The sequence below is a fragment of the Agelaius phoeniceus genome, chromosome 5, assembly GCF_051311805.1.
Source record: "Agelaius phoeniceus isolate bAgePho1 chromosome 5, bAgePho1.hap1, whole genome shotgun sequence".
Taxonomy (NCBI): Eukaryota; Metazoa; Chordata; class Aves; order Passeriformes; family Icteridae; genus Agelaius; species Agelaius phoeniceus.
The window spans coordinates 37846354-37962348 of record NC_135269.1 but is presented as its reverse complement, the minus strand read 5'-3'; the positions used below and the strand labels follow the sequence as shown (position 1 = coordinate 37962348).

Below are 115995 nucleotides of genomic sequence, written 5' to 3'. Positions count from 1 at the left end.
AATTTTACAAATAATAGGCAAAGTCTAGCACTGAGCTGACTTGACAGAAGCAGGACCTTTGGCAGTGAATGAGAGTGGGTGGTAATTGCCCTCAAAATGAATAATGGCATTTTATCTTGTAGAAGGGTGGGAGTGGGTAGATGAACAGGAGGAATTAAGATGAGAGGGTTAAAATAATATGGGCTGGATGAATGACTAAAACATTCTGCAGAAGTCTGGATGTATCAAAATGGTGTGGGTCACTGTCAGCAAACAGAATGTTACAAGAGAAAATATTTAGCTGTGTGGATAGATGGGGAAAGCTGTGATTTAGTGCTGTTGTACTAGAAAATGCCAGCAAGGGAGTTATGTAAAGCATGTAAAGATGGAGTCCAGAGAGTTCTCTAAGACTAAGGCATCAACCAAGCTGTGGGCCCTGCAGACATATGGTTATTGATATTGAAGAGATAGAGATGAGTGCCAAGAGAATCTGGACGAAAATAAAACCAATTTGTCTGTTTTGTCTGCAATGATAAAAAGAGATTTTAATTTGGATCAGAATTAATGGCTATAGTAGAAATATGGCAATGAGTCATGAGATAAATATGTATTTATTGACACAATTTCCTACAAAGAAACAGAGGCTTTGATTCGATATGCTAATGATCAAGTTCAAGAGACAGGAGAACTAGAAACTGGCAATCATGCTTGTAAAGAGAGCAGACCTCAAGGAGTCATTGTAGATTGTGGCTTGACTAACAGAGTTGAAATCTGAATCTCAATTTTGAGCTTCTCCTAGGAAAGAAACCTTGACAAAGCAGTTTCATTGAAGAGCCAGAACGAGGGGATGCAAAGGAACCAATCAAAGGAAGTCCTCAGTGTTCATTGCAAATTTCAGGGAGGTTAGAGATGAAAAGGAAGTGCAGAGGGAACAGGATTACAGATGGGTGTGAAAGTAATGTATGGTTATATTGCAAGGAGTAAGAAATAAAGGAAAAGGGTAGGAAAAGGAAAGGATGAAAAGGAACACATGGGATACCAAGTGAGATTAAACCAATGTGGAAGATAGCTAAAACATTGCACCCCTCAAAGCAATTAATTTATGGTGATGCGTGATGCATTTTTAGTGTGTAGCCTTCTCCCTTGTATTCATCGTGACACTAAGTTGTGTTCTTAAATTTGAACAAAAGGACCACCAAAGTTAAGGTGTCCGTTTTTGCTACACTTTCCAGACCTAGAGATTATTACAAGAACTTGTGATCTGTGTTTTTATTTAATTTTCTCATCTTTATGCATGTTTATATACAGAGAGTCACAACAGGCTTTTCCAACTTTGAAGCAGATCAGTATTTGTCTTGAAATTTGGAAATCTGGTTTTCCAAGTATGGTAATTATCTAAGTATGGTAAATATGGTATTGGTATTAATCTAACTAAATGGGGTTTAAATTCAAAAAGTCAGAAGGGAATTATAATGCCACTTTACGACAGAAATAAAACCCCCCAACCAACCCACTCCAAAACTCAAATTACTTTTGCTCCTTCAGAGAAGCAAATCACTTCCCTGCACGCATCTCATTTGTCTGCTTCAAATAAACAGTATTTGGGGATATACTGTTTGCTCAAAATATTTTATGATATTGTTGAAATATAACCAATGTCTTAAAAACCATCTTTATTATGTTTCAGATATTATGTGAAAGCCAATTTTTTAAAAGTAATACCACACATAATATACTTTTCCAGATAAAGAAGACCAATCAAAATCCATTGACTTTTGCAGAATTCTTTCAGGCTTTATAAATCTGTACACGTATGAAAGCTGAATATTTGCTAAGATGGATGAGATTGTAATTAAGATCTACTTTTGTCCCTTGATGTGTTGAATGCATTATGTGTTAAAAACTACCATATTGAAAGCAGTGTATTTTTCACTGACATTAAAGATCTGGTATATGAATATTGGGGCAGCTTAGTAGTGCCTGTGGGTGCTGTGACATTGAGATCTTATAGAACCTTCCAGTACCTAAAGGGGGTCTGCAAGATAGCTGGAGAGAGACTATTTGCAAGGGGATGGAACAGTAAGACAAGGGGGAACGGCTTCAAGCAGGCAGAGGGTGGGTTTAGAAGAGATATTAGAGAGAAATTCTTCGCTGCGTGGGTGGTGAGGCGCTGGGACGAGTTGTAAAGACGAGTTCTGGATGTCCATCCCTGGCAGTGCTCAAGGCCAGGTTGGATGGGGCTTTGAGCAACCTGGTCCAGTGGAAAGTGTCCCTTGCCATGGCAGGGTGGTTGGAACTAGATGATCTTTAAGGTCCCTTCCAACCCAAACTATTCTATGATTCTGTGACTGGAGCGTAAAGAGAAAGAAAATAGTTTGACGGAGTATGTGTGCTTTATATCAACTATATAACATCGCTCAAATTACAATTGCAATCTCAGGGAGCTCTGAAAAAGGGTGAGAGGGGAAAAAAGAAAAAAAATAAATAAAAAGAACAACAATCCCCTTTCTTCCTGGCCGCGCTGTGGAGCGGTCACTGCTGCCCCGGCCGCCGCGGGGCCCGCGGCTGGACACTCGGCAGCCTCCCGGAGGGCTGCGGGCGTGCCAGGGATTGAACAGGAGCGACGGGACCGCGGCCACCGTCGGGAACAGCACAGCGCAGCCCCAGCCCTCGCTCCCTGTCCCGGGCCGCAGCCTGTGTCACAGCACAGCGCAGCCCCAGCCCTCGATCCCTGTCCCGGGCCGCAGCCTGTGTCACAGCACAGCGCAGCCCCAGCCCTCGATCCCTGCCCCGGCCGCAGCCTGTGGCACAGCACAGCGCAGCCCCAGCCCTCGCTCCCTGTCCTGGCCGCAGCCTTTGGCGCAGCGCAGCGCAGCGCAGCCCCAGCCCCAGCCCCAGCCCCAGCCCCAGCCCTCGCTCCCTATCCCGGCCGCAGCCTGTGGAATAGCGCAACCCCAACTCTCCCTCCCCGTCCGGGCCGCAGCCTTTCCCGGGCCTGGGCCCCGCGCAGTGCGCATGCGCGGCTCGCAGCAGTGACGCTCTTGTTGTGGCGCGGCGGGGAAGCACGTGAGGAGTGCGACGTCACCATAAACACTCGTGGGCAACATGGCGGCGCCGCCGAGCGGCAAGGTAACGGGGGCGGGCGGCGGCGGCGGGGCCGGCCTCTCCCGCCTGTCCCCCCGCGGGACGCGCCGTGTCGGGCGCTGGGTCGCCCCAGCTGGCGGGAGTCGCGGGGAGGGGGGGTTGGACCGCTGAATGGCCGGGCCGGCGCCTTTTCCCCTGCCTGCGGGTGTCGCCTCCCGGGGCCGCGTCTCCGGGTGCCGTCCTGGCCTCGGGCGGGCCGCGCCGGGCGCTGGCAGCGGCCGCGGGCTCTCTGCGCCGGAGGGGGTCGCGGCTTCGGGCGGGACTCGGGCCCTTCCCGCACCTGCCGGCCGGGCAGCGCTCCGCGCCTCCGCGGCAGCTCGGCCCCGGCCCCGGCCCCGGCCCCGGCCCCGGGGTGGCTGGAGGCCGCTCTCCGCAGCGGGCGGCCGCGCTGGCTCCCCGCCTGAGGCTGAGGAACGCGGCTTGTCCCGTCTACGTGTCCGAGTGTCCCGGAGGAGCTCATGGACGGTAGCGGCCTTTCCCCCGGCCTGCGCGCTGGTAGTGTGTGGGAACCTACCCCCGGCGAGCGTACAAAGCCTTGTCAGTCCCATAGTTTAGTAGTTTAAAAATTTTTGTACGCCGCGGATTCTTGCCGAACGTTCCGGAGCGAAACATTATTGCTTGACAGAGACTGAGCTCGCAGGAGGGGGAGGTACAAGCAACACCCACTGTTTCCCTCCGCCCCCGCCAACACATACAAATTCTGTCCGTATTATTTTTTTGTAAAAATAGTTTTATTTCATTACTCTTTCTTATGAAAGCGTTGCTTTGCAGTGCAGTGTTCTCGAGCACGTGGATCCTTTATTTAGTATTTAAAATCTCGGTGTGGTGTCCGATTGTATGTAGTAGCCATAGTGAGCGTGTGATAGTCTGCGGTTTCACTTTTCCAGCCCAGGACAGACGATGATAGTTTCAGTTCCCGCTGATCTCGGCGCAAGAGAACGCACGTAATTAGCCACGTCTGCGCTTCTCCGAGGGGGCTGAGGAGTGCCCTTAGCTATAGCACGAAAATTCCTTCGAGGTGTTGAAAGCAGATCCGTTTCAACCAGAATTGTTGGAGCAAGCAATTTATGCAGCTCGAGTTTTTGCAATTTTATTTTTATGTTCTTTACTGCTGTTAGGTGTGTAAATATAAAGATAGCCATAGTGCTCTCCCAGCTGTTTCTAGCTATGCACATCCAGTTTTTATGTATACAGAGAAGTTCCTTTTTTAGTTTTACCCATTTTAATATCAATACGGAAGTTTATTGGATGAAGGGAAATATTTTAATTTTTAGGGAAATATTTTAATTTTTCAGGTTGTTTTTGGTTTTCCACATAGGTTTTTATCAGGATCTTCTTCAGGATGTCTCTTGTGAAAGCAGTGTATTATGATGGATTATATGAGATGCGAGAATGATTGTGGATTAGTTGTTTGTAAATTTGCTCTGTATTCGTTGTTCCTTTCCAAGAGCCATGTTTGCCTGAGATTAAATCTCTAAGATGTTGCAAAACTGTTTTAGTTATGCCACATCCACAGTACTAATGCAACTTGTTAATGCAACTTCTAATTCAGTTGCATTCTTTGCCGTGTCTCTTTTAACACAGAGGAAAAATGACAGTTGTGTTTTCTCAAATTTCATGAAGTGGCTGGACTGGTTTGACGTTTCACTGCTCTCAGGAGCAGTTCCATCCTTCTCTGTATTTCCCCACCTGTGTGTTGCACTATTGCTTTCTTGGATACTGTACTCATTTGATCTGTCAGTAATTAGATCTAGCAAGCTGAAATAACACATACAACTGTGCTTTCTTTTGTCTGGGTTAGTTTTCTGTTGGGAGCACATTGGACCTCAAATTGTTCCTTTGAGTGCCAGCAGGATTTTGGGAGGGCTTACAAACTAATGAAATTTCACTCCAGGTAGAATAAATGCAGTGTAGGTTGGTACAGACCCAGTATTCTCACGTCAGGCCTTTTGCACTTCAGTGTCTTTACAAGCTGTGGATGTCATAAGGTAACTGCAGTGTTCCTTCTGGCTCTGCAATTTGTTGTAATGGGGTGTTTCAGGTGGTAGCTTTCTGAAGGATCAGTAGGCATTAGTTTGTGGAGTGCTTTATTCTCATGTGGCAGATCTTATCACATGAAAGTAATGTATTTTAATGTATGTGCTCTTTTCTGCAAAGTATTACACAAAGTGGTTCCCGTGGAAAGCATGTGGCAGTGTATTAAGCAGCTTTTGTTTGTTTTTTATTTTGTTTGTTTTTATTTTTATTTCCCAGACCTTATTAATATCAGTAGATTCAGAATCCTGCTATTTTATGTAGTCTCTGGTTTCTGCTCCATACAATAATGGGATATGAATTATAAATGGTTATTTCATGTACTACTTTACTTGGACTTTTGTCCTGTGATTTTTTTTTTTTTCTTGCTGGAACCTCTCATGAGGTTCTTATCAGTGTTTTTCTCTATATGGATAGTTAACTCTGTTCAGGAAAAGTTACTGCTATTGAATTCTGGAGTCATGACTCATTCTTTATAAATGACTGTCTGCCCTAGAACACTGTGAGCTTCAGTTTTTTGCCCTTTCTTAGAGTTGCCAGTTTTTTTTGTGGAAGTAATTTGGTAATAAGGTCATTTGTTTTCAGAGCTTTTGACTTTATGCAAACAGGTATATTTATATATTATACTTTTTGAAAACTGGTACATTTTCTCTCTTTTTGTTGCTTAGCAAATGGCAGTTTGTTTATTGTATTCAGAGAACCTACTCTGGATTCACCCTTATAACAGAAAACCATGTTAGAAAATGAGCTAAAAAGTTGTGTATGGGGAAAAGTACAAGCTTCAATTTCAGTCTGTCAGTATACAGGTGACTATTGCAGCTGATCTAAAGACAGTAATGATACTTTTTTAATGTTCTTGGAGTTCAGAGTATCTTCAGCACATGGGCTATTAAATCTTTCTCAAGTTACCAATTGACACATGGGCTGTCAGATAAGTTATTTTTCACTCGCTTGTGCTCTTGCTCTTGGAGTTAAAGTTTCAGAGTGTTAACTGGCCAAACATCTGAGCTTTATCTCTAAGCTCAGATGTCTGGCCAGTTCAGCTACTAGAAGTGTCCAAGGAGCACTGCAGCTATTACTAAATAGTGGTGTTAGTGTTGTATGTTTGGGGAGGGGATTTGTGTTTGCAGTGGAAGTTTTGTTGTTTTTTTTGTTTTTTTTTTTTTTTTTTTTTTTAATTTGGTATGTTAAGATTAACTTTGCATCCTTCCGGTATTTTGTTGGCATAGATACAGTGAATTATTTTAGGTATATATCTGTTCTGTGGGATAGGCAGTGTCTTGCTCCACCTTCTACTAGTTAAATGTGAGTGCACAAAACTCCTGTGCTGTGCATTGTTGTGCCACTTTATTAAGCATTTGATTTAAAACATTTGTTAAATCTTTTTCAGCCTTTATAATTTACTATGAATACAATCATAATTCTTTTTTATTATACTGTACTTTGTGGGTTTTCTTTGTGAACAGAAGACTATCTCTCTTGAATTTATTTAAGGCTTTATTATGCTTGAATTTATAGCAGTTCAGTGATATTTCTGAAATTTCAGTATTTTCTTTCTTTTTTCTATTCATTAAGGATTTCTCTTTGCAGAAGTGCTTCCAATAGGACCAGTGGGTTACTACCTGAAGCTCTTGCTCTCAGTACCCTGAACAGACTTATATTTTCACTGATACCCTGCTATTGTTGCAGGAGTAGCAGAAATACCTTGTGGTTCAAGAAATCTTCAGAGCATGAGGCAGAGCTTGAAATATGTACTGTGGTCAAGTAGGAAACTTTTCTTATGTAGTTCCTGGTGTTGAGAGCTTTCTCATATTTGTCACAACATGAGCAACATTTGTGGGATTCTGTCCCTCTCCACCCCTTCCCTACTTAGAAATTGGGCGTCTTTAAGACTAGCAGGTGTGAAATTTTACTTTCTTGGAAAAAAAGTTAAGCCACAGGCTCAGCAAACAAAGGCATACAAGATTCAACAAGGCCAAATGTGGGCCAGTCCCAAGCACAAGTACAGTCTGGGTGGAGAATGGACTGAGATGAGCTCAGGGGAGAAAAACGTGAGGGTGTTTGTGGGTGAAGAGCTCAATATCGCTCAAATGTCCACCTGCAGCTCAGCCAACTGTGTTTTGGGCTGTATCAAAGGCAGTGTGGTCAGCAGATCATGGGAGATGATTTTCCCCCTCTCCTGTGCCCTCATAGGACACCACGTGGACACTGTGTCCATCTCTGGAGTCCCCACCATAGGCATAGATCCAATGTAATAAAGAGGGCTATGAAGATGGTCAGAGAGCTGGAGCACCTCTCCTATGAAGGAAGGCTGAGAGAGTTGGGGGTTTTTCAGTCTGGAGAAGAGAAGGCTCCAGGGACATCCTGGAGCACCCTCCAGTACATAAAGGGGGCTTACAAGAGAGCTGGAGAGGAATTTTTTCCAGAGGAATGTAGTGATAGGATGAGGGGTCATAGCCTTCAGCTGAAGGGGGAGCATAGGTTTAGATTGGGTATCAGGAAGAAGTTCTTTGCTAAGACTGTGGTGAGACACTGAAACAGATTGCCCAGAGAGGTTGCCTGCTCCCTATCTCTGGAGTGTTCAAGACCAGGCTGGATAGGGCTGTGAGTAACCTGGTCTAGTGGAATGTTGCCTGCCCATTGCGGGGGGCTTGCAGCTAGGTGATCTTTAAGGTCCCTTCCAACCCAAACCATTCTGTGATTTGCATTTTATTACAAGCTGAATGCCAGATATTGTAGCATATCTTCTGTGGAGCAGAAGAGTATGTTGATCAAGTTAATGTTGGCTTGATGCTTTGTGGAACACTCTAATGTATTGGCACCTAGTCCTTGGAAACAGACTCTAGATGCAGTAGGTACATCACTGTGCCCAGTGACACTTTAGCAGTGGATATGTGAGTAAGCTTTGGGCAAACATCAGCTGTTCCAAAGAGGAAGATGGAAATTCAAGCAGTATAATACAGACTTTTATATTGAATTATATTTCTTTTTACTTAATGCATAGTTCTAAACTAAGATGCTTTCTTTTGTGGGTGTGAGGTTACTTAGGCCAACCATTCTCTGAATTGAATTAATTTTATTGGCCTGTAATTGTTTCCTTACAGTGTAACATTTTTTTGTTCTGTTTCCTTTCCATCAGAATCTGAAAATAAGATGCTGCACAGCTGCTATATCTGTTGTTGATGTTTGTGGACAGAGCCATTTTTCCTTAATTTGAAGTTTGCAGAACATTCAGACGTTTCTACTCAGTCACTTTCTATGAGCATTCCCACTTGCTGTTTCAGCTGTTGAACCCTTGGTGAGGTCCTCTACCTGATTCCCTAACATGAGGCAAAAAATGAAGTAATTGCTATTGAAAAGTTGTTTATACCAGTATTTACACAGTGCCATAATTAGTTACTTACTCCAGAGCAGTGGCTCATTGACTATGTAAGAGCTTCAAACTGTGTCTGTTATGAGATGCTGGATGGCATTTTGGCAGAGCAGTGCTGGCCTTGAGCTGTACTTGGTGGCAGAAAAGGGGAGTGAGTGGAACACACTCTCCAAGAGCACAGGGTGAGAATATGAAGTGTCTGAAACATGGGACAAACTAGCTGGGAGAGTTGCAGTGCTTCTCCTTTCTGTCAACTATTCTGTGTTTGACAGGTTGTTGGTATGTTACAGACCTAGGAACAGGAGATACAACAATCAGTACACATGGTGACAGCTAATACTTAGATGCTCAGCACAGGCAGGGTGGAAAATACATGGGTGAGGATGGCAGGACCATCCTGTTCTGTGGTAGCCCCAGATCTTAGCTCTCCTTTTATTTGTTGTCTGTACTTCATTGTCTTAGGGTGCAATGTTGTCATCTTTCACTAGCGGGTAGCACAGGGCTGTAAATTGCTATCAAATGGCAAACATTAAATCACAAGACTTTGCTTGTATTCTCTCATATATTGTTGTTGGTGCTGTAGCATCCCAAAGGCCTTCTGCTCATACATGTCTTTAGCAATAAAAATGCTACAGACATTGCCTGTTTGCTGCTCAGTGTAAGCAGAACAATAGAAATATGGAGATATGCATTGTCCATGCTGTGTCCTTATGTTATTAAGAATGATACAATTTATTTATCAGAAAATGTTACTGGGGCAATGGTGGGACTTCAGAAACCTATTTTTTGCTGGACACAGACTATAAATACTTGAAGAGTTTTCCAGAACCTTAACTAGCATATGCCATGACATGTAAACTGAGCCTACATCCTGCTGCTTCCATCTGTTTTTTTTTTTTTAATAGTGGGTGGGTAGGCAGCTATTGCTTTGTGCAGCTTTCCTGAATTTTCTGCTGTGGTTCCCTGTTTCTATAGACCCTCACTTAGGATATGAGTTGGAATAGCTGTTGTCTCTGTGTGGTACAGTGCTTTCAATGACTGATCAGATGAATTGTGAATTTGCCTTTAACCCCTGTAGCACCCATGGAAAAAAAGAAACAGGTCAAAGTGGCTCACTAGCATTTGGAAACTTGCATCAACTTTCAGCTTTTGGTGGGATTCTGAAACAGAACGGCAATGGGTCTAGTTTTCATTCAGTAGAACTGGACAAATAAATATGCTGTGAATTGTGCTTGTATGCTGCCAGCACGGACTACTTGATAAACAGGAAAGACTTATGCTCATAAGCTTCTCGGGTACATCTTATTTCAAACTTGAAACTTTAGGATTATTAAAAAGTGATACTTAAATCCTACTAACTTTTTTCCTACTGTCTCCATGATTTTCTTAGAGAAAAAAGTTGCCAGCTGAATGCTTTTGCAGTCTTAAGTTGCCTTAAGTGATGCTTATGATTTGAAGTATTCTAGGAACTTAAGGATACCAAGGATGGGTAGATCTGGTCTGCACAGAACTAGCTTTAAGCTTGTAAAATGTCTGAAAATCTTTCAGTAATTCCAATGTACAGCCGCAAGATATAATTAAAATGTGTTTGAAATCAAGTTATTTTCAAAGTTGTTCAGCTCCTGTCACATTACATCTTCATTTGCTTTGGTTGTGTTGGTGTGTGCTTTTGATAAATGCTCTTCTTTTTTTTTATTTGTGTTTTTGTTGTGGAACCAACATGGCTTTCATGTAGGTAATAACATCTAAACCTGTGACATATGCTTCTCTGTGGGCAGTTCAGTAGATGTTTGCAAACAGGTACAGCAGAAAACAGAACAATCACTGTTTAAATCTGTAGTGAGGTCTGTCATTGCTGGACAGCTGTTTTGGCCTCGAGCATCTGAGCAACACAAATGGCTTTTCTTCCCTGAGGTTCTGTTTCAGGGACTAGTGGATAGACTGCAGAGCACAGAATTCTTATTAGCTGGATGGGTGGAAGGGCTGTAATACTGGGGTGGGGGATACTTTTGGGATTTTATTAAAATCCTTGGGACACGTCAACTTATCTAGTGACCTGTGGTATGCACTTATTAACATCAACTTGTCCTTTTTTTTATGATGGGCTTAGTGATTTTTGTGTAGATTTAGGGGAAGAGTGATGGCTCTAATCATATGAAAACACAGCAAAAGATTGAGCTTGTCTCCACCTTCTTCTTACCTTTGTAAAGGAACCCATGTGAAATATGGAGGAGCCCATATGTAAAATAATGACTAGTGCAAAACCAAGGTGAGCCAGCAGTGTGTTTTCCTGTCTTGTAATACAAAAAGCATAATGGACTAACTGAGCAGATAATATTCTTTAAAACTTGAATTCTTTCACACAGTGGGTAATGAGGCCTTCCTAGTTCACTAAAGGCTAAAGATTATCAAAATTTCAAGGAGCTTAAGTTGCTTTCCTGTGCCAAGGGGGTTGACAGGTAATACAGAAGCAGATTTGGGTTGGTTTTGGAGGGGTTATAGTTATTTCAACAGCTAATGAGGGGCATCGGTCTCATTATCTTGCCCTGCCTGTATATAGTTCCTTCTGCTCTCTCCATATGTAGCAGGATCTCACTATGTAGTTGTTGCATGCAGACCTTACACAAGTCCTTGGTATTTTACTGATGCTTCAGGTAATCCTCTAACATCTGCTGTCTTTTTGCATGTTCTGCAGTAACCTACTGCTTAGGCAAGAGTCAGTGTGTGAAGCCATTATTTAGTTTTGAAATCTGTTTTCTTGAATGCTTAAGAGGTCCAAGTGTGCTGACTCACCAGGTGTTTCCCTGAGTGTTGGGCCTCAGAGGCCCTGAGCAAAAACCTTTGTAGGCCACATGGTGTGTGAGATTGAGCTACTAAGTGTAGTAGTGGTTGTCTACTACTACAACCAGAACTGGTGGTTGTAGTGATGGATGGGTTTTATTCAAATCTAACTATTGGTATACTGTCTTTCAGTTTGATACTTTCCTTAGTACTAATTACTTGTACATGTAATTTAACATTACTTTTCTTCTTTAAATTGATTTTGAATAGCTTGTCAGTGTTGCAGTACCAGAAGACAAAAATCTGTAACAAACTATGTTTTATTGTAAAGTACTGTAAGTATACCTAATAGCATTTTTGAATTTTCAGCTTGCTAAGAGCACTGTGTGAAATATAGCCACTCAATGTAGCTAATTTTCAGGTGCTACCACTATAGAATTACATTCCCAAACTCAGTTTGTTCAAATGCATTTATGGAGTTACCTTACAAAGTACTGCTGAATAGAGTGGCTCAGTATTTTGAAGAATTCAATATGGTAACTCCCAAAATGTTTTGCAGAGGGATTAACTGTGAAAAAACATCTAGATACTCTTTTGTACAATAATGCTATCTCTTTCTTCAAATTAGTTACAGTTCTAGTTAACAGTTGGAAAAAGTAAATAAGTAGATCATGCTTGCGATTGGAAAAGAAGAATCTCAGCAGCTTGGCCTTCTGGCCTTTCAAACTTGTAGAAAATTTTCTCTTAAATAACAGTATGAGGGGAATAAGGTGCTTTGTGTCCAGTCCTCTGTTTTACAGACACCCTCTGAAGTTCTGAGCGTGTGCTTCGGGTTTTTTGGTGGAGAATGGCACAGGGAGCTGAAGCTGTTACAAAGAGCAGTGTAAGATTTTTCAGTTGCATGACAACTGTGGCATTAGAAACACATTTTCTTTTTCCATGAAAGGAAGTGTTTGTCCTTCTGAGAGATTAATGGACAGAAGAATAATAAAACCAGTTATTAGATGGCGTACCTTCTAGACTGAGAAGGTATACTTTCTGATACATTTTTTGCAGAAGTACACTTCTACCAGTATAACTCTGATACAAATAGATTTTTTTTTTCCTGGAGCAGCTGTCCAAGGGGTTGATGACTGATTCATATTTCTGACTAGTTTTCATGATACATCAGGTCCAAATAGCTAGAAGGTAAAATTTAAATAAACATCAAGGTTGCCTTGTTTGAACGGAACTGAATTTGAAAACAGATAATTGCACCAGTGATGATCTGCATTTTGTTTTATTCTTTGCAGAATTCTGGTTATTTCTTTTGTATCATGTTGGACAGTAATTAGGGTGGGTTTTTTTGATAGAAAAGAGAAAAAACTGTAATAGAGAACAGGAAAGAAGACTTCCAATATTTGAAAGGCAATGATGTTAATAGTCCTTCAAGCAGATGTGCTAAGTGACCTTTAGAGATTTCTTCCAAGTGATATTTCAGCTTAACTAGAGCACTTCTGAAATTTCTTGCTTGTGTTAAAGGTAGAGAAATTGCAGCAAAACTAAAACAGAAAGGATGAATTAAGTAAATTTTATGGCTCTTTTTCAGCCATGTTTTCTAATCTGGCTAGTTAAGCTTACACACCTAACCTTTTGAAACAGACAGGCAAAACTAACCTTTTAGTTTACTGGCCTGACTACAAGTGTAATGATTTTAGAAAGTGGATAAATGAGAAAAATAGCTCCTGATATTTTAGAACCAAAGAAATGCATTATCTGTCTCTGATAGTTAAAAATTTCTAAGCTTTGCCTTTAAAAATAGGTTTCTTAAGGCAGTGTTTGCAGCTTGGTGTGAAAATGAAAATGGTTCTCAAACAATTACTGTTACTGTTTGATTTATTTCACTTTCACAAAATTGAAGGGACTTTTCACTCTTAGACTTGTGTAAAATAGGACCCATTTACAGTCATTATAGAGCTTTTAAGAGTATGTGTATGTAGCTTTCAAAAGCCTGCTAAATTTTGACAGCCAAGGGTTCTTTGATTTTCTTTTAATTTTTTTTTTTTTGAGAGCATGATCAGAATACTGTGAAGGGTTTTGCAAATGCTTGAATGCAAAAGTTATGTGGGCCGTGTGCACTCCTACAAGCCCTTCTTATCCAGCTGTTACATATTCTACCTTTCAGATGGAATCTTTGCCACTGGCCCTGCATTTAATTTCAGGGTATAGTTTTTTATTTCTCTGGAGTTCGTATTTTTACAGTATTTTGGTCCATTTTAAATTTAAATTAGTTTTATAATTTCAACATGCTTAATGGTAGGTGGCAGAAAGGCAGGCTATATAAGAAAGCCTTTTAATGTTTTAAAAGCTGTATAGGACTTTCACTGAACCTGTACCTGCTGATTTAAAAATAATATTCATGTGGTGTTTTAACAAAGTAGTACTAGTCAGTATGTTGCTTAGAGAGTAAGTTTGATCAGTTCCATTTCCTATTGTTTCTTGATTTAGGTAAGCGAAAGACTGGGATCTTGGACTCTTTGTAACAAAATCCCTAACAAGATAGAAGTGTTTATTTCGACTTCTCTCAGCAAGTCAAAATGATAATGAGTACCATAGGGGGATAAACAATTTTAAGGATTTTAAAACATTGTTTTTTAAAGTTTATTACTCATTTTTTATAGGTTGTATATGAGCAAGAAGGAGTTTTCATTCACTCCTCCTGTGGAAAAAATGATGACCAGGACAACTTAATAGCAGGAATACTGCGTGTCATAGAAAAGGTATGTACATAATACACTTACTGAACTTTTGTATTTGTTGGCAAAACACATAACAAGTTTGGCAAATCTTAAATGCCTTTTTAAAGTCTAGGATTTTGTACACAAACAAACATCACATTGTGTTTGACAATGTCATCATCTATATGTATATGTAAGTTTTAATGTAGTCACACGGGGACTATATATGGCAATAAATACATTGCTGTGTAGTGTTGAATTTTTTGTGATTTGTATTGTAGGAAAATGAAGTGGTAGTAGACTGGAGACCACTGGATGAGACTTTGGATACTTCTAATATCCTCTGTGCTGGAAAGGTTGGTTTGTTAGTTATCAGTATTCATTATGTTTCTCTAGAGATTTTATTTTGTGTTAACTAATGTGTAGGTGATTTCATAACTGGAAGCAAAGCTTATTTATTATTGGTAGTAATAGCTATATGTAGGAATCTTATTTGCAGACTGCAGGCCAGTTCAGGTTATTAGAATACATGTGTAGGTTGACTGTATTTAGTTTTTACTTGGTTCACAAATAAAATAGTAGAGGACTAACTATGAATAGTAAAGACCAAATGAGTGTAAATATATCACAGTCACCAGTCCCTCTGCATCTACTGTGTTGTAGTTTGGTGATTCACTCTTCATAGTTAGACACAAAAGTGAGAGGTGCTGTTCTAATGCAAAATAAAAATAGAAGTCTGTGGGGGTTCCAAGATGCAGTGATATGTGGTATTTAATCAGTATTAAGAGGATGTGACTAAAAAAGATTCAAGTTTTACACTTAAATGAATAATTTGTTATGCTTATAAAGTCTGCAAGAGAGGCAAAGATATTTTAGGATGTTGGAATTTACTAAGTAAAACCACATAGTCTTAGTCATAAGTCCAAATTTCCTGTGTTGAACTGTATTATGTTTCTGAGGATTTCAATACATTTTCTTTTAATCTACAAAATAAAGATGCTGATTCTTCAGGTTGAATCTGAGAAACCAGGTCAATTTTCATGTCTTGTGTTTTTTGATAGTTGCTTTTGTTGTTTTATCTCAGGATTCCAGTTCTGTTGTGGAGTGGACTCAAACTCCGAAAGAAAAATGTTCCCGAGGAGCAGATCGTCCAAGTAGTTATGAAGCAGAGTGGGACATGGTCACCACAGTCTCTTTTAAGAAGAAACCTCATTCAAATGGAGGTACTTAAAAAAAAAATGTGGAGGGTTTTTTTGTGTGTATAGTGTTTTGGTTTTCTTCCATGATGGTAACTTGTAACTAAAGAATTGCCTTTAAGAATAGCCTTTTTGAAAGGCTGGGATTCATTTGTGGTAAGAGATGAATCTCTGGGTGTGGAAAAAAATTCACAAGTGGAATAGCTGTCATCTGCCTATGTTTTTTTCCTTAATTTGGTAGAGAATTGTATTTAAAAAGAATTGTATTTAAAAAGAATTAAATCTAACTTCTTGCTTCATCATTAGATGTAGTAGCAATTTTATCCTCACTGGGCTTGCATTCTTTAAAACAAGTGGAATTCAAACTACGTGTCATGATAGAAATGAAAATGAAAAAATAAGTGGTTTGCTACTCAAATGCCTTTCCATACTGCAGCAGCAGGGGGAGATGGAATGTACAGTTATGACATACATGGGTCTTTAATATGGTCTTTTTTACGTGGTCAAAATAATTCTATAGCTACAACATTTTTGTTATAGTGTCTCAGTAGAGATGTTGAAAAACAAGTTGTGATGAAAGAACAGTGATTCTCGAGTAATCTTTTTTTCTCTGATTCTCACATAGTGTTTTTTCTTTAATAATACTTGTTTTCCATGTAGTATTTCACATCCTGTAACTGGGGATTATTGTGCTTGTTTTACCATCTTTATAATGGTTTTAAATGTCATGTCTGTCATCTACAGGATTTGGATGTCAGATTATGAATGTTTTTGAGTAAAACACAGTCCTTGGCTTTTATAGATATACACACACATACACACACACACAGCATCTCTGTTGGTTAAATATGGTTTACCACATCACTAGTTTATATTGAATTTTCATCTCCAGTCAGCAGGGCATTCCTTCATCCATAGTGACTGTCACTGAGGACTACTTTGATTATGCTCTTTGCCACTTCTTGCTTATTTCCAATTGCTGTAATTTGATGGGAGCAGGCCAGGGGGTGTCCCAAATTCCTTCTGGACATGCTGGCAATTTTGTGTCCTCTGGTAAAGTGCACTTTAATCCCTTCTCCTTGAATATATGGAGTTTTGCACAGCATGTATGCAAGCTTTCACACTACCAGAGGAAAGGGTGAGGGGGAGATTTCCAAATCCTTTGCCCTTACTTCGGCAGCAGCCTTACACGACATGTGGCTAGTAACTGTGGGTAATATATAGGTTACAGGATTGTAGCACATATGATGTTTAGTTTGGGGAAGTAGCACTACCTGGTGGAAGTGCAGGTTGGATTTAGCTTGCTGCTGGAATTTGATACAGCAGATGTGCATTTAACTGCTTGATCACTTCTGTTGTAGGATCACAGAGTATCTTGAGTTGCAGGTAACCCACAGGGATCATTAAAACTCCAGCTCTTGGCCCTGCACAGGCCAACTCCAAGAATCACACCATGTACCTGAGAGTGTTGTCCAAAATGCTTCTTGAACTCTTGTTAAGTTTAATGCTTAAACTTAAGTATCAAACTTCCCTGGGAGTCTGTTCCAGTGCCCAACCATCCTCTGGGTGAAAAACCTTTTTCTATAAACTGTAGGTACAGTTTTAGGGGAGTAGCCTGATGGACTTGTTGATTGTTTTACAAGTCCATAGAAGACAAGGAGGCTCAAAGGAAAATGCAGAAATAGTAGTTACAGTGCGTATTTTATTATTAGACACCAATACTGGTGTTTATATTTTGAGTTTGTTTTTTAGGAACAGTGACAGATATGATGTATTTATAATTGCTAACACTGAAAGTCAAACTGAAATCATGTGCTGATTTTGTTTTTAAGATGCTACAACTCATGCAAACAGAGAAAGCAAGTGGTCGTTCCTGTTCAGTTTGACAGATCTGAAATCAATCAAACAAAACAAAGAAGGCATGGGATGGTCTTATTTGGTGTTCTGTCTGAAGGATGATGTGAAACTTCCAGCTCTTCACTTTCATCATGGAGATAGCAAATCATTGATTAAATGTCTTGAAAAGCACGTTGCACTGAATGAGTAAGTATCAGACAACTCTTAGTTCTGTAAAATACAGATTATTGGTTTACTTAAATCATGTAATGAATTTCAGAGTAATACTTCCTGATTGTTATTCCATTCCTTTTTTTATTAGTAGAAATAGTTTTCAAGGTGACTGAAACTATGGTTTCACATATGCATTTGGAATGTAAGCTGAAGTTTAAAAATTATTGGATTGATTTATGAAGTATTTTAGAATCTGAAGTGTTACTAGCTCCAAATGCCTCAGTTGCTCCCTCTAGTGGGTGCAGAAGCTTGTTATGAACATGCAGTGTAAAATCCTTCATGAGCTACTCCTATAAAATGGGATAATTTGTGTTACAATTTGAGATGCTCTCCTTTGTGCAAAATATGCATGAATATTTATGTGAGTGTGCAAGGTAACTTACAGTACTGTCAGCTAAATCAATTAGTATATAAATGTTTTCCCCCACAGTTCTGTTCCCTTGTAATTTCTTGCCTGGTCAGTGTTTCACTTTTCACTCTTGATCTTTACCACACAAATCCACTATCTGAGTGTAAATATAGTTAAGACCCTATCATTCTGTTAAATAATTTGGTGTTGTTTTGTAGTTATATTGTGCTACCTCCAAGTTTTTTACTAGGATAGCCTTTTTGATCAGCATGCATAAGTGTAGAATAAAATAAAATTTTCTGCACTCACCATGTCAGCATAAACATAATTGAAGAAGCCAACAGGTAAATAAGGCTAGATAGAATATGAAGAAATAAATGTGATATAACATGTATACCTTTAATAGCTGTAATGTTAGTGTAGCATGTAATCTGTTTTCAAAAGTGTTTTGCTGTTGTCACTTGCAGCATAATAGTGTGATGACAGATTTGAAGGTGGATAGTGAAAGGGCTGTAGGAATTCTTACAGAGGGCTCTTCTTACATTAGTAGCATCACTGGGGCCAGAGATGCCTTCAACAACTAGAGCAGGCGGATGCTGAGTAATGCTAAGGAAAATTTTGCTGGAGAGCAAGTCAGTAGGACGTGAGTGGTTGTATATTTATGGAATTGATTTGTGAAAGGCTTTGACAGTTTCAAGGCATGGTGTTGGGGTTTGTGATAATCAGAAGTTTTCAGCTGCTTGGAGAAGGTAGCATGGTCCAGTTGGTGGAATGCCACTGGCTGTAGCATTTTAAGTGAGCTTTGTAAGGGGAAAAGTCAGGAAGAGCAAAGGAGGGGCTAGTAGGGGGACAGGATGAACTTGTAAATGTGAATATTCTCTGTACAACTGTAGATTAGAAAATCCTGAATCACAACTTCATCTTAAATCCTGAGGGTTTTTTTTCTCTAGGTTCCCTTCCTTAAACATCCTCATTTAGTTTCATAATTTCCCAGCCTCTGCAGGCATAGGGAAACATTGTTGTCCTGCCATTCCCCTCTCTTCCTTTTTCCCCAAGGAAACTGTTCCTTTTTGAGCATACTGTGTTTAGTTATTTGTGGATGCCTTTTGACTAGCTGCTGGTAAACTAGGGCAGGTTTTAGGAGCAACTGATGTAGCAAACTCTGGAAAAAGACTGTGTTATATGGTGAGTTACAGAAAGCTTTATATCAGATCTGTGTAAGCTGTTACTTGTGGACTGCAGCAACATATTTGAAATTTTCTAACTGATTTCTAGGATAAAACAGCAAAACTTCAGGTGATGTTCAAGCTTGGAGGACATGCTGTACTGCTGTATTGTATTGCCATCTTGAACAGTTGTAAGCATTAATGAATGCAAGAGCAGATATTTCAGGAACTTTAAAGTAAAAAGCAAGGATAGCTACAGAAATTCAGTTTGGATGGTCTTAAGCATTGACCTGAGCAGGAATTTCAAGTTTTAGTTTTCTTACTCAGTTAAGGTGTCTTCTGTCACCAAATTCTGTTCTGTTGCTTAGTCATGAATTATGACCATTATTTTTTTCTAAGGAAAGAGAAAAGAACAAATAGGCCATTCAAGTTATGGAAATGACAGAGTCAATCTGTATGTTTCTGTTGTTTCCTAATGGTTATTCATTCTTTAGTACATAATGTATCTCAGCTCACAACCTCATTTAGTAAAAGATGTTTACTCAGCTGTCTGGATGCCACAAGCAAATATTTGTCAGTGTAATTACTTGTTATCACAACTTGTGTTTTATAAACATGGGATATTGATATTAAGGCAGACATTTTAGCTTATGTATATATTATCTTTATGTTATTGGCATTTTTTTATGTTCCTATTACCTCAAAAGATTTTGTTCTTCTCTAACACCATTCTTTATAAATACCACGTCATTGCTGAAATCAGCATGAAGCAGCTAAAGTTATACAAAATAGTTGTAATTTGTTGTCCTTAGGATTAGGTGCCTTCTAGTTTAATTGCACTAGTCTAATATTGAGAAAATATCATGTGCACAGATGACACTTTCTAAGTCACAGGACTATGAGGAAGTTTCAGAAAATGTATAGCTCACAAATTTTTGAACATTACCTAATGTGTTGATGCTCCCCTGACTGCCCAGAAAGTGTGTTTAATTAAAAGGGAGGTGTGGTACAAAGTTTTAATTCTTTTAGTTAAGAGAAACATAATACATGACTCAGCCTTTGCCCCTGTGCTGCTCTTTAGAAAAAGCCAATTGAGCTTCATTAACTGTTGGTGCCTCAGAACTATGACTGTGATGTCTGGCTGTCTGAAAAGAAGATCTCTTGTTGCATTTCATATCCGTCAGTGTTTACAGTGTCCTGTCCTGTTGGAATGGGAAAGAGATAAGCCTTATTAAAGTTCTTATCTTTGACTTTAATAACATGGTAGATGATGCAGGTGCTAATAAAAAGAAAAGTAATTTTTCTTTCAAAAACTAGAAATAGTGGATTTAAACTTTGTAAGAGAGCAATAGAGAGGTATTTTATAAATGTAAGTCTGTGCAATGGATTAGGGTCAGATGGCAAAGTGCTTGGCTTTCTCCTGCCTGGATACAAACTCTGAGGCTTGAATGTCAGCCTGCTTTCTGAGCTGTTCTCTCTTCTGTCACCTACTGAGCAGTAAATTGGTGATTCAGCAGCTGCTTAAGGAAGTAATGGGGTGCCTGTGCTGAAGAAGGGGGCAAAATGGGATGTTGCAGGGGGAGTAGGTGTTAGAGCAAAAGAACAGATTCATTACTGGGAACAGCATGGTTTCAATGCCTTTGTTGTCACTATTTTCATCTGCCTGTGGAACCCTGTTGAGTAGCAAATGTGTTGAGCAGGAGTGTACAAATACAGTGAGTTAGACCAAGTCAGGTTTGTATTCATTAAGCTTCTGGAGTCTACACAGGAATATGTTTGCAGGGATGTACTGGGATGGTTCTGTTTTGCAGTACAATGGCTCTGGTGTCTTTTAAACTCCTGTGATAAAGGAGATTATTCTGAATAATTCCAAGATTCATACTGATAGGAGCTTGTTGTAGTACTATAGAAATTTGTTGATGTGCTTTCATACATTGAAAAGCAGTTTGTATTCCTTAATGTAATGTTTTACAGGGTGCCATAATGTAAGATTTACTAACTGGTAGAAAGAATTCCTTAACTGTATGGGTGACATAGGCTCTTTTCACTTCCTCTATTATGTTAAGGGCGTTTGAGCATATATTGTATTGAGGCTGACTGTGTCTCACTACATTTCCTGTGTCACATTTTTTTGTCCATTGTCAAAACTAGAAAAATGTACTGAAGAAAATTTTGTCACCTACATACATGTAAATGGAGTTATCTTCCAGAGTAATTTCTCAAAAAATTTTCTAAAGCTTTGTTTTTCAGGGAATGAAATAGTACAATTCAGAATTAATATGATAATAACACAATCTTTTGAAACGTGAAGGTTCCGTTTTATGAAGCGTTAGTTGTCTACCTTGTGCCAAGGACTGATCTTGCATCATATGAATGATCTTGCATCAAATCTTTTATTTTTTGCACAAAGCCTGAAATGTGACTTCATAAATCCAGTAAATGTTGTGAGAACTTAACAGAAAAAATATTTGCACCCAGACACCCTTTTTAAATTTTATTGCAGATCTCCACATGATGAGCGGGTTCTTCTTGTGAAGACTCAGAAGTCACTGTCTCAGTCTTTTGAAAATCTCTTTGATGAACCATCATATGGCTTATTACAAGTATGTATTATCTTCAAATTTTTTATTCTGAAGACATGTATTGAAAAAATGCACCCTTCCATGTCACAGGAACATTTGCTGAGTAATGATTTAGTGCCATTGTAGAAGCATTAACTATATCCTAAACCAAATGCTTACTGTAGAAAGTACACTTAATTGTATGTTGTTTTCAATGATGTAATAACTTCTTAACTCTCCTGTGGTATTATTTTAAACCTATTCAATTTCTTGTTCTCTGTGATTCATACATTTGCCTTACTATTAGTGGGGAAATACTTTAGAAGTTATCACAACATATTAATGATAATTTTCTAAGTTTTCCTTGACTAAGTATTCTTTTCATTGATATTTTCTGAGGCTTTTGAAGGGATAATGGAAATACAGTAGCAAAGAGGACAGTGTTGGCTAAAAATATGGGGGTTTTTAATACTACTATGGCTTATCATTTGGTGGAGCTTATGGACTTGTGAAAGTCAGGAGCAAAACTTGGGTGACTAGAATGAGGCCAGAGGGTTGATCCACTGCTGTGTTGAATTAAAGAAATTCTTCATTAATTAATTGCATTAGTTTCTGGATTTAGTTGTCAAGTAAAAATTTGTGTGAAATTCCTAGCAGAGTACATGATTGTTCAGACTGTTTTTTCTGTGAGGGTAGGGAAACTGGGTGTGAGGTTTCTGTTTTGTGCCATGAATCACTGACAGCAAACAGTGGATCTGATCCACTTCTGTGTGTAGGTCAGGCTTACTGAGAGCACTGCTATCCAATCTTACAAATCAATTAGCAGTATTATCTTCATACTTAAGATGTGCTTTTTAATCATGTGATGACTGTTCTGTATTACTACCAATACATGAAACTTAAATAATTTTGAGATCTACAGTACCTTTCCTGATGTTTTCCTTTGAGTATAAGAATTACAAGTATATGTATATATATAAAACAAATATATTATAAACACAGATATTTGTGTTTTTCTTGTTTTCCATGTTCTAACAGAAATGGAAGAAAGATCCATACATAGTAACAATGGGAAAATTTTCCAAAGTCACAAACTATATTGTTGGTACTTTACGTTCAAGCGATCAATCAAATCAGAGGCGACCACCATCAGAAATGGCAGACTTTTTCAATGATACCATTCCAGGGCTGAAGATAAATCAGCAGGAAGAGCCAGGATTTGAAGTCATTACACGAGTGAGTCTATAAATTAATGATACGGATGCGCTGATTGTTTTCATGCACTCCTTTAAAAGAATGGTAGGACTTGAAGCATGATGAGTTATACTGTTTATGCAATGGTGGCATATTACCATTTATTCTCAGGAGTTAAGATCATCATCAGTTACTTTTGAATATTTCATTTTTATGCATGCAAATGCGAGTTTTCTTTGAAGGGAAGTTTGTAATTAATGAAATGGTGACTATATTTATGTTAGAGGCACTACCTGAAAAGGTGACCGATTTTATGTTCAGTGTTTCCTTTGAGTTCAATTAGAGCTCCGTTAAGTAAAATTGGAGCATGCAGGCTAATAACCAACTTTCTTGGCTAATCGCTCCTAACATCTCCATTTCTTTTGAGATTTAAAAAAATATTTAATTGGATGATGAATGTCTAGGGTGTATAAATTACAGATATATGCATGATTTGAACGAAAGCTAGAATGAACTTATAATTGGATCGTGAATCACTGTGGGCACCTGTCGGAGTCTTTTACAGATATGTGGAAAAGGTTTATTTTTAAATGCTTGTGATTATTATTTGAGCAGCTTACATATTTTTAAAACATTAAACTGTTTTATATGGAGGATTTTTTGAGTTCAAGCTAGTGTTAATATCTCAGCAGTAGATATGCTGCATGAACAATATAATTCTAAGAAGTTGCTGCCTAGCACTTAATTAATTTGTCAATGAGAAAAAGTGTAGCAAATGCTATATACGGAAATTAACATTGACCTATATGTCTTAATCTGACAAATGCCTTGGACTTATAAAGAGTTGAAATACAAATTGATTTGGGGGTTGCTATCATAAAAATGTTTTTAGAAAGTAACAATTTACTTTCTGCTGAGTTCTCCTGTACATGGAATTTCGGAACTGAGAGACTAAGCACAAACTGAAACTTTTCAGGGGTGTTAAAAATTCTGAAAGTTCATACATCCTTGGTTTTTTTAAGAGGCTGTGTACCAAAACTGATCTTTCCAGTCACATTGTGCAGTCTATGTAAGGATAGCATCTCTAAACCCAAGCTGGTTGTCAGTTCTCTTGTAAGATGCACTCATGTGTATCAGGAATGTGTTTTCAAAGTGAAGCTCCCAATTGTCCTTGTTTACTGTGTTGCATTAGTTCATGGGATGCTAGCTCAGAGGTGTTTGTGGAATTAGAAGGTTGTTTAAAACACACGTACATCCTCCAAAATCTGAAATATTAACATGTATAGTCAGGTCCTCAGCACTGAGTGTCTTACTCTAAAGATCTGCTTGTGTTGGCCCACTCTACTTGCTCACGTGGGTGCAACCTTAGATCCTTAGAGTTGCTGAGGTATGTGCATGTGGAAATGTAATTGCACTGACTATTAGAAACTGGCAGGCTTAGTACCATTTGTGCAGTTGTTTGCAACTACTGAAGCACTTCATTGGGATTCATATAAGGCCTTTGTGTGTGTTTCAGATCGACCTAGGGAAACAGCCTGAAGTTAGTAGAAGAGAGCCTGTGTCAGCTGAAGAATGGGCTAAGAATTTGGACTCTGAAGGAAGAATTTTAGATGTTGACTACATAAAACGATTGATATTCAAAGGGGTAACTAGTTTTTCTAAATTCAGCAAGACTTATGGCTTGATTCTGGCTTTTACTTTGCTTCCTAAACTATGGATATACTGTTTTCATTAACTTGTAATGTTTCATGCGGAACTTTGAGCATGACCCAGACTGTCATTAGTGGGAGACTTCATACTGGTTTGATGCCAGTAAAATACCTCAGCAGTCTTGCAGCTATATGAAGTGCTCTGCAAGGAGAGAGATCTTCTTGTGGCTGACTGAGGGAAATGAGTTGGAAATACAGAAGCTTAAGTGATAAAACAAATGAAAGTGACTTTCAGGAAAAAATACTTCAATTTTAGGATATTTGGTTTATTCTTTTCTCTTACAATGTTTTTTCCTATCCTTCTCTAGCTGAAGCTTCTGGTTTTGCCCAGCTGTTTGCTGGGATTTGACCCTGTTTAGCAGAGCAGTGCTAAACACTTTTGTTGGTATTTTTAACTGAGGGGTTTTGTAATATGAATGTGAATTTAGTCTCAGTGATGGAAATTTTAAAAACTAATTGTGTCCTGTTGCTTTTCTACCTAATGTTACTTCAGTATTTCTATATTTTGCTGGGAATGCAGCTGCCTTAATGCATTCATTTTGTGCCTGCTGATGTATGTTTCTTGATGCAAGCAGAAGTAGAGAATGATAGCACTGTCCTGTTTTTGTGCCTGATGTGCTCAATTAAGGACCCTTCCACAAGCATGAAAATTACTACAAACCTTTTCTTCTGTAGCCCACTTTCCTGTCAATCTCTCCCCATTACCAGGGGACTGAGTGCTCTATTTTATTTATGACTCAAGATCCCCAAAGTGGGGACTCTCACAGCAAAAGTTCCTTATTCTTTTGACTGTACTACAGGAGTTACAAGAAACTCTTGATGAGAGCAGGATATGATTCAGCTCCATATATTTTTGTCATCTAAAAATGTTGAGAATTACTTGGGAAGATTTCTGACAAGCAGGCTTCTTGAATGGATACTAGTATTTTTGACTGAAAGATTCATTGAAGGTTGGCTATGTCTTGTGAGATAAAAATATTTGTTTAAAAAAAGAAATAAATGGAAGACTAGTCCTCAAAGTCACTTTATGGTAAGACCAGAAATTTGGCAACTGTAACCAGAACCAGCATTATATTTTTATACACTTTTAAAGGTACTTTTTTTTACTTCTTAAAGTTTGTGATGCCTTGTAAGTTCTTTATTTTTAGCAGTGAAGTAAAAATATAGGAAGAAAATTATTTTCTAAAGTTTCTTTTCTTATCTAAGTGTGGATCCAGTGCCTCCACAGTATTCTGTTTGGTAATTCTCTTTTCCTCCTGTTTCCTCCCAGTGTGAGACCTAGTTAGCACATGAGATTTGGCTACAATGTAAAAAGAAACCAACTTGAAGTTGCTACTTTGGGAAGTGTTGTATCAATCTAGGAGTGTTTCCTCACAGTGTGGTAATAGTTTTGTTGATACATCTGGCCCATTTTTCCCCAGGGTCTCTGCCATACTTTAAGAAAAGAGGCATGGAAATTTCTTTTGGGATATTTTCCTTGGAACAGCACTAAAGAAGAGAGAGCAAATCTGCAAAAAAGGAAAACGTGAGTACAGTGACTTTTTTCTTACAAAAAAAATTTTAAAGGTGCATCTTTTTTAAGACAAAGTGATGTAGAAAGCTGTTTGAAAGACAGCTGCTAAAACTGTTGAATGCAAGAACTTGTGACATTTTCTTAAAAATTGTTTTACTAAAAACATTACATAAACAGGGTGTTGTTATTCCATTTATCTCAAAGAATACATGGAATGAATGAATGCTTGAAGTAAAAAAAAGGAAATGTGGATTTTTGGTTTCAAAATTGTCGTTCTTCTTCAGGGATGAATATTTCAGGATGAAACTGCAGTGGAAATCTGTCAGTGAGGAACAGGAAAAGCGAAACTCAAGATTAAGAGATTACCGGAGTCTTATAGGTAAATTCATGTTTAGACACATACCTAAATGCACACACACTTTTAAAAGCTTATTGAAGAAGTGAAATTGAAGAGCCTGCATGAAGAGGCACTAAAAATGAAATGTTACTCTTTTCAGAGGTGTCTAAACTTGGTTATATACTTAATATTAAAACTTTCTCAAGCAGAGTGACTCAGAGCTTTACGTATTAGTGTTACAAACTGATTTTTGGCTGGATTTTTAAACTTCCTTTATTCAACAACAAAAGACTCTTCATTTGTGTGATGTCATAATGTGTTTCTGCTGGAAATGTTGTTAAAATAATGATGTACAATAAGAATGTGAAAATGTGTCTGTTCATATTTTATAATTTCTTATTGGGATTTGTGTATGTGCATTCTGACTTCTGAGGTTTTACACCTACTTCTAAAAATTTCATAAAATTATGCTGAGTATTAGCAGTTTGTATTCTCATTTCTCTTTGGAGGTGAGATTTGGGCACCAGTGTTGTGGATTACTAAATATTTTTTCAGGAGTCAGGCCAAGATTTCTTTGTTATTCTGAGAGAAAGGCTAAACTTATTTCAGGCAGTTATTCAACAGGCAAGCTGAAAGGGTCAAAGTAGTCTTTTTCTTGGTAGACTAATAAACTATATTTTTAGAGAATGATAACAGAAAACAATATATTCTGAGTTTAAAAAAGGCCAGATGTTTGTTCTGTTGAGACAATTATTTTAATTTTTAAGCATTTGAAATGTATGTGGCAGTATTAGAGTTATGTAGTAAAAGAGATTCAAATCTACAAAATACTCCTTTTATCAAATTGCATTCAAAAATTTTGTAAAATTTTGAAATATATTGGTCTTGAATTTCACCTTATTAAGGAGTATGCTGTGTGCTTGGTGTGTTTCAGACATCAAAACTACCTGATGAAAGAGGCAGTTTCATCTGCTCTGAGTTACAAGAGCTTGTTCCACAGTATTTATAAAATGCTGTTATGAACTGTCACAGTGTCTTTGAGATAATCATGTGGGAACTTTCCAGCTATGGATTATGCTGTGTCGCATCAGTATTCATAAATGGCATTGTAGAGTTAGCTCACATAAAATTGTTTTTAATCCTCTTAAATGTAAAACATTTTTGCTGAATTATAATCAGGATTTTTCCATAAAATGTATTATCAAAGAAGAGGCAGAAAGCTTTAAAATTTGTTTGTAAGCAAATACTTTCATTGGAGATAGGAAGGATTTTATTTATTTTAAAACATTCTTTATTTTGAAATGACATTCAGTTATGCAGTTGTCTGAAACACTTCAAAGCTTTGTGACAGTGTTTGAGGAAGAAATCATCAGCTTAGATATTCTGAATTAATTTGATACTGGCTTTTCACAACTGGTTTTGAAAGTGTTTTTAAATCTACACTGTTTTCTTAGAAAAAGATGTTAACAGGACAGATCGAACAAATAAGTTCTATGAAGGCGAAGATAATCCAGGACTGATTTTACTTCATGATATTTTGATGACCTATTGCATGTATGACTTTGACTTAGGTAAGTTGTGTCCCTCTGAATGTAAGAGCCTTCCTGGCTTCTGATATGCAGCTTTGCTTATGCAAAGTCCTCTTAATAGAATTGAACTCGTATTGATTGCAGTGCTTTTTGTAAATGTTTTAAAAAAGATTTAATAGTTTGTAGTGTTCAATAATGTAGATAACTTTGTTCAGTTTTTCATTCTCTTTTTAATTTGGTGTCTGTCTTAGGCATCTGAACTCATCAATTGTGGTGGGATTGGAAATTAAGTGGTAGTTTGTCTTCACCACAGACCTACTATTGTGGGGCTCTTTTGTTGTTTTGGGGGTTTTTGTGTGGTTTTTGTGGTTTAGGTTTTTTTTGACTTAACTTTTTAAAAAGAATTGAAGCAGTCTTGCTTTTCAGAGTTTTAAATGGGTTTGGGTCTTCGGAGCTTGAGTGTTATATATGTTTTTAAGACTGATAATATCAATAAAAATGATAAGCCAGCTGCCACTGCTGTAATTAAAGCTCAGCATGCTGAACCAGCTGTTTGTAAACATGGTGTTCTTGTGAATATTTTAAAAGCTGGTTCTTGAGAAGTGCACTTAGCAGTCTGTCAAAAATTACATTTTAGTGCATGCATCTGCTGCAGAGAGAAGAGCATATAACATCTTCCTTTAATTGCACTGTTAATGTGATGGCTAAGTCTTGGTTTCTTGTTAATTGTCCTGGGAGGGAGGGAAAAGATACTTGCAGTTGGTTCCCCCTTCACCCCTAGCATGACATTGGGCTGTTGTATACTTTGGAGTTTTTTTGCGTATTCTGTATCAGAATTTTGGGATTCTAAAAGCCCACTTTGTGCCAGATTTTGAAAACAAAAAGTAAGATTAAATCTCTAACCTGTAGTAAAAATGCTGCAGGGCTGTAGTTCTTGTTGGTTTTCATTCTCTCTGAAAGAGAGTCTTGATCTTTGGCTTGAAAAAAGAGAAAACTGAAATTAATGGTTTAAACATGTAGCTCTGTTTCATCTCTTTCCACATTTCGACAGCCATTAATGCACAGTGACATTATAGGTGAAAGTAAACCAGATTCATCACCCACTCTGTTAAAAACATGGTTGAGATGGCTTAAATGTGCACACTGCATAAGTCCTTTGTTTTATAAACAAGCAGGAATAATGGAAATACAGTAAATTTGACATAGTAACTGTCCAAGGCTTCAACGCATTGGTGCAGTGCTGCTCTTAATCTTTTGACAGCAGCTTTAGAGGGGTCTGAATATTGCCACAAGCTGCCATAAAGGGGAGGGGACAGAACAGCTGTTAATAGAATATTTTTCTGAATTAATTCCTTAAGTCTGCATTAATGAAATTTGCTTTATTATTAAATGGACTTTTAAACTGTCTTAGACAGAATTTTCTCAGCATTTATTTTTAGTTAGCTGTAGTATTTAATATGTGGGGAACAAAACTTTTTTCTTTTGACCTTTTAATTATTTACCAGTTTGCTATTATTCTATTTTATTTCTCACAGCTGCTCCATATTTTCAGTTACTGACTAATCCTCTTTTCAGTTACAGAGTTACAATTACATCATTAAGAAATAAAGTCAGCCAACTGAGAAATGTTATGTTGAACCAATCATTGATGATAGATACACACATTGTGTTCTCTTATTGAGGGAGGTCAGCAACAATTGGGCAATAGATAAGCTGACACTAGCATCAGTGGTAATTGGAAGAGTTGGGAAGAAGGGGAAAAAATTACCTGTAGAAATCATTATGCTCTACTTAAATGGACTGTCAATTACAAACAAGAAAGCTGGAAGAACCATTTAAAAACTAAAAATTTGAAAAACTTTTTTATACAGCTAAAATTGTATAGCTGTTTGTAAAAATGATATGCTTTAGTGGGCATTTCATTCTCCAGTTAAATGAAAGCTTTTCTTGAAATTGTGTGAGTACTTTTTTAGGTGGTATGAACTTTATTCACCAGTTCTAGGTGCAAAACATAAAAGCACGTCCTTGAATCAGATCTAGAGACGTGTTGCTTTTGTGCTTCTTGCAAGCAATACTTTACCAATTAATTACTATTAATTCTCACTTTGATAGGTTAAATTCTTCGTTGTTGTCTGCTTGGTTACACAGATAGTCTTAGGCTTGGGTGTATTTAAAGTACTGTCCAAGCAGAACAGTCCCAACTTCCTTAAATAAAGGAATCTTTAAAGAATATTCAGTGACAGAAAAAAAAGAAGTGTAAAATGCAAATTGTATCATAAGGACTGTTGCACTATGTTTTTCTAGAATTACAACTCAATATCTCTTTAAATGAATTTGAGTAGAAAATCTTCATTAAGGGTGTGGGTGGAGTGTGGGGGAGTGCAAAGATACTCAAAATTTTTAAATGTGTCGAAGAAAGTAATCAAGTAGAAATAGAAAGGAAATTATATACAAGTTTGTATTTGTGATGGTGCAAGTAGAGACTTAAAAATATCAATATATGCTTCTGAATTCTAAATAGGAACATTTTTACTAAAACTATGTTGTGTACAAACTCAGTTTGTACATCTTTTAACAGCTATTGGAACAATGTGTTTGCTTTATGTTCTCTTTAGATTGGCAGAAATGGCTTGTAAATCTTATCAGATCTACAGGATGTTAGTGCCTATTAATACAAATTTGTCTTTACTGCTGGTTGAATTGGAGAATTATAGTATCTGCATGTGCTAATATTTGTTTCACTCAGTCATTCATCACACTTGAAAAATTACTGTTTAACTGCTGAGTTGAAATTTCTTTTTGCTTTTTCCCCCCTCTGCTTTTTCTCCATCAAGGTTATGTGCAGGGGATGAGCGACTTGCTGTCACCTGTCTTGTATGTTATGGAGAATGAAGTAGATGCCTTTTGGTGCTTTGTATCATACATGGATCAAATGGTAAAATAAGGCTTTTTTAGCTCACATAAACAGATAAGCTACAGATAGTATTTGGGGTTAATTTTACTTTATAAAGTTCACTGTGTTTTTTGAATTCTTTTAAAGTAGTCATTTTATGTTTGGAGTCAATATGCTTTTGTTGATTGAGGCTGTGGTGGGTTTGCAGTAGTATTGTTGTACAGTACAGGCATATTTGGCTCCTTAAGAATTCCAGAGTAACCATCACAGACAAATTTGTATTTATCAGGAGTCCTCAAGCGCGATTTTGTTCACAATAATGGTTTCATTATATACCTGCCTTTTGGGTTTTGTTAAATGCAGTTCAGACTTTCCACAAACTGAAGCTTTTATGAGTTGTGCATGTGGCAAAAGACTGTGTGACTGATAGGAAAGTAAAAGAGAATTTTTTTTGTTTGAGTGCAGTCATGCTGCTGGGAAGTACAGAGCTTAATCAGATTTAAACTATCATTTACTACATACAAAAATGTTAGCAAAGAAATACAGTTCAGTGCTTTAGTTAAACTTCTCAGTAAAAGGCAGACATTTCATTAGATAGAAGTACAGTTAAATATCTATATATTAAGTACCTAAAGGGGAAGAACCACTGTTGCAATAACAAAACTTCTTTTAAAATAGCTGCAAATCTCAAAATTGAGTTAATAAAAGTGACAGTGCTAATGTTTTATTCCATACAGCATCAGAATTTTGAAGAACAGATGCAGGGTATGAAGACACAACTTATTCAGCTGAGTCATTTGCTTCGTTTACTAGACAGTGGATTTTGCAGTTATTTAGGTAGGTGTATTATTTTTGCACAGTAACTGAAACAGCTTCCTGCATTCTATTCCTCACAAGTGTAAATATAATTCCAATACTATATGAGTATAGGACTTGTAACTTTATAATGCCTAAAATGTTTAAATAATTGCTCCATGCTTATGGAAAATACAAGGTCATCCTGTTACCAATTTTAAAAATATGCTGTACTCTTGCAAATATCTTGATTCTAAAAAGGTCCCACCATCTTAAAAATTAGTAGTGTGAGCATGTACCTGTGAAGTGTAGGTTTTTTTTTTTTCACCTGTTGTCTGAACCAAATTTGATGCTTCTGAAATGTCACACTCTTATTCCTAGAATCTCAAGACTCAGGCTACCTTTATTTTTGCTTCCGGTGGCTTCTTATCAGATTTAAAAGGGAATTTAGTTTTCAAGATATTCTTCGACTCTGGGAGGTAAGGAAATATTTCATCATACAAACTCCGGCAGTTTTTGGACTTTAGAACAAAAAGCATGGATCATTTTGAAAAATGTTTAATACTCTGATAAATTTGAAAAAAAAAAAAAAGGATTTAGTACAATGACCTGAGGACATGTTTGTCCCAGTACTACCTCAGCAGCCATGAATATTTGTAACCAACGTATGTAAAGTAATTTATTACCAACTCATTCTGGCTTTATGTTACCGACTGATACTAGAATAACACTGAAGCTAGATATGAATTAGTTGTAATTTGTTACAAAATCTTTCTTCTGGGTTTCTTCTAAACCACCCACTGCGCAAACAAAAGATTAAGAACTGGCTGGAATTACCAGGTGATGTTGCCTGTCTCTCCAGTGTCAAGGAGGGACTGAACTACTTTCAATTTTGGGGCAGCTAGGAAGTGACTCAGTAGGCTATCTGGGCTGTGTTTGAGAGGCTCTACTAAAGTGTGCTATAAATTAACCCATAGCAGTTTAACCCATACACAAAAGACATTGCATGTAACATAGGAAATAACTGCACTCACATAACATGTCTCAGCTTATCCACACATGGTGGAATGTCACCTCTCTATCACGTGCAACTCTGTCACACAGCAATGAAAGAATCACTTACGTTTTCTATCACAATGGTTATGGCTCTTGCTCAGGAAGTGCAAAGGTTGGGAGTTAGCCTCTACTCCAAATTATAAGAAACCAATATCTCTCATTTCCAATGTGAATGGAGATGGGAGAAACCAGACAAGTGAAGAATCTTTTGATTCCTTTTTTTTGTGATAAAACACTATAAGTCATGAAGCCAGTGGGAACAGGGAAAAAGTGTCTGATGCTTACTAAGTGGTTCATACGAGTCAGAGGACAGAAACAGAGATTCAGAAGAATCCTGAAATTAGCAGATTAGACAGAAAAAGCCCCAGAAGTCCTGGAACCTTGGACTGGAATCTCAGATGGTACCTCTCCTTCATCCCATCCTATGCTCTGCAAGAGTATGTCATAGGGTAATAATGCCTTCAGATGGAGTCCCTCAATTCATGTGCTATTACAAAACTGGACATGAGGTTTGCTCAGCCAAATACCTGAAAAAGTAGTTAATTTCTCTGTAAAGGGAAAAGGCCTCCTGTGCCTATAGCTTGCCTTTGTAAATCCCACATACTTCACTGATACCAGTGGAGCTGGATGGCTATGCACTGGAGAGAAAACAACACACTGTAAGATGGACTGATCAAAGGTGACTCTAGCCTTCATATAAAAACATTAACATAATGCCTTAATTACTTTGTTTTAAAAAGAAAAACAAGATATTCCCTTTCCCATTCCATATCTCCTAGCAAGGAAATTGAATACATGTAGTAAACGTACATTATGATGTGCTATAAGAAACCTACAAGACTATCATATATCAAAAGGTTTCCATCGTCTTCCTAAGAGAAGAAAAAAGATACTTGAGAGAGAAATATAGTGTGTTTCTTTCCTGTATGTACACATATATACGCCTTAAAGCAGAGGTGATAAAAACATGCTAGCCTGGGACTATAAACTATAAATAAAAATACTGTTGTCATCTACTTAAAAAGAAAAATTAGTCTTTTAAAAATACTGAGAAAACAACATAATACTGGGGGGAAGAGATGAGTGCATCTCCCCTCCCAAATCATTATCATTTATACCTTTGAAGAAGAGAATTCTTCTAGTTTTTTACATATTGGTTTCCTTATTTATGAATGTTATCCATAAACTTTTTTGTCCTCTGGTTGAAATACCACCTCAATACTCTATGCTAGTAAATTCCACCAACTGATGATAAAAAAGCTAAAAAGATTTACTTTAGACAGCTTAAATACTGGTCCTCCTCTTTATGTGACTCCTTTTTCATTAGTGGAAAAAGTGAATAAAAGTATCAACATTATTTTTCATCACACCAGAAACAACATTATTTTTCATTATAGTACAAACTTTATGCATCTCAGCCCTGTTCTTTTCATTACCCCTCTGTTCCTCAGTACATATGCTGTTATGTCCTATAAAATACTCCCTCCATTCATCTGAACATTTATTCTGTTCTTCTGAGTTCTCAGTGAATATTGTGCCCACATTTTCAACAATAAACCTGAACTGTTGACACACTTCTCAATTTTTCCAGAACGAAAAATTAAAGACAAAATATTGGTTAATCTTAATTATTTCATCTGATCCCAAGATCACCTAAATCAAAAAAAGATCTCATTAACCCAGAATGATCAAAACTTCAACATTTTGATGTTTTACATAATGTTATGTGGCATCACAAGGCCTTATCATCAAGATTAACAATCTTCTGGCATCATCCTCTTCATGGCTTTGGCTAACACAAACTACGCTGACAGTGCTTCATTCAACCTAATCTATAAAGAATCACCAATACCACAAATTAATCAAACAAATGCTTTCTTTTATCATGAGTTGTTTTCCATTAACAGTTAACTGCTACTCTCCACTTAGTACTTTCACTTAAGAGTATCAGTTGAAGGCTCCTGTCCTAATAATTTTGGACAGCCAATTTATCCAAACCAGCTCTAATAAGTATTTTTTCATGAATTTCGCAAGTTGTTCTTTAGGCTAAAAAGATAAGAAATTTACTTAAGAGTAAATTAGATAAGTAACTAAGTCTTTACTTGTGTAGCTGTATCAGAAAGAAAAAGGAAAAAAAGTTACTCCTTCTTATTTTTATATTTTTAGTTTCATACTTATAGTTTAAATGCCGCTTTTTCTTCCATCCTTCCAGCATGTTGTGATGCTGCTGTTACGCATTTACATACATAACCTCAAGTGCGTGCTCTGCTCCAGACTTCGAAAGGTTTATCAGAAATGGTAGCAAACTGTATGGATTTTTTTTGGCAGCAACTTGATGTTAAAACAAATCAATGCACAACTGTGTAGGCAGACTGTGTTTGGTAGATTACAGGCATTTTCATTCAATTGTTATTTTTTATCAGCTTACTTGCATTCCAGTCTTTCTACTGGAGTGAGAGAATGCTTTAACAGAATATTGGTTGTCTGATAAAGAGGCGAAATTTAATTTCTAAACTGGACCTTAGTTTAAAGATTCAAGTTTAATTGCATTCTATTTTGGGTGAACTTTCTTTGGGTATCTTTGGGATTTATGCAACTCTGTTTACAGGTTACATGTACTAGTAATGAAAGTTCAAGTATAAGCTCTTGCTCAGCTATAAGGCTTTATTAGATCAATAATGCTGAAAAAATTTTTTTGCTAATGAAGTAAAAAATATTCAGCAGTCTGATTTCTTATCTGCCTTTTTGAGAGTAAATCCATTGTTTTAAATCCATTTATCTGTCAGGGCATTTGTGCAAGCAGACTTTTGCTTCTTTCTGGTTTTGTTGACAAAATTGTCCTCCAGCTTTCTGCCCACCATACATGTTCTTTTCAAATACATATTTTAAAGGTTTTTGTGAATGTACTAAAATAGTACTGAGGTTACACATTTCAGTCCCAGTGAACTCAAGAATGATTGTGTCCTTCATGGGACCAAAAGCTTCAGTTGGAAGGGAATGCCCCCCCCCCCCCCCGTACCTGTATGTAAATGTCTTCAGGATTGGGAACAACTTTAGTACCTTATTTATAAACATTAGAGCCTTTTTAGCTGTTGCTGGGCATGACACTCTTCTGCCAATTCACACTTAATGCAGATACTTTAAACCAATAATTTAATTTAGAGTATCTGCATTACTTTTTTTTTATTTTTTTATTTAAATTACTGCATAATTTAATTTAGATACTCTGCATTAAAAAAACAAATTATTGCAGATACTTTTTTAGCAAATAATTTGTTAGCTTCACTTTCTTCTGTTTCACATGAGTGGAGGCAGAGCCCACATTCACAAGACCACAAGCTCAAGCAGTTTAGTAGGATATAGTGGACAATGGCTTAAGAAGCAGATAAGCATTTGGTGACTCAGACTTGCAATTATCTCTAAAGGGCTAAAAGTAAAATTCCAAATAATTTTACAAATACTTAGTTGCTTTCAAAAACAGCTTATTGTTAGCTAAATGATTTGGCTGGAGGACTTATATTCTAAGAACTACTTTTCTTTTCAGCAGAAAAGTATGAGCATTTCAAATGTGGGGTTTTTATATTTTAACAGGTCATGTGGACGGAATTGCCTTGTCAGAATTTTCATCTTCTCCTTTGTTGTGCTATCCTAGAATCTGAAAAACAGCAAATAATGGACAAGCACTATGGCTTTAATGAAATATTAAAGGTACCAGATTCTTATGCATTAATGTGCTGGTTTTGGCTGCAGTAGAATTGTCTTCCCAGTGGCTAGTATGGGGCTGTCTTTTGGGTACTAAGTTAAAATATTAGTTAACTTTTTAGTTAACTGTGCAGTATGATTGTGGTTTGTATTGGGGGAGGGAAAGGTGCGTACTATTTTCTGAAGGGTTAGGTGTCTATCCTGCAGGCTTTCAAAATGGTTTATTGGATGTCTGTGTTTAGTGATAAGATCATCAATAGATCAAAAATGGTTCTCTCCTCAGATGAGTTATTATATTTAATACTAACCTTTGCTTTATCTTCTATGATCTACTTTATCATCTCTGAAAATGTGAGCTGCAGAGGGAAGTATGTAGGAGGGCCAGATAGTTTGTCACATTTAGAGGCACTATGGATTCCTCTTGCAGACCTTGGATGCTGGTGAAAAGCAGCCGTCCCATACTGTATCTTTGAGTAGCCATTTCTCAAAGCTTATAGACTATGTCTAGCATTTCATAACTTAAGAGGCAGGTTAATAAGGTGATACTAGCAGTGCAGTGCAGTATTAATGTATTTTGGGTGAAACAAAGTTATAATTTATCTCACTATAACTTGTGATTCTATTTTTAGCATATCAATGAACTGTCTATGAAAATCGATGTGGAATATATACTCTGCAAAGCAGAAGCAATTTCTATGCAGATGATGAATTGCAAGGTAAAGATATGTATCTACTGTGAATGTTTATAGACAGGGAAAGTATTTAGTTAGCTGTAAGTGTTCATGTATGACCTGTGAAAGAACTGAATGTCTGGGTACAGTAAAGCATGTTGTGTAGCTTTGCAGTACCTATGTTTGAGAAGTCTGTAAGCAAGAATAATGGATTTTATAGAGTAATACTGTTCACTGCAGGAAAGTTGAATTGTGCTTTTTGGTTGTGATTTCTCAACTCTCACTAGGTAACCTCACTCCAAGAAATTTGATGTTTGGTGTGCTTGAGAAAAACTAGTTGAAAGGTGCATTGCATTGAAAGCATGCCAGACTTATTAGGCAAAAACTAGTGGATCATTCAATAAAACTAATTTCAATAACATGAAGTGTAATTGTAATAGTTGATTAGACTTTAACTTTTGTAATGAAGATTATATTAATCAGGATTAATCAGGAATCAATTCCTGAGTGTGTTCCCTTTGCTGTCTTCTTGAAAAGCAGCTACAGAAAATGTTAACTCTAATGGAAGAATTTCTGAGAGAGATGCTTTCAGTGCAGCTAAATTCAGATTAATGTTTTCTCACATGAATGAGTCCTGGGAATGCAGGATGGACAGAGGGGACTTTGTTGTTAACTTTTTGCATTTAATTACAGTGATTTTTAATATTTCCCCTGCCGCCTCCTTTCTAGGAATTGCCTCAAACAGTCAGTGAGATCCTGGGGATAGAGAACAGTTCGGTAACACCGGATTCAGATACTGGAGAGGATGAAAGTGGAGCTGAGTTGGGTTGCCCAACGTCACTCTATCAGAGTATCTCAACCCCTGTGATTGCTGCCAACGGGACGAGGGACGGCGCTCAACAGGCAGCTGAGACCCAGAGCCTGACACCTGCCTAATTACCCTTGGTTCCCTTGGAGAAAGACTTTCACTGAGCACATTTTGTTCAAGCACTTGAGAGATGGATATTTAAATTTGGTGTTGATTAAGCTTTAAGGTTGTAAAGAAAATCTGTACTGTAATGCTTTTGCATTAAAGCTTTACAACATGACTCAACTTAACTATTTTTGTAGTTTCTTCTACCAAAATAGCCTTTTGTTTTCAATAACATTCCTTAATATTTTTGTAGCCAAGTGCATTTTCTTTTTGCTGGTAAACTGGAAATGGATAGTGATTAAGAATGAAAGAAATTTCTGCATTTACTGAGCTTTCACACATTGTTTTAAGACAGTGTGAGCTCTTTGATTTAAGCAGATTCACAAAATGCCAGCTGAAGCTGCTGTACAAAATTTTCAAGCTGAAGTGATGCTGATGTGCTAAAGGGAGGATTCTTTTGTAAATGGATTTTCCCTATCTCAAATGTTTACAAAATACTTCTAAGTATTTGTTGCTGGTTGAATGTAGATTTGAAATGGACATTCATACTTGCACAGTTTAATGTCCAAATACAGAATTTTGTGTAATTGGGAGTGGATGAACAGTATATTTTTACATTAACATATCTTCACTTTATATATACATATATATATTTACACACATACACACACTATATACACAATTGTTTGTGAATACTAAAAAGGATAGTTGTATTTTCAATATCTAAATAAACTTGACTGTTCATTCATATGAATCAGTTTGACCAAATTAATGCACAGCTCCAACCTGGGCTCTTTTTCAAAACTTTTCTAACTGAAGCTAACTTTCATGTGAATACATTCTGTCCTACACTTGATGTAATTTTGCAGTTGATACCTTGCAAACTTTACTAATGTTCATACTTGTTAATATATTAACTGATCAATTAACCACTTACACTGTTTTTATCGCAACATTATTTGGAGAATTGATAAGCAGGTTATAAAAAAGCCAACCAACAAACTGCACACCAAAATAGTAATCACAATTAACATTAATGCATTTTTTTGTATCTGCAAAAGGCAGTGAGTTTATTCCATCCCATGCTGATGTCCTTTGACGTTATGTGAAATTTAACATAACTGATTAAGTGTATTCATTATTTGGTAACTATTGTACATATATAAAATAAAAGTCAAAGCTGATTTAGTGTTTTTAATTAAATCATATTTAGAGAAAAAATCTAGTTGTCTGGTTGTTAATGTAAGAACATGAGACAGAGGGGAGAGCCAGTGGTTAGTCCATGGATATGACATATTTTGTTGGTAATGGAGGGCTGTGGGGGTTTCTGCTTGTTAGTACAGAGCGGAACACGTCTTTCCTCTCTAGGTAGTTGAAGTATAGCAAGGCTTTCTTTTCTTGTGGAGCAGTTTACTTTTACAAATGTTATTTATGCCATCTTAAGCAAATACAAGTAATACAATAGGCTTTCATAGATAAATCAAGTTGTTAAAATAATTTGGAAGTTGATTCAACTTCTCTCACCAGTTGTCAGCAAACACTGGACAGCTGAATCAGTTCAGATTTTGGTTTTAATATTGTCAATGTGCTATCTCTCATCAGTTAATAAGAACTTGAGTCCTATGCCGTGAAAGTCAAGGATTCACAGCTCAGTGTTATCTGTAGCCTTTCATTTCCTGCCCAGGAAATTACTGTGAAGCATCATGCCTTTGTTCCTTGGTGAGCATTGTACTTCTTGGCAGTTAATTTAATGTGACATAGAATACAGAAGGGCATTAGAACTTAGATATTCAACACTTTGGTTCAAAGATATTAAGCAAGTTAGTTTCAGTATTTTTTGGAGCACCTAGTTCACTTTGAAGTATACTTGCAAAATGTTTTCCATCAAAAATTATGTTCAATGCAGCTACAGTAGGAGGAGAGAAATGTCTAAGACAGGAATGCAGCAGGCAAGCTGTCAGTTAACTGTGCGTGGTTATTAGTTATTTAGGATGTGCAGCCACAAAAAAACTCTCTTCAAGATACTAAGATCTTGAAGAATGCCATAACTGTCTGAACACAAATATTCAAATGTTTGGGAAAGACATATTTAAGTGGAATTTTGTAATTTCTTAGAATTACAGCTATGGCTGCTAAGAAAATCTACCAGCCCATAAAGTAAAGTTTGCCTTTCCTTTTTGGGTATAATTGTTCATCTTTTCCCTTTGTATTCAGCACTTGGATGTCAAAGATGAGAAGGTTGCTCGTGAGCTAACAGTGAGCAGCTGCTGTGGAGGGCTCAGGGTAGGTAGGCTTGCTCAGCTTCCCAACACTAAGATAAAAGGCCCCTTACAGCATTCATTATCTGTAGTTTCCTTCCTGCTGACAGGCAGCCTTGCAAAGAGTTGCAGGAGGAACCTCATCCTCCACCAAGCTATTCCTGATTGTTTTAGTCTCAGTGGAGACTTCAAAAACACTGTGAGAAACTTTAATCAGGATCATGATGGCTAAAATGCTTTGGGTTGACAGTTCAGGATGTTTAAATTTATTTTGTATTTGAATAACTTAGATTGCTTAGAATTAATAAATGTGAACTAAACCAGAACACAGTTTGGTCACAGTTGTCAGACCATAAAAGAGGCAATACTGGTTTAATTCTTGCAAACCTGTTTTGTTTTTTAATGCTTGACACTTGAAGATAATTATCTTCAGTGGATGAGGTTTAAAACTTCAAATTTTTCAGTCACAGCAGTTCTCCAGTGGTATCTGTTCCAAGGTAAAATTATATTGAAGAAGTTCTTTCAAATACATTTTTTCTCATTTTACCTTTTTGGGAAATTTTATTCATTTTGAAATTACATTCTTGAAGTTATTTTCTACTATTTGTGGGAAAGATGGTAGCTTATAAAACAGAGAAATGGAAATAGCTTACAAAATGGAGGTGGAAATTTCTTGGAAATTTGGACTAATGTGAATGTTTATGAAATGGTTTTGATACTGGGAAATTAAAAACTATAAAAAGATGACCCTAAGTTACCCACAGTTATCACTTAAAGCTTCAGTTACATTGAATAGTGCCTGTCCTGTTCAGCTAGTGACTGTGTTGGCACCCAGGGAATGTTGTAACCAGTGGCCTTCAATCCTGTGTTGGGTTTGGAGGTTTTGTTTTGGTTGTTGCAGGTAATCTTCATAAGGAATTCAAGGCTATATATATGTTACAACAGGTCCTGATTGCTTTGAGAATCAGATGTAGAAATAGTGTGATAATTTAGCTACAGATCAAAACAAAACCATTGCTAATACATTGTATTAGCAATGGTTTTGTTTTGATCTGTAGTTTAATTCAAATTAAGGTGGTAGTGTTCAACAGAGCCTAGTTTTGTTGCTAACAAGATTTTTCTTAAAACCTTTAAATTTTTCTAGTGGACAGTTTTAAAATGCTTATGGTGCCTCATTAATTATTCTCTTTAGTTCTTCCTTACACATTACTTGACAAAATTCCTTGGCCCCAGTCAGCCAAACAGTGAGGAACTGGTTTCCTCATTACTTTCAAATACATTCTTGAATGCCAAATTAAAGCTCCACTGTTGAAACTTTTCGGAAACCTGTAAGTGTTCTTCAACTTGTTGAGATAATATTTTTGTTCAAAATATGTGAGGCACTTGTTCCTCACTTGTCTAAATCATTTTTTATTACAAGACAGTTGCCTAACTTGAAAAAAGGATTTTATTTTAAATAATTTAGCATTGAGAATTTGGATTATGAACTAGTTTTGGTATCGCTAGCATGGTTTATGCATACTACTGTGATGCTAATGAAGCCATACCAAGTATGGAGGTGAATTTCTGTAGGTGGAAGCTATGTTTTCCTCAAAACATTCCCTGTTGGACAGCAGAGATGACAATGCTGAAGAGGTTAGCAATGTTTTAAAAGTGCATCTGTGAATTGATTCATGTTACAAATATAACTGGGAAAAAGCAATTAAGTTGAGTAAGGATTAATAATTTGCTTATGTGTTAAATGTTCCTCTGACTCAATTTTAGTAATTGCATTGATGCAACTTAAAACTGAAGTTTGGGCTGCAGAAGAGTGACTGATAAAAGTTTTACCTGTGGCTGGCTAAATATCTTAAAATATATTTTTCAAATTTTTTTTTTTTTCTGAGTATTTGTTCAGTGGCCGGTGCCATCTCTGTGTGAAAGAAGCATGGTGACAGAGGTCAGTGCTTGTTCTTACAAGAAAAATTCCATGAGCTGCTCTATGGTGGCTGAGTTTAAAGCTGGAAATCCTAACCCTTGGTTCTGTCTAGCTTGGTAGTTGGCGTGACCATGAGCTTTGTATGTGAGCACTGATAAGTGATGAGACACAGATACATGACTGAGCACTTAACAGACAGATTTCATATATGTGTGATACTATATTTCATTTAAAGAAGCTTTCAAATGGTTTTGGGGTTTTTTTATGGTGTTAAAAGATAAGTTGTGCTTCATGTTTAGTGGGACTTCAAAATGTGCTATTCAATTAAGTGATATTATTGCAATGCAGGCCTTGTATAAACTAAGCTTGAATTTAAATTTTCATTCAACTGAGGATTTTATTCTTAAACATTTTTAGAGAATGTGCTATTTTTTCATGTTAAATCACAATATCTTTGGCCCAAATTGAATTTTTCTGATGAATTGAAAACAAAAGATATATTGTAGGATGTCAATTTTTACCTCATCCAAAATCAATTTCACAGTTGAATCAAATATATATTTCAAACTTTCTGTGTAATTCAAATAGATGAATTCTATTCATTCCATTCTTCCATTATTCTAGATGGGGTTCTTTTTTGAAAGAATTCAATTATAGTATATATTTTGATTATACATGCTCATGCCTCATACCCTACCTTAACATTAGCTCTTAGACTGTTTCTGCAGGTGTTTCTTGTTATTAACCAACCCCTGCAGGGCGCAGTGTGCAGGGCTGAAACTGCTGCCCAGGCTAGAGCAGTTCAGCAGAAGGTGGTCACTTGTGTCCTCTCAGAGTGTTGCAGCTGACCCTGGCCAGCAGCCATGCACTCACCCAGCCCCTTGCCTTGTCCCCTCTTCCATGGGATGGGGAGAAGAGAAAAGGAAGGCAGGAAGGCTCATGGACTGAGGCAATGAGAGTGTAACAGGAAAAGCAAATGCTTCTCCCACAAGGAAAGCACAAAGAGGATTTCATGCACTACTGGCCATCAGCAGGCAGGTGTTGGTGCACCTCCTGGAGAGCAAGATCTCACCACAGGTTCCTTGGAAAGATAAAGGCCATGATCATCAATGAAATTGCCATGACCTGCTTCCTCCTGCTTTCCCTGAGCTTTTATTACAGAGTACAATGGCATGTGGTGTGGAATGTGCCTTTGGGTCAGCTGTCCTGGCTGTGACTACTCTGGGGTTCGTGCCCACCCCTGGGAAGCAGCCAGAGAACCTCAACACTGTGCAGTGTTCAGCAGCAGCTGAAACCCTGCCGTGTTACCAACACTGACCCAGGCACAAACCAAACACATCGCCATACAGGCTGCCATGAGGAGAGTGAACTCCATCCCGGCCTGACCCCTTTGGTGTGATGATTCTTGATGATGAGTGAGATCATGTTAGGAAAAATTCCTTGCTATATTGAAGAGGACACTTTTTAAGCACCCATCCAGATCTGGTGCAAAAAATAGTCGTGTTACATACAACTGGTGTGGAGATGTTCTGTTTTGCTTGCCAAAACTCAGTGAGATGCAACACTAGATTTTTTCCAAAGCACTCTCGGTGTGTGAATTGGTCCAGATGACCTTTAGGTTCCAACAGTACATGCTACCTTTTGGGCATTGGTCTTGGAGAACTTCTACACACTCCTCTGGTTTTACTGCTCCAGTAAGTGATGCAGGAGACCAAGGAAGTCTTTAAAGTTCAAAATATTGGGTTCAGAGACATAATAATTCCTCAAGCAACAAACAGTACTACTATTGTGACCAAAACTTGCAATCCCAGCTCTTAGTGCTCTGCCCTGGGCTGCTGCACCTTTTATGCCATTGTGATTAACTTGTGCAGCATATGGTGAACAACATAAAGGAGCTGATAAATTTCAGGTTGAAATTATCTTAGCCAGATCAATCATACCATGTTTTTTCATCATGTGGTGAATGCCTGCATATATGCATACAACAAGTTTATTAAAATTCCAGATTTGTCATATTGGAAGGCATTTTTTAAAACTTGTCAATAATTGACTAGCTACAGTATCTCCTGGTGGAAGGTATCTCTTGTGCTAGATGGCTGTCTAATCCATTTGCAGGATACTTTTGGAGATTCTGCACTCTATCATGCAAACAAGTTTCAGGTGTTTGTGGATTTCCAGTGCAGATAGAGTGATTGCATGCAGCTGGAGCCTTTCTGTAACTTCTGACTTCCCTCACATGAGGTCAGCCTTCCCTGGTGATTGTGCAGCTGCTTATCTGCAAGCAGCCCTCTGCCCCAGCATCAGTTTAAATTTTGTAACCATTACAGCATTTCTGAGGTAGGTACAGTCTGGGAATTTACAGCTGGGCTCTAAGTGCTCATGTAAAGCTTCTACTAAATAGTTTAGGTGTGAAGGTAGGTACTTGAGGCTCTCTCTCTGTTCTCTGCACCTTTCCATTTAACTGAACCCACCCCTTTGTATGATTTGTTACTTTCATCTGCACCTGTTTTCCTTATCTCTCCTGTGAGAATGTTATGAGAAATTATTTCAAATGCTGTACTACCATCAAGATGAATGATGTGCATTGTTTTGCCTTGGTCTACAGGACTGTCATAAGAGGAAATGAAATTTACTTGACTCAATTTGTTCTCAGCAAATCTGTCCTGACTGTTTAATCATCTGTTATCTCCTGGATCGTTACAAATAATTTTGGTACTTCTGTTTTCTCAAACAAATGAAATTAGACTGGTCTGTAATTCTTCAGCCCTTCTTCCTCCCCATTATCTTCTTGGAGATTGACATAATTTTGGCCTTTTCCCAGTCTTTTGTAACTTGTTCTTCCCCATAGTTCTTAAAACAGTTATTGATGGCAGAGGTTTAATGAGTCTCCTCTGTAAGTGGTTTCTGTGCTCTCAGTTGCTATGATCAGACTCATCATGAGTATTCTTCAACATTGTTTCATGTTGTTAAAAGCAAAGAGCTTATCTCTCTGCCCTTGCTATTAGTTATGATAGACATCTGGTCACAGTTGATTCTTTAACAAAGACTGATGTAAAAAAAGTACCTTGAATACCTAATACCTAGCTAATTTTAAGGGCTTTCTTTGTTTTGTCCTTTCCTTGTGTTCACTGGTCTGATAGCTCACTTATAGCTGTTGCTGCAGTAATTTTTTTTTAAAGTTGCTTTTGATGTCCTATATTAATGACTTTGAATTTTGTACCACAGCTTTCATCTATGTGCTATTCTACCTGTATTTGGTGGCTTGGTCCTTGTTTGCATCTCCTATAAGCTCCTCTTCTGAATTGAAGCTAATGATGAACTAAGGACTTATGCTACTACTAGTAAAAGTGTAGTAGAAGACAGCACTTCCTCTGTAATGAAATAGTTTCCTGATTAAACTATGTTTTCACTGGAACAGGGAAAGAACTCTCCTTCTGCTCTAGGTTCCCTCTTCTTTGCTCTTGTAATAACTGAATTTATTGAAATCCTTTTTCTTTTTTCTCCTGAAATAGTTTCTGCCTTTTTCTTAGAACCTTTCTTTTGCTGAAAATTGTGAATTTGCTTCATGTTCATTATATCATCTATGTTCCCAGGTCTTCCTAGCCAGTTTATCTTTTAGTAGATATCCTTGCCCAATGGTTGTTAGTTGGTTAAAATCCCCTCAGCGTTAAAAGAGGATGGTTTTGATGGTTGCTTGAAAATCCATATCTTCGTGACTTAAAAATTAAGTGTACATTGTCATCATAGATTTTTCAGCTAGATTGCTCAGAGAATTGGACTTAGGAGAGTGTGTGTGTGTATCTCTAGTAAACAGAAAGAGATTGAACATCTTTGTTGAAAAAGCTCCTTTGGTTAATCCACTTGTCAGTTGTTTCACAAAGTCCTTGTTTTACCAACAAAATTGTGATTTGAAAAGGTATTGGGACTTCTATTTTCTGCTTGTGTCAACATCTCTTACATTAATAATTAGCACATCTGTTCTCTGCCCTGCCTTTTTGAACTGACAGTGAATAATGGTGGTTACATTTTAGATCCTTGTGGAGGCCATCTTTCTCTATGCTTTTTTGATACCTTTCATAACTTTGTTTCTTTCTCTGTCCTGCCCCATGATGACTTGAGAGTTCTTTTTCCTGCTGTAGTGTGCCTTGAGACAAAGACTTGGTGATTGGGAGAGCCAGGGCTAAATTTGAATAGTTTTTTGGCCAATACTAGCTGCTCTGCCCTGTTAATTTCACCCTCCAGTTAAATCAAGCTATGGTAAATGTTACAGGTAATTTTAAGGAAAATATGCTGAAATATGGCAGTTGGTATCCCCTTGAACTGGGGATAAAATGACTCAAACATTGAAAACATCTCACAGATTTTCTTTAGATTTCAATTTTCACTTGAGAATTCTGCAAATTTTTAAGCTTAAAAAGTGCATAGCTGAGGACTTCAGGCAACAGTGACTCTGCTATCTCATGAGAGGAAAAAAAAAAGTGTGTGTAAAGTCAAGAGGACCTTGCAGTTTCTGAATTCTGATTATAGGTGATGAGGTACCTTTCAGTAACAAGAGTAAGCTTATCCATTTCTTACTGTCAACATTAACTCTGTTTCCCAAGATGAAATAGCATTGCTGAGTGACACTCTGACATGCTCTAGATCAGGTACTTTTGAAGAGTTGCTTTGATGAACTTCTAATTTTTTGGTCAGTAATTTTAAGAGTTTACTTAGTCTAAATATACAGCACTGTAAACTGTAGAAAAGTAAGTTGAGCTCTCAACAAGATTTGTAGTTTAGCAACATTCCCGGAGCCATATACCAGTTCTGTACAGCAGCTAGAACAAAGCAGAAATAAACCTTTTCAGTCCATAAATGTCTTTTGATCTGGTTCTGATATGGCAAAGTCCACCTACAAAATACAAATTGCCAAAGGAGAACTCCGTTCTAGGGAGAAGAATCTCCCTGTGGAACACATGGGCAGACAGCATAGGTAAAACAGCTGAAGTACTGGAGTCCTCCTACCTGTTATTAACACTGGCTGATAGAATGCACAATTGTTTGTTTTGCATTCAGGAGTCTTGCTGAAGAGGTTATGAGGGACAAAACCTTTGCTGTGCTCTGGTTACTGCATGGAGGGGCAACAATAACAAGGCTCCAGAGCAGTAGGGTCATTGATTCGTGTGATGTCCCAGCTGCAGAGCCAGGATCTAACACCAGATAAAATCATGCTCTGTCCTGCCTGTAGGTGGAAAGGCAGCCCAGTCATGTTTGGTTTTGTCACTGGAGCATTCAGAAAGTGCTAAGCAACCTCCCTCATAAATTGTTCAACTGCAGGAACTGTGTCTGTGTATCTCGTGCAGAGCAGATAGGAATATCAAAGTCCAAAGACACCAGCTTGCTTTCCTATAATCAAAAGTAATGAGAAAACAGGACAAGGAACATCTCTTGATAACTTAGGATATGAGACTGAGCTAATAATACGTGTGGCCATGTGCAGCCAGCTGTTGCACTCAGCTAGTTTGCCTCTCTTTTGGGAGGCTCAGGGCAAGTCACCGATGGTGCTTTTCAAGGGGAAGTGGTAAGTTTCTCCTGCCTGGCATGTTGGAACGGAGAAAACTGAGTAGGTATTTGAGGGAAACTGACATAGCGCTCCCAATTCAGATGTGCTGTCAGGTAACCTATGTATTCTAAGGATGTTGTGGAGAGGTTTTGGAAGATGAAAGAAATGAGGAGGAGCTGGGATGGCAGGTGACGGTGGCACGTCACAAAATGAATGTTACAACGAAAGAGAACTTAGAAATCCTAAATTTCGCAGGTAAATTTGGGAGATGGTGTTCCTTTAACCCTGCAGTCAAGTTATAGTTTCAGCAGTTGCCTTCTGCTCGCTTAAAGGGAGAGAGATGGATTTCTACATCAAAGCATTTCTCGCTCTCTCTGCACAACTCCCCTGTGCTGAAGCTCAGCTCCTGCAGTTCTCTGCCGTGCTGTCCCCACGCTCTCGAGCCTGTTGCTCCCGGGGCCCTGAGCCCTGCCGTGTGCCGTGCCGTGCCTTGGTGCCGCGGCGGAGGCACAGGCCGGCCCGGACGTGCCCGGCTCGGCCCGCGGTAGGCGCAGGTGTGAGGGGAGGGCGAAGGAGCCGCCAGGAGCAGCCCCAGGGCGGGTGGGGACAGCCGCTCCCAGCGGGACCTGCCCGGGGCTGCTGCCGGCGTGAGGCGGCGGGGTCGCTCCCCGCGCTGCGCTGTCCCGTCCCGCCCCGGCTGCTGAGGTGAGCGGGGACCGTGGGCGTCCGCCTGCCGGCGGCTCTCGTCACCCGGAGACGGGTGTCCCCATATCGTGCTTCCATCAGCCCGGCGGGGGCGTATAAAGGCAGCGGGCGCGGCGAGGCGGGCAGAGCGCGGCGCTGCCCCCGCCGCCGCCGGCCCCATGCAGCCCGCCATGATGATGTTCTCCAGCAAGTACTGGGCGCGCCGGGGCTTCTCCCTGGACTCGGCCCTGCCGGAGGAGCGGCCCGCCGCCGGCAGCCTCACCGTAAGTGCCGGGACGGGCAGGGCGGGCCGCCGCGGGGCCGGGTTCCGCCGCGGGGTCGGGTTCCGCCGGGGCCGCTGCTGGGCAGCCGTGCGTGCCCCTCGCTTCACGGACAGGTCAGCGGTCTCTCGGCAGCTGCAGGGGCCCGTGAAACTAACTTTGCTGTCGAATCGGGCCCCGTTCAAAACGTTGCCTTAAAAGTGTCATAAGTAACAGGAAAAGTTTTATAAGCAATAGAAACCTTACTGCAGAAATGTATTTTATTGCTGTAGTGGAATAATAGAAAAAAGCATCAGATGGTTTTAAATGCTTGGATTTTTGAAAGCCCTTGGTTAGTCCAGCGGGCCGTACACATCAGCAGGGACTGCCTTTTCAGGGCGCTCGTAAGGCGCTCAGCACGATCTGTAAAGCATTTTTGGCAAGACACAAATGCCGTGCACCCACGCTGCGTTGGTGCCGGTGGATTTGCTGCTGTGTTCCGGCTTCTGCCGACGGGCAGGGGTGCAAGGACACGTGGGGACGCCGTGCCAGGGCACTGTGTGAGATGGAACCACCGTGTCAGGAGATGGAAAGGGTTCTCTGCAAGGTGATGACATGGGTGCAGCAGGTGCTTGGGTGGTTTCAAGCATGGGACAAACTTCTGTATGCTAACAGGTAAACGTATGTGTGATTAAATAAAGCAACCTGCTCTGAATACATGAAATATTTAGGATTATAAAGACAGTGACTCCAATAAAATTTTGCAACAGATGAAGATTTTTATCACTTGGGTAAAACCAGCAGAGTACAGGGGTTTGTACCAGTTTAAAATTGGCCTACGCTCCATAGTAAAATGTGAAATATCCCTATTTCTACATGCTCAGCTTCTATTAAAAACATTGAATTAAAAGGAATAAATTTGTTTTGCTTTATTTATGTTTGAGTTACTTTCTTCACTGAGTTGTACTGTAAATGACTTCTTTTCCTGAGGACTTCCACTTGCTCCGGATAATTAATTTTCATTAGGAAAGTTGGTCTGTTAGGCATTGTTTAATTGTGAAGTGTACTAAAAGTGTACTAATGAACATGGCTAATAAAATTCAAGTTCATCCTCTTCTACTGGGCTCATAACAAATAGGTGTTCATTTTAGTTTTCAAATTCTTGAGAGGGTCTTTCAGTCATCACTTTGGGTAATGCTCTCTTGAGAATATTAGGGAACCTGTGATGGGCTTGGAAAGTGCTGAGTGCCTTTGTTTTCCAGAGGAACTGACAGTATTGGGGTTCTGGAAAAACCACAGATGCTGTAAAAGCAGCACCTCTGCCACTTCATCTGGAGGCTGTGTGCTTGATGTATGTGAAAAGAACTTATCCAAATCCTAGATATTACTGAAGTTAAAACAAAAATGATCTTCCCCATAAACTATCCCTGGGCAACCTTCCTATCATATCAGGTAGGAGCAGACTCATATAAGTTCAATTGCCAAAAAATAAACATGTGTGAAACCATTCATATATCATTCTGCAGACAAATTGGCTTTCCAGATTGTTTCCTTGTGCTCTATTATGGTGAGAAAAGACCACAGGGACTTAGCATGTCCTGTGGCTGATTTAATGTGCCATTAAATGTGGCTGATTTCACCTGTGCCATGTAAAGAGTGTTAAAGATCTGTTTAAAAAGCTGAATTTTCTGGTTATTTTCTGTAAGCTGCTTTAGAATTTACCAAAATAGAGTTTAATCCATTTGAAACATTGAAATAGTACATGTTTTTAATGTATATCTGCACATTTTTTATGGATTATAACAAAGCAGTTAGCATCTCACTGGAGACTTAATTTCTTCAGGAGTAACAGCCTAAGTATTGGAAAATGCAGGGTGCTTTTTGAAAGTCATGGTCAATGTTATAAAAATTGTCTATAAAGTCTGTACTGTTGGAATTTCAACAAGATTTAAGCTGATAAAATAACATTTTTGGGAAAATGATGACTGAAATTTTGCTTAAAACAGTCTTGGACTCACAAATTCTAAGAATGTAAGAGTGGCCAAGGATGTTGCAATTTTCTGTATTTTTTGAGTTCCTCAGCTAACTCATCCTCTGTGGGGTGTGAAGTTTTTCACAATGAGAACAATCAGCCATTGGAATAATCTCTTGAGAGAAGCAATGGATTCCCCAGCACTGGACAGTTATAAGATGTGGCGTGGCAAGGGTCATCTTGACTAGACCATGCTTTTGCCAAGAAAAATTGGACCAGATAATCCTTGAGGTCCCTTCCAACCTGGTAGTCTGTGTTGCAGTCTAAGCATTTCTGTTATCGTTTGTATAATCAGCAGAGGTTTTCTTTTCTCAGGTTGAATTGCATTACTTGATAACATTAATTGTACTATGACAGAGAACGTAAAATTTTGGCTTTAAATGTAACAATGGTCAATACAAAAATACAGACCAGTGCACGTCTTCATAAATTGACTGGTACATGTTAGGATAGCATCCCTGTAATTTTGCAGCAATATTCAGGTTTCAATAACTGATCTGCAGGCTTTGCCAGTAATTCAGACTGTCCCCATTTGCTTCACATTTACTTCTAATGATAGCATTGCCCAAATAATGCCATCGTATATGTATCCCATTTATGCTTTTTCTTAGGCTTTTTAAAAAAATTTTGTGTGGCCTCTTATACAATCTTCTCTAGCAGCTGCCTTTAACCTGTGATTCTGATTTCAAGTAAACACACAACCTTTTCTTTCAAACGAAGCCGGGATGAGTTCTGTTCGGCTATTTTCAAACAAAAATTTCTCTTGTGGGAAATTTCTCTTGCCTATTTTCATCTGAGATGACCGTGTTTTTTATCTGTTTGTAGCTAAACAGATCGAGTTCTGGGAAAAATGAGGAGAAGAAAGGGAATAAGGGAAATGGGAAAGGTGAATCTGCATCTGAAGGTGGAAAGACAGCTGTGGTGTTTTCCTTGAAAAATGAAGTTGGTGGATTGGTGAAAGCTCTCAGACTCTTCCAGGTAACGCTCACAAATCATTTATGCTGGCTAGACTGAGGACAGCTACTGAGGTCAGGCTCTTTGTTGATATCAATCTAATGGACCGTGGCAGGAGGAATAGAGCACAGATACACTCGCTCTGCAGAACTGAATAAAAGTAACTTAAAATTTTATGGATCATTGAACAAAGCATTTTGGGCTTGTGAAGGATTTTCTGAAATAAAATTTGACAGTGATGCTGATTTTCATGTGGTTCACTTTAGGTTTCTGATGTGATTCTCAACACTGTAAATTAGATTTGAAATTGTCTGTGCAGGCCACGATGAAAGGAGACACTTTCAGAGAGCAGTTTGGAATCTAATACAATCAGGTGATGCTGGTGGCAGCCTTGCTTGGTCTTGAAATTAGAGAGACCTTTAAGTGTTTGCAGGGTCAGGGTTTTATGTGTCTAACTGGGATGCAAATTGTGAGGTATTGGTTCCCACATACATCTCCATGCAATCAGTGCTTGTCAGTCAGGCTCCTGGTCAGAAAGCTTGGAGGTGTTTCTGAGAATGATAAAAGTCTTAAGTTGTTCAGTCTGTGCAGTGAAGAGAAAGTTAGGAGGTGGCTTGGAGCCTGCCTCTCAGACCAAACCATCAGAGGCATGTAAGTGTGGGACCACTGGGTGCTACCAGCCCTCACTCACGGAGGCTGGCTCTGGGGACAGATTCCCAAGGCTGGTGTAGCTAGACACGTAGATTCTCCAGCCAAGAAAAAGAGGTGAGTCTGACCCACAGGAGGGAGCCTGCCAGGAAGCAGGGTGTTTGACAAAAAGAGGGGAAACCTAAGTGAGTGAACAGAAGTTGCAGTAGGAGTTGTGTTTTCAATGCAGCTGTTCTCTAAGGGTCAAGTGTCCGGTGCAGCTCTGGCTAAAATGCTGGTATGGGTTCATAGCTGAAATTCTGGATTTAAGCATCTGCTTAAACCCCTTCCTGGGAATAAGCATAGAATGTACTCTGGAAGATGTGGCAGGGATCTCCACCCCCATCCATGTAGTCACTGAATGATTTCAGTATTGCAGGAGGGAGTGCAGGGTTTTGTTCTCAACTTAACTTAGGGAAAACACAATTAGATTTGTTATGTGATTGGATTGCTACACTGCATACACATTTATGGAACATGCTAGTGAAAGAACTATGTCTGTATATCCAGAAGTGTAAAAACAGACACTGCTGGTTAGCTCTGCCAGAGGACACCTCCACCTGCAATGGACATTTATGTAAAATACAGCAGGCATTTGGAAATACAGACATGAATTTCTTCCCATTTGGAAGTCAACAAATGTTTTATTGGCTTCACTGAGCAAGTGCAAGAATAATTGTGAAAAGTAACGCATAGTTTCTGTCTAGCAAGGAAAAGGAAAAATCAGAGTCTGTAGGAGGTCAGTCACGTTAAGAACAACCATCTAATCCAACCTCCTGTTTTGAAGCAAGGCTGTCACTCTAGATCAGGTCAGCCATGGCACATTATGGTTATCTGTCTCTGTATGATACCCTTGGCAGACCAGTAGTTGTGGTGGGAGAGAGACCCCATAGGAAAATTTTCATGCTAGAAGTATTTACACTGTGATGTTTGTTGCATGATTGTGTTTGATGGGGACATTGAAATAGTGAATAAATTGAGTTAATTTTAATTATATTGCTATTAACACTTCATGTTATTGATAATTGCATAGTAGATAGGTGAGGATTGATATGTGTCTATTCTCATAAAAATATTTTCTTCCTCATGGAGTAAGGTACATCAAGTAGTATGTTTAATAACATCAATAGATGTTATTAAAGAAGCACACTCAATTGTATTAAAATTAATATTATTATGATGCAAATTTCCAATTAAAATTGCATTAGAATTTAATATTTATAGCAAAGATAAATGAAAATTTGCATTAAATTTAAAAAAGTGTTATACTGTCCTCTGTAAGAGATTGTTTTTGTGGACAAAATGAAGTTGTTATTTGGTTTTCTTCATTAAAACAAATAATTTTATTTTTACTTTCCAAGTAAGTTTTTTTTTTGTCATCGATATTTATTATGTGTCACTAACTAATCCTGTAAATAGAAAAAGGGAGTACTTTCAATAAAAAGGCCTTTTAATAACTGGAAAAACTTTCCTGAGGAATGTGCCACCAGTATTGCTCTTTGTATATCTGTAGTTCATCTGCTGTTTCATCTTTCCACAGGAAAAACACGTGAGTATGGTTCATATTGAATCACGAAAATCAAAGAGAAGGAATTCAGAGGTGGAAATTTTTGTGGACTGTGACTGCAGTAAGAAAGAATTTAATGAACTGATCCAGTTGCTCAAGTTTCAAACTAATATCGTATCTCTCAATCCACCGGAAAACATCTGGACTGATGAAGAAGGCAAGGCTATTTGTGTATCACTTGGTTTAGACACTGACAGATGTTTTGCACAGGTATCTCCATGATCTTACTCTCCAGTGCATTCAATGTGCATTCTGTCTCCTACAGATCTCGATTGTGTCCCTTGGTTCCCCAGGAAGATCTCTGAGTTAGACAAATGCTCTCAGAGAGTTTTGATGTATGGATCTGAGCTGGATGCTGATCACCCCGTAAGTGTAACACAAAATTGCCTGTAGATGATTTGTCGGGTTATTTGCCAGTCCAGTAAAAAGCCTATTGACTGCTGATTGTTTTCAGAAGATGAGGACTGGTTTCTCTTTGGTAGTTTCAGTGAATTCGTTTTCCTTTTCTGTAGAAAGATACACAAAATTCAGGTGCTCCACTAAACTTAGCAAATATATCCCCTTTTGTACTGCTTGCATTTAAAAAAAAAAAAAAAAAAAAGATGTAATTGGTTGATAGAAAGATTTCAAACTTTAGAATTTAGATCAATATGAACTTCAGTTCTGCCAGAGGTAGTTCTTGGGTAAGAATTGCTATTGTCAATAGAGAAGAAAGAATTATGAAGGAATTATTTGGCACTCAGGCAGTAATTACAAGATAAACCAGAGAAACATGTTCCTGTTTTTGGTGAATGCAGGAAAAGGGAAAGTGTCTCTCATTGTTTCTCAAAATCTCCTGACTTTGGTGGCAGGAGACAAGCCTGCATGCACAAATGGTATCTGTAGTAGTGTCAAATGCTCAATGAAAAAGACAGAAGAAAGGGGTTTGTTATTGTTTTATTTCTTTTTGCTAATAGCTATAAATGTTTAACCTCTGAGTCTTTAGATGGCAGATGATTGCAAGCATTTGTGTTAAAATACTTTCTAAAAATCCAAGTTTCTACCTCTGAATGACTTGACTGAAAGATACTGGTGATAGATAGTTATATTAATTCTTAAAATAGGCTGGATTAAACTGGTACTGTCAGAAATTTCCAGCTAAAAGGAAGTAGGCAGTGAAATAAGATATCTGACCATAAGACTGTCTTGTAATAGAATCAGATTAAACCCTAGCTGTAGATGTTAGTTTCCTTAGTTTTTTGTTGCACACATTTTGTGCTGTGGTGGGAGCTCAGGCACAGATCCTCACCCCTGTGCACACAAGCCAAATGGAAACCATCACAAGATCCATGGCAGCCCCACTGCCATGGTGTCACCTGTCCACATACCAGCCACAATCATCATCATCATCATTATCATCATCATCATCATCATCACCATCACCTTGCTGGTTCTCAGCCTCCTCTATCACGTGGTAGCCCTTCCCATACTGAGGGCCCATAGTCAGGGAGCACATTCCTGAATCCTGGTTTATGCCATGTACTTTTTGATGACAAACTAGGATTTAATTCACATTTTCTCCAAAAGGAAAAGACTGTTGATTATCTTCAACCATTTACCATAATTTGGTTCAAACAGAGGTTGTAGAGACAGCTCATTCCAGCTTTGAGTTTATGGCTCTGACAGGCCATTAGATGCTGTTTTATGTTCTGAGCTGGTACCTTTATTAAATACTTGAGCGCTCTGCTGCAAATTTGCCTTCAGTTTTACAGAAAACAAAAAAAGACATTTGCATTATATGAATATATATTTTACACTTGGGAGGACTCTTACGAACACAATTTACACACCATTTGTTAGCCTATGCAGCATGCAAGATGTTAGAAATGGGGTAAGACCCTTAAATCTGTGACTGGCCTTTGAAAGGCCGCTCCAGTTTCCTGCCCCGTTCCTTAGCAGCGGCATGTATGTGCCAGGGGACCAAAGAGAATTATCCCATTGCAGAACCTGTAAGGATAGCACCACTTCAACAGCTTAGCCTTAACCCACTCCATAATGGTTAATGATTTCAGTCTCAGTTTCGTTACACTTGACAGGTTTTTAAGTCCCCGGTGCTGTCTTCCATCACTTTCCAGATCTCCTGAATGGTCTTCAGCTGAGTAACTCAACATTTGCCTCAATAGGTATTAAGGAGACAAGGAGGCTCCCCCAGATTACAGCAACTTTTTGCAAGTCAAAGAAGTTTTCTGTGCAGGAGTGGAGGTTTGAAGGCTTTCTGTAGTCCTGTGAAATCCTCCCATACTCTGTCCCAGCAGCACAGCTTTGGTTATGGGACAGTAAAATGTCTCCTGAGTTTTATGGAAGCTCATACAAGTATTTCAAATCAAGCAATGTTATCTTTTAATTTGTTTCGGTGTTTTGCATGTCTATGTAAGCACTAAAGAAGAAAGACATTTTAATTTTCAGCATTTTAATTTTCAGGGGGAATCTTAAATGCACTTTCTGGGCTACTAACTGGGTAACATAGATAACTCTAATCCTTTTTTATCTTCAAGGGGTTGGCAGTTCTACTTTGAAAATAGTTTACTCTTCTTGTAGTCCAAACCTGAAGTATCTTTATATTTTATAGATAGAGCTGTAACTGGTCAGCATGTATGTGTTATACAGCTCTTTTTGCTCTTAAGGTGGAAAAGGTGTGAACCTACTGCAGTCCATGAGGTAGAGCCCTCCCTTTGTAACTCAAACTGGTGCTGGGGGCTGATGGTTCAGTTCCCAATGTGTTGGTTAAGATGGCAACTGCTGAAAAAAGAATCTTCAAAATGAGTTGCATATGATCTTTAGATGCTTGATTCTAGTGAAGAAAGATTATAAAGAGCATGTGTGTTGTTATTGTGCTATGCACCTGTGCATAAATCTCTGTTCAGATCATAGAAAGCATGAGTGAGATAAAATGACAGGAAAAAAGTTTTGCTTTTCAACATCTTGAATGAATGACTGTACTTATGCACAAAGCTCTCTTGAAAGAACTCCTGTGGAATTCTGGTGAAGAAAAAAAAGAAAAAAAAAAGAAAAAAATCCTTATTTTCTCTTGCAGTCCAGTAGACAGTGCAAATCAAAATACAATGCAATTAAGTACTAAAGAAACATTTCAATGATTTATTTTATAATTCTTACAGCTAATTTTATGTTCTTATTGTAAATTACTCTCTTCTTCCTTGCTTAAGGGATTTAAAGACAATGTCTATCGACAGAGAAGAAAGTACTTTGTGGATGTTGCCATGAGCTATAAATAGTAAGTACTGGCATAATTCTTCCCTGTGCTGCTGACTAGTTAGAATTCATGCTCTACTTAATTCTGTAGGATGAAGTTTAACAGTAGACAAAGTCATCCTTTAAACTTTGACTAGTTTAGTGTAGGCTATAAATTACGAACCTGATACTTGGAATCCCCTTACATTTTTGATACAGCTACAGGCAAGTGAAGCATTTGAAAAGCAAGCACTCTCTCTTGTAGCATTTTATTCACAGCTGCTTAAACTTTGGAAAATATTTTACAGATATTTGCATGCCTTACTGACAAGCTGATGCACTGCTAAATCACACATATCTAGCATCCCTACATAGTTGGAAGAGCTCACTAAACCCAAAAATTATTATTTTCTTTTGATGCACGTACTATACTGGGCTGAGGCCAATTGCATGAGGTTCAACAAACCAGGTGCCAGGTCCTGCACTTTCAACAACCTGCAGTGCTGCAGGCTGGGAGAAAATTGGCTGAAAGCTGCTCAGTGGAAAAGGATCTGGAGGTGCTGGTCAGCAGCATCTGACCATGAGCCAGCAGTGTACCCAGGGGGCCAAGAAGGCCAGTGGCATCTTGGCCTTTATCAGAAATGTTGTGTTCAGCAGGAACAGGGCAGTGATTCTCCCCGTGTACTCAGCACTGGTGCAGCCACACTTTGAGTCCTGTGTCCAGTTTTGGGCCCCTCACTGTAAAAAGGACATTGAGGTGCTGGAGTGTGTCCAGAGAATGGCAATAGAGATGGTGAAGGGGCAGGAACTCAGGTCTGATGAGGAGTGGTTGAGGGAGCTGTGGTTGTTTAGCCTGGAGAAAAGGAGGCTCAAGGAAGACCTTATTACTCTCTACAACTGCCTGTAAGAAGGTTGTGTGAGGTGGGGGTTGGCCTCTTCTCTCAGATAACAAGTGACAGGATGAGAGGAAATGGCATCAAGCTGTACAGGGGTTTAGACTGGTTATTAGGAAACTTTTTTATTGAAGGGGTGGTTGGGCATTGGAGTAGGCTGCCCAGGGAAGTGGTGGGATTACCACCCCTGGAAGTGCTCAAAACGTGTTTGGATGTGGCATTTTGGGACAAGGTTTAGTTGTGAACATAGTAGTATTGGGTTAACAGTTGGACTTGGCAATCTTAGAGGTCTTTTCCAACCTTAGAATTTTGTCATTCTATGGTTCTACTGGATGCTGCAAAATGCCATTCATCGGTTTTCTCAATATAGCTCTAAATTTCTTTGAATTTAGTCAGTACATTTCTGTGTAGTTAGAGAAGCTGGTGGCTTGTCTGCACAAGTACACTGCAAGTGTTTTCTCATTCTGTTTTTTTTCCCCCATTTCAAGTCAGTATTTCCAATTTGCTACAGTCTCTGGAAGTTAGGAAACTTGCTGTTCTACCTACAAACACCTACTGTGTTGCAATTTTCTTGTCACAGGAGCACTCAACTAGTTCTAATCCTACTTTAGGTTTTATTTGCAACAGGTTTAAACCCTCATTCTCAAGGGAAAGAACATATTAATTTCATGCTCTTTTCCATTTTCTTTTCTACACTTCTTTAGGTTTTTCATTTTTTCTCCTTTGAGATTTCTACCTACGTGGTTTAAGAATATGAAACGTGCAATTTTTTTCCCCACTTATAGGAGGCACATCCTGTCAGGAATCAAGTCAAACTGAATTTCTGAAGGTTTTTCAGTGTAAGGCTATTATACAGCCTGCAGGAGGCTGGGGGGACAGAAGGATTAAGTCTGTTTTTGACCATATAATTCTGATTTTATTTTTTCTCTACTGTTGTCCCAAGGCAGTCATTAAGCTATTACCAGTCTTACACACGTGTAGGTGCTAGTGTTCTTTCCCCTTTCTTTCTGCCCACAGTGGTATTTGTTTAGCTGGGTGCTCATGACATCCATCCAGCACACTGAGCTGCTGCTTGCTGGAGCAGGTGTTTATTAGTAGAGAAGCTCTCTAGGCTGCTCAGGTAAGCCCTGAGTCTAGCCAGCTTTCAAATGTAAATTGAGATAGCTTTTGTGTTAGAATGTTTGTTTAAAGCTATTGATTTATTATCTTTCTTTTAGTCTAATGCTTGCAGTGAAGTCAGTGCTTCTTGTCATTTACTGCAGTGTGAAATGTCAAGTGGATACCTGTGGATGAGGGCAGGCTGTGTGTGCTCTTAGGCTCTTTCAGTAAGTGGGATAGCTCTCCATTTATCCATGACGGTGGTAGTACTGCTGTGCATTTCACAGCTGCTGACTTGCTGGTAAGATCTTCCTTCCTTCTCCCTCTCAGCTGCCTAAGTGCTGGAAAGGAGATGCAGCTGGTTTACTAAGCAGTAATTGGTCTTTTGCTCCAAAGTGTGGCCTTTTTTTCCACCCTGAAACCAGAAGAGAAACACCTTTTTGCAAAATAACAGAAAGTAATCCTACATATTTCCAGAAAATAAAACAAATCAAGGAAAGGAAAACATTTTCCTTCTTTAGATTTTGAAGGCTTAAGAAAATTTTTGCAGGCACATTACAAAAATGACACAATCCAAACCAGAGGTTATTTGAGGACCAGATCTTGTACTTCAGCAAAACTTGTCAAATATACTCCTTCATTCCACTCATCTTTTCAAAACTTTAAAAGATTGCAAACTTGTCCTATTATTATAAGAACAAAGAAAAGAAGAGGCTTCAAATACTCTTAGACAGGCTCCAGAAAAACTGGGAGACCAGTGCTTAGGGCACTTATCTAACATGTGTCAAAATCTCATTCATACTTCAGGTCTCCTGTGCTGGTTATCCTTACCCCTAGGGATGTGCTGTGTCTGCTGGTCTGTACAGTCAGCCTGTCTCTGGGTATCCACGGAGAGACAACCCAGGGACACAACCTCAGTATCCTGTTGCAGCACCGCCCAAACCATGCTGAGGAAAGGCAAATCAGCTCAGGGAAAGCTGTGCTGCTACAGCTGGGCTGTTTCTGCTACCCACACTGGGGAGCTGAGAGTTACTATAGGTGTCTTGACACTACATCGAAGTCTTGTGACACTCTCTTCTGGTGTCTAATGACTATTTACTTATTTCCACAAAAAGAACAGCTCTTTTACAAGGGCTGCCCTCCTTGGGGATAAACATCTCTCAGTGTCTTCCAGGAAAGTGACTTTCCTAATCACTTACTGAGGCTTGATGTGTTTCTTCTTCTCATTTTGCATTGTAAAAATACCAACAACCCACTGTTGTTTCCTTAAAAAAGCCCAGAGATCTGGCTGCAAGGAATTAGCTCCATAAAAAGTTGAGTTGAAAATCCCAGATCAGCATTTCCTTTATGAATTGCTACTGTCCTATAGCAGTAGGTACTTTGCTTTGCTTGAACATAAAGGGGTGTCCGTAACGAAGAGAGAGAGAGAAAAGCATTACCAAGTGAACTTGAAGGAGCAGGTGTTTGCTGGAGCTGGCTGTTAAGGGAAAAGACATGTTAATAGATAACAGCAGTGAAGATCAGCTGTGTGAAACAAATGGACCAAAAAAGCCATAAAAAAACATATTCCTCCCTCCTTCACTTAGCTTCTATCCTAAAGAGAGTGAAAATGCATTAATCTTGCTAATTAGTCCTTTGAGACTGATTAGGGTTTGAAAAAGTGTTGTGAAAATTAAATCTGTAGGAAACATACGATACTTAAGAGGGAATTAATAATATGAGTTGATAGCTCATGACCGTTGCAAAATGGAAAGACCCTATTTTAATAAGGAGAAATAAAAATTCAGATTAGGCTAGTTTGTAGAGTCATCTTAACCACAAGGAAACTGGCTATACAGATTGGCCATTTCCATGATTTATTGAAATGTTTGAGTGCGAGGTGGGTCTTGCATATTGAAATAAGAAGGTAAGAAACATCAAGTTTGCAGAGTGAGGGAAAAATGCATAGATCCTCCCACAAGCCTGGCTGCCTTGATTCTCTCTATAAAGAAAGCAGTATCATGACCAGCTGGAAATAAGATCAGCTCTCCTAGGCATGAAACCTATTAAGGAATTAATGTTCAGTGAACCTTACTTCAGTACTAATGAATTAATTGGAACAATAACTAAGTTATAAACCTTTTAGTGAGCAGTGAGTAAGCTTCAGATCCTTGATTGTGTTTATGCCTTTCTAGTGACGGGCTAGATAGAAACATGAGCTTTTCCCCTGGTAAAACATATCTTCCTGCTTGATGTGCCAGTGCTGACCCATACGGTAGTAACCATAGTAGAGGTCAGGCCTAAGGAGAAGGGATGAGGCTGGGTATTCTGGCAGAAGCAAATGCATGGAATAGCAGCCTGCTTGTATCTGTCATGTACAGTACAATTCAGAATAGTTATGCTATGTTTGCCATGAGCTGGCAGGCGGCTTAAGGCTGATTAACTGTTAAGGGGGAAGACAGACACCAGACCTGAAGGACTCTCTCCCACTGCAGGATGGGCACAGACCCAGTGCAGCTCCTGTGGATGAGAAATACTTCACTAAACCTGTTGCAATTCTTGTCATGTCTGCAAAAGTGGCTGACAGGGAACTAGTGCATGTATTGGATATTCAGCAGTCCCTACCAAGTACGAGCACCTCATACAAAGTTGCCTTTGACTGACAGATAACTGCCAGGGATCAAAATCCTTTGATATCATGAAAGGCAAGGGGATTAAATGGTAAGTTTTCAATAAAGATGAGGGGACAACCACAATGAATGTAGGGCAGATGATCCTCTCTTGTGCATGTAGGGACTGCATAGCACCAATCAAATGTGACATGAGGGCTTATTCCTTGTTACCTCATACAGTGGAGACAGGATTATGAATTGCGCAGCAGCTGCCAGCAAGAGGCCAGCACTGCGGTTCTCCTGCTGCAATGGAGCTGCCCGTGCCTGATGTGCCTGTTCAGCTGCTGTCTCTGGTGCTGGGGAAGCTGTCTGTGGTACTGGGGAAGCTGCAGCACTGGGCTGGGAGTGCCCACATTGCCAGCCCTGTGGCAGGAGAGTGAGAGATAAGGACTGATGGAGCGGAGCTGGATGCTGTGAATCCCTCTGCCAATCTGTATGTCGTTACAGTGCCAGAGAAGATGCCTAAGGAGAAGGCAGATTGCAGAGATTACACATTCTAGATTGTGAATGTTAATTCCAGAGGAACACCAAAACATTTCAAGGGGCAATTAATGACATGAGGTGATGGCCCATGGCCATGTAATGGGAAATTCCTTACAGCTAAATACAAGGCAGTGCAAGTTGGAAGGATCTCTTAGCAATGTTCACACTGTCAGTCAGTTTTGAATTAACTGTAGCTACTCAAGGCAAATATTGGATGTCAGATTTGCAGGTATCCTGGAAGGCTCCTGCTTTCCAATGTCTGTACATCTGTGCAAGCAAGAGGGGGCAGAAGAACAAGGCAGAATCAAAACAAAAGGAGAGATGTATTTAAGAGTTTCCCCTGGGCTGGGCTGCTGGCTCTGAGATGAGCTTCCTCCTAACATAATCCTGCACGAATTCAGGGTTCCAAACATATCTGCATATGTAAGCAACTGTCTAAGCAATAAATACACAGTTTAAAAATTGGATCCGTACATTTCTAAGCATCTATGTAATTGCCTAATCTTGACCCAGTATTTGATGCCGTGTGAATATTATGTATTTTAAAGAATGCATAGAGAATGCAGTCTGTTGAAGGTCTTACTCAATCTACATGTTAGACTGAATCAGGATCTACAGCCATCCACTTGCAAAGGTACCAGTGGCAGTAAGTGCAGAAATATTAGTCTGGTATAGGAGCATGGTATATAAGAAATTCATCTTTCTGCTAGGATACGTACAAAGATTAAGAAGCAATAAGATTGCTGAGAGAGAAACAATTCTTAAGGAAATGATAGAATACGTACATCGTAACATCAAGAAATAATTCCAAGGAAGAAGCACCAAGATGTCAATTAAGAATAGTTCAAATAGTTTTAATAGTGTCATTTGCCTTTATTTAAATAATACTTTTTGTGGAAATATTGCTATTTACAATCTGCCTACAGTCTGCTTGTATTTGGATGTATTTTGTATTTTTTTTTCCAATAGTGGTCAACCCATTCCAAGAGTGGAGTACACAGCTGAAGAAGTTAAAACTTGGGGGGTGGTATTTAGGGAACTCAGTAAACTCTATCCCACCCATGCTTGTCGTGAATATTTAAAAAACTTTCCTCTGCTGAGCAAGTACTGTGGATACAGAGAAGATAATGTGCCTCAGTTGGAAGATGTTTCTATTTTTCTTAAAGGTAAGATTCATATTTGGTTTATCAATAGATATTGTTTCATGAAAACACTTTTTTTGTTAGTATGGAGTACAAAGCACATTGAGTGAAAAGACACAGAGCACTGTCAGTGGCCTTCAGTTTAGCCTGAAGTATCATTCTGGTTTTGGTGCTCTCTGTGGCAGAGTTTTTGGAGTCAAGACAATTTTTGTAGATATTTGCAAGTATGAAATGGGGAGAAATTAATCAGCTGCACATGTAAAAGCGTGATGTTATCTTGTACAGGGCAAAACCCCTTCAGTTTGGTGGAAAGGAAAACCTGAGTTAGTGACAGATGGGGGCTTCTGATAACTGCACTGGGCATCCCCCAAATATCCAGGCAGAAAAAAGGGGGAGTCAAATGCCAAGATAACTGAATTTAAAGAGGAGGGCAGGTTTGGCACACTGTTGTGTAGCCTGATGAATATGAAGCTTTCCTGACCACTCGAGACCTCCTGAAGCTAATCCTTTTATTTGTGTGTTGAAAAAGATGTGTTGGGCACAGTAGGTGATGTGGTGCTTCTCTTTCATTTTTTAAGGACCAGTGTATTATATATTTAAGTTCAAAAATAAATTCTTATTTTTAATTTGTAAATTGGAATGTAAATGTAAATTTGTAATGGAAATGCATCCCATATGGACAATGTGGTAGACATGGGGATGTTTTTAGCTCTGGAGGAAAAGCCACCAAAGAGTTAATTTAAGAGTTTAATTTCTCCTCAAAGGTCCCTTCAGCTACACATATTTGTTTCTTAAACATTTTACTCAGGAACTAAAATATTATAAAGGCAGGTGTTTGAAAAAAAAAATAAACCAACTTATGTGCTGGTAAAAGAATAATTAGCAAAGCATTTTATCCAAATATATATACATGGACAAGCTAAAGGAAATAAAGAATTTATAACGACAAACTTGCTTTCCTCAGCCTGCACTTCATCCATAATTCTTGTCTGTGAAAACCTACATTTGCTAATACCTGACTCATCATTCTTTGAATTTGATTGTGTCCTTCTGGATCTCTCATATATTGTGTTACAGTCGCTAAGGAATGATACCAAATTGTACAGATTTTTTCTCCCTAGCTAGAAATTCAAAATCTCACACTTGTTTCAGAAATATGTTTTCAGACTACATAGAGCAGGTTGTAGTACCTGTTGCAGAAAAATTTGAAACATTGTCCTGTAAAAACTTTTAAAGAATAAAGAATTAATTTTTGAGAGAAACATACTTTTTGAAGTCACTGAATCTGAAACTGTTTCACTCTGGGACTAATCTGAAAAAAGAACACTGTTAAATATTTCAATGAGGATCTTAACTATAAAAATCAGTATTTTATTGACACAAACAATATTTTATGTGTAAAAAATAAGGACAGATTTGTTTTAATCCTATTCTGTTCTGTTAGATTTTAAACATATTTTGCATATTTTCCAATATGCAAACTTCTCTCCCATTTGGTACCAGACAATAATTTTTTGTTCTTAAAATTTTAAGGACATCACTTATGCTATCTTAGCATTTTTTTCTAGACAAAGCTATTCACACCAGCTTTGAAATACCTCAAGCTGTTTTCATTATACAAATGCTAGCAATGCAAAATACTTCTTGCATGAAATAATTGAAAATTATGTGTGGTGATCATCAAGATTCTTTGTTTCATGCTTCTGGTAGAATAATTAACAACAGATCTGTCATCAGAAAGTGATACAGAGATCTATGTAATGTGGGTCTATGTATTTTGTTCTCTCTCTCCCTTCAGAGAGGTCTGGCTTCACAGTGAGACCGGTTGCTGGATACCTGTCTCCCCGTGACTTTTTGGCTGGCTTAGCCTACCGAGTGTTTCACTGCACGCAGTACATCCGGCACGGCTCAGATCCCCTCTACACACCCGAACCGTAAGTGCTGCCTTTGCTCTAGCACTGACAAAATACACTCACCAGCTTCTTAAAGGAACCAGCTGAATCTGGCAAGATTGAAAAGAGGTACCTTTCTACAAAATGTGAAATTCTTCTTACACTGTTGATGACAAAGTCCTTCACATTGGCGAGCCAGAATTTAATTCAAAGACTTTTTTGTTGACTTTTTACAAGAGTCTTAAATAACTGGGTTATTTATATAGTGGGTCAGAGATACTATTGAAATTAAATTTCAGTGGAAAATTGAATTTTCACCTAAAAAATTTAAAAAAGTGCCTATTTTATTTTCTGCTGGACAGCTAGAAAGAAGTAGTGAAAAAACCCCCATACCCTGAATATTTTGAAAAAAACCCTGCTTTCAGAATTTTAATTTGATCTTCTGTGTTCCCACTTTTATTTCTTTGGAGGAGGTTGCACAGCTGAACTTAATTTCTCTCCCATAACACAACACAAGCAAGCACTTGTGTTGTGTTATGGGAGAGAAATGAGCACTATTCTCATTTAGAGAATAGTGGAGCACTATTCTCTTATCAAGAGAGAATATTAGATACGTTACAGGGAAATTATGACAGAAATAAGAAACACTTTAATTATGACTTTTATGGGACAGCATTGCAGCTTTTCCAAAACAGAACATTGCAAGTTAGTATGAAATATTTTGGTATATGGTCTTTTGATTAAAAGTGGGGAAAAAGAAGATCAAAGAGTGTTATATATGTTGTATTCTGTGCAGTACTAGCAGAACAGTACCTGTCATTTAGATAATATGGAGGTAGTTTTACCAAAGGTATCTTCTGATCCTGTAACCACAGGAGTGACATTTTTTGCAGTGAATCAGTCATCAGGCAGTTAGCATGAGATTGTAGCTGTGATTTAATCTGCTTGGACCACTTGTTTGATTTTTTCCAAATTTACACAAAGGATTAATACATATCTATTCAGCTCCAGTCCTGTAAACATTTGGACTCATGCCTAAGTTTGATTTCATGAATTGACTGCCAAAACATGGAGTAATATTTTGGAATATAAAAGGTTTAATGGCACTGCATACTAAGCTGTATCTAAAAATGTGGTAGCTTTATTCTGGCAGGAGTCACCAGATGGTGCTGTTAGACACTTCTCTATCTTTCTCCTCAGCATCTGAACGCAGCGAAGTACTTGCCTTGCTGAAATGCTCTGAGGCTAGCTTTGTGTGCGTGTTTCTTTTGGAAAGGAGCTGGTGATCCCTGAAGGAATTCAGTCACCTCTATAACCTCTGTAATTAGAACTTAAATCTCTTAAATTTGTAGGAAAATTGATAGAATGGAAAATTTTGAAAGGAGGGCTTGGATGGAAGGAAGGGCTGAACTTCTTCAGGTCTATTAAAAAATATCTGTAGATATTTAAAAAAAAAAAATATGATGCAAGGGAAGTACCAGGCTTTGCATCACTGATTTCCTCTCCTGTGGGAAGCCAGTGTTTCAGGCTGCAGCATGTACCAGTGTTCAGCAAAAGAATGATGACATTTATTAACTTAGTACAAACTAGAAGAACATTCTCATCTACTGATAAGAGATTTAGGTACATAACTCCAACAGGATAAAGGCAATAACATCTTCTAGGAAGCAATTACATGTGTCTGTGCTTTTCCTGATGTTCTCTGGTTCATTGATTTGTGTATTTGAGAGCCCTGCAATTTTCAGGATGCTGCTTACACTCAGAATTATGCAGGGGGTCATAGCTGATCCTTAGTAGCAATGGCAGCTGCTTCTTGGGTAGCCTTTCTGGTCATACTGTCTGAAAGTTGCTGAGTAATAATAACAGTTCAATTAGAATGAAGATTTTTATTCCTTATTTGGGCTGAACTTAAAAATACAGGTTATAGTCTTAACCTACTGGTTCACATTAGTTGAGTAATGTGTACTGACTACCAGGAAATCCATCAGAAAATTTTGACAATCCCTTTTAAAATGTGTTTACATTTCTTTACATAACATAGAACACACAGTGTTACCAGAAGTGTAGAGTGAAAACCTAGTGCTTTTTTAAGTCAATGGCAAAACTAAATTGACTTGAGTGGGGACAGCTCTTCATCTTCTGCAGTAGCTGCAATTCCCTGAGATCTCCTGGTTGATATATGGGGCCATAATGAGGTTTGCTGCAGGTCCTGGCTGGTGAATGTTGCATTTCAATGATATAAACCAGGTAAAAAGGCTCCCTTTGACTTCAGTGGGCTTTCTGTCAGATTTAACACCCAGGCTACAGAGCTAGATATAAATTAGAGAGTTCATTTGGTTTGATCTGTATCACTACCATATGCATTTTAAAGCATATTTCTTCCTGATTTTAATTATGTTTCTACTACATTCACAGAGCTATGTAGATTTCTTCTGCTTTACTAACTAATTTACTTCAAGAAAAATCTTTTGCTGTGAAAAGTGCGTTACAAAAATCTTATTTTCTCTGAGCAATGTGTGTGAATAAATTAAAGGAACTTAATTATTTTCAGAATAAGACAAAATAAAAGAATCAGCCTTGGTAGTTAAGCAAAGAATTATATTGTTTAGACTATCTATAAAGGGCCAGACTGGCAGGGAAGTCTAAAAGACTCCAATGACAGTCCCAAATACTGGTTCATGTTTCTGCCTGAGAGATTTTGTGGTTTTGGGTTTTTTTTGTTCATATTCTTTTTGCTTTAAGCTCCCCTCTTTGTAACTACACATTCAAAATACTACTTTGCATAGCTTCAATGGAAGAATCTACAAACTAAAGGCATGAGAGAAATATCTTCTGCCTCCTCATTCTTTTCCCCTTGCCAAGAGAGACAAGTTAATGGGATTAGGCTTTGTCTGTTCTCATTTTGTCTGCAAGAGTGGACATAACAAAGGTCATGTGTCCCAGTGCAGAACTGGGAATAAGTCATCTTTGCTTATTTCTTTCTGGGGCTTGTGGCTTCAGCACAGGAAAATAGAGAGGTAGGCACTAGCTCAGGTGTCATTAGTAGTGGTGTTGCTGTAGAAACCTGCCTGCAGATGAGTGTGCTTACCTGGAGCCAGGAACTTGGAGCCAGCTTCATTGTTTGCTTCTGCTTGAACTACTGATACAAAGCTAAATATAGCTGAACTGGTGGAGTGTAGCACAGATGCTCAGCAATTAGTGTCAGCCTGCTTGGTGGAAGTAAGAACTGGTGTGTTGGGCTTCCACAGAATGGGCTTTGTGACCCATTTTTATGTTGGAAATTGATGGTTGGAGAAATCAGGTTCCTCGGTGAATTGCTTGGTGCTGGGAAGTGGTGTGTCTGTCAGACTGCAAACTACATTTCCCAGCTGTCCTTTGCATTGTTAGCGAGATAAATCTTGTAGGAGAAAAAAAAATTGTTGTGATTGGAATGGAATTAATTAAAGAATTAATTAATTAGCTCTGATGGTTATCCAGTCAAGTGATGCAAACCACCAACTTCTATTTTCTACTATCCACCTACACATTATCGGTTCAGACTTCTTGGTGACAATACTGAGTAAGAAGACTTTAAATTATATAGAGGGTTGTTTTTCTGTTCATGATTTATCTGAAATGTCATATTCTGTGACTTTTCAAACAAAAATAGTTTATAAAAGACAAATTGGATGATTTTGGGTAGAAGGCAGAAAACTTGATGTTTTCTCCCTGCCTTTAAAGCATTTGTTTACAGCTTAGGATAAAAAAAAAAAAGAAAAAAAGAGGTATGTCTTGAAAGAGACAAAAGCAAAGGAAATGTCAGATTGGATTTTTAAAGTGAACTTTACTACCAAGTCCATTATTTCCTGTGAACAAATGCAGCAAAACTTTCAAAATTGTTTGAAAGCTTTTGTAGATGATGCATGTGCACTTCCGTTAGCAGTTTTTTGTACACTTATGTCTGCACTTTGTCATGACTAACAATGCACTTACAGATGTGAACAGCTGTTCTTTTTGAAATGACTTGGATTCTCTGCTTTTTCTGAAATCTGCTTGCTGAAAAGTAGACTGCATAACAAAAGTACCCAGTAATTGCAGTAGGATTTCATGATTAAATGAGAAATTAGGCACACAGAAACCTTTGTAAATACTGCCCCATATTTCTGGGGGCAAGTGGCAAAATGTTTGATGTGGAGTGCTACCCAATTACAGAAAGAAGAATGGACAAAAGGAAGAGGGAATGTGTTGGATTTTGATTTATGTGGACAGAAAAGCTGAAAACTATACTAGTGGGACAGCTGGCTTTCCTGTGCGTGGTTCAGTCTTCGTGTCACCAAGTCTGAAAGATTGTAGTGATCAGGCTCTTCCACTCAACCTGGAAATGATGAGCAAATCACAGAACAGCTGGGGTTAAATGATGTATAATCTAGTAACAGAAGCAAATGTGTGTTTTTCTACCTACACATAGAAACTGCATACACAGGGAAGAACTACACTGTAGAAACCATGTTTCATTGTAAGGTAGGAGTCAGACCCCCCTGTAAAATGCCTTATGTTAAATTAATTATGGAATTATTATGGTATTAATTTCTGTAATGACTCTCTTTTCATTTCCATTCCCTTAGGGATACATGCCATGAACTCTTGGGACATGTGCCTCTACTTGCTGATCCCAAATTTGCACAGTTTTCACAAGAGATAGGACTTGCTTCACTGGGAGCATCTGATGAAGATGTTCAGAAATTAGCCACTGTGAGTCAAAATCTTTTTGTGCCATGCTCTCTCATCTCTCCTCCTTTTTAGCTGATGAACTGATTTGCATTGTCATATTAGAGCTGACTACATTTTCAGGTTCCAGATGACTGTGGTTTGACAATCACAGATCTTTAGGTGTTTTTCCACTGTTTTTAAGAAGACCAAAGCTGATCACACTAAGTAATCTGTTTCAATAGTTTTTTTCTGCTTTAAGGTGCTGGAAATGAGTAAGAAAGGTAAACTTGGAAAAAAACCAAAATGTAAAACATTTTGATGTGTGCTCTGATCTCTAGACTGTTAGCTCCTCCACAGGTGGCCACTTTGGCTCTTGGCACTGATATTTCTTTACTCACTGTTCAGTTTTGCAGCTCTTAATTGTATTCCAGTGTGTGATGGATTTTAAGATGACATTGCATCCTTGCCTGCTGCTCCCCTTGGAGAATATGTAGTTACTGAGCCAAGGTTGTGCAGCAGTAGATCTAGATCAAGACCAAGTGCCTCAGCCAGCAGCTGGGAGATGGATTCTCTTTTGCATCAAATGAGCCACAAGCCAGCAGACAGTGTGAGCTGTCTGTGTGTTAAAGCTGTTAGGTGCTGCTGAGACTGGAGCCTTCATGACCTTTGTGAGAGGAACCCTGTCAAGCTGTCATGACTCTCTGCCCCTGAGCACCTGTCAGCCCTGCTCTATTGCCATATTCCAGTAACTGGGATGCAACTCTTTGCATTGTGACAAGGATTAGTGACCACTGGTCTTTACCACTTGCTTTGTTCAGTTGTTTTGACTTACTGTATATTTCCTTTGGTGGTTCCTGTTAAAATGAATGTGGCAAGTAATTTAAAGAATGACATTGGATTAAAACCTCCATATTTATAATGCTCCACATTTAAACATTTTATCTTCTGAAAAATTCTGTGAGATCGAGCAGGGGAATTGTTTACTTTAAAATCTTGCAGCATACTGCTGCTCTTCTACACCAGTACAGTGGGGATTTAAAGGCTTGGAAAGAATTGTTGGAAATGGAGTCAAATTAGGTCCAATTAAACTGCAGAAGTTTTGGTGTGCAGTCTTAGCAGTGGCTTGCAGTCCTATCTGCTAAAAAAGGTGTTTGTACCCCTTAGTTTGATTTGAATCCTGTTTGATTTGAATCTTCTCGGTCCTTCCAGAAGAAGCCACTAAATATAATCAAACTGTGTTCAGTCCTTAGTTAGACAGGCTCTGTGTCTTGATCGTGGCCAACTCCTCTCATACAATTCTGTGTGTGTTCCTTGTTTTTCTAATGGATGTCTGTGGAGAAGACACTGTTGTTTGTATGGAGGAATCATGGAAGCTGAGTGCATATTTCCACATGTACTTGGGTGGGACTTAGTAGGAAACTGACCCACCTTGCCATAACACGCAGTCTCAGGAGAAGCTACCTAACTGGCTGTCCCTGTAAGTATTTTGAGGAAAGTGGTATGCCCAAATATTTCAGCCCAAAATAACCTCCGATGACATAGGCCTGTTGCAGTGGAAAATGTTGGTACTGGCCTGTTTGGGTAGAGATATTAATATAAAGTGGCCTCTGAATATTATATAAATGCTTGTACTCCTCCCCCTCACAGAAGTTCCCAGTTATGACTGACTGTGTCATCTGAACAATGAGCTGCTCCTGAATCATAAAGCAAAAAATAAAAGAAGACAGCTGAATCACTTTCCCTTATCACACTGAGAATCTGATATCTGAGTCAAAGCTGATTTCTCCCCCCATGCTGGAAATAGCTCTTTCAGGTGGAAGAAACATTTAGAAAGAGTTTGGTAGTGTTTTTTTTGTAGGAGCACAATGTGCTCCCCTGGGGCAGATGCTTGACAAATATGGAGATGTTACTTGCCTAAAATGTGCGATGTAAACAGCCAACTTGAGAGCTGGTAGAAAGAATACCTCTCAGTGGTGAGGGTGAGGAGGCCAAGAAATTCATTCAGCTGGGCACCAAATGTCACCTGAGGTGCCATTGACTAACTTTTGCAGCATTCAGTCCCATTTTCATCCTAGGTCAAAACCAGACACAGCAAGCTGAGAAATGCCAGCCAAGAGTCTTAACACAGAAAAGCATTGCAGGTTCCAGAGAGGCAACTTCAAAGTAAATAGAGAAACGAATGGAGAGAGAGTATGCATATTAATGAGCTTGAATCAATATGCCCAAAGCAAGCTTGCCATTAGCCTGACCTGTTTCAAAAGATAGTGACATTAAGTGCTCAGCCATTACAGGGAGAACAATTGCATTAGGAAGAGAGGAAAACACCTCTTAGGAATTCAGACCAGAAAGAGAAGAATTATTACAGGTGATTTCATAATCTTTTGCTCCATTCTGCTCTCAAAAAGACACTGTGTATCAGCTTTGATAGATCTGCTCTTTGTGCCCTGCTATGAGCTGCAAAGGAAATGTCTGATGTTTTTGTCCCTGCAGGGCTGACACACTGGATGTAGAGCAAGCTGGAGCCTGGTGCCTGGGCAGACTAAAAGTGTTTTGTAAATTACAATTAGTCATGTCTGTGCAGCCCCATCGAGGGTAGGAATTAAATGGGAGAGCATTGCAGGGGACCTGGTGCTGGCCAGCTGGAGGGAGAAGAGTGGCTGCAGGGGAAGAGAGCTAAAAAGGCAGTATGCAAGTCCCCTTCATCCTCTTGGGGTCTTGTAGTCAGATGTGGGAAAGAATAAAGGAATTGTTTCTGCTTTGTCATGAGAGTGGAATACTGAAAGAGCTGAAAGACTGTCTTTGTAGTGTTTGTTGAGAGATTCCATTTTCATTTACAATCTTTTAGGAGAGTAAGAAAGAGGAAAGACACAGGCAAAAAAAGGCGATGGAGATTATGTTACTGAAACAAAGCAAAATATTTGCACCAGCCACTTCTTTTCATGGGGTGTGGTATGATGCAGTTCCTGGTTGAGGAAATACAATATTGGCCATACATGTCTTGGTGCTAATTATTATCATCATTGTTATTCATATCTTGTCCTGTTCTGATTGATTTTCTAAAACTACTTTTGAGCTGATTTTTCAGCATGTCTGGTCTTTCTATTTTCACATAGTACAGAAATAAAAAAGGCTGTCTTTTCTGCTTACCTATCAAACCATAAACTGTAGAAAGGACTTGACATGAGGTGTTTCAACTAATTTATATAGTATATCATTTACAACATTTAACAGCACATAACATAAGATTTTTTTCAGGAAAATTATACCAAAAAAATGCATCTAGATTTACATTTCAGTGTTAACTTGTAATTTGTGGACTTGGGAGCTGTCTTTGTAAAGCTGCAAGTTGCTAAGCAGGAGCCTGCCTATCTTGCTGATGGCAGAAATCACTCCTGACTCCTGCTAATTTGTTTCAACACAGCTCAGGTTGCCCCTTCAAGATGCAGTATGTATAGGATGTCCTTGTGCAGGTGAAATTCCGTGGGTGGCAGTTCAGAAAAGGGGTTAGCAGAGTGTCTTTTTCATGCGGTTCATCACCAAATCTTTCCGCCTAAGAATTTGGTCATTAGGGCCTAATTAGGTGCACTAAGTTTTTTCCCAGTCATTTCTCACTGGAAGTTACATTTAAACATTCAGTTCTTTAGAACTGTAAAACTTCCACCTTTTCATCTTTCTTGATAATATTTGATCTTGTATTTTAACAGCATGGGACAGTAGAAATCAAGACATTTCTTTTGTTCTGCCTGTCCTTTACATGGAGAACCACAAAAATTGCTTTTAAATTTGAAGGAATTTTATGTGATGAGATCTTGTAAATGTATTTCAGGCTTGTTATGAATCTAAAAATTTTACCTTGCCTGGATGGTGACTGAGGACAACAGTTCATTTTTAAAGCTAAATTTAATTTATCAGTGTATGTATCACAAAAAAAATTGTTTTAAAATTATATACTGGCTTAAAAACAGCATACAGAACCACCTCTCTGGGTTGTGGTAATTCTTGTGACTTTACCTGCCTGTCTTCCCTCAGAATTTTCTGATCTTGTTGACATCATTCAAGTCCTTTTCCCACACTGAAGATCTGACACATAATTCAGAACAATTCTCCATTATGTTTGCTGAGGAGATAACCAGAATGGAAGAAACGGGAGCATTTCAGATAAAGGCTGAATAGCATTTGGTAACTTAGGGAAGACTCAGCATTTGTGGTCTCACTAGATAGAATAGCCTCTTGTCTTCACAAATAAGAGATTAGATTTCCCATAGGGGCTATTTAGTACTGCTAGGCTGAAAGTACATTTTGTGAACTGGCTTGCTGTCTTCCACCATGGATGAGCAAATGGAGCTGAGAGGAAAATTTGAGATTTCGAACATTTCCACTGTACATCTAAAAAATCAAGACCACCTGTGTGTTTCTCATTTGTAGTTGTGAAATGATTCATAGGGAACTAACCTTCATTGTAATTCTGTGACCAGTTCCCCTATTCTGACATATAAAAATAGTTATGTATTGGCCAACTGAAACCTGGTATAGTAACTCAGAAGCTATGGCAGTCACTGAGCATATTGAAATTTAACATTCAAATCTTTGCTTAATCTTTTTTCTGTATCCCAGTTTGTATCTGTCTCTGTCACACATGCCCTGTATGTGTGACAGATGCCAAGAGTGGGCACAGTGAGTACCTTAAATCCAGTGATGGCACAATGGAGTTTCTTGCAAAAGTGTTACTTCCAGCCATACCTGTACTTAGTGAATAAAGGAGCAGAAGAGTGGCTGGGATTGAATACAACTTAAAACTGCTTGAGTAAATTTTGATGTGCTTACAGGAGACATATAAAGTTACTCTGATTTGGGCTGCATGTCACTTAAGGGAGATGAGTCAATTCCCAGGGTAAAAGCTAGGACAATAAAGCTGAAGTCATGTATGATAGATTACATGTAGACAGACATTGTCCTATTATGCTATGATCTGTACTGTTCATCAGTAGGTGGCCTGAACAATGTTTCTGTTCCTGACTTCAACCAGGCAAAATCACCTGTATGATTTGGAAATCACCCAAGTGTGAAACCTGAAACTTTAACAAGGAGCAGAAGCAGATGAAATTTTGTGGCTTTCTCGACCATTATAAAGTCACACAGGTGTGTTTGAATCAGGAGTAAAGGATAACTTATTAATGAATTACTTTGTTTGGTGAAGTGCTGCTGGTCTCACTGACTGCTGCTCTAAAACCGTCCCATAATTTGTGGGCTCGCTCTGAAAAATGTTCTAAAGGGATTAATACAAAGTAATGGTCTCCACTTTTAAGGGTTTGTTTCAGCAATGCTTTTCAATAAAGTAGCTGAAGCACTGAATTGAAGTCCTTCCTACATTATGCATAATCAAAAAGGTGAGCAGAGAAGATAGTACATATGTCACAAAAGAGGACTAAGGAAAAAAAAACAAAACAACTGTAGATCCCAGGGATCAATATTTAATATTTTAGAGTACTGCAATGGTCTCCTGGAGTGCATTTTTACAGTCACTCTGTCAGACATTTGTGGCCCAAGAAGAAAAATATCAGCAGAGATACTTAACTAGCTTTAAACTAGTACTCCAGATTGAAGACTTCCATTACTGGAATTGGGAGCTAATGCTCAATATTTTCTTCAGGATCTGTGGCAGTCTGCTAAGGCCTTTTTTCTGGGTATGGAGAGTCTGTTTCCAGGTTTGTGTCTGTAGGAATTGCTGTGCTGGTAAGGGCCATGGCTGGCGACTTGTGCCCATCATAAATAGCTGCTTAGGGGAGATAAAAGAACAGGATGAGCACATCTGATTATTTTCCTATGTTTTCCAAGATTCTCACCAATCAGGAACTTGAAGAGCTCTTGTTCTCACAAATGTGGCTTCTATGTATCTAATTATCTTCAAAGGATTTCTGTCCAGAGACAGCTGTTTATGTTTGAGGACACACACATTTTCAGTACCATTTGCAGTAACTTTGTCAATGAGCTCTATGGCTCTACTGGTGAACTGTCTGGTGAGCTGTCTCATTTTGCTGCTTTTAACCTGATTCCTACTAGGTTTTTTGTATATGAAGAGAGAATGATCAAATCATCCCTGGAGCTTTTCTGTATGCCATCATGACTACAGAACACATTTTCTTGCTCTCTCTTTTCCTGGGTAAGAAATCAACTGTTTGTTTAGTCACTCCTCATGCTATTGAGGATGTTATTCCTCCCCTGAATCCTTTCCAGCTGGAACTGGAAAAGGGAAAGGATACATCAGTCTCTAGAGTTTTTTGATTAGGAGTAGCACTGTGGAGTCAAGTCACTTTTGGATGTGCTTGCTGTAGAAGTGGGGACCTTTTGTATGATAGGAAGGCTGGACCTGGTGTTGCAGAGCTGACACAAGTTGTTGCTTAGGGATGAAAGAAATAGGCTGGATGCAGAAGGAAAGTAGGATTCAGTGGATCCATCTTGCATCACTGTACAAGGATAGGAGTCCCTCCAGTATGTGATCAGAAAGGGGTAGGTCAACATAGGATGTGTTACTCTTGGAAAGAAACATCTCGTGCTTTATACTGAGTCCCTCAAAGCTGAGAAGATGAAAGAGGGCTCACTTGTTGTTACAAGGATGCTCAGTTGGTCAAGTCACGAACCTTTTTCTTGAAAGGATCTCATGTTGCCCTGACAGACAAAGTTTTGTGCTCACAAATAACTAGAAACAGTGTTGTTCTGTAAAGTACTAATAAATATGTATCCTTGGGCCCAGCCCTGTAATGAGGAAGCTAGATGCAAGAGAGAGCTAATTTGACTTAATTGGGAGCAGGGAAGAAATTAGAAACTTTACTGTAGAAATAATATAGTTCATTTTAGACAGGATGTGATTTATGAAGATCAAGCCCTAAGCAGTTAGAAACACTAAAGATAAAGGCTCTATTAAAATAACAAATTGCAGCCAGAGACTGGGTTTGCTTTTATTTCTTGTAGCATTTTGTTTCCAAAAGTGGTTAGATCATAATCTGTGAGGTTACTGATCTGCAAATGCAAATTTTCATGCACACAAGTAATACATTTTGACATAGAGGTTAACAAGAGAATGGTGCAAATTTCACACAGTACTGGCTTGCTAATTACGTTTGTTTATTTTCAGAAGCAACTTCATTTTCATTAAGAAATTGCAGATTCTGCAATAGTAATCTTTGCCAGTAGTTCAATAGCTCACACTCTGAACATTTGCTCTGCTACAGTAGTAATGAAAGTGAGCCTGAAAAATAGCTTAGAAAAAATGCTGGAATTTAGGAGTGCATGCATGTGGCAAGCATCTTCCAATTCAGTGTTGGATCCAGTTGAGAAAGGCTGAGGAATGGTTGAAAGGAGTCTATGAATTTTGATAAGATTTTTTGCATATTTGTTTTCTCTTTTGACCTAGAGTTGATAATGTATTAGCAAAAAGATATAAAGTGTCTTTTATAGAACATATGTAACCAGGAAAAAAGGAAGTATCCAGCATAAGCTTCCAGTGAGCAACAATAAGACAAACATTTTGGGTAACAACTACTAACAAATCAATCTTAAGTTACAGGAATAAAGGTTTAAATATCAGGGGGGAAAGGAGCAATAAAGGAAATGTTTGGAATATATTGCTGCTGCTGTTCCTGACTGTCCCTGTGCTTTCACCATTATGCAGAAGGAAAGTGAGAATTCTGGGCTCTGTGTAGGCATTGTTCACACTGTAACACATTATTTCAGTCATTTGTACAAGACATGGACATCCTCTAGCAGCAGCACACAGGTATATGGGGAAGTAAAGGAGCTCAGCGTGTGGCAGCTCCTTTCAGCCATGTCTAGGTCATGCTTAGGACTGAGGGAATGTCTGTGCTGTGGGTGCAGCATTGGCATGTGGCTTTACCCATGCTTTCCATTGAGCCAGAGCTGCTGAGGAGTGCTGGGCAAAAATAGCTTTGGTGATTGCAGGGAGGGTTCTCTTGGGAGCAGCTCCCTGAATGCAGCTGTCTGGTTACCTGGCTGGGACCCACAGTGGTGTTGGGATGGGCCAGCTCCAGGTTCCCTTAGCTCAGGGATCTGTGCATCCCGTGCATTGTGCTGTGCAACCATGGCTGCTGCCCTGCATACCCAACCCTCATTTCAAGGGTCAGTGGCCCCATCAGGAGAAGGAAGCCAGGAGATTCTGCACTCAGGTAGAAACCAAAACAGTTATGTGTAATCATAGAGCAAAAGTATCACAGAATGTGTTGGGTTGGGAGGGACCACAATGGATCGTCTGGTCCAACCTCCCTGCTCAAGAGGGGTCATCCTGGATCACATTTCACAAAGTTGTGTTCCAGATGGTTTTTGAATGTGTCCCATGGAGGGAGACTCCATGACCTCTCTAGGCCATGTGGTTCTGTGCACGGTTACTCACACAGTAAAGTTCTTCCTCATATTCAGGTGGAAATTCCTGTGCATCAGTTTCTGCCCATTGCCTCTTCTCCTATTGCTGGGCACCACTGAGAAGAGCCTGGAAACCTCCTCTTGACACCCTGCCTTCAGATACTGACAGACACTGATGAGGTCCCATCTCAGCCATTTCCTTTCAAGGCTGAACAGGCCCAGCTCCCTCAGTCTCTCCTCATAACAGAGATGCTCTTGAGCCCCTGAGTTATCTTCATAGCCTTTGCTGAACTTGCTCCAGGAACTCCATCTCTCTTATGCTGGGAACCCAAAACTGGACCCAGCACTCCAGATGCTGCCTCACTGATGTCCTCAAACAATTTTTTTTTATTTTCTGGGATATTTCAGTAAGTAATTTTGCTTCCAAAAGGACATTCATACATGTAGCTATTATGCATAACCCAAATAGTACCATATGGAAGGAGTCTTAAACTACATACCTGTACAGAGCTGAACAGATGCCAACTTAATGTTCACAACCACCGGACTGGACATACCTCATGTGTTCAGTCTAATTATATCACCCAGCATGTTTGAGTGCTTTCTTTGTATGCACAGATTAAAGCATGGAAGTAAGACAAAATACTTCTGGCATCTGTAACTGTGCCAAGGGCTTTATTCCTTAATGCTGCAACTTCCGAAGCGGCTCTTATGCCTGTCGTCACCTTTCTATCAAATGGCATCAAAGTGCTGGATGGAATATGGTCCCATAAATTTTTAATTGAGATACTTTTGGGTGATCTACCAAAATAATTTTGCAAGTATAGCTTAATTTTATATTTATAAGTCCGATGCTGCTGCTACAGAGGGCCAGGGGGCAAGTTTGCCATTGCTTTCAATAAGCTAGGTCTGTGAGCTAAATGCTAACCTCATTTCCACATGCACTATCTCTTAGAAGATGTAGAGTTGTACACATGCAAATGAAAGTAGAATTTGCTGCTGTAAAATTAATTTTTATCATTTACTTTCCTAAACATCTTATTTAGAAATGAGGGTTTCTGTGAGGATTGAATTGATTCTGCAGGACACATGATTTTGCAGTTGTGTCTCTTCCTTTGTCCAAACTTGTGTGGTACAGCATGCAACAAATTCTGTTAGCTATTTTTTAGAGCTAGCAGGCCTTCTGAGCTTATTGCATAAAGGTTTTTGCTTTATTTGTGGATGATTTTTGAAAGTTAAAGCAAGTACTCTAAACCTGAATGCATTGTTGAAGCTAAAGACAAGGTTCCAGAGAAGGGCCTCGTGACTGTCAACTTTGGTTATTTTTGTTTGATTCCAGCTGTGGCTGAAATTGTTGCAGTGAAAGGTAAACAGAATTTCAACATGGTGGTGCCCTTTCAGGCACCTTTCAACAACCCCTGCACTGTCTTATTCTCTTAATTTCCTTTTACATCAGACATAGCATTAGTTTAGACTGAAGAACCTTGTTGTCAGCTGTAAGTTTTATATATTTTTTACCTTACAGACATTCACAAAGATGGCATCTACTAATAGGACTAGATAAAGCAGTTTGAGCTCAGTGCTTTTTCAAGACATGCTCAAAAGAGTAGGTACTCACAGATTATGATTTTTTTCCCTGTAAAGTGTACTACTCTTCTTTTTTCCCTAGAGATTTTTGCTCCCTACCTTGAATCAGTGGGCTGTAATTGTAATAATTATATAGTTTGACTACATAAAAGTAGCTAAAATTACAGTTTAACAAGAACATTTTACATCTCTCAAATGTAAACACCTTTATAGGATTAATTTTTCATCTTTGAATAAGTGTATTAGCTTATATACAGATATATACTATATATCTGCAATTAATTTAGGACCAATAAAAGCACAGAATTCTTGCATATCCATGGGAATCTGATCACTAGTGACAATTTTGGAGTTATCTTCACATTTGGTAAGTCACTTCCAGACCGAAAATTACTGTAAATTACTTTGACTTTGGTACAGTGAATAGCCACAACCTCTCTGCTCACAGATATATGCTCAGTATATTTTTTCCAACTTGCTGAATATATGTTCATGTGATTTGCTTTGTTTTTACACACTGATGGCAAGTAAGTCAGTGGTGACTCAGTTGACTACTCTGTGGTTATGATAGATTCATTTTATATGCCCTCACTGCTGAAAATCAGAGTTCTGCAAGAAGGTGCTCAACTATATTTGAAAAAGATTTTGTTTGGGGCTGTGAAAAACATCTTCAATTTGGATATATTTTTAGTAGCAAAATTAATAGATATTTAAAATTTCCTGAGCTACTTTTCTTCTTTGATCTGTCTGTCAGCTTGACATGAATAGAACTTACACTTTTGTGCTTATGCCTACTATCTTTTTTGCTTCTTTTTTGCAAAGCAGGTTGAGTTAATGCATTAAGAATCACAAAAGCTTTTGGGAGTCCCTTGGCATTTATGTGATTAAAAGAACATTGAGTTTAAATGCAGTGTTGCTGTTAGAAACTGTGATGTTTGAAAACAAGTCAGCTATTAAATCACTTTTCAGTAAATAGATACAATAACTTAATTTTCTTTTTTAAATGTTTAGAAAATTAATGTGGCTGGTGGTAATTTTGGAATGAAATCCTACCTCTTTTTTGCTCTTCAGAAATAAATTTGAAATTAATGATTGTGAAGAAATAGTGCATTTTCCCCTTGAAATTAGAATTTTAAAACTTCACTGGCCAGTTGTCCCTGTCTCTTCTCTCAATACGTTTTTGCCCCCTCAGTTACAGAACTCGAAAAAGGTCTGACATCCTTGCAGCCCCAGGAGGCTGCTCCCCTTTCTGAAGATATAGCCTCCCCTCATTAGTAGGTACATCAGGAGTTTTGCAGCTGATCCTGTACACAAGAAGCTCATACCCCTCCTTGGCTAAAATGACATGGGAGTCTCAGCGGCTCTCCTGCATCACTCCCTGCAGTACAGCTGTCACAGGCAGTAATTGGCCTGGCAATTAGTGAGGACACAGCCTGCTTCAGGGAATGGCATCAGGAGAAGCACCACAGGAGCCTGGTGCCCTCCTCAGGGGAACACCTGTTAGGGAGGATGCCGGGGGTCTGTCTCTGGGCTGGCCCAGGGTGGTTTCTAAAGAGGCCTCACAGCTCAGAGTAATGAATTCTGACAGTGGACTGGCACAGGGCAGTGGTTCAGTAAACTCTCTGCTTATAAAAAAAGTGAGGGTAGCCTGTGTTGTGATTAGTTGCTTTCACCTTTGCGACTTGATAATCTCTGGATTTACTTTGCCAGTCTGTCTAAAGCTTCTCCCAGGATAAGCACAAGGGAATCCTCTGCCAGTTTTCCCCTTTTGCGGTTTCCTTGGAGCATTGCAGCATTTTCAAAAGGATGAACTCTCCCTCCCCATCCTGAAGAGTATTTCATGGAGTGCTGCAAGTTTATGCTTTCTCTTCTGAGTCACCTGCTTAGCATGCTTGCTGTGGAGTGGAAAATGGCCTTTTTAGAGAAGGACAAAAAATGTTGGACTGGGGCTGAGGTCTACAAGTAACTGTGGTAAATATGTCCTGAGAACTGAGCTAGGCTTCTGTAGAGATTCGGGCTCTGGATGCCGGTTTTTTGGTATTCTCTGGATATTCTTCTAAGCAAGGCAGTTCACAATTTGGGGCAACAGTCCTAGGGTCATTGACCCATAAAATGAGTATGCTGTCAGGCAAAGGACAGACAAATGATCTCTTTGTACGTTTATTTGTTTCAAATTTTCTCTCACTTTTGTGATGCCTCCTGTCATTGTTCAAGTCCCTGGCTCTTTGCTGGAGGAATCATACTCTCCAAGCTGTAGCATAAACCACAAGGCTGAAGAGAACACTGTGGAGTGCTAGCCCTGGCCCCTGCATCCTAACAAATCAGGACCATTCTTGCTTTGTTTGTGTTAGTGCCAAGTCCTCATCTGTAAGAGTAGCAGGAAAAAGAGGGGTAAAATAGGAATGGAAAAGCGGTAAAGACAGTCCCTTCTTGCAGCCTGTGAATTTTGAAGGATCTTAATGAACCAATGTGTCATATGAGGCAGCACAGCACACAGAAGAGTGTGAACAGCTGTGATATGCTCAGCTTTTTATTTTTTATTTTTTAAATTCACTTTCAGAGGACCCCATCTCATGTAGTCCCAGCTAACATGTCAAAAACCCTCACTGTCCCTGTTATGTTACCTGTGTGAAATCTCTGGATGACTGAAATTTGAACCAACAGCTTGAAAAAGAAATGAGCGAATACTCTCTTCAGCTAAAATAGGGAGCACTGAATGTGAATTCATGTTATATGTTGTAAAATAAAGTGGAAAGGAAATGGCTCATTATTGCACATCATTTTTTCTTAATAACTCCACATGAAATTAATAAACCTTAAACCCCCATGTTTTAGAAGTTATTCTAGATAAGAGTCAAATGACAGGGAAGGAGAAATAGGAAGGGCAAAGCATTAGGGCTTCAATGACTTATGTTTAACAATTACCTAAGCAGCAGTTTCTAGTTTCAGTGATCTCATCTTCTTAGCTGCATATTAAGCTTCAGCACTGTTAGTTAATTATGTTGAAAAAACTAGGAGTTCTTTTTCTGGCAGTGTTGAGCAAGTGTGCTTTTTGTGGCATTGATTTTTTGCACCATCTCTGTGACCACTAGCTTTGGTGGAAGGGAATTGCTGCCTTGCCAGGAAACACCAGATTTCTGCATAAGTTCCTGATTCTTCACCCTCAAAGAACTCCAGGGTTTTTGACTGAGTTAAAATGAGTGGGCTGGACAGACATCATCTTTGCACAGAGCAAACCTAAGTTCAGATTATTCTGAAGTAATTCAAACATGGAGTGGGATATTATGTGACTTCAGCTATGTGGGAAGTAACTTTTGCAACAGCAGAAAAATCCCAGAAGTGCTTCATCCTCCTCTCTCTCTCTGCTTGCTCTTTAGAGCAGCAAGAGGGCCTCCTTCATGTGAGAATGAACAACAGAAATATTCTCTCAAGAGACACAAAATTGTTTGTAGGAATGTTCTCCAGGTCTTATTCTGGAAGTCATATTGCACCTGCAAGGTTGACAGCTGCCATACACATTGTCTTGTCTTGGCTGGGCTCCCCAGTGTTGGAGGTAAAGTGTTACCTCTTTACTTGTGCTGCTTGAGGTCGGTACATTTTCTGCTCCCTAAACAATGCATGATGGTAATTTTATTTTGCTTACCATTACGAGTTTTTCTGCAGAAACTCCTGAAAAAACAAGTATAATTTCAAAATATTCACGAGGGGTTAAGCCTCCCAGAGCTAACTCTAGGCCATGCTTTCTCTGAGTATGTCAAGCCTTGCATTAGAGGAATTTGCATATAGTGGTACTGTGTGCTGTGACTGTCAGAAATGCGAAGGCTGGTGTGTGTCTGTCCCAGAGTGCTCTAATGAGCAGCACCACATCTACTCAAACTATTGTTTAGAAAGAGATTGTTCCAAGCATTCACCTTTAGTGAAAGGTCTGAATGTGAAGAAGCGAGATGAGGGGGAAAAGGAGGCTATTGTTAAATATATTCACTTTGCAATCCCTGAAGGAAACCTCATTTCACTGAGCCTAAATGCTTTTCAAAGTGGCAGACTAAAAAAAAATTCTTCAAGAAGGTAAATCTGAAGAATTAAACTTTGTTTTTTTTATTTAGAAATGCTGTTGGTTGTGAATAGGGTTACTGCCTTTGTTGGAGGTAAGTGAATCACCTATAATGAGACTTGGCTATCGAATTTTACTCCTCTGCTTTTGATCTATTCACAAGCTCATCATGAGATTTATTTGTTGTTCAAAAATCTCCCTGCATTTCTGCTCAATAATGTTCCCGCATGAATAGCTGTCAAATAGCTGCTATTGCTTGAGGTCTGGGCTCCAACACTGGGCTGTATTGGCTAGTTGCCTGGGTTACCTTTGTTACATCTATCTGTTTCTTGTAGTAGAGCATTCCTGATACTAGTCAACACACTGAATTTTGAATAATTCAGTCAAATGTGAAATGTCAGCTGTGTTTTGGTTTTTTTTTTGGTGACTATTGATATTTTTGAGATTGAAAAATAAACAACTATTCAAAAATTTATTTGCACCAGCTCTGAATGAAGAAAGAAAGCACAAATGAGAGTCACATATATTTCTGAGTTGAGAGTTGCTTGCAATTTGAACACCTTTCACAGGGGGAATGAAAACATTTTTATTTCATTAATTCTTAGGATTAATTTCTAACAATGGGATTTTTAAAAGTCTTTCAGTGGTATATAATTATTTATTTATGAGATAATTACAACTATATGAGAGATTTAATCTCTAGGTGAATATTTTTAGAGCAAAAATACCAAAGGACTCCTAAAGAAAAAGGAATTAATCTCTGCATATTGTGAACATATCACATGCATTTGAATTGAGTGATACAGTCAAATATCCTTTGAAATCTGAAATCCTGTAGAAACAAGGTAAATATATTTTCTTAAGGGTATTTATTTGGCGCTGGTCTTTCAAGTACTTACATATATTAATAGTTGTATTGTCTTCAGGGCAACTAATTTTATGTACATATAAAGTGATTATTTGTGCTATTACACATCAGTTTGGAGCTGTAGGCCCATGACATTGGCAGTTCATGTAGTGGTGAGTCTTCTGCCCGTGTATCAGGATTGCAGTTGTGCAATTACACGAATCTGTCATTCTTCCCCACTTGTGGCACAAGGGAGCACAAGTGAATTAGCTCTTGACATGATTGGTGTTCTCAGGACTCATCCTGACAACATTTTCATAAGGTACTTTCAGAAAACAGATAAAATCTCATGCTATACTTTGTGCTGAAAATTGCCAAGTGACGTAAGTATCAGTCTCTAGCTATACCATAAGAAAATGAAGCAAAGTGCAATGGCTTGAAAGGCCTTTTTATGAAAAAGTCAGATTTTCTACTGACTCTGTGACACTAGGACTCAACACTATGCACAAGTTTTTTGCACAGATCCCAGGAAGGAGATTCTCAAATGCAAAATGATGTGGTGTGAGAAGGGATTTTCAAAGGCTTAGAAACCAGACAGGTGAGGAGAATTGAGCCTATCAGACCTTTTTTCCTGCCTTTGAAAATATCTAAGCACCCTCGAATAACGATTTTTTCTGTTAGCTGTCATAGCTGTCACTGATTTTTTCTTTTTCTTATGGTAGTCCAGTTTATAATGCAGGGCAGTATCTGAATACAAAGAAGAGACACTATGTTTACCCTGAAGACCAGGTTTGGAGTTTGCCAGGGCTTGATGTTCTCTATATCTTTCCTATCAATAGCAGGACAACTGATCTGACTCCTTAAATCATATATACACTTGGCCAGATGAGCTACCCCAGTATCTTGTCTGTGACCCAGGCAATTGCAGATGTCTGCAGGACAGCATATGTCGAAAGCCATACGGTGGTATTTTCCTGATGTACTGCTTTACTTGCCAATGACTTTTGATTCAAGGGCTCTGAAAGAAGAAATCTGCTATATTAGTATTTTATAGCCCTTAATTGAGTTTTCTTCCATGCATCTGTTGAATAATTTTGAACCCATTAGATAATGTTTCATGAGCATGACTGTAAAGTATCTTTCATATATTTTTGAATAAATAAGAGAAATAGAATTAAATGATACTGAAGACAGTCTTGTGCTCCTGGCACAGTCTTGATTGATATCACTTGGCATAAAAATGATTTCTAATCCCTCATTTGGCATTTTGATTCTTCATCTCATTTTGCTGATTTGACTAGCAGAGCAGCGTTTTACTATAAGGCTCTTTGAGAACTTCAGAATTTATACAACATGGAAAGCCACCTTTCCTACTTCAAGAGCCTATCTATAATTGTAGCAAACACACACTTCACCCCAAGGGTGAGGTGGACCTGAAAGTAAAGTTCAGATATGCTATGGTTTGTAGAGGAACCAAATATTTGGGGCCACAGTTTAGGGAGTATGCCAGAGAGAAGTCCAAGATTTCAAATCAGACCAGGAGAGCCTGGATCACCCTGTTTGTGCCTGCACCAGCCTACATGTAACAGCAGTGTAATAATCAAATTTGTCTTCAGGTGAGGCTTCAAAAGATGTATTCATCTCAACAGCCACTGCTTTGTTCAGTCATTCCCACTCCAGTGGGCTTATCCTGTGTGTAATATAGAATATCACAACTGTAGTTCGCCATACAAAGGACACATTTACTGGGGTATCTATGTGTCTGGTCAATAAAAAGTGTCGCTTTACAGTTAATATTTAAACTCCTTATCAGTTTGCCTCGATGTTTGTAGGCTTGAGGACACAACTTACCAAAGCCTGCAAACTCTAGTGCACTGAGCCACCTTTGCAGGTGTGAGTAGACCTGTGGGGGGAATTGTGTATTGCTGAGTACCGATCTGAAGATGGCAGCATTGGGTGAGCTTTGCACTTTCTTGGCTAAGCAGGGCACTCTTAAATACAAAATTGTAGTTGTTGCATGTGGCAAATTTATAAATCAGCTTTTAATTTGAAAGGCTTTTCTTAATGCTGCAGTTTGATATCACAAGTTTGTAGTAGGCAGACACATTGCCATTTATGTGTTTTATTTTAGTTAGTTATACTGAGAGTACAAGTCTTATAAATAGTAAAGATTGGCTCTCACCAGCAAGCCCTAGCTCATAAATATGACTCCCTTTTATTACAGTAACAATTATAATATTTTTTGAACCAGTGCAAAAGAAGCTCCCTCTTTAAGTACTGTCTATCCATCAAGGAGGAAGTGGAATCAAGTCCTACCTATCTCATGGATACTGCTCACCCTGGGCAGCAGGGATTGCTCTCTCCAGTGCCTGTGTTGACTCCTCTGCCTTCTGTGCTTTCCAGCCCCCAGAGTGCACATCCTCAGAGGAGTGGAGAACGTTTCTCCTCCTTCCCTCTGCTGGCCCTATAGATTGCTAAATGGGCATTTGACTTTCTCCTGGGAGCAGCATGACATTTTTTTGGTCTTCTTCAGCCTAAGAAAGGTCAACAGTAGAGGTGTCTCACATGTGGGGACTAAGTGCAGCTCTTACAGATCTAAAACATATAAACACCAGACTCCTTTTTAGCTGCTGTTGGTTTTAAAAATGAAAATGAGCATGATCACTGTGTTTTATCAGGAGTCTAATCCTGCTGTATGTCTGTCAGGATGTTAATGTTAGCAGCATAAGAACTACTATCTGATAGATTTCTTTATGGAACCCTGAGGAAGAAGGGGACAAATTCAAAGATGTTAGTAGGATTTAAGTGTAAAGCTGAGTAGTTAGTTTCTAGCTGTATGTTAGTTTCAGCATGTATACAAGCAGGACTGTGGCCTACTGATAGCTGTTCTGGCAAAATATTTAGGCAAGGAAATGAAATTTGTACTCTTTGTGATAGGTCTCTCAGCTTCACTCACTACTTCTGTAATGCCTTTGTCATTTTGTGTTATTGGCTGTTTGTCCCTGATTGGTTTATTTTTGTAAACCGGTTTTCTTGCCTACCTCCTAAGTGGTGATATCAGCTGATGTACTGAAAAATTTTATGCCAGCTTGATTTACCTGAGTCAGTACCAAAGCCAGAGGTGGAAATTTGATTTTTTTGGGTTGTTTCTTTGTTTTGTTTTATTTGATGATGTTGTGCTTTCACCTTCCTTTATGGATATCTCTGCATTTGACTACTGTGATGGAATCAGACTTGAGATGTTTGAAGTCTCTGCCACTGGTTCCTTCTTCTCAGCTGACTGAGCAGGTTTGGATCAGACATGGGGCTCATCAGTTTTTATTCTTTTTTTATTATACCCTTCCTCATAGGGCTATGCTGTATGAATCACTAGCTGTACAGAAACTTTTATGAGGCTAAGCATTTACTGATTTTTGAATTTCTAAAGATTGGTTGAACTTAAAAGAGCTGTTAATCTGGGGTCTTCTATATTTAACATGAAACCCAGTTTGGATTAAGGAGGAAGTGAATGGAAAAAAACCAACATTGTATTAGGATGTATTCTGAAGTTACTTAAAAAAATTAAAATTTAGTACAAAATATTGGGTAATTTCTTATCCTAAATTTATATCTCCTGCAAAGACATATAAATCTTCTAGGCTCGGTGGAGTTATTGCCTCTTTGTGCAAAACCTGAAATTGTCAGATTATGTAATAAACACAAACATATATAGGGATATGTGTATATATATGTGCAATATTTTTGTGTAACTTAGATCTCAACTTCCTAAAACCTTCATGTGTTTACAATATGAAATAGTTACCATCTTAATCTCAAATGTTTGATCTAATATCAAAAAGTATGTGATGTGTTGTAAAAAACAAAGTAAAATCCAGTACCACAAGAGCAGAAGTGACTGTGATCTTTAGCATTTAGTGGACAGTAGGCTGTCAGTACTTCTTATGGTCTTCCTTATGGTTAGGTGGGTACAGCAAAATTAGATACAAGACTGTAATGTTGATTTAACAGATCTCTTTTTGTAGCTTGTCATCAGTTTTACAGGTCAGATACATTACCAGATGGAATGTAGACCTAAAAAACAATTGTTATAGATCAAGTGAATTCATTGATCAAGTGAATTCATTTGACTGAATATAATTTTCTTTCTGGAATTTAAGAAGCCAAATGCCATATTTATTCTTTATTTATGACAGACTAAAATCTAGTGAAGACTAAGGCCTCAACTCAGGAAGGCTCTTAAGCACATACATATAAGTAAATTAATTTTAACTCAAGACAACTCAAGTATGTTTCAGACTTTAAAGTGATATCAGCTTGAGCTTAAAACTTAGTGCTCTGAACTTCATCTTAGAGATCTTCAGATGCTCCTAGACAGTCAGACCAACTGCCTTGCAGGATTCTGTTTTGAGGCATCTCATTTATTTCTGAAGGTTTCAAAAACCTCTGTAGGTTACTATCAGCACCTTTGATGACTAAAAATAATCTTGCTTGTCTGTTCCTAACTGGCCATTCCTGTGAACTGCTTGTGTACCCAGACAAAGAACAAAATCCCAAATTTTTGTGCAAAGCTTCCTTACTGCTGAACATGACATTTAAATTACTTAGCAGCAACAATACACGTTATCTGAGATTATATTCAAAGTAAGTGATTCTAAAGAAGTGGGATGGGCAAGTGAATATGGTATGATTGTTATTGCTGAAGTGCCTGTTTGCAACTATACTGTTTGTACTGAATATCTGTATATTTTACAGTGCTATTTCTTTACGATTGAATTTGGCCTTTGCAAGCAAGAAGGACAACTGCGTGCTTATGGGGCAGGACTTCTGTCTTCTATTGGAGAGTTAAAGGTATGTACCCTTAAAGCATAGTAAAATTTTTATCTTAACAAAAAAAATAGGTGGATATAAATATATTGACTTTCAAATAACAGTTAAAATTCTCAAGATAAAAAGCTTGTATTTAAAATACAGTATTGACCTAAAAGCTTTGTTTGAAATATCAGCTGGCACTTGAAGCATGAAATGGACTTGTAAGGCCCAAAGTACCAAAGCAACTATAAACTAAAAAAGTGATTTCTGTTTGAATTTTCATTTCTTGTCAAAGGGGGCTCAAGGGTTCTAGCAGGTAAGAGTGCCTTGGGCTCTAAAAGCTTTGTTCGGATGAGGAGCACGTATTTTTAATACTCTCAAAAAAGTGCTAGAAATCAGACATGATTCTGTTCTAAGTAATCCAGTGTACCTGAGTGGATTCATTATTGATATGAAAAGAACAGCATTCATTAAAGTCCTGATATGATTAATCATATTTAAAGTCAAGGAATGCATATGAACTCACATTGAACTTGCCTGTGTCACAATACATAGAGCCCTATTCTTTTAAGGATGAAAGTGTTTAACCTTGCATGGTGTGAGTAGTTGAAGTGGATAATTTATTGCTTCTTTTAATGTCTAGAAAACATGGGGAATGGGCAAAAGGTATTTTGTCACAGTTGTAGTATTTTGGGATATAATACATCTCTCAGCAAGGGGGAAGGGAAGGGTAAAGAGAGGGGCGAGTACCACCTTCAGAGACCCAAATGAACTCTTGGTGGCTTTGCAGGTAAACATTTGGACTTAGAAAGCACATATGGAAGAGTACTGAAAACTATTTTGCAGCATTGTTTATTTGAGTTTCCACATCTTCCCACCCTCCAGGGCTGGCTTTCAGTGAGCTACTTGGCAGTTTAATAGAAGTATCTCAGTCTCTTTCTGCTATTTGTTTTACCTGTAACTGTGAATATTTGGAGTGAAGCTCATTAGTAAAACTGCTGTACTTCCAGTAGTAAAAACTGTTGAAGAAATTTACCTTCTCTAGTGCTTTTTCTTTGATTGCATTAGAGTTGCTCTCAGTTCTGTGCATACTCCAGCCACAGAAACATTCCGTATCTGCCTGGCAATATTTTACACTCACAGTGCAAAGTTGTTTGAATGAAAAGAGATGAAGATGCCCCACTTGTTTTCCTTTGGCTCAGCAACATTCAGTGCTAAGCCCCAAACTCTGCAGGATTCTCTAAAGAATCAGACCTTTTATTTAAACTAACAGTTAAAGTTGCAAGGTGATGACCCTGAAAATACCTACCATATCATTTACAAAATCTAAGGGCATAAAAAAGAAGAAATGAATAGTCAAGAACATAATAAATCTTCTACCATCAATGTCATAAACAAATGCATTATTCTTGTCAAGTGTGCATATTTGGTACCACATATTTGTGACCCCAAATCTGGGTTCTTTGCTCAGCAGTAAACTCAGAGTATAAACGCAAAAAATAATCATTTTGAAAAGCAATGTTAAAAGCTAAATAATCTGCACATTAATGGACTATATTGATCTGCTGCAGTGTTATGGCCAGATATATATCATAATAATTTTGCTCTAAGTCAATAATGTTATATACTTCTCTGTTACACTACATATATATTTTGTAGATACGATGCCAGAAGGGACTACTAGATCATCTGATTTGACCTCTTGTGTATCATAAGATACTAAATTTCACCAGATCTTGCATATACTGATCTTAAGTTAGAAATTTCAGTTATTGATAAACTAAGCACTTTTGTGCTGTGGGAACAGAACAGTACCATACCAAAAGTAGACATAGTCTCCATGAAGGGGCTGATAAGGTGAAAAATATTCAAAAGTCTGTGGAAGTATGGTCCAGGGTAGAAAAGAAGGTAAAAGTTAAGGAAAAAATGTAAAAAACTACTAAGTTTTCTGATAAAATGACCATGGGAGAAGTCATTTCTGAACCACAATCTTGGCATGAATGTGCTTCTTGTCAGCAAAATATTACTGGGGAGGTGCTTAGGAAGGAGAATGTCTGGGCACACATGACTTTGGTGCACAGCCTTGCATCAAGCCATTGTCACTTTCTCCTGTTTTTTGAGAAAACAATCTCCCTCCTAGCTTCTACTAGGAGGGCAATTTTCTTCCTTGACATGAAGGAAGGTCATGCTAATAGACTGTTGTTGAGATCCTGATTGTAACTGAAATCCTTATTGATGGCAGCAATTGCTCTGAAAATGATGAGAACAATGCTGTTTATTTCAGCGTTGGTGAGTGGGGATGAATAGGAGACTCAGTTTGCATGGCCATGACATGTCCCTGTCATGTGTGCAACACTCGTACTTCTCACAGGTGTCAGAGTGAAGACATCCTTTCAGAAATAACTTCTGCCACACTTCAGATGGCCCATAGAAGCTCAAATACTTATGTATCCCTGCCACTAGGAAGGCAGATCTTGAAACGTTGAGTTTTGCGAACTTGAGTTTAGAGCCATAGGCTACTTTAGGTTGGAAAAGTTCTCTAAGATGATCAAGTCCAATTGTCCAAGCACTGCCAAATATGCCACTAGGTTATGCCCTCAAGTGCCTTATCCACACATCATTTAAATACTTCAGGGATGGTAACTGAACCACTTTCCTGGGCAGCCTACTCCAAAGTTTGGCAACCATTTTGGTGAAGAAATATTTCTTAATGTCCCATCTAAACCTCCCCTGGCACAACTTGAAGACATTTCCACTTCTCCTGTCACTTTTCACTTGAGACAAGAGACCAACCCCCACCTGGCTACAATCTCCTTGTAGGTAACTATAGAGAGTGAAAAGGTCTCCCCTGAGATCCCTTTTCTCTAGGCTAAACTAACTCAGTTCCCTCAGCTGCTCCTCATCATTGTGCTCCAGACCCTTCCCCAGCTCCACTACCTTCCTCTGGACACCCTCCAGAGCCTCAATGTCTTTCTTTGAGTGAGAGGCCCAAAACTGGACAAGGACTTGAGGCATGGCCTCACCAGTGCTGAGGGTCACTGCCCTGGTCCTGCTGGCCACACCATTGCAGATACAGACCAGGATGCCATTGGCCTTCTTGGCCACTTGGGCACACTGCTGGCGCATGTTCAGCTGTTGACTAGCGCCTTCATGTCCTTTTCTGATGTGCCACTTTCCAGCCACTCCTTGCTGGTTGGGCTTGACGGCACCCAAGTGCAGAACCTGGCACTTGGGCTTGTTGAACCTCAACCACTGGCCTCAATCCATTGATCCATCCTGTCCAGATCCTCTGCAGAGCCTTCCTGCTCCCCATCAGAACAATGCTCCTGCCCAAACTGGTGTTCTCAGCAAATTTACTGAGGGTGCCCTTGAGACTGCACAGGCATTTTTTATTAATGTGCTTTGTGAGCAAGAAGAAAAGCCTTTCTCCAACTTCTGTCCCTATCAGCTCTCTTTTCAATGCAGCAGTATGCACAGGAAATAAAATGGTGGTCAATTTTATGTATAATTTGTATAAATTTCTAGAAGTACATGAGTCTATTTGCAGGGCAGAAATGGCAAGCAATATTTGGACTGTTTGGAGGACTGAATGGCTTGTTCAGTCATCCCTGTTTCTGTATTACACTGCTCCACTTCACAAATCTGGTCAACAGTTCTAGTAACAAATAACTGTAAAAGCTAGAGAAATGTGTGCACCAGCCTATCACTATAGGATTCCCTTGAAATCTTTTTCCCCACTCAGTATTTAGACCTAAAATTTCAGATAATGAAAAATGCATCTCCTTATGTCCATGCTATGAAAGCATCAAGTAGAAAAAAAATTAAAAGCAACAAAATAACGAGAAAGAGAAGATTAAAAATGAAGCCTGGGGGGAATAGAATAATACAGTAAGTAGTTATAAAATGTTCTGCCTAATATAGTCAGGTTAACTCTAGCTAACACTATTACACAGTATGTATTTGGGGCTTGGAGATAAGGCGGAAATAATGTACATTTCAATTATTAAAACTGTTTCTAAAAAGCAGTTCAAATGTCTTTGGAAACTTTAATCCATTTAATTTGTGTGATGCTCTCTTGAACTCTTTCATTAAAGGAGTCTCCTATCAACTTCAGTTGGCTGTAGATCAAGTCATACATCCCTGTTGTATGCTTCTATACTGAACAGAGAGGTAGACTTAAAATCTCTCTATAAATATTTAAAGTCAAGTACAGTATCCAATTGTATTTTTTAATGATAATGTAAGAAGTGCCAGCATTAGACTTTATAAAAAAATATTAAAATGCAAATTTTGGCTCTGTTTACTGAAGAGGATGAAGAAAACAACTCCTGGATCCCAGGTGTTAATTTTAAGAATCTTTAAATAGAGAGATTTTCCATATTTTTCTAGAATTTCTATAAATTACACAATTGAACAAAATTTTCTGGTAATACAGGACACTGTCAGATTCACAACACATTTTGTAGATAAGCAGGAAAACATTTAAGAGCAGGTTTTTCAAGACTCTATGTACTCCCCCTGGGAAAACAAGGTGATAAAATCAGCACTGGCACTCACACAGCTTCTCACCTGTGTTCCTATTCTGCCCTCCTGTACTTCTCAGACAGTGCAGTATTTATAACTCATCTCAAGTTTTCCCCTTGCTAGCTGAAGATTTTACTTTTTTGGGTTTTGTTTCATTTATTTTCTTTCTCAAACCTGAAAAGGTCTGAGTTGTATTATTGCAATCCATTTTTATACTCAAAGGAGGAATTACAAGACCAAACTCTTTTTTCATGTGTCAGTGATAGTGGTCACTTAGGAAATGATTCACAGTTGTGCAGTGTAAATGCCTGGTGCCATCTGACATGCCCTAGTATTTCTGACCAGCCGCCACCGCAGAAATGTGTAAAAGGCTTCTTTAGATCCTGTGCTCTATCTTCCATTCTCTGTACAATACATCAGACAGCCTAGGCCTTAGACACCTATTGTTAGGCACCTCAATCACTCATTGAACCTTTCATCTGGCAGGAAGTGGAAGCATTTCTTTATTGTTATGCTTATTTTCAGTACACATGATTGTCTACATCTTAAGCTGTCTGATACTGCTGCTTTTCCTGAGAATCAGTGATTCATGTCAAAGTTTCACTCCAAATTTTTATTTCTTTAACTGAAGAAGACTCACCAATAGTATTACTAGCATTACCAGTACAGTCTGTATGAATGGGCTGTTAGAGACAGTTATCACAGATCCATAATATGGTGAGATGCCCTATTTTACCAAAAGCTATTTTCCATGAGTGCTAGCCCTAACATCTCATTGGAGGTGGAAAACACAGTGGTTTCTCATGGAGAAATACATATTGGGTACTTACTCATTTGAGTTCACTAAAGAACTGAATGTCCAACCAAACCATAAGTGAATAACATGTATTTAAAAAACACAGGCTGGAAGCTGAAAGCTTTTGGACTCACCAGAAATTTTTTTTTTTTTGTTAAGATTATGTACTTCAAAATGTTGAGATTGCCAATGTCCAGCATTTTACAGCACTGTAAAGTTTCTGATAAATGCTCTGGTCAGCTTTGAGTCGGTGTCTTGACCATTCTATTCACATGAGATAATGGTGTCTCTGAAGGTTTGTCTGTAGGCTCATTTCAATTGCTGATCTCTGGTGTTGCTGGTGTCAGCATATCACCTCAATAGCAGATGTTACAGATGCCAGGCTGTGCAGTTTGAAAACACCATCTAGACTTGCAAAGATGGAAACATTGCTTTGGTAGCCATGACAATTCCTACTTGATCTAAGAGCCAAAAGAATTTGGAGGGGAGACAGGGATCTCAGGTGGGGGTAAATTCACCAGAATTTACACCTTTTATTTCCAAACTGCAATCCTAAGAATAATTGATCTGTTGTCACCTAATTTTGAAGGCATGATATATTTTACTCTTGGTTTCCAGGGTGCATATGTGCTGCTGTCCTCATGTTCCACTCTCTGAAGAGTTGCTTTGTGAAACAGCAGCTCTGTTCATGTATAACTAAACTGGGATCCAGAAAGAATCAGTCATTTCATATGGATAATCTGAGGAGAATAACTAGAAAGGCTTGCTAAGGGGATATCTCCTGTGCTAGCATCAGCCTTTCCTTCTCTTTAAAGTTTCTCCTTTTATAAAATTAGGGTTCAGAGAACTAGAAGAGTTGTTCACAATGTTGGAGCCACAGGCTGGATCCCTTCTCGATGCTGATAACTTCAGTCCCAAGGACTAGGCCTGGCCCATCAGAGGCCATTAGTAAGTAGAGAAGTTAACAGCATCCCCCTTTCTGTTGACCCTTTCACAGTACAGGAAAGAATCCATGAGCCAGAAGTAGTCAGTTCCTATGGAATCATGGCCTGTATCATCATCTTCATTCTCTGTGAGGAATCAACCTCACTCAGTCCAGTCAGAGTTTTGAAACTTTGTGCTTTAGACATCTGAGCCACCAAGTCTCACCTGGAAGCACAAAGCACCTTAAGAGGAGATTTTTATCTATAGATACCCTCCCAGGGAATCTATTATAATTCCAAGTGAGAAAAGGCAAATTCATTTTGAGAGAAGGAGGTAAATGCCTTAATTTATAAGCATTCAACCATGCCATGGTTCTGCAAAGAAAAAGCGACAACGGGGATATAGACAGGAGCCTAATAAGGTGAGCTTGTTCTTGCAGCCCTTTTAGAAGAGGATGATGGTTGAGAGACCATTGTTTATATTTGTTTCAAACCTGTTTAACTGATGGCTGGCTAGAAACAGCAAACCTTGTGAGAAGGAAAATATACATGTACTAAAGAAAGTTAATTCCCTGACATTTTAAGATTCCATGCATTAATTTTTCATGTATTTATTTTTGGAGAGAGAGGAGGTGGGAGGAAGAGGCTCTTGTTCCAGTTTTCTGTCCTGCTATTTGGAGACTTCAGGTTGAGAGTTAGTGTGATATTTTCAGAGCCTTTCACAGGGATTTAGGAATGAGTACAAGCAAGAGCAAGGATAAAAGTTGTGAATACCTTAAGGTTAATACTTTACTTCACTATAAAGAATGTCCAAGCAGATGGAAAGTAAAGAAATTGGAGGCACCTTTGGACCTCAGGGATCTGCTTCCTCCCTGTCATTTCTTTATGCTTTTCATTCATATTTTCACTCCATATAGGTATCAGGGGACTAAAGAAGGTTGAAAGGTGACCTAAATATGTTCTGCTTTCTTACCTTATACTTCTGTAACAGAGGACTGAGAATGAAAATATGTGTGCTCTAGAAGATAAGATAGATGCAAAAGCCAACCCAAGTATTCAAGTTGAAAGGGGAGTGAGAAAACATTTTCCTGGAAAATGTCTCAGTACCTGATTTTCAGTTCTGAACCTCTCTTTTCTAGTGACTTGTGAAAGTCATATAAAGAGAAAGGCTGATCAGAAATCTCTGCTCTGCGTAGCATTTGCCTTATCTGCCCAATGTCTCTTGTACTTATCTATATCTGTTTAGTTATTTTTTCTTTGCAGTACTATGTGAAGCATTATTGCTCAGGTTGTGTGGCAGAAGAGTAATGCATTTCATTGTCTTGCAATACATTGCCATTATTGAATGGGTTTTCAGATATGTAGTTTCACTTTTGCTGTCAGGAAAATACTATATGGTTTTAACTTGAAAATGTAAAGTACAGATTACATAAATGGTTTAGTCAGACCCAATTTACCCACCAAGATGAAGATGAATTCTGCTAGTTAAATGAGATTTTGGGGACAATACATGTTTGTAATTGTATAGATAATTTTTCAAGAATGGTTATTTGATGATTTTTCTTTTTCCATCTGAACATTTACATCTGTATATGTTCATGGCAGTTGCATTTCTAACACCCTCTTTATTATTTTATTATTAAGGTGAAAAACCATCTCCCATAGTAGGAGCCTGTTAAATAACAAATTCTGTTGACTGTTCAAACAGAAAAAACACTATATGTAAAACAAGATGAGCTACCAATTAGTGGGAAACATACAGGACAGCAATATAAAAGCTGTATATATGAGCAGCTGATATAGATACACAGCATAATCAAAATCCAGTTTAACAGATCCTGTGGTGTATTTTGCAGCATGCTCTCTCTGACAAGGCCAATGTGAAAACATTCGATCCAAAGACAACCTGTTTGCAAGAATGCCTTATCACTACTTTCCAGGAAGTTTACTTTGTTTCAGAGAGTTTTGAAGAGGCCAAAGAAAAGATGAGGTAAATTATTTTCCCTGACTCAAAAATCTAATTTTCTCTTCTTTAGTGGCTGGGAAAAAAAAAGGAAGTTAATTTTCTTTTTTTCCTTTCAGGGACTTCGCCAAATCAATCAATCGTCCCTTCTCTGTGTATTTCAATCCATACACGCAAAGCATTGAGATTCTGAAGGATACCAGGAGTATAGAAAATGTTGTCCAGGACCTCCGCAGTGATCTAAACACTGTATGTGATGCTTTAAGCAAAATGAACAGATATTTAGGGATTTGATATGTTTGGCACTGTGATTTGCTGTCAGTTGCTCTTTCTGTAGCCAGTTACATGAGATGGCTAATTTATCAGAGCCATCAGTTTTCCCTTTACAGCTTGGCCTGTGGCTTGCATTATTGTGTAGCTCTGTCTAACTGTAATGTGCAGACAAACCAAGGCAATGCTAATTTGTAAATGAAACATGGAATGTGGCAGAATGTAATCATCAATTCTTCAGCACAATGTCATGTACAAGTATACCATTAAAAAACTTTCCTGGCAACAGTTTGGTTTCCATAAAATGATTCACTTCAATGTTTAAGAAATGGTGTTGCTGATTTTATTAGGCCTGACTTTATTTCTTCATTATCCCTTCCCTTCCATAAGAATCCAGAAAAAAAATTGTTTGCCACATTTTAATTTTCTTTGTAAGAAAACAGTATTTCTTTCTCTAACGGTAAAGACACTCTTTTGTCCATATATCTGTTACAGAACTTAGTGTCTCTCGTGACAGAACAATACAATTTATGTACCAGTAGCTATCAGAGATCAGGAAGGTTATGTATTGGTACTAAGTGGTCTGTGAAGATTATACATAATGAGAACCCACAAGTGACAAATGTTCAATGTGACTGAGCAATTGCAACACACTAAAAAAAGAAACCTCTGACAGTTCATGTAGAAAGGTAGTTGTAGTTCACATGTGTTACCTGTGAAAGTCCTGAGAGTGCTTCCTCTGAGATTGCTATCTGGAAATAAGAGATTAAGCACTTGTTTTAATGTCACTGTTACATGTGAATCCAAAGTCCTTCTACATCCTTGTATGTCTTCTGCATTCCCTTGTGTCTTGAACTTAACTCCTCTTGTGTTTCAGGCATAGTTTGCCTTTCCTCATTATTCTACACTCAACCTTGATTTGGCCATGCTTGACTGGGTCTACACTGTGCCAGTATCAGAACATATAAAAGGGTGAATAAGGAAGTTGTTACTTAATTATGGCTGAGATGATTTTCAGTTACTAGAGTATTTGTGGAGTGATTAAATCATAGGAACACCCAAGCTGCCTTGCTTGTATCAGATGGATGCAGGTAATGCCTGACTTAATAAACTCTAAGCTGGCAAGCTCTGACAGAAGTACAAGCTCTGTCTGGGGAGCACAGTGCAGAAATATTTGAGCTGGCTCTTATCTGGAAGTAATAATTATGCATGTCTTTCCTTTATCTGGGTTATTCTATTCTCCTATTAGCCAAGATAATGGAGAGTTGACTATATTGTGTGGACCCTTCTTAATGGAAACCACATGGCTTATGCAGATCATGTCAATAAGGGTGAAAGTGTCACAGCTTGTCTACATATATGGAAAATAGGTAACTATTGAAGCTGCTCTCCCAGCTGAAAGAGTCGTGCAGAGACTCTTAAATATTGCTAGCAATTTCAGCATTAAAAAGGCACCACTTGATAGTACCAGCATATCCTTAAATAAGAGGCAAGCTATAAGGATAATTTTCACAGGGATGTCTGCCACCTCCTCAAAGATAACTGTGAGATAACAGAAAAGGCTTTTTTCTGTGGATGGTCCCTGCTGCATTCTAATGCTGCTGTTAATAGGGTGTGGAAAAATCTACTTTTAGATTCAACTGTGACTGCCATTGGTACAAACAAAGAGCTGTTGAGTTATCCCATGGGGATCAGGATGCTTGAGGAGTTTTTAACCTCCCAACATTAGTGCTGACTCTTAGCTAGCCCTTAACACAGAGGAATTGCTGGCAACCTTAGCAGGAAACTTTCTCCCTCTTTCTTTCCATGGAATCAGATGAACCCCTTGTAGCCCTTTCTGGAGAAAATGGACTGTACTGAGATTTGCTTTAACCAGTCTGAAAAAATCATTGTGCAAGAAATAGTAACTCTTACTTAGTTCAAGAACTGGCAAGGTATTGTTGCTTGGTTAAGTAAAATAAAGCCACAATAAGCAACAAAGATTCAAAGCTTGCAAAGTTACCAAGGCTTTCCCTTGAATCAGAATGATGCAGGAAAACTTTAAATACTTATAATATCTGGATTTATATTTAACTTTTCTGAATAGCTTAAAATAAGAATTCCATAGCAGTAAAACAATAGAAGCATATCTTTGTTTTGTTTTGTGCTGTTAGCAAGTAAATCTCATTATGGATTAGGGAGAAACCCTTGAAATCCAATAGTCATTCTAGTACTAATGATGGCAAGGAAACTGTCTACAGTGAAGATATAATGTCAATGACACAGAACATTGTCAAAGGATAATGGGCTCCCACTGCTAGATATATGCTTAATCCAATGATTTTATTTCTATTATACAACATGATTAAAAATAAATTAACTATAATGGGCTAAGGAATAATAGTGATTTAGAGAGACAATCACTCATTGTTCTTACACAGCAAAGCTGCCATCTTACAGGCTGCAGAGCAAACTGGCTTTGGGCTTCAGCCAGTCAGGAGCCAGGACTGGGAAGGAATGCTTTAAAAAGTGCACTGTTGCACTTTTATGAATCACATAGTTTCAGCTTAGCTGAAATTCTTCTGTGTGGTTTTTATTAGCAAATTAAGATCAGCCATGCAGCAATCTCCTTGGATGACAAGCTCATTTAGGCATAATGAGGGAATTATTGACAGTTATCAAATTACACTAACATTTTATTTGGAATAGGCCATATTTATATATGGTACTTGTTTAGCTTTAGTGAGCTGGACTCTGGAAATTGGACTTCTGGCTTAGTCTCATTTATTTCCTGTGTAATTCTGAACTGATGCTTTATGGGTCTGAGATATATGCACTTGCTTTGCCTGCACAGAGTAAATGGGCCCGAGCTTAATGAATGTAAACCGTTGCAGTGTTTACTACCATGCAAAGCCTAAAATGAAAAACAACACTCTGAGACATGACAGCAAATACAAATACCAAGTTTCATTTGCAAACCAAGACATGGTTCATGCGTTTCATTTAATTTGCTCAGTAAAGGGGGTGGAATGCGGAAGGTGTTAACATAAAATATTGCGTTTTCCCTCTCCACTCTTCAAGACCTGTTGGGAATCCTGTTTTAAGTTTGGCCCTAAAATGCACTTTCGTGAAATAAAGTGTCTTTTCCTTTCCTCTTGTTAGGATATCCTAATGTGATAGAAAAAATTCCAGAAATTTATTGCAGTGTAGTAAGTATTTAGTGATATGCTGTAATGGATTACAGAAAAAAGTTTCACGTCTTTGAAAGGACAGCCTGGCTCAGAGAGCTAAAGATGCTGAAGGTTTTCACCTACAGGCTGCTGGTACAAATCCAGTCCAGTCAGCAGTTACTGAAAGCTATCACCAGCCAGCAGCAGCTTGGCTTCTGTGTGATCAACTGGGAGGCTGTGATTGCATAGTTTGGAGTAGAGGAGACTGAGGGGAGATACAAAAACCTTTTTCAAACACATAGAAATAGCTGCAAAATGGAAGGGACAAGCTGTTCTCCAGCTTCAAGAACAAATGGACTTAAATTGCAGGAAAGGAGCATTCAGTTATATAACAGTGAAATGTGGGGGACATTGCCTGGGGAGGCTGCAGAGCCTCCATAATTTTTCAAGAGAGCAGTTTAGGCTGCTGTCTCTCAGGAGAGAGACTGGCACAGTCAGTCCCATCTTGAGACCAGAGGAGAGGCCATAAAATATCTTGACGTCCTAGCCTGGAAAAGGCTTCAGACGGCTCAGAAGAGCAGTAATGGCCAACAGCCACCACTGTGGAGTCTTTATATGTCAACCACACTTTTGCCTCCTCCTTCAGTCTTTGACCAACCCTAAAGAGCGGCTCTTCATCTTTCTATCTTTCCTTAGGGAATGAATAGGATCCATGGTCTGAGTGTAGCCCTATATATGATGACTGTAGTGCTCTATTTCAAGTTCATCAGCCATTTGGGAGAGCTCTGTGTGTGACTCACCTGCTAGTTACAGCTGCCAGAGGCAGAAGACCAAGAGTGAGCAACCAACATTTGTAGATTTTACAAACAAGGTTTAATGCTGCTCAACTTCATAAGCAAAATAGAAGATTGTATTTCATTCTGTCTGTGCCTGAATTTGTCAGGAACACTGTGTTCCCTTGAACACTCTAGAGAACTTGGAGCTCTTCCAGGCTGCTGAACTTGAGTGCTCCAGCCAGACATCAGCCTTGTGTCTTGGTGGAAGCTGGGCACAGAGCAGGCTGCTCTCCCTAAGTACCCTGATTTCCAAGGAAAAGAAACCCACTGCTCTAGTCCAGAAGGGAACTTTGGTGTAGGCCCCTGCTGTAGTTTCCCAGGGAACTTGGAGCCTGCACCTGCTGTCCAGCCTAGTATGTCATTAAGAGCTAGGTAAGGATCAGTGCAGTGCTCTTCTACTTAGGAAATGAGCTTTCTCAACCTGGAAACTTTTCTTCTTGTTTTATCAAAACAGTCTATGTCTTTTTAGAATTATGACAGCTTCCCTTGTATCTCAGTAGGACCCATGATCATGTTTCCAGATCATTTGTGAAGGGAGTAATTCTGCAATATTTATATAATGGCTATGCTCTGTGGTATCAGTCACTCCAGCTCTGGAGATGTTTCATGAACAAATTCTTCCCCTCTCGGTGAAGAGTTGGACAACAATGACAGATTCCTCTTGTGGGCTTCAAAGTGTGTTTGAGACAGGATTCTAAGAGAAAAGTCTTGGTTATACTAGAAATTATTAGCTATTAAAAATATACATCTCAGGAAATAAGTTACTAGAAATGAGTACCTCCAGTTGTCATACCAAAGGCTGTAGAGATATTCATGGCATTCTTATTGGTAATTTCCCGTAATTTAAATGATCTTGAAGGCTAAACAATGAAATCCTCAATTGAAATGCTCTATGAAACCTCTGTTGATATATTTTGTATGTGGTTCTCTAGAAAAGGTAAGTAGACAAAAAAAATCAGAATTTAGTAATATCTATTCAAAACAACTATATTTAGTTTAAAAAGACCCTCCAACACCTTAGAGTAAGAATTCATATTTCCTTGCCAACTGCTGAGATGTTAAGGTAAGAGTGAAAATAAGTGCTGGCATCTACTTGGAATTTGGGCCAGATGGGACTATTCAGGTGGAATAAGTGTGAAATGGGTTATACAGTCCCATATTTTGAGATGCAAGTGGGTGATGGATATTCTGGTGGTCATTTTTTTAATGTAGTCAGAAATCTCAAATGTCCAGAAAAAATAATGGGGAAGAAGCTGCCATTGCCACACTCCATCTTTGGAGGTAAAGAGTTGAGTTTGTGAAGCAGCAGGAGGTAGATTTCAGTCCATGTTAAACTGGCACACGACCTGAAACACAACCCAAATACGCCTACATCACTGGCTCTGTGTGAGCTCCTGTGTGAATATAATCCTGATAACAGAGCAGCAATAAAGCACTCTAGAGCCAAACAGCCCTGTTTTCCCACAGAAGAAAATGTGGGTGATTTGAGACCAGCATGACACAAATAAAATCACTTTTATTTCTTATAAAACCTTTTAAAATATGGTACTATTTTATTTTTGATAAGAATTATAAAGAGATATGTTAATTATGAAATGGTTGATGCTCTTTTCTGCCTTGAACTTTTCTAGCTGTCACCAAACTCCCTACCCAGTCTTGCTACTTTACATGAAAGTAGAGTAATGCTGAAGATGTGATGCTGCATTTCCCAGGGCTTTACAATTGATGGCTACGCCTAGTGCTACCCTCCCTCAGCACCCTCCTCGCAGTGAATTGCAAACCTCAGAGATGTGAATAAGGTCAGTTAATGGAAATGAGTTTAAGGTTATACACACAGTGGATTTGCCACTCCAGCAGAATTTCTCAGGAGGATCTATTTGGTTGAGTTCCCTTTTAATGATTACACCTCTAGATCACTTGAAGGTGGAGTTTTGAAAAAGCAAGCACCTCTCATCAGATAGGAACCAAAATCTCAACTGCTGCAAAGCCAGCACATGTTCCAAGAGATGTTTAAGTGCCAGCATCAGTCAGTTCAATTGGAGTTAGCTCAAAATAGATTTTTTAGTTGCTGAACTGAAAAGCTACCTTTTACCTGCAGGTCTCAATCCAGCCACTGTTTTCTGAGACAGACCCATGTCTGCTGGAACAGGAGCTGTTAGAGCTGTAAATCAAACATGCAAAGCCTATTCCTTAATTTGCAGACATTTAAAAAAAGAAAATGTTGTCTCCAGAATAAAAATGCAGTGCACAGAAGGTGAAGAGGCAACACGGTCTGCTGTTTTCTGAGATGTCATTCACTGCTCCTTCCCAATGCTGGTCATCACAGTTCATGCACCCAAGGGAAGACTTGGCCTGAGCTAATTGACAGGGGCAGGAATTACGAAGCTGTCTTAATCCCAGAGAAGAGTTCCTGCTCTGAGCTGCTCCTGAGGCCTCAGAAGGCCACTGCTTGTCTTCTGTGACTTGTTTGTGCAGAGTAACTCCTCAGGCTTTGTCTGTGGGTGTCTCTGTAGTGGGATCACTTAACACATACTGTCATATGCACAGGGAAGGTAGTAGAGAGGGGTTGGGAAGTTCCAAGAATTTTATTCCATAGCTCTTCTTTTCAAATAATCTCATACCTGGCTGATGCTTTTTAAAAAAACAAGCAAAATAGAGGCCCACCAGCACCATCCATCTGTGCCTCCTTCCCACTGTGGTCCTTGGGCAGGTGTTCTGAAGGGCATCATTCTTGACTGTCCCTTCTCTTCTCTGAGGTCAGTAGTGGATCTGAAGGGCTGTGTGAGCTGTCCCTGCTGTGCCCACCCAGGGTGTTTCCCTGGTGGGACATTGCTGTGCAGAGGTGGGCGGCCTCATGCAGCTCCATGGGGGCGTTACAGTGAGCACAGCGTGGAAGTGCACAGCTCTGAGGTGGTAAGCCCACCCTCACCGCTGGAGTGAAGTTTCCAGGGTACTCAGGGTGCTCAGCAGGGCCAATACAATCTCCCTTGCCCCATTTCAAAGGCAGAATTGCTTTAAATAAGCAGTTGCTTAGGAAGCCTAACACTTGGGACTGTTAAAAAAAAGCCAGTGGTGCCCTCAGACTTATAAGGAAAGGGCATGGGCAACTGTGTGGTACCTATATGCAAGTATTGATTTTCTCATCACAATGTCATCACAAAATCTGGCATACAGATGATGTGGGGTTCATGTGGATTCAGTTTTGTTACCATCTCTCAAAAAGCTCAAGAGAAACAAAGGGCGGTCTGTTTGCAACTGGACAGGCATAGGGACCTCTATTTAATTCTCTGTTTTCTTGCCATTACCTTATTTCCAGTGGGGAGGAAGAGCACTGTACTCATAAATGCTATGTAAAAGCTGGAGCATTTTCACTGAGTGATAGCTTGGTCTGTCAAAGTTAGGAATGAAAACATGGTTAGAGGCAGCAAATTAAACCTCAAATATAATGCCTCTGATTTGCAGAAGGAAAAGGGGAAGTGCTAAGTGAATATAGGAAATTGCAGCATTATGCGTTGTGAGAGCAATTCTTTCCATCCTTGTAGCTAATGGACTGAACAGAAAGTGAACAATTTATTTCATACAATGATTCACCAACACTTTGACAGGGTTTCCAATTCTGAGCTCAGTTTCATGTTCAGCTCCCTGTTTACTAGTGAAATAGTACAATTATCTGTCTACCTCTTACACTTTGTAAGCAGGCAAGGCTGCAGGATCTGAAAAGAATAAAAATAACTGTATAAATCCTGAATGTTTAAGGCTGGAGGGAAGGGAAATGAAGCAAGTGTTATCTTTCCTGCGGTCTATTGGAACATTCCTCTAAAAATAAAGTTAAATTCCCAGGGAAAATAGGTCCAAAAGAAAAATGCCAATGGAACTTGGTTTTCAATTTCTATTTAATGTTTCCCCCATCTAGGTTTGTGAAAGGAAATCACAAAATATTTCTCGTTTGAGTCCACTTGTCAAATTGTCGATAGTAAAGTAGCCAGAACTGTTACAGCTGAATTGGTCACATAAAACTCTGGTGAAAAAGGGATGCTTCTCCCAGAGGCATTTAGTAAATGTGCTAAGCTGCTTTACAAGACAGGATGACATTTTTCTGCCTTTAACCCCAGTTTTATTGAGAATAGAAATCACTTGGACTATGAGGAGTTTCAGTTTTTAATCTCGAAATGTTTGTGAGCCAGCTCTGACTGCACACCTCTTGCTCATGGGATCAATGTGTTTGAATGGAGCAGCCTCCCAGAAGAGCATAATTAGTTACTTGTTAAGTTTGATTATTTATGATCTGTCAGTGTTTATCAAGGCTATTTGGAAGGATATTCTGGACAAATATATTTTCAAAGTCCCAAAGTATGAATTCAGTAGAGCTTTTAAAATCCAGTAAGTGAAAAGGGGTTGGTGAAAAAATATAATGGCCATAAAAATGAGTATAAAAGTTATTAATAAGGATTACAAGATGAAAATTTGAGGATTTAGGAGTCTTATTTCAAATTGCATAAGTAAAATAGAAAAAAATTAGACGTCAGTAGCAGCAATTACCTGTTGTAGTCCCTTTGGCCAGATGGTGATGAGTCCGTCACTTCATGGAAGAACCTGAGTCTGTGGCTTTTGCTTAGCATAAAATATGAGTAGAAAGTTGATGCTAAAAATGCTGTTAGTCTGACTTAACTGAGAGCCACTTAAATTGATGGCAGCAGCAGCAGTTAACATGGGGCCTGAAGTCTGGGATCTGGCTGAGGATGTAGGGTGGGTAGCAGTGGGCAGCTGCCTTTGTTGGGAATGGCATCTCCACCAGTGCTTTCAGAGCCCCTAAAGTGCAGGAATTTCATACTGCTGTTTTGCACAGTGTTCCTGGAGACTCAGGAGGGAACTTTGTATAACAGGGAGAAAGTATCTGCTTTTTGGGTATAACAGAAAAGGGACAGACAGTCCTGTATGGCTTTGGTAGGGGAGAGAAATTTAAGATTATCAATAGCAGAGGAGTTCCCTAATCCTAGCCTATTAAGGAAAAGAAAATCCTCATTTAAAAAATCCTTATAAATTGTTAAAAATTCCTTGCAAGTCCTAAGCTGTGAGTACCAGTGTCTATGCACAAGAGGAGTGAGTATCCTCAGTTCCAGGGCTCCCTCAATGACACTGGAAGAGGGGAGAGAGGTGTTGGGTTAAATGTCTGCTGAGTCTCTGTGTGAGTTTTCTGCTGCTCTTTCTGGAAGCACTGCTCTGGGTCTGGGTTTGATGGGCAAGCCAGCAGTGCTGGCTTCATGGGTGAGATTTGCACTGCACAATTAATCTGCTCCCTGTAAAACAGAGAAATGCAGCACTCTTCTTGAATTACAGGATTGAATATGGGGCAACAGGAACAAATTTAAATTAGGTGTTTACTACAGGGTGAAAAGAAACATAACCTGTGAGTGCTTTTCTCTGTAACGTTAGTCCTGGGTACAGCTCTTGCAAACATAACATTAGTTTGTCCCTCCATTCAGCTGGTTGGCTCTCACTCTGTATCTTTCTGACTTTATCAAGTACCAGGCTAAGCTTGGCAGTTGTCTGAATTTAAGTGAAATCAGCCATTTGGTTAGCTCTGAAATAAATCACATCTACGGAGGAGCAGGAGAAATCTGCCCAAAGAAATCTGTGGTAGTCCTTGGCAGTAACTCTTTGAGGCTAGAAGCATATATTATGGTGACTCTGAAGCTGTCTGGGCAGAATTTGCACAAAACCATTGCTGTGACTTAGGAGCTACAGCAGATTTCTCTGGATTCCCTTGAATCCCTTGAGTGTCGGCTTTCCTCTGGGCATTTCTGGCTTTCTAAAGGCCAGAAATCACAAACTGGGGAAAAAATGTTTCCCCTCTCTTGGTAAGCAACTGGTGCAAACAGAAAACTTCCCTTTTCAGCATCAGCAAGTTCAAGAGACTGACTGCTCCACTTCCCTGGCACTCTCACCTCAGAAGCTGGTGTAGACAGCACTTGTTTCCTGTGATTCCCTCTAGCAACCTTATTTTCAGTTGCCTGGAGCATGGTGCAAGGTGACTTGTGTTTCCTTTTCAAAAGATGGCTTCATTTTGGTACTGCAGAAAGGGCTTTTCTTTCTCACAGATTTGTGAAAATGTTGTTTGGTGAGATACCAATACATCTACTTTCACACATTTACCAAAGTGCTCCATTCTTGGACATTTCACAGTTCTGGGACATGTAAAATCCTCAACAAAAACTAATCTATTTTGGTCTTTTTAGAAGATTACAGCAAACAAACAAGCTGATATTTTGCTGATCTCTTTTCCTTCAGTGTTTAAATTGCCATTTGCCCTAATTAATCTTGCGTGTGGTTCCTTAGCTAGGCAATATATTTTTTCAGTGTGTGTAGGTATGTACATGTAAAATAAAAAGAGGCCAGGTTATTTTCTGAGTAGTTTTTTCCATGTTCTCCTATGTCTCAATTGCTGCGCAGGGTTCTAAGAAGATGCACGCGTGGTTCTCATGCAGAAAACAGAGCAAACATAATGTAACTAACACATATTGACTACCAGATGCCTCAAAGTGTTCAGGACTTGTAGTAAAATACAGTTTTCTTTGGTCTGTCTCCACTCTGCCTTCTGATGCTTTTCCCTTTGATGCCCTGTGACCTCACTGCAAATGCGATGCCTTCTGCTCAGTGCTCCTGGACAGATGGACGGTGGTGCCAACAAGGAATCTCAAGAGCCAGCCCACTAGACTGTGCTTGTCATTCCTCAGAAGGATGGTAACTGATCAGCTAAAGCTAATGGTTTCTGACAAGTAGTTAACTAGACTTAAAGAAATACTGTCTCTGTGAAACCAGAGTCTTCAGACAGATATTTAAAACTGCACTTCTCTGTCAGATGCAAGTGTTGGTAACCATTCTTTGCCAGCTGATCATGTCATAATTACAATTACTGTCCTAGCCCAGAGAAAAGGCTCAGCTCATTGGTCCAAGTATTGATTAACTGGTGCAGTCAAGATTACTTTACTTCACAGAGGAGCAATAACCATTAATAGTGTTACAATTACAGCCTGGAAAGTATGGTGATGAGAGGCTAGATTGGAACTTCAATAGATAAGGAGAGAGGCATTGTTTATATAATCCTGAAGATCTTAGAGCTCTATGTTAAAGGAGGTCATTAACCTGAGGGAACCACTGATGACAGGGAGTGGCTCATGTCCTTGGGTTATGTCCAGGGAGCTCTCCCCATGGAAATCCTCAAAGGAAAATATTTAGCTGATTGGACAGGGCTGATGCGTGTGTGAAGGTGTAAGGAGGCTGTATTTTGTTATTGTGAAACCATCAAATACAACCATAACTGCACAAAGGGTGGGTGGCCTTTTAATTCCTGCTCCCTGTCTGGTCTGCTTGGGCAGGAGAGGCTACAGCTCAAGGTGGTACCAGGATATCTCTCTTCTTTCTTCCTTCTCATGTGGATGTGGGAAAACTTAAATTTATTTGAAACAAAATTTTGTGTGGAGCAATAAAATTTTGCAGAAGCAAACAGCAAGTTAGAGCTCATAAAGTTTATAGGGCTGATGCTAGTTTATTCCTAAGAGTTCACTGCAGCTTTGAGTTGGGAGTCTAACAGCCCCTTCAGCTTAGCAAGGAAATCCTGTGAAAATTCTCCCACTGTGGAAAAAGTTCAGAAGAATTTTCTTAGTGCTTTGTGTGTTAAAGCCCAAAGTCCAAAGGCCAGGTCACTTTGTCCTGCCCTGAGATAGTTCAAATCTCTTGGATTAGCAGATCTTCCAGAAAGCCAGAGATGGAACCTCATTCTCCTGAAGTTCTGGAGGCAGTGAAGCAGGATATACAGCAAGGATATGGCTTTATTGACGAAAAAATTATTATCTGAAATCAGTAACTTCATATATCCTCAATCTGTTTGACCCCATTATTTAGACTTCAGCTAATTTCAAAAGTCTGTTCCAAAGCCAGTCTGTTCCAAAACACAGTTTTTGGAGCAAGCCAGTCCCTCTGCTGTTCATGGATCACATGGCAGGAATGTGACTGCTCCCACTGAATAGCAACTGCCTGTGGGCAGTGTGTGTGTGCTTATATTCCCTCCTACAGCCCACACTTCCACAGAGGGCCATACTGGTTTATGTAAATTCATGCTAATCTCAATCTCTCTACATGTGGGCATATTTCACCCATCTGATAAGGATCAAGGGACACACCCCTTGCTATATACTTTATATTCAAACAACCTGGGGTTAATTTGATGCCAGGAGAACAGCTTTTAATTCCCCTTCTCAGGGTATTAAACTACCAACATTAACTTTCTGTGCTCAGCTCTTGGGGTCTGCAAGGAAATGGTGTGAGCAAATTTGATAGCAGGTATATTGGCATGTGAATGTGAATGAGGTAGAGAGCTGTAGGCAAAATGAATATCAGGCTAAGATGTGTGGTGATTTACAAAGGAAAAAATTGAACCAAATTAAGCTCAAGCTAATTTTTTTCTTCTAATTGTGTTGATAGTTTGAGTGTTTGGTCTATGTCTGTATGTGGGCAGATTGTTTGAAAATAGTAGAGGATGAGTTCTTTTGTTAATGAAAATGTGGAGGCCTCTTGTGTCCCACTCTTAAATGTAAAATCTTTGCCTGTGCAAGTCTTACCATTGATTAGATTTATTTCTCTCAATGCTCTCTTTTTCCTTCCTTACCAACGCTCCCTCAAATTCTGCAAAAAGATTTAGGCCTTCAGTTTCACCAATTTGGGTGCCTTATCCAGTGGTGTTCTTTTTATTTACAGACTAGGTGTTGACTAGAGAAATGTAGATAAACAATAATCTGCCCAACACACAGATACTGTTTGCATGCCTCCTCTTTAATGCTGCTGCTCTTTAGAACTTCACTACAAAAGCTTTGTTAGATTTTATGAGGTATTTGTAAAAGTCAAGAGATTCCAGAGAATTTTACCTTTCTATTCAAGCTAAGGTAAAATATATCAAAGCTTGCAGCCCTTTTCAGCAAAATCATTGCAAGCAGGTCCTGCCCTTTCTTAAATTGGTATGGTGACAGCTTGAGCTCATCCTCTGAGTGCCACTGTGACAGTCTGATAACCTGGGGAGAGCAGTGTCTTACAGATAGGCAGATCCCAAGCCATTTTAGTAATTATAGGTGAAAACGAATAGCTTGCCAGTGCAGATTCTTGAGTGCCCAAGGCGTGTGCTTACAGTAGGAGCCTTCCCAGCACAACTGCTGTGTTCAATGCTTCTGCAGCAGCTTTTCCAGGGGGCCCCTGGAGAGAGCATCTTGTAAATAGAATAATCAGGAGATAATAATTGTAATGGACAGTAGTTTTGCAAGCTCCTGACCAGCTGGAGTAGAAAGACCCCATGCTAGCTAATACAGTTACATGATTGTCAGGTGCTGGCTGAACAGCTAACCAGGCCTTTCAGTTGCAAACCAAAGTAATGTTCCTGCTACTCAAAGACTGTGTATCATGTTTCTTGATTGCTTCTACCAATAAATTTTCATCTTCCATCAGCCTAATCTTACCTGGTCATTGCTTTCATGAGGCAGTGAAGATCCAATCTCATTATGGAACAGGGAAACACATACTTAATATCGACAGCATTGACATCAGGCTGTCAATTTTCTGTTCATGTAGGAGTTAAAGTGGCAGCCCATTGGTAGGAGAACAGCTGTTTCTTCAACAGGACTTTTCCTGAACTTAGTCATCAATGTCAAAACAGAGGATGCAAAAGTGTAGTTTAAGTGAAGTGTAGACACCTAAGTCAAAAAGCGTGGAAAATGCCACCTCCTTTCAGATTTACACACTGAAGGTGTTTGAATTCCCTCAGGGTCCTAAGGCTTGACTCTGGCGTTTTCCAATGCCTGAATCTCTGGAAAAACCCAGAAGTCTCATTATTAGGACTAGGAAATTGCTTAGGTTCAAATGGGGTTTCCAGTCAGGCTTCTCCCTTAGCAAGTCTCCTGAAAGTCATGAATGACTTGATTGGAACAGGAGTACAAATTTCACAAAATTAGGAATGTGTTCTTTTTTAAAACTCAGGCGGGGAAAAATCTCCCTCCTCCTCCAAATACAGTAGCAGTCTGGAAGAAGAATTGACCAAAGGCATAAGAGGTTTTCTGCCTAAAAGGAGGAGAACCCAGCTCTGCGTATCTGAGATCCCAGCCACCAATCTCTGCCCTGAACTTGGGCTCTGTGGATTAAGAAATGGAGGGAGCAAGATGAATTCTGATGTAAGGACAGAGTTACTTGAGTTTTGCTTCTGCTTAACTATCACTGTTTAGAGTGAATATTCCTCCCAGAAGTACAGTGGGAATTTGAATTAGCATGGACATTATCTTTCCTTGATTAAAAAAATTAAAAATTTCTGGATGTTCTAACTGCAATGTGTCCATCAGCCATTTGACAAGTTAACAAGGCTGACATGACTGCATCAGAGCACCAAACCTAAGTTTCTGTTAAAACAAGTGAATTTCTAACCATTTTGTTTGCCAAGATAATCTTCCCATACTGTAACATAATGTTGTCTGAGTCTGCAGACTGCCTCATCAGAAAAGGGTGAACCTTTCCAGACCATTCATCTCAGTGGAGTATCAGCCTCTCACTCAACTGGTTTCACTCAGTATCAGTGCCACTTGTATTGCTGGGTGTTTTATCTGGAGGTTTAGAGGGGCATGCAGGGTGGGAAAAAAGAGCAATGCCATGGAAAGGAAGACCATCCATGCAGCCATCCTCTGCATGTGGTTGATGGATTAAGCCCTTCTGGTGACAGCAGAACAAATGGGGCTGGAGCTCTGACCAGCTCATCCATCACAACCTCCCCTCAGAGCAGTCCCTTCACATATTCCACTGCTGTTAAAGGTAGAAATCTTTCCCCAGCACCAGCTGAGATCACCCTTCCTGCAATCTGGGCTGGTTGTCTCTTGCCCTTCTGCCTTGTCCCACTCTTTCTGCTGCTGTAATTTGAGCCATCATAGAAACTGGCATCAGTGAGTATTGTGAATACCCTGAGTGCTGTTAACCAGAAATGTTGGTAGACACCCCAGCAGCTCCCTGGAGACTCAAGTCTTCTGTCTTCCCTGTATCCAAAGAGCAGTCTGCATTTGCCAGTGTCTCCATCGCAGTGACTCCTTTCCTGCCCAGGTTCTTCTACAGAAAACCTCCCCTTCCCCACTCTCCTCTGAGTTTTCCCTCACCTTTTTCCTGAGGGTTTTCAATACATGGCAGTCAGACAGTCTTCTCTATGTCACTTGAATGGGACCCTTTGCTTTTAGTTTCCACTTTTTTCTAAGCTGTTCACTTGGTCTATATCCAGAATTATGAAAGTGGCTACACTAATCTAGTCGCTTCTCTAATGCTTCAGGTGGTGAATATTGTAACTTTGTGTGCTCCAGCTTTGGTACTTTGTTCTGGATGCATGACAGAGAAAAATTCAAGGCTATGCTGCAAACTGTTTGTCTTCTTTTAAGGCTAACAACCAAACCCCATGATTTTTTCCTCCTCTCCCTCTGTGCTATAGCTTTTTCACACCTCTCCACGGAAGAACTCCTTCAGAAGCACTAAAAGGAGTTCCTACTTCTTTGGATAAGAGGTTGTTAAAAAGGCACAAGACTGTGAGGGGGAGATGGGGCTATGGAGTTGAGCAAGGCTGAGTCAAGGCAGAGGAAGAGCCGGCATCAGCTGAAGTCAAGGAGAGGTAAGGGCCTGGAGGAATAGGGAAGGGAGGGCTGTTGGAGCCTGTCCTTCATTGACCCAATAAATAACCCACATGGCAATAACAATAAATAATTTTATGAGGAGTTAGATATGCTTTTAAGGGGAAAAATGGTAGGGGGTGTAACTGCAAATTGAGGAGGAAAGCAGCTGAGATGGGTTTCCCTGTTGCCGTCTGTCCTCTATTTGGCAGCAGCTCATTTGTGAAAAAAGCAGTGAAGAGTAGTTTATGATGCTAAGACATTTCAGTGACTTACACTCAGCGAAAATCCTTGATGTTTCTCCTTTAGCTAAGTTTTTCTGCTCAGTGCTGAAAGAATTTCCCTGTCTTAAATCCTATTTTGTTAAATCTGGCAATCAGTAAAATCACAAGTTCCTTAAGAAAATCCTCTAGGCTTGTAAGGGGACATGTTCATTACCCTTGTAATTAGCAGGAAGACTTCATCTTGACAGGGTACTCAGTCCCCTCTAGTTACCTTCCTCACAGCTCCTTAATCCCTAGGTGCCATTCAGATTGTAGATTGCCACTATTTAATATGTGTTGTAGGAAACTCTGATTATATTTCACTGTGAAATGCTGAAAGAGCTGGGCATAAATATTTCCATAAACCTCTGTCTCTCCCACCCCCCAGACTCCACTTCTGCAGTACAGGTAACCCCTTAAAATGCAGTTTGGGTTTTGCTTTCGGTGGCACTGATCCTTATGTGAAGGAAAGGTTACCTTGGGAACAAGTTTAAATGATAGGCTTATGGACCTACTCTCTTATTTCCCCTTTATTTTATGATGGAAATGTAAGATGTTGTGAATGGTTCATCATAACATATGCCAGCAGAAGCATGCCAAAAATAGCAATCTGAAGCAGCACACGGTATGTAACGCTTGCATACTTCTCCGAGAGTTAGGGAGATCATTGGAACAGCACATGTCAGATGCTATTACTGTCATATTGCTGGGGCCATCTGTTAGAGGCCAAGATCAAGACCTGCTGCTTCCCTGGGAACAGCAGCTCCACAAAGGACTGTGGCAAATTAAACTAAATTTGCTCAGGCCCAGGGAGTTCATCTAAGGGATTTTCTTGTTTTGTTTTGAGATTTCATCAGGGATAAATCCAACAGTATATTTTGGATATTACTCCAGGGGAACTCTGAGGAAAGGCTTTTAAATTCTTTTCTGTTTGTTCGCTATGGGGTTTTTTGAGGGGCTAAATTGCAGGTCCAAGATGAGGACCAAATTGTCAGGGCAGGATGTCCACATTTGCACTCACAGCTGTGCTTCTTGGGAAAACATGTTCATAAGTAAAATTCATACAAATATGCACATGAAATTCTTTGCAGCTACTGAAAAATAATTTGACAGCAACCTGGAGTTGAATACGACAACTGATCTTTGCAGTTGACTACACAGACACAAATTTTTAAAGCAAAGAAAAGACTGTTGAAATTCCATATGGAATTTGGATGCCAGCTCCTCCCAGTGACCTTCAAAATCTCAGCTAGGATACCTGTAAATGTATTTGTTAGAAGTAAGATGAAATTCTATGCAATTTGGATCCACCAGGAATTTAGCGACTGGAAGCAGTAGGCTGGATTTCACACATACACTTTATAGCTACTCACACATACATATATCTATTCATATACATATAGATAGATGTTTTCTATTAGCATAATGTATTAGCATAATCACACAGTTTTAGTTCTGCTGCATTCATAGAAATTTATGTAATGGGAATATGTTTTACTGACGTGTTTCATAACAGTTCTAAACAATGTCCTTGCTGACACCAGAACACAATACAATTAAATGTATTGATGTGGAAGATTGGAAGTCTCTGTAATGCAGACAGACATGGTTCAAATGCCATGAAGTGAGAGCAGTTTGCAAATGTAGGAAAATGCCATCATAGATCTGGAATATTGTTGTGGAGCTTTTGTTTTTATGCATGTTGGTGAAAGACTTGGACCCAGCTCCTACCCATTCTGTGCTTTCCACTTAGTAGAGGAACTTGCACCACAAAAATCCTCCAATCTTTGCTTTAACTCTGCTACAGAAAGAGGTTCTGTTTTGAAATCTCAGGCTGTGCTATAGCAAAAGAATTCTTTTCCTACGGACTCAGGATAGTCACAGCGAGTGCCTCATTCTCCTCCTGGAGGAGCCCAGCACAACAGGGTGCAATATCAGGAGACCTTTCCAGAGTGGAGGAGGCTACAATCTGGTACTAAAATAAGGAGAGTGCACTGGGGACTCTGCAGGGCAGGAGGGAGATGCACAGGGAAGAGAGTGGACTTCTGGGGATTCCTGACTGGCAGCACCTTGTCATTCTGCTTGTTGGCTATTTCTGTGTTTTATCCAATGACTGTTTCATGTAAAATGTGTGGATGATCCTTGGAGTTGGAGTAGGATCCGAGTCTCCTTTGCCAGGCCAGCATTCTCACTGGCAGGATAGAGATCTGAAGTTTATTAACTACACCTTCAGGACCTTTTGCTTGTGGAGGTCAGACTCTGGAGAGAGGAC

The 115995-nt window shown here is 39.0% G+C and overlaps 2 protein-coding genes across 4 annotated transcripts; both read left to right on the top strand.

The window, feature by feature from the left end:
- The first annotated feature begins 2995 nt into the window (after positions 1 to 2995).
- Positions 2996 to 38866, top strand: TBC1D15 (TBC1 domain family member 15). 3 transcript variants are annotated; one of them, XM_054632445.2, is made up of 17 exons: positions 2997 to 3108; positions 13972 to 14070; positions 14310 to 14384; positions 15113 to 15251; positions 17057 to 17267; positions 21313 to 21412; positions 22409 to 22606; positions 24081 to 24209; positions 25695 to 25798; positions 26071 to 26165; positions 27578 to 27694; positions 30487 to 30587; positions 31283 to 31382; positions 31722 to 31819; positions 35988 to 36104; positions 36728 to 36814; positions 37499 to 38866. In XM_054632445.2, the coding sequence occupies exons 1-17, from the start codon at positions 3085 to 3087 to the stop codon at positions 37703 to 37705; spliced, it is 2001 nt and encodes a 666-aa protein (XP_054488420.1). In that variant the 5' UTR covers positions 2997 to 3084; the 3' UTR covers positions 37706 to 38866. The 3 variants fall into 3 exon arrangements, with proteins under 3 accessions (XP_077034940.1, XP_054488420.1, XP_077034941.1); XM_077178825.1 differs by lacking the exon at positions 24081 to 24209 and having other exon boundaries at positions 2996 to 3108; XM_077178826.1 differs by lacking the exons at positions 31283 to 31382; positions 31722 to 31819.
- Positions 38867 to 48011: 9145 nt separating this feature from the next.
- TPH2 (tryptophan hydroxylase 2) lies at positions 48012 to 98412 on the top strand. Its single transcript, XM_077178007.1, has 11 exons — positions 48012 to 48368; positions 51202 to 51354; positions 53558 to 53741; positions 53850 to 53950; positions 56788 to 56855; positions 62907 to 63103; positions 64878 to 65013; positions 69576 to 69702; positions 89271 to 89366; positions 97427 to 97560; positions 97653 to 98412. The coding sequence occupies exons 1-11, from the start codon at positions 48264 to 48266 to the stop codon at positions 97825 to 97827; spliced, it is 1476 nt and encodes a 491-aa protein (XP_077034122.1). The 5' UTR covers positions 48012 to 48263; the 3' UTR covers positions 97828 to 98412.
- The last annotated feature ends 17583 nt before the right edge of the window (positions 98413 to 115995 follow it).

Bases quoted from the DNA above. Each gene is read 5' to 3' on its own strand.
- TBC1D15 (XM_054632445.2), top strand. From the start codon at position 3,085: ATGGCGGCGCCGCCGAGCGGCAAG. The intron at 17,268-21,312 runs GTAAGTATCAGA...ATTTTATTGCAG, and splicing joins AAGCACGTTGCACTGAATGA to ATCTCCACATGATGAGCGGG. The intron at 26,166-27,577 runs GTAAATTCATGT...CTGTTTTCTTAG, and splicing joins AGATTACCGGAGTCTTATAG to AAAAAGATGTTAACAGGACA.
- TPH2 (XM_077178007.1), top strand. From the start codon at position 48,264: ATGCAGCCCGCCATGATGATGTTCTCCAGCAAGTACTGGGCGCGCCGG. The intron at 48,369-51,201 runs GTAAGTGCCGGG...ATCTGTTTGTAG, and splicing joins CCGCCGCCGGCAGCCTCACC to CTAAACAGATCGAGTTCTGG. The intron at 97,561-97,652 runs GTAAATTATTTT...TTTTCCTTTCAG, and splicing joins GAGGCCAAAGAAAAGATGAG to GGACTTCGCCAAATCAATCA.